At 40.3% G+C, this 121,896-nt stretch overlaps 1 protein-coding gene across 1 annotated transcript; it reads right to left on the reverse strand.

Moving 5' to 3' along the window:
* Nucleotides 1-4,112: 4,112 nt before the first annotated feature.
* Nucleotides 4,113-120,991, reverse strand: ATRX (ATRX chromatin remodeler). Its single transcript, XM_063313561.1, is given in 36 exon segments — nucleotides 4,113-6,687; nucleotides 6,689-6,939; nucleotides 8,381-8,509; nucleotides 10,105-10,200; nucleotides 10,861-10,986; nucleotides 14,403-14,552; nucleotides 20,226-20,420; nucleotides 22,785-22,962; nucleotides 27,543-27,651; nucleotides 30,460-30,560; nucleotides 31,022-31,175; nucleotides 35,663-35,835; nucleotides 35,958-36,046; nucleotides 36,235-36,365; nucleotides 37,934-38,051; nucleotides 39,128-39,303; nucleotides 40,177-40,314; nucleotides 45,420-45,597; nucleotides 45,779-45,925; nucleotides 47,339-47,448; nucleotides 47,634-47,772; nucleotides 48,588-48,767; nucleotides 50,267-50,372; nucleotides 51,112-51,205; nucleotides 54,473-54,652; nucleotides 55,445-55,575; nucleotides 61,186-61,258; nucleotides 71,694-74,416; nucleotides 75,923-75,990; nucleotides 78,523-78,632; nucleotides 80,917-81,036; nucleotides 86,605-86,729; nucleotides 87,136-87,188; nucleotides 89,850-89,905; nucleotides 91,366-91,478; nucleotides 120,852-120,991. Coding segments are annotated over 36 exon segments (7,098 nt in total). The 5' UTR covers nucleotides 120,872-120,991; the 3' UTR covers nucleotides 4,113-6,629.
* Nucleotides 120,992-121,896: the final 905 nt, after the last annotated feature.

Consider the following 121,896-nt stretch of genomic DNA (forward strand, 5'->3'; position numbering starts at 1 on the left):
ATTGATAAGAAAAGCTTTATGGAAAGGATCAGCGGTTAGATTTTCTTATGCTGTCACCGAGCATACATGTTGAGTTCAATATCACTATGGAATCCAAGTAATCACATCCAAACCATTATAACGTAGAATTAGAAAGTTATTATGTGACACTGCAGGTATCATGGCTTGATTACTTTTTATTTATTTATTTATTAAATTTATTAGTTGCCCGATTCCCAATCACTCTGAGCTGTTACAAATATGATTCACATGTGAGTCAAAACTTTACTGGAAGTCTAGCATTAAAGACTGCAACGAATATTCGGAGCACATTAGAACAGAAGTTCGATTCCTATTCACATATTAAACTTACACTTTGGGAGAATCTGAATTTGCACATTGCAAGTAATTTTTTAAAAAATTCATGGGCTAATAAGTGTATTCATACTTTTGGTCAGCTAATTGCCAGTCAAGATTTTAGACCATCTGGGCACTGCAAGAGGAATATGAATCCACATTCTACTGTCTACAACGGTGGAATGGCTGTACAGTGTATTCAATTAAAACGTATTTTCCTTTCAAAATTTGGTCAAGATTCACTGATGCCATCTAAAACTACTGAATTACTATCAATACAGAAATGTGTTTTGGACAATTCCAAATCTACCTTTTTTAAAAAAACAAAAATTCTGTTAAGGTGGATATTATTTGCAAGAACTTTGGAATAAAGAGATGGACATCTCATACTAAGAAATGAGTGGTTAAAGGCCTTGAAGAATATTATGTATGCTTCTTTGGATCTCGAGATGAGATTAATTTAACAAAAGAGGTTTGTTCTGTTCTGGTTTAATATTCATACGTTGTTTAATGTAGTTTGGGGAAGTGTAATAAGGTTTAAAGATACTAATGTGATTTTGAATTATGTACCCAAGAATTGCATTTTTTTTAAATGAACAACTGGATTTGGAAGATTAGTCTTTAATGATGGAAAGACAATGCCTCCTGGTTTTGCAATCTTGGGTGGCTGGTACATGTCCTTTCTCTGCTTATGAACTGGCTCTCTACAGATACAATGGCAAGACTACCAATATTACTTCATGTGGTCAAGGTTTAATGCTATTGAAAAACTGTGCTGTTTTTATATGTACATGATTTTTTAATCCTTTCCTGTCATTCTTTTACATATTGTCTTTCTTTCTTTCTTTCTTTTCTTTTTCTGTATATTAAAGTAGCAACATTAAAAAAAAAATCTCCTTACCCTTGCCCTACTAGTACAGTTCTCAACAGCTGGATTGGACTTTCCTTTATCTAATCCCAAAGAGGCCAATGGCATCAAAAGTCCTGCAAGGAAGAACATCTGCTTCCTCTCTGAAGCTCTTTGTGCCAAAGGAGGAGGACGCAGACACCAGCAGTTGCCAGCAAAGCCTTAGAAAGCCACCACCCCCCTTTCCAGGTATGGCCATCAACCTCCAGCTGCACTAGGAGGGGCATTTGGGAGATCACTCTGTAATTTAGACAGCCTTCCCCAACCTGGGGCCCTCCAGTTGCCTGGGGGCACAACAGAGGATTTGGGGAGTCTGGAAGACGCCAAGTTGGTGAGTGCTTAACTGAGTTGGCCACCGTACTCCAACTTCCCCATATGGTTGGAAGAGTTTGGTTTAATCGGTAAGCATTTTCCAGGGGAACAGAGGGTTAAATATCCTTTAAATAAAGGCAAAAGATTTATATTTTATTTAACATTAAATATGGTCTGCGACCAGTAAGAAAAGATGCATATGCTCTGAAGACAGTCATCTTCTGATCTGATAATATGGCTTTTATTTTGATGTTTCGTACATATGTGATGGTTATTGATAGCTTTAAATGAATGAACAGCATTAAAAGGAGCCCACTGTCTAGAAGGACGTCCTTTGGGGTTCTTCTTTTATTCCTTGAGTGAGGACCAATTAATTTTACACTTCAAAGACCCACGGCAGCTTCTAAACTTTGGTTGTTGAAGAGCACTACGGTATACACAACTCAGCTGCAGACTACATGCATTGCTGTGAATCCGACGGGAGTGGAAGAACATGCGTAAGGGCCATGGAGGGCGTCTTCATTCTCCCGCCCTTCTACTGCAAACTGGGACTTACTTGGGGCTTCTATGCACAGCCATTTGAATACCAGTGAAATACTTTGCAAATCCAGGAAGTGCCCAGTTACAGGGACGGTTCTCCCCATCTTCAAAAATCAGGAGGCGTCTGGTAGCATCTTTTCAGAGCAACACATTTTATTAAAAGGCTTCAGCTCACCAAAGCACATGCTACCTGGCGCCTCCTGATTTTGGGCTATCCTAGACCAGTAAGGGTCTCCTCCTCCCTCAGTATCAAGTGTAGAAAAGGAAAAGTGGGGAGGCCACAGCCTGTTCTTCTAGTGCAATTAAGAATGGAAAGAGAAGAACTTCGTTTTCCACATGTCTGATTTCTTAACAGCATCAAATCAAATCTTTATTACAGTCATAGACCAGCATAAGGAGGGTGGGGTACAGTCAATTAAAAAGCATAGAAGATACATCAGTCTAAAAAAAATTATGAAAAGCTAGATGATATAAAAGATATATGTATTAAAACAAAGCATATATAAAAGAAGTCTAAAATAAAAGAAGGGGTAGGAGCATAAGATGGGCATAGGGGAGCAGAAGAGGTCAGTATGTGGAAGACTCTATCAAGTTACAGAGCATTCTAATACGATGAACGAGGTGCTCTTTGAATCCGGCCACACTGTATGTTGCAGCAGGGTTGGTATCTGAAAGCAGCGGGGTGGCATAAAATGGTCCTGAGCGCCCTGGGTGTTTGTGCAGTAATGGTGAGACGAGGCTAGCATGGATGTCTCTGTAGTACAGGCCCTGGAGAAGCCCACCCTCCGTTGTTCAGAGTCACAGGACCTCATCTCTCCAGGTAAGGAATCTTCCTGTATTGGCCTTTGAGGACAGCTAAAGGGAGGGTGTGACATTGTGCCAGAACATTAGCAATACTCTTAGTAAAAGTTAAAGGAACCTTCTGCTGTATTCACCTTGGTGAAATGTTACTATGCTTAACTTAGTAAGAGATTCAGAAAAAGCAGTATCAACTAACACTAGGATTTGCCTGCGCTCAGAACCACATCAGCTTCATAGCAGATGAAGGACTGAGAGGATGACAAATAGCACTACATGGGGTCAACGATGTGTGGAAATACAGCATATCCATGAGGTGGGACTGAGTTCACAGGCTTAATTCATTAGACAGGAGGAGGTGGGGGGGATTATGCAACCAGCCTATTTGATAGTGATATACAAGAGCACCACAAACAGGGATTTGTCCCCAAGTGCTGGTGGAACCCAAGATATTGTGAGAGCATCAGGCAGAGAAAATCCACCACAGGTCATAGTTTTAAGAGGCACCTGAAAAACAAAACTTCTATTAATAGAATTTAGAACAACTGAAAAGCAAGCAGAATGACACATCCTGCTCTACTGGGGTCACACACAAATAAAATTATTGTTCTAATGCATCCAGTGATACATCTTGGACCCTATTTGGTTCAAATTTTTAAGTTTACACAATATTTAGGATCTGTTTCAGAGAAGGAAAAGTTGGAGGAGCCTTCTCTTCAAATTAAGAAAGCTTTTTTGAATGTGACAAGTTAAAACATTCAGGATGCTCATTGTGCTGGTGATTTTTTGTTATTTTTAGATGAGGTTCAAATCGGGAAATTAAGTTCCTCAAGCTGTTTCCTAATCTCCAGGGGAGATTCATCAAGGTGCTTAAGACAAATTCCTAGATAAGGCAGGAAAAATCAGTTGCAAAAACTGAGCTTGACAAAATCATACTTCTTGTTCAGATTTGTGACCCAAGTTATGCTTCTTTCTTTAAAAAATCCTGATTTGGGGAATAGAAGGGATGAGTTCATCTCTAACGAAATCTTAAAGTATCTGAGGCCATCTTTATAAATATTAATTAAGCAAGAATGTTTAACCATGCTGCTGTGCCTGAGAAGCGTTTCTGTAGCCGGGCTGCTACAGAAGCCCGGGGCCTGACCCAACAAGGAAGTTCCTACTTGTCACGCCAGAAAGGGCACCATGCTACCAAAGCAGTACAGTGAACACTGATGTGTTTTGGTCACTTTATTAAATGAGATATTAAATATTTTAAGTTCCAACTACCAAACAGCACTTTGAATGGTGAAAACACAGATAGCATACTGTCTTACTCGAATGCTTTTCTTTAAAAACACATTTCCAGTCCATAATATATATTTTACAAAACAGCCTTATAGGAAGAAGTGACATCTTTTCTACAGTACTTTTATGATATTTAATACATAACTGAAAAAGCCGTCTAAACAGAAATGAAGGCCAAGTCTTCACAGCTGTATGATTTCAGCAGCCAAAGCTGGTCGAGGGACTGAAACATTACTATACAACTGGGACAAAAACATGTACAGGATCACAATACTAAGCAAAAACGCTTTACATCCAAAGGAATAAACAGGTTACAAAATGTGGAGAATTTAGCAGGCAAAACTGTATTACAAGCAACATTTTATTCATCATCTTATATAAGCCATTTCAACTAGATAAAACATCTAAAACAAATATAAAAATGAGTTTTTTGTTGATGCCATTTTCTGTCTTTAAATATTGATTAAAGCTTGATGTTATACTCAAAAGCACATTATTATGCAGCTATAATGACAAGTGAGAAATATGTATGTAAAGTGGTCCAAGTCTCAAAGTTTCCCATCTCCAAGACATCCTCATCCACATCAGGTATCTTCTTCTTGTGGGAAAAATAATGGGACTTTAAAACGTTGCCTAAACTTTCACATTAAGTCTCTAGCATTGTAAAAATGCCACTCAAATTCCCAGCTCAGAAAATGTAGGAATGTTCTGGACAGGTATATTTGCTTTCAAACAATTGTCTCAGAAAGTCTCCATTTCTTCTGAAGCAAGCACAAATTTTGGAGCATTTCCTTTCTTACCAAATTAAAGAAACGTAATAAATTCACTCCATTGGATGATGTTGGGCTGAAGATTCACCCCACTTTTTCATAAAAAGAACAAAAAATAGCTCACAATTATTTGTTTCTGTAAAATAGATGTTCCAATCACCAATCAAGAAGATTCACTTAAAAATAAAAATGTTTTCCAAAATCAGTGCTGTCTAGATTCTAACAGGTGCAGACAAGAGAAGAAAAAGGCATTGCTCTTCAAGAGTGATTCAGAAAGCCAAAGATTTAGACTTCCAAACATATTAGCAACTCTCACGGTTCATGATGTCTGGAGTCAATTCTCCCATCTGTAAATTTTCTTCTTCTGACTCCAGTACCACAAACGCACCTGTCATTTTATTATCGTGCCCACATTCCAGAAGTTCTTCTGTTTTAAAAACATCAGATGGACTAATGCATGGAAAAAGCTTTATGTTGCCAATACAGAAAATGGATGACAATCCCATTTTTATGCTGAAAAGTAGCTGTTAGTGGTGTAATTAATCAGACATTCACTTTTTTTTTCTAGGACTGAAATAAAAAAAACCGATGTTTTTTCTTCCTCACCTTCATATTCTTAAAAGAATGAAAACTAGGAAAGAAATGTGAGGTAACCAGAGATACTTATCTATAAAAAGAGGAATTATTTCACAACTCTGGCAGTGCTGCAGATCGTGAAAGCACATTCCTTCATGCACTGAGCGCAGCGGTTCAGCCGGTTCAAGATCATGGGCTGAACCCGGCTCCATCCCAGCTGCTGCCCCTTCTTCAAGCCCCAAAGTCCCTGGAATTCAGCCTTCTTGGTCTCTCATCCCTACTGCCGGCAACAGGGTGAGACACCAGCACCAGTATAAAGGCGCAAATAGAAATGTGCTTTGCATCAGAATCAGCGCAGGATGAAAATACGTTGATGAAGGACAAAAAAGTTACTGGATGTTCTTCCATCACAAAGAGGAAACAGAAGTGGCAGAAGGCTAGAGAAAAGAGCCTCTTCTCAGGCCATTACTTAAGGCTGCAGACAGTTTCCAGAAAACTGTGTAATTCAGACATTTCAGAGCAGTAGTTTTTAAGAATATTGCACTGTCTCTAGATCATTTTCAGTTCCTATGCTTTATTTTTCCATCACGAATGATAGAGAGTAGAATGGACCTCTGTGTCAGTCCTGTGTGCCTTGTGGGAAGAAATACAAAAGAGTTCCATCATTTGAGGAATCAACTTTAACCAAGAACTCAGCTGTGTACGTATAGGTGTGATGACTGAAATATACAGATCGGTGAACTTCCCTAAGCTTTTCCCATCTGACGGCTGTTTTTGTGGCTATTAACAGCAAGCGTAGGAGTGGGAAGAGGAAGCCTGCGAAGCCCCCTCAGGCTACGGAAGGGCCTGTTTTCACTGAAAACAACTCAGTATCTCCTGTACGCAACACATGTAAGAAGATTCTAGCCAATGTCACTGACAAAGATCGGGGTAAGAGAGCATCGTATCAAAACAACATGGAAATGATAAAATAGAAGGTGCGACTAAGGCGGGGGGGGGGAAGTTATTTATACAGTTGAGTTCTGTTAAGCCATTGATTCCTAAAAAAATAAAAAAAGTTCTCTCTCTCTCTCTCTCTCTCTCTCTCTGATTTTAACAATCCTTCAAGCAGCTAGTGCAAAATCACATAGATTTCCCTTGGGATGGTCCTGGGCTTTTGCCACTCATGGGGGGAGGAGCTCGCTGCAGTGGCGGAGGGTGCAGGGCGCCAGCCACGGACTGGTACATTCCTCGGAGGTCGATCTGCTGGAAGTTGGAGGGGTTCATCATCAAGCCCGGGGGCTTGGGCATCATCAGGTGGCTCATGGCTGCCTGCTGCACCTGCTGATAGGAGAGCTGCTGGTGCTGCTGCTGCTGGCTGTACTGCTGCTGCAGCCGCCGGTTCATCAGGATCCTCTGGACACAGCTGATTAACTGTGGGCGGAAAGGGGAGCCGTTATCGGCCGGGCCCTGCCCCAAACACGCCTCCCCTTCAGCCACATCCACCCCGACCCAGGACATGCCATGCTGCCATCCCCATCGCCAACAGGGTGGCATTTGCAAGGTGGTGGCTGGAGGGGCTGTGGGGCGATCCCGCTTGGGACTTCTCATGACTCACAGATGGCATTTATCCGGGTTGCCATGAGAATGGGCACTCTCCTGGGAGATTGCTCCTGGATATCAGTTTTGGCATTTTCTCCTGTGGACCGATGGGCTCCCTCTCTGAACATTCCAGTGTGCCGAGCAAACCTCTCATGGCAAGCGCCAAGAAAGAAAGCGCTCCCAGCTTCACAGAATGCCTCTTCAGGAAGGTACAGGTGCCGCCCTGCAATCCTGCCAGCCTTTAACTACCAAGCATGTTGTTGTGCATTAATTCCTTGAGAGGCAGCGCTTTCTAGGGGGGGGAAACCCTTTGACCTCTAGAAAAGCCTGGCTCTGCACACCTCCACTGCCACCTTATTCCATTTATATCTCAAAATCTATTACTAAAGGAAAGAGATTTTCTGTCCATTGAAAATTACAAGTTAGATTGGCTTTGAGGTATGGAAGGAGAGAGGGGCAAGGGCGCATTCTGCTATCTTTACACCCCTGCTGAAATAGAAGACCAGGGCCAAGAATGGCATGGACTCCCGTGGTGCAATAAAATGCCATGCTGTGTTTATGTACTGCTGTTCCTGAGGAGCTCAAGAGAAGACTTCCTGAGAAATCCTTCCATGAACTTTTTCAGGTTGGGTGACATTATTACCCCAATATCACTGAGAGCCAGTTGGGCCAAGTGGTAAAAGCACCAAGCTAGAAATTGGAAGGCCCCAAGTTCTAGTCCTGCCCGAGGCACAAAACCCTCTGGGTGACTTGGGCCAGCCTCTCTCTCAGCCCCGAGAAGGAGGCAGCAAGGGCAAGCCACCTCCAGACTGATGCCTAAAAAAACTCAGTGAATCTGTTCATGCAGTCAAGAATGACTTGATCCCCCCCACCCTTCACTAAGGGAGAAGGGAAAGGGGATAAAAGCAAATTCTTCCATGTTCCTCATAAAGCATTTCTCTTAATAACTGGTTTCCAGCTACACAAATTCGCTCCATTCTTTGTTTACTTCTCCACAGGAATCGTTTCACATTTTGGCCCACTCAGCCAGGATGTCCAGTTAGAAGCTGGAGATCTTACACCTTAGTTCTCCCAACCAAACATTGTCCAGCTGCTTCCAAATGAACTTGGATACAACTTGGGATGGGAATGATACTACAAAGTCCGTACAGACAATATACAGAATGGATGGTACCTCTTTTGGGTGGGTGGGGGGGAATCCTACGATTCATAGTTTTCCTCAAGTCTATTTTACAGCCCCACGTGAACCACCAGGACCAAGGGTTCTTCTTACCATTTGCTGCTTTGTCAGGACATCGTTGTAGATGGCTTCTCGGCGCTTCACATCCAGCTCTTGACTTGCCTGGCGGCTTAGAGCCAAGGCCTGGACCTGAGACTCGGTGAGGGTGAGATTCTCCTTCCACTGCAAAAGGAACGCACCGCAAAGGCTTTCAGAGTGGTTCCCAACAGCGCTGTTTTCTCCCTGAAAAGGGCCAACTGACCGCCACGAAGCTCAGCTGCTCTTCGGAGAAACCAAGCCTGGGTACGAGGTGCTGCAACCCCTCGCACTCGCCCAGCAGGGACCCTGATGGTCCCCTCCAGCAGAAGCAACCTGAGGTCAGCAGTGAAACTGCAGAGAGGAAGCAGAGCTGCTGCCGATTCCACCTGTAGGCAAGCCCAACAGGAAGGGTCTCTGCCTCTCCAGGGGTTGGTAGGGAGGCCAAGGAGCAGCAGAGGGGCACACAGACTTTGTCTGTGGAATTGACCGTGGACAGGCACTCCCCTCACATGGCCAGACCTTGGGGCCTTCTCACCCAACACTACTACAGTGTCGGGCAGCCTGAATTGTTAAAGCTGTTCCCCCTCTGCATTTCCCCCTTGGAACAGGAGTTGCCATGAGCAGGGAGAAGAGTAAGGAAGAGCGAGTTGCAAAAGGGCCAGCACTACCAAAATGTACTCAGACTGTGCTTGCAGGTTCACTGAGGAAATATGCATCTATCGTCTTCTGTCCTTCTATGAAGCCAACCATACCCAGAGGAGCCTTCCTTCCACACACAACCAATTGACAAAGAGAGCCAGACGCCATCCACAAATAAGATCGCACAAAGAGAACGTCATCTGGTCCCAGCCAGGACCACCAGCACCATATTAGAAGTTATATATTCACATCTGCTCCATGAGAGCCAGTTTGGTCTCATGCTTAAGGTGCTGGGCTAGAAACCAGGAGGCTGTGAGTTCTAGTCCCGCCTTAGACATGAAAGCCGGCTGGGTGACCTTGGGCCAGTCCCTCTCTCTCAGCCCAAGAGCCAATCAGGCGTGGTAGGAGAGTTCTAGGCCTGCCTTGAGCATGACAGCCGGCTGGGTGACCTTGGGCCAGTCCCTCTCTCAGCCCAACTCGGTGCAATGGAGACCAGCCTCCTCGTGGGGCACCCTGGGCAATGTGACTTGTCACGGCTAAATAGTCTACGCATCTGGCTGCTGGACCTCACAAGGATTTCCCAGCAAGAAAAAGCAGCATGAACCTTGAACTGCTATGCCATACAATTAAAAACAGAAAAATCTGCTCCATCATTGATGCGACTACCCATTGAGTGTATCTGGGCCCAAATTTTATTCTTGAGGCTTCAAATAAACTGGTTGATTGTTATTAATGAGAATCAGTGCTGCCACTGACATTTCTGAATAACAATCTAACATATGCTCATGAACAATTATCTAATCTGGACAACTTCAAACAGTTGTCAGTTGACTCCAGTAACAAAATTTAAAACTTTCCCACCGTATTAATTCCTCCTCATTAGATTTTTATCACGCCTTTTATATAACATTATACTGCAACAGAAGTCTGTCTGTTTTTAGAAGACCTGTTTTTAGAAGAAATCAAAATATTGAACGTAAAACCAGACAAAAGAAAAGAAATTGCAATTTATCATCAGGGTTTGCACATGACACAACAATCTGACATAAGTATACAACTTCAAAACAAAAATGGATGATCTCATTTTCTACCGTACTTACTATAGAGGAAATAATGTCTTCGAGGGGTTGAATTCTTACTCCAGTAACACTGTTAGTTGCTTCCACAACTTTTTCTCTGCCTTGATTAATGAGGTCCTGAAAGAAAGTTTGGAAGTCATCAAGACTGGCTGAACAGCAAGAGATTGAGGTGTCCACAAAGATAAAGAATTTCTGCATCCATCTTGCCCACATGCGTGTGTACACATCTAAGTCATGCAAATACAGGGTCCCATTTGAAATATGCTATGGGGCCCTAGACAGGAAAGCAATTTACCCATCCTGGAGACAGATGTAAAAACATAAATATTTTCACTAAGCAGCAGCTATGCTTCACTTAGTATTTAACATGGAATCAGCAGCTTTTATATTAAAAAATATTTTTTCTTAAAGCAATTATGTGCTCATGATTTGGTCTTTAATAATGCAATTCAGAAATTCACATTGTACAAAGGAAAGTGTAACTCTTTTACTGTGAAACAACAGTAAGACTGAACATAAGATATAAGCTATACAATTTTTCAAAAAAGATGCTGCTATCTACATCTCATCAAGGGCCAGATAAAAGAACAATGCTCATTGAGGTGCAGAAACTTGGTTATGAGAGCATCTTACCTCACAAGATTGTTGTGAGGAAAAATGGGAGGAAGGAGGACCACACATGCCACCCTGAGATCCCAAATGAAAGGCAGAATATAGCTCTAACAAGTAACAAGCAAACAAATATATTATGTATGGCATATGAACTTCCCCACCTACCTCCAGTTGCTGGTTGCTCATTGCAGACAACGCCGCCAGATTGAAAGGAATATATGGAGTTTGAGAGGTGAAATTGGGGTGGAACATATTTGGCCCCACTGGCATGTTGATGCGCATTGTCAGACCCTAAAAAACAGAATGGCACTTTTACCTATTCAGGCTGAAAGGTTTTGGATACCGAGAAATAATCTGAACAGTTTAAGTGTCAAACTAACAGGATAGACTGGTCCAAGAGAGTGGAGTTTGGTAATTTTTTATTCTGTGTGAAAATATGTATGCCTGGCCCAAATGCAGCTGATGAAAGTGGCATATATTTAGCATATGTTACCCAAGTCTGAGAATTTTTTTTAAAAATGTAAGCAACATTTCACTAACAGACAGAACTGATTCTCAAAATCAAAGAAACTCCTAAGCCATCCTAAATAAAAAAAAAATGCTGTCGCTCTTGATCTGGAGGAGCTATACAACAAACAGATCTCTACCTTTATTTGTGAAAGCAAAACAAAAATGCTACTAGCATCCAAACAAACCAAAGGGCGTGAAATATGGTGTCTGTTTAAATGTCACCCTGCAGTTTTTAAGGACCATTTCCTGAAGCTTGCATTGCCGCTATCAGCTGGCACTGGTATTCTGCAACGACACCTAACAGCATTACAGCACTGAGAAAGAAGCCAGTGGAACAGCGTGAATTAATAAAATATAGGAAAGTCTCTTAAGGGGCTGATTCCAACCTGCAGAGGCATTTGCATCTGACATAATGAAACGTCATCGGCCAAAAAAGAGCTATGTTTCAAGACCAGGAGTGCGCAGCTACCCACAGCTGAATGGCTTAAAGAGGCTCCAGAACGTGAAAGATCCAAACCAAAACTGAGTGGATTCTAGAGTGCCCAGGACAGTAGAATGAACAGAGGGAGACACGAGTCCTGCTGCAGCGCAGGAATGTGGCTGAGGGCCCTTATCGTAGCAGCTGGGAGGGGAGAAGCCAAGGGTGTCTCTGGAGCCCAAGAATTCCTCCCAACCCAAACCCATCTCAAATGCAGGAAGAAGGGAGAGAAAAAGAGAAAGTGTTCTTGAAAGGTTTTGTCCTGCTAGACTTGGAGACTGCAGAGGAAAGCCATTCAGGGCTGCTGTTTGCAGATCCTCCCGTTCGTCAGACTGCAACAAGGACAGGGGCAAGTTCATGGCGTTTTCCGGGCAGCAGTGCGGAAGTGGGTGGCCACTGTCTTCTTCAAGCGTTTTTTCTCCAGCCCCCGCCCCCAACCTCGGAGATTCACCAGAGGTGTCCCATTGAAGTATTAACCAGGCCTGACATCCTACTTAGCTTCTCAGCCCAGGCAGCAGCTGCTGAATCCAGGGGAGAGATGCAGCTGCTTTGAAGAGCTGCTGAGAGGTGCTGCACCTGAGCCCCTGTGTGCTCCCAAGTTCCTTTGGGACTCGAGCCCACTGAGCTGCACAACCCTAGCAGTCACATGCTCATTTCAATAAAGCAAAGCCAGAATTGTGGAGGACTTTTGGGGAGGGGCAGGGAGATTTTTGGCCTCTTGTAGACTACAAGCAAAATGATTTAGCTTATTTTTCTGCAGATACAAGGACTGCCACATGAAGACAGAATAAATCACTTGACATGGTATGCAAATATATTAGTATTTATATGATTTGCGTCCCTTTTCTTCTCAGAGAGAACTCAAGACAGTTAATAGAACAAAAAGAAAAAAAAATGATTAAAAGTTAATATAGCCACCCAAACCAAAGGCAAAGATCTTGACTCCCTTCCGAACAGAGTGGGGTCTGAACACAACAAACAGACCGCAGAAAGAGCATCTTCAGGGGCCTCCCCTGTTGACTATCATGTCCCAATGTGGTCATACGGCTAAGCCGCCTTCCGATACTCAAAGCCCTGAAGTTCAAAGCAGGGCCCTAAACTGGCAAACAGGGCAGGTCCTTCAACCCAGGCATAATGCTTTTGGGATGTCATGCTCGCCTGCTGCATTCTGCACAAATGGAAGCTTCTGGACCTCCCTCAAGGGTCAAGCGACACTGCTCCAAGCACACGGCAGTAATCTAGTCGGGACGCAGCCAAGGCAGGGACAACCATCAACAAATCTGAGCAGCCCAGGAACAGCTGGGCACCCTCCTTGCAACCATCATCACTTCTGAATCCTGACAGCTGAGGATCAAGAGCAACCCCAACCAGAACAGCTGAGCCCCAAGAACAGAGCCCAGTTCCCTGACCAAGAACCCTTTTGCCTTCTGGGGTTTCATAGAATCATACTACTGTATTGGAAGGGACATATAGGTCAGCAGCAGCTCAGGGGCCCATGTAAAACCACAGGTGGCTCTCGGGCCCCTGCTTGAACACGTCCATCACTTCCTTTGGTAATTCAGTTCACCCCCAGCTGGCCTAGTATCAAATGTCAGAATCGGCTCAGGGAAGCAACTGCTTCCTGGGAGCTAGATGCAAAGGCCTCCACAGAATCCAGAGGTTTTGTCAGAACAACGAAACTTGCGTCATGGCAATGGTCATACAACTTCTGCCCCTTACATACTTGTGTGCAACATCCCAATGCATGTACCAAATGGGGTGGGGTCCTGATGCACATTCCGGCATTCCCCCACCCACTGATGCCCGTGGTTATATGGCAAAGAACAGAAAAACCAGGCATCATCTGCACCCAGGACTGACAGCACTGCACCCTCCCAGCTCCTCGTTCTGAACACAGCTTGACAGAAAAGGCAGGAACTGCTGTAAAACACCCCAGCCAAGTCCTAGCCCTGCAAAATGCCAGAAGAACAGAAATGCTGACGGCATCAAAACCTGTCAGGATGTCCAAGAGAACGAGATGGCTGCCTTCTCCCTATCCAGCTTTAAAGGTCACCCACCAAAACATCCAAAGTAACCTCAGGCTCATAATTTCATCTGAAAATCTAACGAAACGAAGTGGGTCCAGCTAATCAGTGTTTAGAGTTGGGGAGCTACCACTTCAGAGTCCTCGGTGCTCTCTGAGCCTTGTTTTCTTGCAGACATTTCATTGCCAGACTAGGCAATGAAACATCTGCAAGAAAACAACAAGGCTCAGAGAGCACCGAGGACTCCACAGTTCAACCCTGAGCTACAAATATTCGCTTCTACTGGTAGCTACCACTTCCTTATCAACCTAGCCAATAATGAGTTTCCAGCTTTTCTGGGTCAAGAGAAGCTTTAATAATTATCTTGTTGTGACTGAAATTCCTTTGTTAAAGACATTTCTGATCTAGGCCAAATCCTACAGCAGAAACCTATTCATGCTAAAGCAATACTTCCTTCTTCAAGCAACTGAATGCATAGAAGAAGAGGATAGAACGAGGACCTACGGCCTTCAAGATGTGGTAAAGCTGCAACTTTCACCAGTTTTCATGACTAATGGTGAAGGGTGAAGGCTGTCATAAGCCAACTTTTGGAGAGCCAGAGGTTCCACATCTGTGGTAGAATATGGGCTTGATGTACATAAAGTAGTTGTTCTAAGGTATACTACATAGACCTTAAATGGTTTAAAACAACCTACCTTCTTTTCAGCTTCATACTCAGCCCAAGCTGCCTTCCTTTCTTCTTCAGTCAATTCTTCTTCCTCTTTGTGGTCCAGAAGGGAATCATGCTCGTGATAACCCACTATATGTTCTTTCTGGATCTGGAGCAGTTCAGCTAGAATTGTATCCTAGTAGAAAACAACAGAACACATTTAAGTGCCTATGACAGCTCAAATGGAGGCAAAAGCAAGCTTGTTTGCTTTCACAAAGGGCTTAGCAAAGCCCTTTGTGGAAGCAGGCATACTAATGACTGGCAAATGTTTTAAACTTTGTAGGCCATTTGGTCCTGGTTGCAAAAACGGAGTTCAAACCTGCATTCATGATTATGTAGTCCTGAGGCTGAAAAGCAATAAACCATCCTACTTGCATTTCCAAAAGCGGCACTGCAGCATTTGACATCTAGAAATACTTTTTTTTTTTACAAGTACCAGTAGTAGTACTCTGCTCCTTAATATTCTGAATTTTCTCCTTGATTTCTCCTAATGCATCTCACAGCTTGAAACTATCAATCGTTTATGAATGGTCAACCAAATGTGAACTATGTTAGCATGTACTGACTAACTGAAGGCAGATACTTTTTATGGCGTTTCCACTCTGTCATAGAGGGATGGGTATCTACTGGGAAGAGAGATAAACATTCTCTTTATACGAGCAAGACGTTCTCTAGTTTGGCCCTGAATGTGTTTTTTAAAATCTAGAACTCTTGTTTTAAGTTGAAGAACATTTGCGCTTAGTTGTTGACAGACAGCATCTTTCTGTTATGGAAAGTTAATCTCTTATTCAATCTTGGTGAAGTGGTTAAGAGATCTGGATAAAAATCCCCAGAGCAATACAGCTCCCAGAGTGACTTTGGACTTCTCACCAATTTTCAGTTTAAAGTACCTTACATAGGTGCTGCAAAGGTAATAGTGAATGGATTGAGGTGGGGGTAAAATATTCTAGCTTGGGAAGTGGGGGATGAGGCTCCTATCAGCAAATAAAAAACAGCTCCCTCATGCTTTCTAAAGAATCCCAAGCACAAGCCCAGAAACATCAACAGAGAGAGACAGAAAACAGTGTCAGATTAAGATCCAAAAAGATATGCTCTGAGAGGAATCTGTTGTTGGCAAAGCAAGTCACAATTTCATTGCTCAGTTCAATGATTAAAATATTACCATGAGTAATTGATTAATAAGTTTAACATACACCATGTTACTTGGTATACACAAATGAGTGAGAAAGCCAAGGGCAAAGGTAAGCTCACTGATATTAATTTGAAAATACCTTGGCCTGACATCTCCATGTGTGTTAGCACAAGCATTACAGAAATCTTTAGAATAAAGGTAGAAAGCCATCTTCTCCAACCCACCAAACCCCAAGAATTCCCAGAAATGCACAAAAAGATTGGATATAAATTAAATTAATAAATAAATATTTTTAAAAACTGCCTGTGCTGGTTAGGAATTGTGGAGGTTGCATTCTAGACGAATACACATGGAGGGTGTCCGATTCAGGAGAAGGCAATATAAGGAGTAAAACAGGGATATCTGAGAGGAGGGGAGGACTGGTAAAACAGAAATTGAGAATATGCCAACTGAAAAAATAGCCAGATCCAAAAGTTCAGTTAACACAGCAAGATCTTGTTCATACTTTGTATAACAAAATTTAACTGACTGGAGAATTCTTAAGACATACATGTACATTAGTTCCTATGGAAACAATATTGTTGAGCACAGTGCAATTTAATCCATGCACACCATGCCAATGTATTCACCAAAATGTGGTTTAGATTATAGTTAACTGGGTAGATCTGCATTTCTTTGTCTGAAATGTGATTTCTATTCAGTAAACATTAAGACACAGAAAGGTAAAATTTCCACTTTCACGAAATCTTTGTCCAGTACTCTGTCACTCGGTTAAAAATATGTATTTCTTGTTGGAAATGTGGAGATTTATTTCAAAAACGATTTTGCCCCAAATATGGCTGTTTATAGAGATGCCTGAAATTGACTATCATCCCCTAAAATAATATTTCTAATCATATTATGCCGCAAACAACTCAACAATGAACACTGATTATACAGAAAAACAAACAATGAATGTATCTATCTAATAAGTAAGGTTTTGTGGAAATGAAATTATGACACAACAGCCGTTTAATGCATTTTTGGTAGTTGCTCTTTTTTTTCTTTTTTAGGTATTTCCTAAAACCGCTGAGCTGTCGATCGGAAGGTCGGCGGTTCGAAACCGCGCGGCGGGGTGAGCTCCCGTTGTTAATCCCAGCTCCTGCACACCAAGCAGTTCGAAAACATGCAAATGTGAGTAGATCAATAGGTACCGCTTCGGCGGGAAGGTAACGGCGTTCCGTGAGTCATGCTGGCCACATGACCCGGAAGTGTCCTATGGACAACGCCGGCTCCAAGGCTTTGAAACGGAGATGAGCACCGCCCCCTAGAGTCGGACTCGACTGGACTTTACGTCAAGGGAAACCTTTACCTTTACCTTTAGGTATTTCCTATCCAAAAAGCTGTTCATGAGAAGTGTTTCATATGTATTCTATTAATCCTCCCCAAATTTCAAGCCTTTTTTTCATATTCTTTTGAGCACCTGATACAGGAGAAATGTAGACAACATATTCAGCTACTGCATTTTAGATTATTTATTTATTTATTTATTTATCAAATTTCTTCACTGCCCATCTCATATAGCATATAATATTTATATATATATATATATATATATATATATAATATATATCCCATGAGTTTCACGGACCAGTATGAAATCTGACTCATGTTTTCAAGCTCATAATCTCAATCATTATACCAAACGATCTCATTTTCTAGTTAAACGTAGGCAAATTAACTGCCTGCCAGCAATTTTTTATCTTCAAGCTTGACAGGTGAGGGAGGATTCAGGATAAAGTAAAATCTAGCCGTAATCAGTGCAAAAATGTCTTAATTGCCAAGCAAAATCTAGGAAGCGTTGAATTTGAGCAACTATTTCTCCTCCTTCAATTACTGATAGGTATTATATTCTTGCAACACTATATAACAGAGATCGTAATGTTATGCATGACTATTCAGAACAAAGGCCCATGGAATATAACGAGACTTACTCTCAGGTAAATACGAAGAGGAACAAGGCCTACGTCCTCTTACTTGCACACAAACTCAGAACGTCTAGAATTCTGTATTGGAACAATCTATGTAAACCTGAAAGGGATTATGAAGTCATAAACTTTGATTTTATGTCCATCTTTGCAGGTTCCTTTCGGAGGTTTGGCCTTTAGTTCACATGGTTTATATTTTCTGTTAATTTTTTGTACTCTGAACTTGTATTTAATTTTTTATGAAGTGCTCCAAGGCCAAAATTACCTGGTTTCCATTTTTGCCCTTGTACAGGAAGAACAGAATTAGTATACTGATACTTTAAACATTCTAATGCAGCATTAATGGCAGCCAAGTCAATCACCAGAACTCATTCAAGAATTCCAGAATAAAAAGACGTTTTGTGCAAGTTCAGAGTACAAAAAATTAACAGAAAACATAAATCATGTGAGCTAAAGGCTATACCAACAAAAGAAAACTGCAAACATGAAATGAGGATGAAGCAGTTTAGGTTGGTTTTTTGATCAGGCAGCGGTAAATCAACAAAGAATTTTTGAACAGAGAATTCAAGAGTTTGTGTCCTAGGATGCATGCAGTTAAACACCCAGCTAATCCTGGACCTATGTCTTGATAAAAAATAAAAAGGAAATCTGGCAGACACAAGTGAGAAAATCCTCCAGGAAATTTAATCTCACGCATACCAGAACTTGTTATAACACTGTTAATAATAATAATTTGGCTATCGGCCTCTCACAACTACGACAAGAGCAAACCCATCACACTCTGAGTTGCTTGTTGTAGGATGGGAATGAATTGTAAAAGGCACCAAAGTGATGTTGTGGAAACAGCAGACAGGAGACTAGGATAGACTAGCATGGAACAATGGCTCCGGCTGGTATTTTCTCAGATCAGGCACGACCTGCCAAATCTGAAGATCGAGTTTCTGGACTTAAAAACTGTAGTGCAGAAAGCATCCTTTACATGGACGTATTTCAGAACTATTGAATTCTTCTCCACATGCAACACTAACTTGCCAGAAGAATGTTTTGGCACAGGAATTCGAAGATGACGAATCTAAGAAAAAAAGTCTTCATGGTAAATCTGAGCACTATTCTCTTTCCACTATCTGTGCAAAACCCATTACGTCCGTTTCGGTGCACAAATACCTTTAACGACTAGAGATTTTCTACTGGTGCTCATTTCGATTCTTACGTACAGCATACCCTTACGCTCCTAGGCATGAGAGCGTACTCTGACCTTACAAGAACTCTCCAACAGGCACCGTAAGAAATAACTTGGGTCTGCTGCCAGAACAGGAAAAAATAAAACCATCTCAAAAAAACAAACAAACCTTGGGCTCAAAAGTCTTTAAAACCAATACTAAGCAATAATTCTTTGTGAAGAAATAAACCACATGCCTCAATATTGTGCTTTAAAGTCAAATTCTACAGCGAAAGCCCTCACCTGTGGTGGTTCTTTTTAAAAATACAAAAGGAACATTCACTGACAAAGGGAGAATAAGCAATTTCACGTGATCTCAGAGTTTACTAAAACCACTGAGGTGAGGGGGCTGAATTTCACCAGAGCTGCATGGGCAAATCCATCCGTCTTCAAGAAGACGGCGTTGGACAGGAGAAGAGGCTTACAAAATTCAGTCCCACTCAAAAATTCGTAATTCCTGCATGACAAGAACTGGCCTCCCACCAAATTCTTGTACTGCCATAGTTTCTGTCTTAGCAAAAGGTGCCACCCAGCAGTGTGCAAAGCAATATACTCCTATGTATCTCATGCCATTATTTTGTTTATCTGTTTTCAAAACATTTTTAAAAGTGCAGACTGGAACTTAAACATGTACTAAGCCTGAATCAAACAGGCATTCCCCCACCTCTGCGAGGGGCTGCTGGGAGTGAGGAGAAGCTCAAATGCTTCCCACTCCAAGCCATCCTGGGGGTGGGAAAGATTCCACAGGAAACCAGGGACCCTGAGGAAGGTCAAGGGGAAGAAAGAGGAAGCCCGCTGCCTCCCTCTTCATTCTGGTGATCCTGATAATGGCAAAAAGAGACAACCAGTAGGTAGTGACAACTAGAAGTACCCCTGCCTCCTCCCCCACTCTACTTTTCTTCCCACTAGTTGATCTGATGGCCTGCAGACATCACAACTACGGTTAATGGAAACTGGAAACCAGTGATGTGTTTTTCATCAGCCAGAGGATCAGCTGCCCAGGGAAACATGCGGGCGAATCTCAAAGATGATTCTGAAGGCTGGACAAAAAGCAGTGACCCCCCATCCTGCCTTAAGCAAGCACCCATTTCAATACAGACCCTCAGAATGAAGCTACATAGCAGCACATTGGAAGCCTAGAAAAGTGCGGTATTTCCATATACTCCTCAGATTGGAGCCATTTTTTTTGTACAAAGCAAAAAAAAAAAAAAATCCCACATCCTCTACACCACCATATGGAAGATGAGTTGTTAACCGTAGCTGTTCCAAGTGACCAAGAGGACAGGATCTCCCACGGGCACCAAGAGAAGATACTATCCCTGGGTTTGCAAATGTTGCCACCGCATCTCATTGGCTTGGTCAGAAACAAGCCCGCAGAGAAGAGAGACCCTGGCCTTCTCCCTCATGGCTTTTCGGGTTTCCTTTCTCCAGCAAGGACAGGGGGGTGACATATTTTGCTGCTGAAGATGCTGACGGCGTAGAGTGGCTTACTTTGGGTAACATGGGTGTATCCCTCTTCTTCTTCTTTTCTGAATTGGGATCATCCAGTAAGTCTGGTTCAAACGTGTAGAGTTCTGTGAGTTCGTTCATAGTAAAATGGCGTTCAACCTGCTGCTGATCAACAACTCGGAAAGACAGCGACTGTTTTGTCACCTGTCTGTCATAGATCTTGTCTTCCATTGTTCCCTTTAAAAGAAAAATGCATTAATGTTGGCTTGTTGTCAGTTTCATTAGGCTCATAGACTGTGAACCTACTTCAGGAAGATCTAGTCTCACTCACACACTACAGTAGTCATTCTCCTGATTAGACAATTAGCCTCTTCTCCAGGTGGGGCTGTTTCAAAGTTACTACAGGTTCAAGATGGTGGCAGTAACACGGATGGTGGCAGTAACAAGAATTATGCAAATGACATTATCACTTCCAGAAAAATTAAAAGGCAGGAATTTGTCTTTACACAATGCAGGGCCAAAACCTGGGGCTATCTGAAGACTCGCTTCTGCCATGTGAATGCATTCAGGCCCCAAAATTGGCCAGATAGAAAACATGCCATTAGCAAACATCATTGGCTATCAAGAAGTGGGCCTGATCTTGGGATGATACCAAGGCTGCTGATCCTCCTCCTCCTCTTTAATCTCTGGCAGGCTCTGAGAACGTGCTACCACCAAGGTGAGTCCCTTCCACAGAGGGGGACAGGAAACAGACGGTCTTCTTTCCTCCTTGCACAGGAAAACAGCTAACAGAAGGGCTCCCCAGCCATACGCCAGAAGGACTGGCTATTCAATCTTTCAAACACATAACCACATTACTGTATTTTATGCCATTTGAAATTTTAAGAATGTGAGAGTATCCCCACTGGAACAGGCTAGCGGTCCAGCATCCTCTCTCGTTACATTCTCTATCTCAGTGTTTCTCAATCTTGGCAACTTTTAAGATGTGTGGACTTCAACTCCCAGAATTCCCCAGCCAGCCAGTCCACACATGTTAAACTTGCTGGGGAATTCTAGGAGTTGAAGTCCACACGTCTTAAACTTGCTGGGGAATTCTGGGAGTTGAAGTCCACACGTCTTAAACTTGCTGGGGAATTCTGGGAGTTGAAGTCCACATGTCTTAAACTTGCTAGGGAATTCTGGGAGTTGGAAGTCCATACATCTTAATCTTGCTAAGGTTGAGGAACACTGGTCTATCTGGAAGGAAGAAAATTCCACCTCCACCAAAGCCTGGGACATGGGGGCATCCCACATCCTACATAATATGGTTTGTTTGGCTTTGGTTTATAGTGATGTGTGAATCCAGACATTTTGGTTTCTAAAAAGAAGTTTGCAAAGTACTATACCATCACACCCATGTTCTATAGCTTGTTCAACCAATCCTAGCTCAAAGCAGTGTTGGAAAACCTTTTGTTCTCATTAGGAGAGCAAGGACTGCTGGGCTAGAAACCAGGAGACTGAGAGTTCTAATCCCGCCTTAGGCACGAAAGCCAGCTGGGTGACCTTGGGCCAGTCACTCTCTCTCGGTGCAACCTACCTCACAGGGTTGTTGTAGGGAAAATAGGAGGAGGAAGGAGTATTAGGCATGTTCGCTGCCTTGAATTATTTATAAAAATAATAAAGGTGGGATTGAAAATAAATGAATGAATGAATGAATGAATGAATGCAAGGTGGGATAGGCCACATCCCACCCAAGGCCAGGAGTCTCAAGTGTGTGGTAGGAGAGGGGATTTGAGGGCTCTTTTCCTTTTTCCTCAGTTTTTAAAACCATGTTAACATTATTTTAGGGCATATACTATCCTTTTTACACATTTCCAGACTCAAAACTGCAAACCTGGTTTTTAGCCCCTGGAAAAAGAAAGCAAAACCCTGGAATCACGGGTTTCTTATCCTTGACTTTGGAATGTGACACTCCAGTCTGTACTAGACCTCAGCCAGCCAGCGAAGCTGCTGAGCAGCTTTTAAGGTAAGGGATAACTGTGCCTTCTTTGGAACTGATCCATCACAAAGCATTAACAGAGAGGCAGAAAATTAAGCTAGTGAATAATATAAACGACGTAAAAAATTGTTTTGGAATTTACTTCCAGAAGGTGCAGCAAGGGTTGCTGATACACTGTAGAGAGCTTTAAAAGGAGATGTGAAAAAAGTATTATGGAATCTCCTGCTTACAGACAACATGCCATTGGATATAACCTGCTAAGAGCAACTTTGCAGTAATCATAATATAAAGACATTTTCCCTTGGCTTGCTCAATTTTCCAAAGAGAAATGTATACCATCCAAGAGAGTTTGAAAAAGTATGGCTGATTGACATTTAAAAACAATTACATCTACAATTTAAAAACATTGACATTTAAAACAATTGTTTATGCCCTTTGAAAAATAACTTTAATTAAGCTAGGGAAATTAACAAATATGACAATAGGTTAAACAAGTGTCATCTTTGTGACCTGCTCTGTAGAATGTTAAAAATTTGAACTACATGGGGTTGTGTAATCAATGATTCCAAATACACTTAAAAAACAGAGTTCAATTATATGGAAAAGATTCAGCTCTGACCTACCTGAGCCAAGAATCGGTACACATACACTGGTTTAGTTTGCCCAAAACGATAAACTCTGAAGATACTCTGAATATCATAAGATGGGTTCCAAGAGGCATCAAAAATAATTACTCTATTTGCAGCTACTAGGTTTATCCCAAGGGATCCTGCTTTAGTAGAAATAATAAACAAACGACCTCTGCCAAAAAATAAAAAATAAAATAGAGAGTAAAATAAGGTTCAACTCCACTTTGCACTCAAATTAAACAGGGGTATGCTTTGCCTCCCCCCCAAAAAAACAGAGGAACATATTGAATATTCTTTAAATTTAGTGACAAAGGAAAAGACTTAATGCTTTTAATTGTATAATATATTTCAGATAAGTTATCTTCATTTCTCCATCAAGAAATTATCAAAACCCAGGCGTAATTTCTTTTTACCACATAATCTCAAGGTTCCATTGTTTAGTTTTAGGAATAAATTTTATTTTGCAGTAGATCTATGATCGATGCTGTTTTACTAAGACTTCACTAAGAGGCAGGAAAGTTCTCAATTTCATACAGTTTAGCAAGCAGCCCTGAAGAATCTCAATCATGGATTTGAGGAGTGGAAAGACAAAGAAACTTCTGCAGACCAAGATGCACTACAGGAACGATTAGCATTCTGAGGAGCCCGTTACGTTACACTGTAAGATGACCATACTAATTAAATTGACTTCCATGTTCCAGCTGGGCATATTTAACCTTGAGAAGAGAATATGAGGTAGTGTCAGTAAAACATTTTGAGCATGACATTCCACATTATGTTCTTTTTCCAGTGTAAAACTGGGTTCCAAATGCACAACCAGATATTTCACGTATTTTGGAAAGATTCTGAGCTTGTACCACAGCTGCTACCAGGCTGAAGCCGCCCCGAAAATGTTCAGCACAGCCCATTTTGCACACAGAGCATCCGTTTTGAACTTGAATCAAGACGCTTTGCAAAATTCTACCCCTGCAATGTTTTGAAACAAAACATTTTGCACACTCCTAATATTAAAGGAAGGCAGAAAGGAACATTCAGGTATCTTAAAAGTGTGTAACCTAATATTCTCAGTCTCTTAAAAAACCTTAGCTGTGGCCTCAAACATTTTACCAACTTGTAATTTTTTAAAGTGAGACTGGAAAAGCAGTAAATAACTAAGAAGAGAGAAATCTTACTAACTCAGTTTAATTTCAATTACCTTTAAATATAAATGAAATTAATTAAAATTTCCCAACCAGATTTAGAAGTGAAATCAAGCTGAATTTAATAGGTTTCCTCCCTATTAAGTGTGTCCCGAACTGCAGCCATAATTATGTTCTTTTTCGAACTGAAAAAGTAGCACAAAATCCTTTTGAGATGATAACACCACTATGACCTGCACTGAACTTGTGTGTTGGACAAACTATTACGTCAGCGATAAAACATCTTGGGCGGAGAAGCAAAGTATCAGTCTGATTCAGCCCACGGACTACTGTCACAAATCATGTCTGACTTATATCTCAGCAGATGGTTACTGGAGAGAAGTCAGAAGAAATAGAGTTCAATTTTTCCTTCTTCAGCTGCACACAGCTCACAACTAAAGGGAAATCACTTCACTATCAGTATGAGCCTTTGTAAACTCATGCTTGTGTCCTCTAGCCAGCTGGTCTTCTGCTGGCCTTTTTTTCAAGCATCAAGGCCTTCTCCAATGACTTGCTTTCAAATCATGAACCTAAAATATTTAAGTTTTAACTTCATGATTTGTGCTTCCAATGAGCAGTCTCATTTTATTTCATATGGTGTTGAATGATCTGTTCTCTACAATCTTCTCCAGCACCACAATTCAAAGGCATCCTTATATTGGTGGTGGTGCTCAGTCTTTCTCACAACCCAGCTTTCACAGCCATAAGTTATGGTCTGGAAACCATGGCTTTGGGAGTACAAACCTTCGTTGTCAGTGTGATGTCTCTGCACTTTAGTATTTTGTCTGTATCAATCAGCCCTTTGAGGTAGGCCAGGTCAGGAAACAGACATCACAGGAAATACTGGAACTTTACTTTATTGATATAAGCTCTAGTAATAGAATCTTGAAATCTGACAGAGTTTCCCCTTGTCTCAATCCTGTACTAAAGAGAGCCAAAGCAGGGCAACCTTACTGTCGTAATTTCCCGGGACTGAGCTTATGTTTTTCTAATGACATGCATATTTTTTTCAAGATGATCTCTGTACTCCTCTACAATATCTGACAGAATAGTCTTTATCTCACATAGCTATTCCATGCCTATATTCACCATACCTGTGAATTTCTGAGCCCAAGAAGAAAAAGTCAATTTCTACATCAACTTCTTCTCTAGCTATTTACATTGGGTTGGCATTGTCTTTTGACATATTCTTAAGGGTTTTTTTCTTAATATTAAGCAGCAGACCTGCCTTAAACTCTCCACCTTCACCTTTAACAAGTGATTCCTTAAGCCCTTCTCACTTCCAGCCATCGAAGAGATATCATCAGCATCTCTGAGGCAGCAATTTTAACTCCATTTCCTCTTTTTTCTAGCCCAGCATGATATATTCTGCATGTACATTAAGCCTATGTTTTTATTTATTTATTTATTTTATTTACCAGATTTGTCACCACCCATCTCCTCCGACCAGAGGGACTCTGGGCAGTTGACAATATAAAATAATAAATATATAATAAAATTTCAATATAAAGCACACTATAAAACAATTTCACAGAACTACCAAATATAAATAAAATCCAGATGGCTGTGGTCTCATTCACTCATTGCATAGGAGGGGCACTTCAAGGCACTAGCCAACCCCAAGTATGACTATTCTCCTCCCTGCCCCAAGCCCGGTGGCAGAGCCAGATCTTCAAATTCCTCCAGAAGGCTAGGAGCAATGGGGCTATCTTAACGGCTATCCACAATTTATTGTGATGTATACAATCAAAAGCTGTTATATAATCAGTAAAGTAAAGTAAAAACAGGTAGCTTTTTGCAACTCCCTTTCCTTTTCCATCATCCATTGGATGTTAGGAATATAATACTGAGTGCCCTGCTTCTTCTGAACCAGCGTGAATATCTGGCAGTCTTGTTCCAAATACTATTGAAATCAAGCATTATCTTACTAGTACGTGAGATAAGCTAGTTCAATATTTTAAACATTATTTAGCAATGTTCTTTTTTGGAATACAGATAGATCTTTTTCAGTCCCTTGCCCACTGCCGTGTTCTTCATACATGCTTTTCAAGTTGCATGTAGCATTTTAATGGCACTATCTTGTACAATTTTAAACAGTTCTGCTGGTAATTCTTACAGCTTTCCTATTGGCAGTATTTTCTCATTTCACGTTCCAGAACATATGGCTCTAATTCAGTGATCAACCTTCCTATGTGTCATCAGATCTTCCGTATGGTCAGGCCACCCTCTCCAGGCCTTCTTTCTCCAGGAGAACCTAGTCTTGCCTTTTATCAGGCCTACAGTTGCACAACTGGGAGCTCCATGTGATTCATGTAATTTACTTAAAGAAATATTTTGCCCTTCCCATTAAATTGTTGTGCTGCTTACCAGGATACAGTTCCTGGTCTCTTCTGGCTCTTCTCTAGGATTTTTAGTTGGGGAAAGTTTTGTTTTTTCTTTTGGTCTCTGTTGCCTTTTGCTTTCCACCTTTCTTCAGCTTTGGGATACTTTCCTTTGCTTCAGTGTTAATTACGTCACAAATTTCTGGCCATAATTCTCGAGGCACTCTTATTTACCAAATCTAATCCATTAAATATTTACTGTCAGCATTTAATCATAGGCAATGTGGTTGGTTTTGATTTGATTTTTTTTCTTTAGTTTAAGTTGCAATTTTGCAAGAGGTTTATAATCTGAGCTACAATTAGCACCGCATCTTATTTTTGCTGCCTGAATAGCCTTTGTAGATTATATAGTCAATCTGATTCCAATGTTGCTCATTCATTGATGTCCATACAGTCAATTTTTAGGTTGTTGACAGAAGGCATTTGTTATAAGAACTGAATTATCTTGGCAAAACTCTATTTGTCTACCCTCTGCTTCGTTCTGTACACCAAGGCCCATTTTCCTATTTCCAGGCCCTATTTTACCTCCAAATTAAGCATTCCTGTCTCCTATACTTGGTGTAACAGAGCCAGTTTGGTGTCATGGTTAAGGCATCAGCCTAGAAACTGGGGAGACTGGGAGTTCTAGTCCCACCTTAGGCACGAAGCCAGCTGGGTGACCTTGGGCCAGTTGCTCTCTCTTAGCCCTAAGAAGGAGGCAATGGGAAACCACTTCTGAAAAACCTTGCCAAGAAAACTGCAGGGACATGTCCAGGCAGTTGCCACGAGTCAGAAACTGACTCGAAGGCACCAAAAAACAAAGCAAAACACAAAAAAAACCCCTTGGTATGACATTTTCTGGTATTGTGGCAAAAGATACTACAAATTGCCATAGAACTGTTCAGCGTCTGCTTCCCCTGCATCTGTGGTTGGAAGGTAGATTTCCATCACCTTAGTACTAAAATGGCTTGCCTTAGATTCAAACTGAGATGATTCTAGCATGTTTGGTTTGTATATAAGCACAGGCTTCAACACCTTTTGTTAAAAGTGATGGCCGTACCATTTCTTCTATGATTTTCATGTCCACGGTGTTTCATATTTATTTATAGATCTCATTTCAAAGATTGGAAAAAAGGCAATTGATTAGGCTTGCCCAAAAATCAGGGGCTGCTAATCTACAGGTATGGCTCCCTTACATACACTTTCTTTCTTACCTGACATTGGTTACATCATTAAACTCTTCAGCCCACTTTTTTCTTGATTGAGCAGTAGTAGAACCATCCAAACGATAATAATCAATATTTCTGAACCATTTTCCTTCACCTAGGAATTTAAAAAGTGTGGGGTTTAGAGTATTATACAAGGAGGCAAGTGCCCATCATCATTTGACAGTTTCCATTTTTTTTAAAATGTTATTTATGAAGTTTATGAAAGCTCATGAAAGCTTATGACTTTTAATTGAATTTGTCTGAAAGGGTGCTACCAGATTCCTCCTAATTACTAGATTTGATACAATTGAGACATGTCGCAGACTTCTCCCACATATATCCAGTTTTGTGTGATGGACTCAGAAATATCATAAATGGCATGTTGTGTTTCCTCAGTGAAAAACTAAATTCTTGCTCAGTCTTTTTCTTTTAAAATTTATTGCTCTTTTCTGCCCACTTAACTTCAGAACACTGTAAAATACAGAGAGAGCCGAGGCACTAGTCACTATTTAAGGCTCAAAGGCATGTTTTATCATTTTTATAATAATTCCTTTTTTTGTATCTAATAATAATTTAGAACCACAGGTTAGGGTTAAAACTGCTGAACTGAAATGTAATTTACATAAGATGACTTAACACTACTTCAATTCCACCATAATTAAGCATATTTTTTCATACGCTTAATTGAAACAATTTACATTACAACTCAAAACAATTTACATGTCAAGGTTTTCAAATAAAATACTAATTAAGTATACATTTTGCAGAATTAATTAAATATATCTTAAAGAATATATGGACAGATAATTGTTAACTGCATTTTGAGATTTTTATTTCAGGAAATTCAGTTTTCTGATTTATGTACTGTTTGATTTGTCCCCTAGAAATTACATCCTTTAAATAAATTTTAAAATGTGATACTTAATCACTATGGACGATATTTATAAGAGCTATTTGCTCTACTTTTTAAAAATCTTGCTTGTTCCAGTCTCTGTAAGCAGCAAGAAGGGTTTTAAAATATGGGTGATGAGAGCAAAAAAATGTTTTTTAATCCTGCCTTTACTATTTTTATAAATAACTCAAAGCAGGGAACACACCTAATACTTTCTGGCTGGGCGACCTTGGGCCAGTCCCTCTCTCTCAGCCCAACCACCTCACAGGGTTGTTGTAGGGAAAATAGGAGGAAGGAGGAGTATTAGATATGTTCCCTGCCTTGAGTTATTTATAAAAATAGTAAAGGCAGGATAAAGAAAAACGTATTTTAAGCACTTTCTTTTCAAAATAAAGCAACGTAGCTATCAGGGAGTAGAGGATTGATGCTGTTATTTCAGGGACTCCTGAATGTTACAAATTTTCAAGAGAACAAAGGCCTCCCCCACGCCACTACAAAGAATGGGATAGATAAGCACGGATGCTACACTTAAACCAGGAGAAATGTTAACCAAACCAATTAACTGCATGATTGGATGAGATTCTTCCTAAATTCAGGGATTTGCCCTGCCGGTTTAGAGCAGGGTGTCTCCACCAGGGTTCTGTGGCACTCTCGGTTTCCATGAGAGGTCCCTAGGGGTTCCCTGGGAGATCACAATTTATTTAAAAAAATATTTCAAATTTGTGCAACTTCACATCGAAGAGGTACGTTTCATTCTTTATTTTCAGTTTAAGAACTCTGTTAATGCATATCTACAGGCCTACCCATGAAACAAATATAGTGATTGTGTAACTTCTGGCCTCTATTTGAGCCTGACTGCGCAGGGGTTCCCCCAGGCCTGAAAAATATTTCAAGGGTTCCTCCAGGGTCGAAAGGTTGGGAAAGGCTGGTTTAGAGGAACCTCGCATTTTTCTCCCAAATAAGAAAATCACTACTGATCTGTGGAGAATATGGGTACAAAAAGCACTCCTTGCTCTGGACACAGTACTGCAGGCAGTTCATTATCTCTGCCTCCAAGAAAAAGAAAAAGAATGGACTTGTGGAAAGGATAAAGAATAACTGAAGGAAAAACTGAAAGCATTTCTTGTATCCATTTTGGAGCAGATACATCAGCTTTGCTGGCTGGGCAATGCTGGGGGCTGAAGACCACACATCTTCAGGCTGCCAAGGCTGAGAAACACTGAGATACGTAGAGGGAAGAAAAAGGAAGAAAAGGGCCTCACGCTGCTTTTCCCACAGCTTGTGATGGGCGAAAGAGCCGGAGAAACAGGCTCCAACCGGGAGAGGAGGGCCTTGAAGGCCCCGCTGCTCGTAATGCTCTCTTCCTCTATTTCACATGCAGAATCTTTAGAGGCAGAATCTTTCTCTCCCCTCCCTCCCACCCCCATTTCCACAGGCCTCTTCCTTTAACTTCGCAGGGGGATGCTTTGTCCTCATTTCTGCTGACCCGTTTTTGTGAAGTTCATCGTTAGACAGTTCAACAGCTCGTCAGGTACGCAAAGCGAGCAATCGATGGTCCGGCAAAAAGGACCCGAATACCCCAAAGGTTCTCTGGAATTCTAAAAGCCTCAGAAAGCCAAGGACGGGAGTTAAAAACAGGAAGTCCAAATATTAAGGCAGTGAGACTTGCAGTTTAGATGCGGCACCAAAGATGAAGGCTTCTGGCTGAACAATTTCAGCAGCAGACACTGCAGGTATCAGATGACGGCGTAGCCGCAAGAGACAAAGAAATGCCGGGGGACTGTGCCTCCCTGCAACACACACAGTGTTTCTGGTGACAGGAAGGCACTTTCACAAACCAAGAATGTCTTTACCCAGGTGGGAGTAGAAAAAGAATCAGTCTCAGAAGAAACATAAAGGGACGGCACACCAAGGTTTTAAAGGTTCTGTGTTATGCTACCCTATGAAAAGAATATTAAAATGGGGAGTGTGGGGGTGAGGGGGTGGATGGAAAGATTCCCAGTTCTCTAACGTTGGTATGTGCTTGCTTACCTTTATATATTACTGGTTTTCCTTCTTCTCTGTCCCGGTTTGCTAACTCCAGAAAATCTTCTATCAAGTCTAGTGATATCAGAGATTGGCTGAACACTAAGCTGAAAATGGGAATAAGCAATATAGTTCTCAGTTTCCACATCTGTAGTTAGCATATCTGTGTGCTACGCTTTGTACCGTCAACTCAGTTCAGAAATGTAAGGGAATATTAAAAAGCTTGCTTTGCTGATCAGAGCAGAATGCAGATTGCAATTTTAGAGGGAAAAAAACCTACTGCGTTGTTGAAGTTCTTTAACTTTTGGGTTCTGGATTGCAGGTGTTTCATCACTTAACAGGCAACGTCACTGGTTCAAGGAATGCAGGTTAGCTCTTGCACCCGTGTTGCCTAATAGAGCAATGGAACATCTGCAGCTCAAAACCAAACCCTCAGGACTCCAACCATACAACATACCAACCCCGAGCTACACAGATTTGCTACCATTGCGGAGAAGAATATAGGAACGTAAAGCACACAAGTATTGTGAATGGAAGGCTTCCTTTTTCATCACCGAGAATGACTTACACTTTATCTCCAAGCTCTTCAGCCATGCGCAGGATTTCAAACAGAAGCATCATCTTCCCAGAATGCTCCAACACTTCAGCATCAGCATCAGCCACAAAGTCCTTATACCAATCAGGAGCTGGGCTGCCTGGATTGGAAGAGGAAGTAGTTTTACCTTGGGGAAATTAAGGGAAAAAAAGTGTTACTTAAAAACACAAATCATGTGTTCTTCTCCAAGCATTCAAACAAGCCATAAAAATACAGATTCTTAGCTAAACTTACACCTTGACCACAATATCGTATTATTATACCACAGATGCTCTAATCCTTAGGTTTAGGAACAGAAGGGGAAAAAATAATGCTTCCTGGCCAGGGAAAGAGCAGCTAAACGGCTAAAACATATAGTTGCGGGGTTTAGCTCTGTGATCTGTGCATCGTATTTCCTCTCACTAGACAGGGGGGCCCTCTGGACTGACACCAGGCACTGCAAGCCTTTCCTTGTCTTCCTGAAGCTGCTGCCACGGATGCCGAGGCTCAATTTTTAAGCACAGCTCTTACTGTTGCTGGTGCTGAAATCGAAGGCCTCTGTAATCTTGATCCAGGAAGGCTCCCCGGCCCCCATCAGCACGCCTGGTCTTTCAAGTCCAATTTGGAGGTAAGTTTCACAGCCCAGTGGACTGAGGCACACAGTGACAATGAGGGGCGTGACTTTCTGATGACCCCACCAAAGGACTATTCCCTTAGGAAAGAGTTTCCTGGAATCTGTGCTGTGCTTCTTGCAGCATAAGCTGTGGAACTCTCCAATTTCTTAGGCATTTATATATCCTTTTATCTCCAACAGTTACTCGTTTTATGCAGCTTAAACCTATCATTGGTTGTGACCACACATTGTATGTGTATATGTAAGCTTGTTGAAGTTCCCTTTGCAATTATTAAAATGGGATACACTATCACTTTATTAATGAACTAAACAGGCTAAAAAAAATAAATCTGCAGTCAGTTATTAAGACATTTGTTTAGGAAATAAAAACAAAAAGAAGTTCTTAGCTAGAATCCTGGTATTCAATGTTATCAAATAGCTATAAATTGTAAGTTTTATACCACAGTTAATGTAGTATCTACTTGCTCAGCTAGATTTCAACAAACTGTACATTATCTGAAATTTACATTCCCAGGAAATACCTTGAACTGCAAAATGCTCTATTCCTGTGTATCAAAGAATATATATTCCAGATGTACTTGTGCTAGAGTGTTTTATAGTGTATTTCAGACATAAATTATCTTTGCTTACAAGCAATTAGCTTTAATTGTTCTGAGACAGTCAAATAAATCCCTGAATTAATCTGAAAAAATGAAGGTGTAGAATGAAACAAGATGGGCTATAAACTTTCTCGGAGAATGGCATGAAGAATTATTGCCTTATCATTTACTGCACTACAGTACTTCATTAAATGTAAGGTTCTACGGAGTTTGCCGGTATTTAAATATTCCTTTGTAAGACTATAAATGTCTGCCATTTGTGCAATATACTTACCATTTGGTTAAATGGAAAAGAATTACCAAACTACATGCATGAAGAAATGCTGCCAGATACAAACAAATTACCAAACTATTTATTTCTCCTTCAGGAACCATCGTGGCATTTAATAGTACTGGAAAATGCTAAAGGATATTACAGTACTGGTACGCTATGCCGCCAAACACACTCCAGGCACTGAGCAGGATTGTGACGGTTTTCTTTCATAAAAGCTAAGGCTGGGATGTCCCACTACTGTACAGGAAGACGACATATGGTTGGAGAAGGCGGACACACATAAAAGCATCTAGAGCCTTACAACCTCCTGTTGGATTCCTATGTTATCTTTATTTATGTCACTTACATTCTTTAAACAGTGTAATAAGTCTGTGGCTTTAATCTCCACTTCATTACTGTATTATATACACAATGATTTATCGTAAATACAGAACAAGCTTTCTTCCTCTTGAAACTTCACTTTTGCTATTAATTATAGCATTTATTTCCATGGAATTTTCTCCTTGTATTATTTTACAGGTGTTACCACATACAGAACAAATTTGCTGAGTGCAGTATCTATTGAGGAAGTGGAACATTTAAACAAATGACCCATCATCTTACAATAATATACTTCAGAACAAGAAAATACACATTTTATTTCTATTGCTTTGGTTATTGCTTCAGAGAGGAAAAAATTAAACAGAGATGAGGTCACATTTTCATTTTGCTAGCATGAGCAGAGAAAACCGACAGTGCTGCATTCAACTTTCCCTCTGAAACTGTGTTCAGAAAACCAGCGACAAGAGAAGCTGCTTTAACCCAGGCACGAAATGGCACCTCTGAAAGGCACTACTTACCAGCTGCAATTTCCACACTGCCTTCAAGAGCCTCTTCTATGTACCCCATAAGGAGCATGCTGCAATCATCCAACCACCCTTGGCACCAGTTCTCCCATCTAAGACAGTGAGACTTTGCTCCCGGCCTTCTGGAAGAACTTGAAAACCTGGTTCTGCTGCCTTGCTTGGGGTGGGAGGGGCACCAGTTCTTCTTGGGGGTGGCTGGCACGGTAGATCCCTCCCCAGTGAATGAGATCCTCGCTCCTTGGATTTTGTATTTATTTATCATTATTTATTGGTCTGTTACATTGTAATTTATATGCTTTCAATTTTGATTCTATTGTAAACCACCCAGAGTCCCCCTTTTGGGAGAGATGTGTGGTAACAGAAATTAAATAAATAAATAAATAAATATCGAAGTCCAGCTACCAGAATCAGCCACCCACAAGGTAGCTTCAATTTTGGAAGAAATCAAAACACTACAGGTTGAGATCAAGGCTTAAATGTATCACATACAGTTCATTCTTGAGCATTTAAACCAGGGGTTCTTAACCCTTTTGTGCCACGACCCCTTTCAGAGTCTGGTGAAGCCTCCCCACCCCTTCTCAGAAAGATGTATTTAAACATCTACTTAGACTGACTTCCGGTGGGAATGCCAGACTGAATGGTTCCGCTTTTTGAAGCAGAGCCGGCGGCGCAGCAGTTTCTGGGTGCAGGCTGGGTTCCTGCAGCCTGAAGAATTCTCCGGAGGCAAGGAGAATCTGGGAAATCACCCCACTTATTCTCAGACAGCAGTTTCTTGCGAGGGGGGGTGTCGCGGAACGGAGTTCCTGCAATCAATCCGTGAATGGGACTGCTGCAAGGTGGGGCTGTCATCTGGTTCAAGGCTGTGCCGAAGCCAAAAAATGGACTTTAGATCTGGTCACCCCATTTCTTAGACACTTTATTTTTTTGCTTATTTGTTATTTATGAGAGGCTTTTTACAGCAAATAAACGCTGAACCTCTTGGAGATTCTCATTATTTTGGGGATTTTTTAATTTGGAAATTTAGTTTCTTTATATATAAATTGCAACATTGAAAGTCCAGATTACTGTTTTTCTTTTTTCTTTTTAATAAGTTTTAAGGAATATTGAAGACTTCCCTTGTTTTGACGATTCTACACACGTGGAGTTAAAATTGACCTTTCTGTTTTTACATTCCCGTGGGAAGCTGTCTTTGTTATTACTTTCCACTACGCTGATTGGTTTACTTCCTTAAATAATAAGTCAGAGGATACTTTCGCTGAAGAACAAGTGTTGCCTTCCGAACGGAGTTAGTTTTCCCGAGTCACTAGAGGGCACCATAATCTACTGTGGTGAGACACGGAAGAAATTAAGCTGATTTTCGATGAGTTCAAGCTTAAAGTCACTCTCAGAAGTTGTGGAAACTAAAGTGTGCCAGCAGTTGTTGGAGAAAATAAAAAATGCTGTGAAATACCCAGAGTATAAAGTTGGCTTTTTAAAGAAGACGACAGGGATTAGGGATTCGGAGTTTAAAAGAGAACTGGGAAAGACTGAATTGTTGAAATTTGAAGGAGAGAATTGGACTTGAAAAGAGAAGTGGGAAAGCCTGTACTGTTGAAATAGGAAGAAAAAGACTGGAAGGTCTAAAGTATTGGAAGGTCCCAGAGGAAAATCTGGACTTTTTAAGGCGTGATGAAGAAAAGATGAAGGTGCAAAGGGGGAAAGTTCTCTGTACAATGTTGAGATATGTAAATGCTTTGGTTTATTTTGAGGCGGGATAATTTTTTAAATATTTTTGTCAGGGTGGCTTTTTAAGGGTTAAATCGTGTATATTATATATACAGAGGAAGCCAGTCATGCTCAAAAGGCATTACCGGTACAAGTACGCGATGCAGCGACGCACGTGGCGTCCCTGGTGCCCCCTGAGCTTGGTGGTCTGCTTGCAGGCCTTCCATTACCCAGCTAGGTAGCATCATCAGTGCAGAGTAATATACATGCTTCTTTATCAGCCCATTAAAGCAAAAACAAGACAAACTAAATGTCAGTTAGAGATTAGTGAAAATAAATTGTGTTTTTTTTCCCATCCAAGTCCACAGACCCCCTGAAATCCACCCAGAGCCCCCAGGGGCCCGCAGACCCCAGGTTAGGAGCCCCAGCTAACAACCGTCCAGGGCTAGAAAAAGCAGCGGCGGCAGCAGCACTGCGTGCAGAGCCATGGCAACAGTGTGGGAGATGGAGTGGTGGAGTTGATTGCCTTTGACTGCCCACTCAGAAGAGCATTCAGAATCCACTAAAAATCTTAGTTACCTTCATCTGCCTTTAAAACGATTGGAGGGTTGTTTACTGGCTCTTCCACCGTTCCTTCTCCACCTCCCCGAGATCTTGAATTCCAGACTTTAATCACTTCAACGTCATTGTCACTCCCGCTTCCGCTAGAGCTACTGTCTTTCTTAGATTTCTTGCCCTTGGTTTTCTTCTTTCTAAAATATATATACATTTCAGCATGAAAAGTCTTCAGGGACACTAATTTTATTCTCAGCTGTTTAACAGGTAACTCCATCCATAAATCTGTTTACTGTTTCAGAGGAACAATTGAGCTTACTTAGTATATTCATCAGAGCTTAAGCTCACTGACGTTTCTTCGGAATCAGATACTATGAAGTCATCAAGACTGTCTTCATCAAAATAACCCTGAAAAACAAGGCATTTTTATTAAACACAGCCATCCTTTCCTCAAACTTTCAGAACGCAAATTAAAACACACACATAGAGAAAAAAAAATATGTAACCAGCTATCAAAAAGTGAAACTCTCTAGAATTTGGCATGTCTCACTGCAGAGCTGTTGTGAGAGACACAAAGACAGACAGATGTAGATTACCTTGTTTTCTTTGCTAATATAATCCAGCTGCAAACACCAAGGATGAGTCCAAATTCTGCTTAACATCTGGAAATCTTGGAAGAGTTTAGCTCCAGCTTTGCCTCTTCCACCTTCACTGCTGTTGCCGACACCTGACAATGAAGTTCAAGTACATACTTGAAATCAGTTAAGCAAACTGTAAGTTAAGCAAAATATATTTACTTTCATACAATGCATCAGTAATTCACCCTCTTTTTCCTAGTAACGTATAACACAGACAGAAAGGCTTCTCCCATTGGTGCAACACTGCTATCAGAGATCAGATGATTCAAGCAACTGAATTAGTATTTTCTCTTTTTTAAAATTGCTAAAAATTAATCATCCATCCTGTTGTAAAAGGATGTTTGACAGTCTATATTATTTATATGCACATTTCATTTCAGTTATGCAAACTACATTTTTAATTTATTTATATGAATAGAAATCCCATTCTGAAAAAACAAATTCACAGTATTTTTCCATATGAGGCTTTAATATCTACTGCAAATCATATTTCAATAACTTCTTATACTCAGTACTAAAAATAGAAAATTGTAGAATGCTGAGGCTTTTTTAACTTTTTAAGAGTAGCTTTCTATAATTCAATCTCAATGTCCCATAAAATTAAAATAGTTGGGGAAATTCAAAACCCATTAAAATTCCCAAAACTTTAAGTACATTTGACAAATTAAATTTTAACTAATAATTATATCCTGTTTCACTCTAAAGAATATTCCATAATGCCTTGACTATTCATCTGTGTGGAAGTGAGTTTGAAAATTTGGAAGATCTCAATAATGATAAAAGGGCGTCCATGGTATATAAATTTAGTATCAAAATCATTAGAGAAATATAATTTCTCTCTAAGGAGCAGAAACACCACCACAGATATAGTCAATCTGCCAACTATCTACCCACCTACGGAATGTTAACGTGAGCCACTACAGTCATTCAGATCAGAGACTTTCCTGACCTGCAACGTTTTTGCAAATTTGGAGCAGCAGTTTCCAATCACAAGAGTTGTGAGGATTCCCAAAGCCATCTAGACTCAACCTGTATCATGCAAAATCTCCACCTGCCATTCCAACAGTCCTTGGTACACCTGTCATCCAGGAATTTATCCAATCCCCTTTTAAAGTCATTAAAGCCAGTGTCCATCACCATGTCTTCCGGTAATAATTTTTTTTATGTGTTAATTATGTGTTGTTGTGTGAAATGCTCTTTTTTGTCTAACCTCTCCTTCCAATCAGCTTCAGTGGATGACCTGGTATGTTTGGAGAGAGGGAGAAAACTCCTTTCTCTGCACCATGGATGATTGACTACATCTGTCTCCTCTTAGACATCTTTTTCCAAGATAAGGCCCCAGCCTTTTCTTGTAGGGAAGATGTTCAAGCTCAGTGGTTGTGCACTTTTTCCAGCTCTGCTATAGCCTTTTTAAAATGTAGCAACCAACACTGTATACAACACTCCAGCTGCAGACGTATCACCAAGTTGCACAAGGGGATTCCCATTCTCCCTGGACACAGATCCAGCAAGATCATCTGAACCATCCCTAATCAACATCATCAAAGTAAAAAAAGTAACTAACCCCACACTCCAATTCAGCTTTGCCAACTCCCTATGCAAATATCCTCAGGTACTTTTTTACAACGATCGAATAGAACAGTGAATCATGCCTTACCTGTTAAGTGATCCAAGTAATACTGATACAGTTTACACTGAATGGGAGTCATTCTAACAGCTAGGACATACTCATATTTTGGTGGCAGGAACTTCGTTAATGCTGTATAATCTTTCCTCTACAATTGTATCAGAAAAAAGAAAAGCTAGAATACTGTTATCGAACAATAAGAACATCAAAGTAACCAAGCCAGACTCAATTGACTTTGTAACTTAAAATACACGGAACAAGTCAAATGCTTAGGAAGGACAATTTTAGGATTCTAAGCGGTGAAATCGTTCAGCATTCACATGAGGGCCCCCTCCTTCCCTGGGAGACCAGGGTACACAGAAGTATCTCTACAGAGTGTAACAACCCTGTGACACAGACGAGGTAGATGCACTGGCTTGATTCAAGCATAGGGTTAAGCTGAAGTACCTGAGACTGAGGCTTTGGTGTTCCACAAGGACAAGCTTCAAAATGTTCACTTTTATGTTTAATTAACCTCATCGTGCCAGTGGTTATCTTACATATGGCTTTATGACACAAGCCAACTTTATAAACATAGTCTGTTTCAAGTGAACTTTAATTAAGACTAATCACAGTTTATGCAGGTTAGGACATATAACTATGCACTCTCCTCCTCTGGAGAGGAAAAGGAAGAGAACTTACAACCACAGCTCAGCATCGTGCTGAAATGCAACTATAGTAATGTGCCTTACACCGCCTGTCTACAACTGACATACACAATTAAGTTATCACCATTTTTTGCAAAAGATTTTTAAAAGAGGAGGGAAAGAGAAAGTAGAAACACAAATAAACAATGAGAAAAAAATTAAAAGGTTAAGAGAATCCCATGTTGTAGCTTGGGGTGAATTGTGGGTCACAAGTCTAAAAAGATTAAGAGTTCTGCCCTAAATTATCTTCCATAGATATTATCCAGTAATTGCAGGCCACCCTGAGTGCCCATGGCTGGTGGGGTTTACATTTTAAAATAAAGAAAAATAATCAAATGGATGTGGGCAAATCAAAGCTTTTAAAAGATTTTCTTTCTTGTTAATCAGGAATAATGGATTGCTTGTTAAGAGAAAGGTATAACTTCAGTTGACAGGAGGAGAGTATCAAAACACAAAACCCTTTAAGTTTCAGTTTCAGATGTTAGGAATTTTTAACTCTCACAACAGAACAAGGTAATACAAATCAAAATTCACACACCTGAACACATCCAGCTAACATTTCATACAAGATGTGTGCCCGCTTTTTCATCACCCTCACATCTACTAGAGTGGAATCAGCGCACTGGCCATTTTGGATTGGATTTATAAATCGATTTCGGAACTCCTTAATTGATCCCAGCAAATTCTCCTTGATGAAATTAACCATGCAGTGATCTGAGGAATGACAAATATTACCTTTTAGTGCCTACTCTTTCCATAGGAGAGTAACCCTGGTGTGAGGCTTTAATTAAGATGGACAAATGTATATTCACCGAGGCCTTCTCTATTTGGGTGGCCGTGGTCCAGAAAGGCAGCTTATAAATATTTAAATAAAATAAAGAAATATTTGGAAGCAGGTTCAGGCTGTTCTATATTTTAAAAGAAAGGGATTATTCGTTTAAACTGGGGCTTGGGCTACAAGCTTGCACCCAATCTGCGCAGTAACGTCCCGAGGGCACGATGCAGAGCCCTTCCCAGCCTCCTGCAACTCAGCATGCCATTTCCAGCCAGGCAAAGCCTCTCGATGCCTAGCTATCAAGTAACACGAACCCAGGGTTTTGGCATGCAAGATATTCTCTTCCAAGAGAAGCAGCAGAATTGGTGAACAACTGAGCCAAGTTTCTGACTGTTTAAAAAAAACACTGATGCAAGGCAGGGCCACTGCCACCCCCAAAGGCACAAGTCTGCAGTCCTAGCAGTCAGAGACTAGGCCAATCCTTGTATGAGGCTTTTTTTAAAACACAATCATATTAAAATTTTCATGCTGCATTATACAAATTACAGGGAGGGAAGGAATTCAAGGAGAGCACCAGCAAAAGAATCTTTAGTAAGCGTGGAAACAGTGTGCACAGACTTACAATAATAAATGCAGATGCTTGCTGAATAATCAAACTAGGAATACATTTGAGGATTACAAGTGAGGAGAAAACCAAAGATGCATGGAGCATATTATTTTATTCCATATTAACAGAACTATTTAATTTATTTTTACTGAAACTGCAGACAAATATAAAACACATGTTTGGCTCCCTCTTGAAATGTACTTACATTCTATGAGATTGTTTTGCAAGGGGGTTCCTGTAAGAATTATTCTTCTCCTGGACCTGATAGAATTCATGGCTTTAGAAACAGCAGAAGCTTCATTTTTTAGTATATGTCCTTCATCACAGATAACAAAATCAGGGCCTGAAATTACAGAAGATGTAGTATCTCACAGATGTCTGCCAAGTATGGAACGCTGCTTAAATGCCAAACCATGAGGAGGTAAGTGTATTCATTTAACTCCAAATAAGCATCTTCTGCTAAAGTGCAGATGGTCCACCTGACAACTTATTCTAAACTGCTATTCTATCTCTACGTACAATACAAATACATGTGCAACCTGTGCTGGTGGCCTGCTCATAAACACTGAGTGGGATCTTGCAAGCAGCTGTCCATGATGACAATTTATTCTATACGTGTAGCATTTCTACTGGATATATACCTTTGGGTATGATTTGTTATAAGCATTCTCTCAAAAGGGAGGCCAGGCAACGGGGCTGTGCCATTACTTTGGATTCAATTTGGAAGAGGTGATTTACAGAATGCACAGCAGTGTAATTGTCGCATCTATCTGGAATTCATTGAAGTAATTACGGCCACAGCAGTTCTGGGAAAATGATGCAGCTGCTTTAAGGAGTTGCAAACCAATGTTGAGTCTGCACTCCCATGTGATCTGAAACATCTTTTCCAAACTGAATTCAATCTATTGCATAACTCTGGCAAGTAACTGCCCAGAGAATGAGAAAAACATACTAACTCTTTTACTTGTCATCAAGACATAAATTAGTATAGGACAATGCACTTTCTGTATTTTAAAAAATCTTCAATGTCAGAAACTCAAGAGACCTGTGGCACTGAACAAATTCCTAGAATTTAAGAACACAAATAAGCATTTGATTAGACATATGCAGGAAACAGACTTATTTGATGCATGATAAAATATTCTGTTAATTCTTATGAAAAATGTCTCACCAAGAAAATATGCATACAGGTTTTTTCAAGTAATGTTTTTCAATGTTTTTTTATAAACACAGGTCACAGCACCATCTACTGGTAACTGGAAATAAAATTAAAGTTGGGTACACACATATGGAAGTGACGATTTCCATTACTGATTCACAGCAATACTCAAAACAAGTTATCAAGATGGCAGCAACTACCATCAACTGGCTAGCCTTACAATTAGGCTTTCTCCTATGTTGTTTTCAAACATTGGTGAACTTTGTCACCCAACTTCTGTACGAAAGGAGATTATGAGGATGTCAGGGTATGCAGATTTTCTTTTAATCACCCAAATAGGTTGGGTGACAAAGTTCACCGATGTTTGAAAATAAATGAGGACCATTAAAAAAGGAAAGATGACCTATTCAGTAGGCAACCATTATACGAATAGGTTTATAAGGGAATAATGTAAATACAGGTAGTCCTCAAGTTACGACAGTAATCAGGACCAGAATTTCTGTCACTAACTGATGCAGTCTTAAAGTGCAATATCATGTGACCGCATTGTTTAGTGACAGCAATCCCAGCAGGCCCAGTTGTTAACCAAATCCCACCAGTGATTAGGTGAGGACCCACCCCGATCCAAGCCATTCCCAGTTTGGTCCCCCCACCCACCCATCTCCCCACATCTCTGCACTTTTGGCCACCCTGCACAGTGGCATTCCTCAGCTGCGGCAGTGCTGGGGCTGAAGTAGAGGCCCACGGTCTTCAGCAGTCTCAGCTGACCGCCACTGCCCCCAGGCTTCTACTTCAGCCCCAGCGCCACCACCGCGGAGTGCCGCCTCAAGCCCCATGCCGTGGCCAGCCATCCCAGGGCCACAGCGCAAAGTCCCAGCCGCCCCCACCACCCTGTGCTCCACAGGCCCTGCAATGCCCAGCTGACCTTCGCTGCCTTCCTCCCGCTGACGAGGCACGCCTGGCTTGGCCCTAAGCAAGGCTGCTGCTGGCCGTGCCAGGCCTTCTTCCCGAGGCTGCTCGCCCTGTTCTTGCAATGCTTTGGAAAGCCTTTGGAAAACTTCTAGGCCTTCCAAAGCATTGCGAGAGCAGCACACGCTATTTGCCACTGTGCAGGGCAGCCAAAAGGGATGGGGGCAGATAGGCGGGTGGGGGGAGTTGAAGCGCCCTGCAGTCTTAAGTGTGGGTGGACTGCCAAGCTTCTGAATTTTGATCACATGACTGACTGCGGGGATGCTGCAACGGCCATAACTTCGGGGATCAGGTGTCATTACCATTTGTTCAGTGCCGCTGTAACTTCAAAAGGTTGCTGAACGAATGGCCATTAATCAAGGACTACCTGTAGAAAGTTAAAACCATCAAACAGATTCCTAAGAACTAGGACCTTCCAGAAAACACAGAATGCTGAACAAAGCACAAGAAGGAACAAGGAAAGCGTCTTTTACAAAAGTTCACAGCACATGACCTGAAGGCTGCACGAAGCCCCCTCCAAAGCCTAAGTACGTACACACACACGATTTCCAAAAGTTGTTTTCAACGTAACTTGACAGACATCATATTAAGTTAATTTAAATTTTAAACTGAATTTCAAATGAAAATGAAATTACTCAGATTGAGTTTCGCTCCTGGCTACATTCTGAAGCACTCTCTCTCCCGGGTGCTACTCTAAGCATGGCTTTCAGCCCAGAAAAGGCTGTGCAGCTCTGGAAGGAGAGATTACAACTGGGTTTTTAAACACTAAGATCTTCCCTGCTTTAACAATTTGATTCAAAGGCCTGGAATGGGAAAATAGCTCTTCAGATTATCCAGAATTATTTCACTGCCCCAGATTTCAGCCCAAAAGCAAAAAAGCAGAAACAATTACTGCTTCATTTAAACTGGAGGGACATCAAGGTCCTTGTTTCCAAAGCAGGCATTCTAAATGTAAGTCATTCCCTTAAGGGCTGGGATACACTACAAAGTTTTGTTTCAAGTCCCCCTTTTTTCCCTGAGTGCTAAAAAGGGAGGCCATAAATCATTGCTGTCATCATCTCCATAATGAAAATTGGGAGGGAGGGGGTGTTGCCTGGCATGCCACTTGCCTACAGCCAGAACAAGTTTCATGGAGTTTTCGCCATTCTTGCTTACGAATTTCAGCCTCAACGCATTCAGCTGGAGAGTTGCAACTGCACCGAGGGAAGCCAGACACAGCTTTCTATACAGTCCAGAACTGTCAGTCATGCTGACAAGCACACTTGGATTCACACAAACATGAGTACAACACATCCCCTCCTCAAGAGGCCATCCTTGGACCCAATAGTTTTGGATAACTTCTATTCAGTCTCCAAACTTCCCTTTTTAGGAAAGGTTGAAAAAAATGGCAGGAGTGCAGCTTCAGAGGGCCCTGGATGAAACAGGTTACCTAGACCCTGTTCAGTCAGGACTCCGGGTGGGCTACAGTACCAAGACAGCATTAGGTTGTATATCCATCCTGGCCCTCCGGGGGCTCTCAGTAGCATTTAATACCATCAACCATAGTATCCTTCCAGGCCAGCTTTGGGGATTGAGAGTGGGGCCACTGTTTTGCAGTGGTTCTCCTCCCACCTCTGTGACTGGGACTAGTCAGTGTTGGGGAAGGAGAGGTCCAGCAGGATGCCCCCTTTATATGTGGTGCCTCAGGACGTGGGTGTCTCACCTCTCCTATCTAACACCTACATGAAACTGCTGGGTAAGGCCATTCAGCAACAACCCAATTGCTCCCCACTACCCCATGCCAGGCAGGTGATGAACTTCAGGTGCTTGCCCAGTGCCTGGAGGCGGTAAGGACCTGGATGGGGAGAAACCGGCTGCAACTCAACCCTAGCAAGATGGAGCAGTTGTGGATTTTTGGCCTCCCGGGGTCAGGAGAGATGTTATCCTGGACTTGCAGCTCTTGAGGGGGCCCTTGCACAAATTCATCTTGTGTCAATTGTGCCCATTCCTGGACTGGGGGCCCTGGCTCACAGTCACCCACACCTTAGTCACTTCCTGATTAGGTTACTGCTACATGCCCTATGGGGAGTCACCCTGGAAGACCATTTGGAAGCTGCAACTGGTCCACAAGGCGGCAGCATGCGCAGTTCTGGGCACTCTGGACTTCACCTGTGTTATACTGCTATTTCATGAGCTGCACTGGCTTCCATTTGCTGGTTATCATCTTTAAAGCCCTATATGGCACAGGGCCAAGGTATCTGCAGGACCACCTTTCCCTAAGGGTATCTGCCCATCCCACTGGGTTCCATCAAATGTTGTCGCAGAGCGGGACCTCAGAGGTGTCTCTTCTCCATAGCAACCCTGGCCCTTTGGAATAGCCTCCCATCCAAGAATTGGTGAAGCCTTACTCTTTTAGCCTTCTAGAAGGCTGTGAAGACCTGACTGTTCCCCCAAGCACTGGGCTAGGATGGGGTTGAGACAGGGGTCACTAGTATGGGTGGATGCAATGCCATGGTGGGGAGGGTATGATGTGTTTTTATGTTGTTGTTTTTATTGGCTGCTGTGAGCCACCTAGAATCACTGAGTAAGAGGCCAAATAAGTGCTTCAAATAAAACAAATAAATAAATAAAACAATAAGTGCTTTAAATAAAACAAATAAAAACACAGTACAAACTCCAGGTCATCTCATTAAGCAAGACATTAAGAAAAGCAGAGAATACACACTTTTTACACAAGCTTTATTCAATTGAGCTGCGCTTATATTTCTCTTGTGGCGTGTCAATGCTTTCAGGTACCCTGTTGTTTATCAAAACTAAAAATAGAAATTTGGAGAATACTATTCACCTTTAAGACTACAATGGGAACTACAGAAGTTTGGGAGCTCCAATTACATTCTGTTTCCAGGCTGGCTTTCAGAACTTCTGTCCTGAACTCCGCTGAAAAAATTAACCAGAGCTTCAGGCCTACAACAACTACCAAACACCAGCTTTATTTCTTTTTTTGGAGAGGGTTGTTATAATACCACACACTTAAAGCTTCTGTATCTTTCAAACTAAATCTTAATCTTATGTCCTGAGAAATCCAAGAGAATTCCAAAGCATATCCCAGTTTTCCAGTTTTACCATTCGCCAATCAAGTTATCAATCCCTCTCCTACAGGGGAATGCTGATACTTTCTCCAGTTTCACGAGTAATCATGCCGCAGCCTGCCCTGTTCTACACACCTCTTGCTTTGCATATAGAATGGGACATCTATCTACTCAGGCACGACTCTTCCTCTACATGACTTGCTTACTTGCTTGCATGTCACAGAAGGAATGATCTGCAGTATTCTGGCTTACCAGGATCAACCAAGGCTTTGTTGAATATTTCTTTCAGTTTTCTGCTCTTCACATTCTTTCCTTGTGCAAGGTTACGATACATTTCATAGCCTATGATCATGACACCTCCTTCGTCCTGCCACCTTTGCAACATATAGCTCCTCTCTTGAGGGCGTTTCACCGTTGCTAGTTCAGAAACCTTGGGAAAGCAAGCAAATAAATGGTTTTTATTTTTTTAAGTCAACATGTAATTATAATGCACTCTCAGCATATGAATGTGGATTATATACTCAAAGTCCCGACATTCATACTTCTAAATGATTAATTTACCATTCCTGAATGCAGTTGCACTCCACCCATCCATATTAAACTTCAAATACCTCAAGTTTCTCATCGTCTTCTAGGCCTTCTTGCCATTTCTCAAATTCATTCATCCAGTTAAGGGCCGTATTCAGTGGACACACAACAAGAGCGGTTCTGAAATCCAGTTTGTCACATAACAAAATAGTATGAAGGAAACTAACTACCTTCAAGAGAAAGCCAAGAAAATCGGCATTAGAACACATCTGCACCTGAAAAAAAAAACTTTTTCTTTTAACAAACAAAACACGGAGACAGAACATGAGTGTTTTTTTTTTTAATATTAAAAGTATATTTTGATATACTTTGTGCAAGTTAACAACTTTCTTCTTGCATTAATTTGCTGTGTGTATTTAGTTTGTAACCAAAATGGCCAACTGATTTTGCCCTCTTTCCATTTTTCCTGATCTTAGGTAACCCCTTTTTATCTATCATGAGTTGTATGGAACATACTAACCCGAAATACACCATGTTTTAGTAAAGGAATAACAAGAAAAGTCTGGTTCTTAATGAAGATACTGAGAAAAGAATATACATTCCTCAGAAATGCTTTTAAGCCTCTGTACCAACTGAACTATTATTGAATATTGAAGATAAAATACAATCCATTTCTTATAAAATAAATAACTCATTATTTTGGTTCAATCTTGACAGCAGTCTTTGAAGGTTATGTTTGTTCTGAAAATGTTTTTCCAGATAGAAAATACAGGTAATCCAATTTGTACATTAATTGATCATTCTTTTTCAGTGTAACTATTATAGTTTTTGACGTCGGATGCTCCCAATTGAAAAACTCTACCAACGAAACATTTAAGCATTATTTAAAGTGGGGTGTGTGTGTGTGTGTGTGTGTGTGCGCGTGTGTGCATGTGCATCTTCGAGTCAGTCTTGACTCCTGGTGACTGGCTGGATAAGTCCCTGCAGTTTTCTTGGCAAGGTTTTCAGAAGTGGTTTGCCATTGCCTCCTTCCTAGGGCTGAGAGAGAGTGACTGGCCCAAGGTCACCCAGCTGGTTTTGTGCCCAAGGTGGGACTAGAACTCACCATCTCCTGGTTTCTAGCCTGGTGCCTTAGCCACCACACCAAACTGGCTCTCTTCTTTTGTGTCCATCATCTGCTACTTCTCTCCTTTTTCTATGACCATAAACATCTCCTGCCAAACCTGTCCCTTCCCCGTGTTTTCAAATCATGTATGCAGAAGGAATGACCTTCATGGTAGCTGAAGTAAACCCTGGAGTATGATAGATAGGAGTTCTGACCAGCAATGAAGAGTCCAATGTTCAAATTCTAGCCCAACCAAAGAGTTAACAGAGTGGCTTCATGTGTCATTCTTTCAACTTTTCTCACAGGGTTATTGTGAGAACAACTGGATTCCAGTCCTATGGATGAAGTACTTGGATTCCCTGAAGAAAGTGTAGTAAAGATACTTAAGCTATTCTTGCCTCCAGGAACTTGTATAACAGCAGTGGGAATATCATCAGGTAACTTGGAAAAGCTTTTCACAAGACGAGATTATGTATCTTTTACTGGAAGAAGCTGGAGGGAGAAAGGTCCATCCTGGCCAACAGATCCTTAAACATACCTGCAAAGTCTTTCCCAGACCCATACAGTGGGCAAGAATGCACCCAGAGCCTGCAGATTTCCTTGTTTTTTTCACAGATTCACAACAGCAATCCCACATAAACTGAACACCTAGAAGGAATGTTTTTAAAAAGATCCTTTAAAAAATTAGCAGTGGACAATTAAGCACCTATTTTCGGCTCTGAAGTGCAATCGTCGTAATAGAACACTGCCACATGGCTCTAACCCAACCAATTCAAAATATAAACCTCCTTAAAATCTAGCATTTTTAAATAAAAATAGTCATGTTGTCTTACCATCTACTTGATGAGGTTTAAGCTTTGTCACTATGTTTCGATGAACTTGCACTAATGGTTCTTTGGTTTCTTCATCTTCATCTAAAACCAGTTTAGTTGTAATTGGACATTTCAAAGGTGTATCTTCTAATTCTATTACCTGAAAATAATTTTTGGATGTGTGCAATTAACTCAAGATATTCAATATTCAAGCTACACAGAAGGCAAATCTACATCTAATGCTACAGCCAAACTGAGATCTTAAGAAACCTTTTTCTTTTCAGATCCCAAGTAAATTTCTGCACAGCTATGAAGCAATTCAGTTGTACGTGCTACCTGATGAGGGTTCTCCATTTTAAATTAACAGTGGGGGTTGAATGGAGTTGCTAAACATATTGAGAACAATGAAATAAATATGTTTAAGTTAAGTGTCTTTTAAAAAAATAGTAAATAAAAGATAAAATGAATTAAGTAATATAATGTAACCCTTCTGTACCAAATGGTATAAAAAGCCTGCAAAAACTGTTAAGCTCCGTGTGATTATCCACTTGCTTTCATTGAGCAGTAAATTTAGCTGAAATGTGTACCTTGCCTTTTATTCCAACTGCAATACTCAAGGCAACTTACTGGCTGTTAAAACGATGCTAATAAAAAGCAAACAAATATATATTAAAATATTAAAGCAGGGCAAGGACACCTCATAAAAGAAAATCAGGGTTCTGCATATAAAATGTCTTATAAATCAGGTCAATTTAAGAAAAGCAATTCTATTTTCAAATACCTTGCTAAGTGCTTTTGCAGTAAAAACACTTAGGTTCATTAAGAATGATTTTAACAGTAAAATTCCATAAATGAGGCACTGCCTATCAAATATATTTCTATTACAATTCTCTTTTAGCAATTTAAAGTTTTGCCTTTTCTCAAAATACTTTTTTTAAAATCCTGATAATATCCCAATTAAAAGTATATAAATACTTCTCTGAGCTTCTCTCTTTCACGCTCCCTTTCTGCAATCCGTTTTCTTCTCTCCTCTTCTTCTTTCAATGCATTTTGGGTTTCTGTTCTGAGTTTATCATCTTTAATAATCTTTCGTATTTTTTTCCTGCCTTTTCCAGGAGATTTAGAATCATCGTTATCGTCATCTTCAGTATTACTCTGTAAAAGTTCAAGAAAGATATATTCTTAATCATGATTTCAAATAAAACAAAAGCATACTCTTTCCACAAGGTTAACAATTTACTGTTATTGCCTTTCTTTTTTAATAATGGCAAATATTAATAAGTAGCAGGTCACAAAACTGGCTAATTAAATTGCGTGATGGAACATCAGTATTTACAGCAGGACATAGCATATAGGCTATCACTGCACTGAGATGGTACAGTGAGCATTGCCCATATGTACAAATTAATATCCCAAGGACTGATTTCTATTTCCTTTCCATTATACCTCCATTGGATTTGAGATTTCCTTTATTTCCAAAGCCCTTTACCATAAGTCATGCAGGATTAAAAAGAAAATCACACAGAATTAAAAAGAAAAGAACAGGTGCAAATTTTTAAATTTAATTTAAAAAATGCCATAAACTAATTGTCATACAATTAATTAGAATTTGGTGTGACTTCTGGAATCATCTGTCCAGGCAAACCTATTGAAGTGAACACACAAACATCAGAGGACAGGATATAACAGCTGCTTTGCATGATACAAAGGCTTACTCTGAGCTTAATACTATTTAGGACCGTTTCATGTTTAAACAGCAGACACAGAACCTCAGAACTGGAAGGGGCCATTTAGCCATTGTGTCCAAATTAAAGCATTCCTGACAGATGATTATTCAGTTGCCACTTGAGCATCTCCAGTGAAGGGAAGTCCACCATCACTTTTCAAAATAAAAAAAAACTCTTACAATCAGGAAGTTTTTCTACCAATTGGGATCTACCCTCTTAAAATTTAAATCCCTTTATTCTATTACGCGCACTCTGGGCTGACACACATCAGGTTGACCTTCTGTGTGACATCCTTTCAGGTTCTGAAGAATATAATCATCTCCCCATCACACATCTTTTCTCAAGACTAAGCGCACCCAGCTCCTTCCCTCTCTTTTCAGAGGCCTTAGTTTATACTTCCCTGATCAACCTTGTTATCCTTCCCTGAACCTGTTCCAGTTTTATGAATCTTTTCCAAACCAGAACTGGCTGCAGTACTTGAGATGGAATCAGACCAGAACTTAACATCTATCCTGCTGATGGAACGTGTGTGAGAATGACCCTGGGAGACAGCAGGAAGTGCCACAGCCAGGGGAAAGGTATGATGAAAGGCAGCTGAGCCCGCAGAAGGAATGCAGACGTGGCAAACGACTCAGAACCGACCCTCCCTAGAGTCTTGGGCTGTAAAGGTGGGGGGGAAATGTACTTTGAGACTTGCAAGATTCTGTTAATGTAACCTTACAATTAAGTATATTTAGTTCATCTGGGCATGCTTCCTGTCTGGGCTACCTCGCAAGGCTGACAGCTGTCATCCTAAACTTGCTGTGAAAGTTTCTTTAATTTCAAAAATATTGTAGTTGGGAAGCTGCTGCGATGAAGTTTTGAAGCGAACTTATTCATTTAAAAACAAACAAGAAACAAAAACAAGCTGGTCTACCCAGGCAATACCTTGTTGTTTTCACTAGATGAATCTTCCTGGACCTTTATGCGTCGTCTTTTCTTTTTCTGTTTGTAACTTCTCTGATTTTCTTCTAATTCAGCTTTCTTGGCAGATCTGAAAAATTGAAGGGGTGTTGCTCTGAAAAGGATTATTCTTAGCCAATGGTATGGACCACTGTAATATTTTTCTTATTTTCCTCCGTTAAATATGTATACGTTATTCCTAATCCAATCAATCTAAACTAAGCAAGAAATCTGGCTGCCGTTCTTCCTCCTTTATTTATGATCCAGTTAACTCTTGTTTCTTCTGCATCATTACTTGAGAGTGAAGGAACACAGGGGATGTTCACACTGTGCTAAGTTATAGTTTAATTATGATTTACTGAACAGTGGTTTATTGGCTGGTTCACATAACTAGCCATAAAGCATGATTTACAAACCACATTACAACATACCAAGCCAAAAATGAAACAAACCACACTGTCTCTTTGCGTACTGTCTGAAACCAGGCATAAACTGCAGAGGAACATTGTGTGCTTATTTTTTTGAAAAGAAGAAAAAGCCAAAAATGCCTGGATTTTAGGAACTGGATTTGTAAGAAATACCACGACAATTCCAAAACATCCCAGATAGCAAACAGGTTTTTATTTCTGTCTCATTAAAAGGCAACGTTATAAATCAGAATTTGGTGTTCAGGTTTTAATGGCTACAGCAAGATAAAGTCAACTTGGAATAAGAAGTATTCCTGGGTTGGGAAGTGCTTTGTAATTTTTATCTCTACAGATTTCTGCAGAGGCCTTTCCACAGAATTATTAACATATGACCTAGGAACTTCCACCCCAAAAATAGGATACCTCGTTCTAGGACGTTGATCATCTTCAGATTCACTCACTTCTTCACTAATTCCAGATTCGTTGGCTTCTGAATTATCTGACTCCTCACTGCTCACTTTAAGATTAAACAATTAAATAAATGTCAAGAAACTTTGTACATTTTCATAAAAGTTACCACAATTAGTTAAATAGGAGCCCAAAGTAACAGCAAGAGAACAAGAAACAAAGAAAACTGTGCCTCCTGCTAGCATATAAGAAATGCAAATTGATCACAAAAATGCTGCCTAGAAAAGAAAAATGCTATTTTAGTAATTATATTATTTCTAAATTTGATTAGCAATGATTGATTATGTGCCATCCAGTTGTTGTTGACTCTCAGTAACCACACAGATTTTCTCCATTATGATCTGTCTCTAACCTGGTCTTTATGGTCTTCCAATGGTGATTAGCAACTAACATGTAGTGGAACAATTTAAGAGAAAAACTGGGCAGAAAGCGATATGCAGCTGTAATTGCACGATGATTTGAACGTGAAACATCTAGGTTTGAAAACTCTACTCCAATCCTATTCAGTGTTGCGACACTGTTCCATTAATCCCAGAAGCATTCTGAATTCAATATCCCGTTTTCACATTTAAACACTTCTAGAGTTTTTAGAACAGCAGTGGAATGTTTCTGGTAAAGTGGAACAGCTCATTTCAAGCTTGAAACAGAGACGGAAATGTTTGCATCTGCAATGTCCTGCAGTCTTGATATACAATGTTATCTGAGAACTATTAGTAATGAGTTCTAATATGAATACTGTTTTTAAAAATATATAAAGAAAAGGAAAGAACGGTAATTTTTGATGGAGATTCTTTTCCATTTTAGCCTTCAAACAATGGATTCTATCTTCCAACTCTTCCTACATTAAGAGTCCCAACATCTTAAATTTAAATTGCTGCTCCAATAGTAATGCTTTCAGTAGCACCTCCCTCCCGTTCTGTCCCAACGCTACGGCCACTCTGAAATGGAGCATCCCAACGGGAGGGGAGCTTCTTAGTACAAAAGAGGCTCGTCCTCAGGATGTGGCCTTGGACGCCTGATTCACACAAGGACAACGATGTAGGAGGAGAGACCTGGGAGCCAACGATCAGAGAGAGCCTGACACCATATTTGCAAATGTTACAAAAAAGCATTAGCTTTTGGGAGCTGCATCAGACGGTGAGCTGTAGCTCATGAAGCTTGTGTCTTTTAATGAAATGTGTTAATCTGAAAAGACAACAAATCTTTTGGGTGTTGTAAAGAGGCACCGAATAAAGTTAGGTAATCAGACTAAATGGATGGAAATTAGCCTGAGTCCCAAGTGGCAGGAAGAACCTGTGGTAATTTATTCCTTCTGAATGCCATCTCAGAGGCATTTAAAACCAACCTGTAATGTGCTCTCCACTATCTTGGCCTATTAAGAGGGTTGCAGAAGGAAAAAAAAACCCTTTTATTCTGCTGAGAAAATAATTAACCTTAGAGATAAAAGGGAAAGAATAATGGTATATTTGATCAGATATGGACAAAACCTGTGATTCTATAACATGCCATCTCTGTCCCCAACCACATTAATCTGGCAGTTTCCTTTCTAGTTTGAAAGATTAACTTCTCCTTCAAAAGATTAACTTCATAAAACTAATCCACCTCCAGAAGAGCCAAATTGGTATGGTCCTTAGGAGAAACAGGAGGTTCTGGACTTCTTCAGAATATTCTATTACTAGGTTTTGCTCACATGTACATAAAAGTTATAATCTCTGCCTGAAAGGACTGATAGTTTTGATAGCCTTCTTGCAGAGTTGCCACTAATAACACCTTCTGCAAGACAGGCATTATGGTTCATTTCTTAGTGATTCAGAAAGGCTGGGTCTTGAAAATAGCATACAGACTCCAAGTAAGGGAGTTATGAATTATTGGAAGATTGAGGAAAAGACCTCAGATGTCTACCTATCTACCTAAAAGATGATGTCTACCTATGTTTCATGCTGGGTTTGATCCTGATCCTCTTGAGGAAAAAAAAAAGCTTCCTTGAGATTTGTCCATTTATAAATATGACTATTCTCTCTAAACCATAAGATGTGCAAGGTGGAGCAGCCAAAAAGGAATTGCTGTAACAAGAGTTGTCTGTTTCAATCTTGCTTATCAGAATTCCCTGAGCCCATCAAGGAATACATTCTAGGTGCCTTGGATGCTGGGGTCTTAAGAGACCATTTTCCCCCTTGGGGATCATCTGCTTGGCTTAAGCACATGAAATAAGAATCCAAGGTGGCTATTCTTCAAACACATTTGTAAGATTGGACAAAAGTTAATTTGGTAAGATAACAGGAGGGCAATAAGTTCTGAAATCACAAATCATTTTATCTTGCATACCTGCCACTTTTCAGATATAAAATCACCTGCTGCTGATTTATATAACTACAACAGCAGGCCAGAAATAGACTTGACCTACCCCTACTTCTGATTAGAGAAAGGTGCACAAGTTAGTTGTACACTTCTGGCTTTGAGTTCAACGTACAGGTAGTCCTCGTTTAATTGGGACCAGAATTTCCTTCGCTAAGCGATGCAATCATTCGGCAAAACATCAAGTGATGCCACTTAGCGATGGCAGTCCCATAGTCCCGGTTGCAGTCATTAGGTGAGGACCTCATGCTTCTCCTGCCCTGCCACACTCCCGCTTCAACTCCCCCTACCCTGCCTACCTCCCACCCATCTCTCCCCTTTTGGCCACCCTGCACTCTGCGGCCACTGCTTACCCCTGCCACCCCCAGCTGACCTTTGTCATCACCTTCTTCCTGCTGCTGACAAGGCTGAGCACACCTCGTCAGCAACAGTAGGAAGAAGATGGCAAAGGTCAGCTGGGGGCAGCAGGGGTGGTGGAGTGCAGGGTGGCCAAAAGGGGAGAGATGGGGGGGGAGATAGGCAGGGTGGGGGGAGTTGAAGCACACTCTGCAGTCGTAAATCTGGGCAGGCTGCCAAGAGCCTGAATTTTGATCATGTGACCGCAGGGGTGCCGCAACGGCCATAACTTTCAGGACCAGTCATAACTACTATTTGTTCAGTGCCACGATAACTTGGCACATATAACAAATGGCTGTTAAGCAAGGACTACCTGTAAGCGATCCACTCCACATCACAGTGTTTCTTTTTTTTTAATTAAATAGGAAAACACGGAGAAGATTTAGTGATTAAAGAAATGTTTCTAGCCATATCAAATCCCTTGGGCCACATTAAAGCAGCTGTGGAGAAAAGTGAGGGGGATTTCACTAGGCATCATTAACAGTAAATGCACAATAAAATAGGTAAGCTATCAGGGCTCTTGTCAGTATGCATACGCGTGCATGGATACAAACAGACTTTGTACCTTTCCTTCTATTCCTGCGTTTAACTTCTTTTGCCTCTTTAGATTTTCCCTTCTTCTCTTCCTCAGACTCTCCATCACTCATTGTTAATTTGTGTCTTAACAAACGGTGCCTGTATCTAGGTTTCTTGGCCTCTTCAGCATCTGAATCTGAGTCAAAGTCATCTTCTTGTTCATTCTCTCCTGTTGCATAAAAAAAAATCATCAAAAAAGAAGACTTCTATGCACAAAATATTTTTCTAGTTTACATTGGTATCACAGAGTTATCTCAGTGTAACAATGAACTATCTGCATTATAGCAGGCTCTGGAAAAATAAGCATTCAACAAAATGAATTATTATTTTTACTAATATTGTTAAATAAGCAAGTTGCATTTAAGTCTTAAAATAGCTTTTTAGTCACCTCTTCGACCACCTCTCAAACCAGTTGAACATTTTGGCTCCATCCACTCAGGAAGGGGCGCTCTTAAGAACTAGAAAAAGGGTGCTGAGGAGCCATCGTGGAATCCAAAGATTGCCCACCTATGATTTAGTTTCAGCAGATAAATCAAAATTCTCAGCCCAAGGTTTAAGTGGCATGTTAAGAACATAAGAACGTAAGAAGTGCCCTGCTGGGTCAGAACGCTGCCCTGTCTAGTCCAGCAGTCAGTTCTCCCAGTGGCCAACCAACTGCACAAAGAAGCCCACTGGTTTCCAGGCAGAAGGCCTTCAGAGGCAGTCCCGCGGCCATCAAGGCCAAGAGCTGCTGACTCCCATGACTTCTGTGAATTCGCTCCAGCTTTTTTCGAAGCCAGCCCAGCTAGCAGCCAGCCCCACATCTTGTAATTCACCTAGCAACTGATTCGCCATCATTTGCCACTTAATGGTTGGCTAGTGTATAGATGCAGCAGCAAACAGTACGCTACTGAGGAAACCATTACAACACACTTGATATGGAGATGCATTATGAATATTTGTGTCTCTGCTAGATGCTTACCATTGTCGTTTATATTTTTTGTTTGCCTTCCTTTCTTTTTCTTCCCATCGCTGGATTCTTCATCAGAAGAAGCATCCTCCTCTGAGGAAAGATTGGCTTTGATTTCTTCTAAAAGCATTTTCTTGGCAATTCTTTGAAGTAAAACAAAAAAGGTGTATTCCATTGGTTCACCAATAACAACCAATAAATGACAAATGTAATTGCACAACTATATTAATTAGATCAAGCATTTTTTTAAAAGTGAGCAAGATTAATGGATGGCCATTGGAAATGGAATTTGGTGTACAGTATCAACCTGCTTGTGGAAGAATGAGTTGTTATGAACAACAGCAATAAACACTTGCAAATTCTATCAGCTGACTACTTTGCTGCAGTTTCTGTGGCTGTTGTAATTCCACTACAGTGTTAACTTTAATTTTCTGCTCCCTTCAGTATCATACTATCAATCTTTATAGTGCAGCAATTTTTAGCTGGATATTAGGAGCCCTGTCAGTCAACCAATATGAGATATAATTGTAAAGAGAAAGTTTAAAAGCCAGTTTTCAGGTGCTATTGCTTTAGGACTGCCCATGATAACAGACCTTGAAGCCATCTGGCTAGGAACTTGAAGGGAGATTAAGTACAGTCATATTTTGTGGTACAACACATAATGGACAGACAATTAGCAGCCCATCAACACTGCCTAAAGGAGGCTCATATATTCATCCTAAGCACTGGCTTTCCTGGCTTAAGAGTTCTTGTTTACTGTCAAGTTTTCTTTTTAAAAAAAATCATAGTACAGAAAGCAGAATGGACAAATACCAGTGGAACTTTTGCAAAGGAATGTCACTTTCCCCCTCATACCAAGGCAAGCCAGGCAGTTCAAAACAGCCAGCAGTAACACAATGATGATAAAGGCAGACTTTTCCTCTCCTTATAGTGGGAAGGTACCAGGGGATACAGAAAAGACCAATCGCAAAAGCCTTCAGTTGAAGGCAACCATACTTCGGCCTAAGATTGTGCAGATTGGTCTAACTGGTACAATTTTGAATAGAAGCAGTCCATCTCATCCTGAGGTTAACAAAAATAATATTAAATAATGATGTTCTTCAGCTTCCTGGCCCACATTCAGCACAACAGCTAGTTCTCATGAATAAAACTATAAGCAGTTTTCACTAATCTCTGAAATGTTTATGCGCACCCACAATTTCAAACATGCAGTCAGATGTTTATGCATTGGTTTTAGCACAGAATGCCCTCACCATACAGACTGCTTTGGAAAATTCCCTTGGACTTTCCTCAAGTTTCATCACACTTTTTCAGTCTGACGCACAGGTATTTCTGGACTAAAACAGATCCAAAGAGCAAGATTGGTATGGGCCATTGTATTGGTTCCCCTTCATAAAACCAAAAACAAGGAAAATGCCAATCTAATATAAATCTTCAGGGAGCACCTTTATTTCAGTGAAATTGAATGGGTTAGGATAAATTTAACACAAAAGAAAATTTAACTATTTAATTACAATCTTAGTTGTGTCCAATGCTGTATCAAAAATATTTGGATTTTTGCCCCAAACCAGTGAATTAAATTTGTCAGCAAAACAAAACAGCAGCAAGACATATCTTGAGAAACTCCTCTAGCAAGAAACCAAGGGTGTTACAACAAGGAGAGCTTCGAGTGGAAGGCTGACTTGCATAAGCTTCGTTGTATGTTGTGATCAAAGGTCACCAGGACCTATAAAAGTATGTTTTTGCTCATTGCCTATTTTTGCTGTCCAAATTAACAGGCTGAGCCTGCTGGTCTACCATGAATAACTCATAAATTTTCCTCAGCCAGGTCACAAGACGTGCAGGTATATTAATCAGCATGTTAAGTTTTATGATGAACAATACTGGTTAGAAATGACCACTTGGCATTAAAAAGGTTTCCCATGAACACTGATTTTTTTCCTCAAAATTTAAATCTTTTCATAAGCATTCATTCACAGATGATTTTTTTTTAAGACCTGATCCAAAGTTCTGGAATCCTACAGTGGGCTTTGACCTTGGTTTCGATGGAAAGCAAAGCCAAAGAAAAACAGAAGTGTAGATGAAAGCTGAGTTTTTTTCTGTAACATTTTAACTAAATGTGACAGTTTCAATTTCTGATTATATTGTTGTATTTAGCGTTAACATACATTTTCCATACCTAACTTTATTAAGTGGGACAACGAAGCAAACCATCTATAAATTATGCTCAGGTTTCAAAACACGTAATATTATTAGTTGGACTTCCAAAAGGAGATACACATTCTAAGTCATAATTGATAATAATATGTTTTGTTTTTTTCAGATAAAAGTCCATTTTGACTTCTGTAAAGACATAATCACATTCAGAAAATGCTAGCTGATTAGGGAAGGAAATGAAGCCATGGGAATGAGCTTCAGAGAAGCTGAACTCTGTTCATTAAATCTCTGTTTAACGAACACAAACAAATCCTACTGACTAGTGTATTACTAGCGTTCATCATCCAGCCTTCTCATACTGTGACACAAAGAATGTGAAGCACATGCTCACCACAAAATAGTGCTATCTTAAAACTACCTTAAAACTACCCTTTAAAAAGCAACATTATGAATTGGATCCAAAGGACATTAGTCACAACTAATAAATCTGACTGATTTCAATACAGCTAAAATTCTGCTGAGGTTCTCTGGATCCAACTATCTTAAACTCGCTGTTCTAATAGCCAAGCTGGTAGTCATCTGCAGACCCCATTATCAGCTGCTAACGCTGCCTTATTTTTCTCCAATAAAATTGTTGGTGACATCTCCAAATCTTCATTCAATTTACAGTTCCTGGGTGAGAAGGATATTTACCCCTTTCCAATTCTAGTGTCCTGATCTACAGTGGCTTCAACTGCAAGACTAAACACACATACATTTACATACCTACATGTGTAGTTTCTATTTTTTCCACAGGCAATTTTTGATATCAGCTCTGAATATGACATACCCACAACTGAATGACTCAACATAGTTTATATCAAGGGGAGGTGAGTGTTAAGCAATTTGCAAGGGCATGTGCATGAATCACGCAGGGGGTCACAGGTAGAGAGTCCCAGATGCATGCACATGTTTTCTGAGATGTCTTACCAACTACAACTACAATCAAGGAGCATGTTTACAATTACATATTTGACATACTCTAAGTAGAATATGAAAGTGAATTACACCAAAAAACATTAAATAATTAATTAACTGTAATTAATTTTAGTTGGTATAACATGACTAAATAGCGTTAAAACTTGAGACCTTCACAAGAATGGTAAGCTGAGTATTATGTGGACAAATTTTCAATATGAATGACAATAGCTAGAGAAATTGTTTCCTATTATATCTTAGTAGAAAAAATGTGTTTTATATTTCTTAAATTAAATGCTTGGACGAGAAACATGTTTTACAAAAATTTATTGCATCCATCAAATACTTCAAAGGCATTGTGCATGAATACACTATGATTCTCTTAATGAACAAAAATAACTCCAAACATATTAAAACAGCACTATTTAAAAGTTCAGACAAACCAATAATAAACAAATACACACCACAATGAAATACAGCACTGTCTGTTATATTAAGACTCACTAAAATATTGCAAATTGGCAAAGATGATTTTAACATTTTTAACAAGAGGCATGTTAAAATAGTTTCTTCAGAAAAAGAAAGTTGTAAATACAACTGTCTAAGCTGTAACAATACTACAGATCTCTAACATCTTTCTTTGGCCTGGCAGAAGTGTTTCATCCATTAAAAAAAAAAAAAGCAAAAGCAAGCAACAGTTACCTTGCCAGCCTAAGCACATTTACTTGAAAGTCTGGATTGAGATATCACAGTGCTGCAACTCCCACCGGCAGGTATTTATCACAGTCCCATGTGCAGGCAAAATGCCATATAGCTTGCAAATGGGAGAAGTGATGATCCCCCCCGCCTTGCATTTTTGGTGCCACAGGAGCTGACCTTCAGAGTGTGGGACTGAAGACACCACAACAGGGAGGAGGAAGAGGAGAGCCTCCGTGCCCGGTGGTCTTTCTGCACAACTCTTTGGACCCTTCTAACATTGAACCAACTACTTAATTGCAGTTTCCTGATTCTGAAGCAAAACGAAGCATTTCAATACATGTTAACCAACATACATATTGGTTAAGATTACTTGTCTATGAACACCAACTCCATCTAAGAGAGGTAGATCTTTTTTTTTTCCTGGATTATACAGTATTCAGGGCTTTTCCCCTATTAAAGCAATTCCAGGATTTTTATGAATAACATTATTCTTTATGATTAAAATACGATTTAAGGTTTATCTACTAAGTACTGAGAATTTTTTTTAAAAATCCAGCAAAACTCCTAATGATTTTCTACATAATTTTATCTAGTAGAAATTAATTTTTAAAAATTAATAATGAAATAATCAACTCTACTTTGACTCTTTGAAAGTCTTAACATTTTTGAACAATTTCCTCACCATTGTTTCTATAGCAATCCCTAAACAAATATTAAAGTTCAATTGAAACATTTTTCTTAAACATTGTATGTGAAAAACAAGTAATACCTAGAATAGCAGCATTTTATCTGTACCCAGGTCCACACTGGAGAACAAGTTAAGTGTTAAAATTCACTTCAGGTACAAAAAAATATGTTTTGTTTTCTCTAGTTATGTAGGTAAAAACCAGTCCACTTAGTAACAAACAATTCTAAGCCCCACAAAGCCAAATGCACATTTATCATTCCCAAAATATTCTATTAAGTTTGTGAAACAGTTCCCACAAAAGAAACTGCTTGGCAACCAACATTAGGCATAGATGCCTTAACAATATGCATTTTGTCAATTCTGTAACAGTGCAATCCTCTGCATATCAGATTAAATTCCCCTGTGTTCACTGAGGCTTTATGCCCTGTTAAATCAGTAAGGATTGCAGCCTGTTCTGTTAATTAAAAAATCCCTTCTATTTTACTCTTTCTGGTTTACATCAGTTACAGAATTCATGTATTATGAAATTTATAAGGCCTAGAAAACTAAATCCTTAACTACAGTGATATTTTAACATTAAATGTTAACAAATATACATTTATGCACATGTCCAATTTAACATGCGACTGTAGTCTAAACAATGCCAATAAAAATTCAAATGACTGAAGCAGGCACAAATTCAAGTCATCATATTTATACTACCAAGTATTCAGTTTTGAAATTATAGTAGTTTGTAATTCAGGATACTAGGAAACGGATTTCTCCAAAAGCATGTCCTGCTTCTGGCTGTTTTTGATCAAGTTTTTCTAAGAGCTAAATTTATACTCCAGCTGAAAAGGCATTCAAGAGCCATCAAAATGCTATCAATAATGAATAACTGCTCCCATTCCTGTGGGGAGTTGTAATTATCAATTTTTTTTAAAGAGAAGTGTGACTTCAATTACAATTTACACAAAATCCACATTATACATGGAAACTTAAAACGGACAGTGCTGCAGTGCATTTATAACACACCCTATGCAAGGTGTGTGAGTTAACACTTAAATCTTATTTTCTTATTTTCTTTGCATTTCTGGATTTGGGGATTTGTTTTCTGGCCTCTCGTTCAAGCTTGCGGGAAGCCTGTGAGCGAGTCTTTACAAGGCAGGCACTCCTGGTTTTTACAACCTGCTTGCTGTTCCGTTGCTCTGGTTTGCGCCCACGCCTAGGGTGTGTTATAATCTTTTTAAAGTCCTTACGGATGGAATCATACCTATTCTCAGGATCGTCATCATCTTCCTCCTCTTCCATTGGCACAGCTGCAGATTTATTCTCTCCTTCATCTCCTTTAGAAGGAAAAAAGGGGAGACATAATTGGCACAAGAGAAAAACTTCTATCACTGCTATGAAATATCACCTCCACTATTTGGAGGGAACAACAGTTCTTTCCAGATGTTTGTTTACAACAACCCAAATCCCATGCTCTATATAAGCGACTCTGTAAGACTCAAACTCATGAAAAGGAGGAGTTATGCAGACCTACAACTATTTGTCTAAAATCAGACGATGTCACAAGCACTGATGGCGAGCAGGAGGGGGCCCCTATTCAGGGGGGAAAACGCATGCGTAGTACTGAGGAGTTGAGCAGCCATTCAGAGAGACACAGAACAGACCCGCCTTGACTTTTGGGGTTTGTCTGTCTGGGGTTTTCCCACGCTTCTTCGGTTTGTCAGGATTTTCTGTCTTATGTAGCAGTAATAAACACTAGAGACCTATTCCTTGTCTCAGCGTGGTTCCTGACTGTGAGGACAGAAAGACACCAGGGGAATTGCATCTATATATCTTATGATTTGGCACTGTTCATTCTATATACTTGGTCCATTCAACCATAAATGGCAGAGGACTGTCATCCTGTGGTAGATGTCTGTCCTCTTCTCCTCTGCTCAGAGATTTTATTCAGAAGAATCTTTCCTCACCCTTTAAAAAGGTGGAAGGATTACACGTATCTGCCCCCTACAAACATGGCCCTAGATACGGCTTTGTACATCCAAGGTAAAAGAAAATAATGCTTTCATTTTTTAATCTCATCCTCAGCAGGCAAATATGAAAAAAAAAATCCTGTGGCAAATAGATGAGCAGCATACATTTAAAAGGCTGCTGCTGCTGCTGCTGCTGCTATTATTAGATACCCATAGGGAGGGAGGCAGAAAGAGGAAATTTTCTTGCTGAGAATGTAATATTTGATAAATTTCATTATTGCTAGTCTTCGACCAACCAAAGCAAAGTCCAACACTGGTGGAAAACTGGCCCAAACCCATCTTTTGGTGATTCAACTAGCCTCTCTGCCCACAGAGCCTAATTTTGCAGAAAATAGGAAAAAACAAAAACAAGCAAAGTCCTCTTCAGTGATCAGCTGGGACTAGAAACAGCTGAATATCAGTTGGCAAAGGACTTAGGGGAAACCGGAGGGCGGGGGGGGGGGATGCACGCGGATCTTCTTCTTATATGCCTCCTGCTGGTAATACAGGGCTTCAGCGTACAGCTTTCTTCCCCCTCCCCATCGCTTCTTTTGTGCCATGTCTTTTAAATTTAGAGATAAGGATTGACTTACTGATCATTGTGAGCTACTCTGGAAACTGTTTAAGGGGTGAGGAGCAGGATAAAAATCTTAACCAGATCAGGATTACTCCCAGTCTACTCGAGACTATAGCAAATGCAAACTGAGTTAACACCATGAATGCCACTTTGAAAAAAGGGTATGCTACAAATACAATGAAGTCTAAAGCTACGGAACTATTGAAATAGCAATGAACAGAACTCAGGACAGATCTTGCTTCCTTGCTTATATGAGCAAATTCCACTCCCAAATTTAATGATTATGATCAAATGCCTGTTCTTGGTACAATTTGACAGAGAATTCCTAACAAATTCTAGGAAAAATAGACCTCCGTAAAATTGGGAGTGGAATATACTGTGGGCATAAGACTGTCTTTTCTCCAGCAACTTCCATCTACAGATGCTACATTACAAGGAGTGTTCTCGCTTGCAAGTGCTACATCAACCCTCCCCTGAAATGAACTCCTCTCCAACAACTTCATTTAAACAATACATCAATACTAGTAATCATGATTTAAAAACCTAGTTAAGGGAAGTTGTCAGGCCACTCCTCATCTTTATAAAGGTAGCCACAATGGAAGAGCTGACCCACGACTTGCTCACAAATTCAAAGGCACTGTAGAAAGAAAGCCGGGTTAGTCTGCAGTAGACAAAAATCAGGAGTCTGGAAGCACTTTTTCTAACAAATGAATATTGTTAAAAGGCCTAAGCTTTCATGAGCTGCAACTTGCTTCATTTCTATGTATCCAACGAACTGAGCTGCAGCTCATAAAAGCTTAGGCCTTTTAATAAGATTTTACTTGGAAGAATACTATCAGATGCTTTCTGACTTTTGGCAAATTCAGTGTAGGAGCAACAATAAGAATTATTAAAGTCAAAATCTCATGTCTAAAAGCCACACCTTGGAGCTAGCCTGAGGAACTGGTGGTTACCTCTTGCACATGGGGCAAATGTTCCTTACAGTATGGAGTCTGAAGGAGATTAGTACCAAGATACCACTCAAGTCCTGGGTGAACAGCTGATAAGCGACTACACAGGGAGTGATACGATACTCAGAGATGGTCTGACAGTGATCAGGATCGATACCATGCTTCTCCACCTAGCTATAGAGATCTGGGTCATCTCTCAGTTTCATGGGTATGGGAAAAACACATGAATTCAAAACTTTAAAAGAACGTTTTACACATTCTGGTGATTCTAGTAAAATTCTAGTTGTACTACAACTATTGTGTACTACAACTCCCCATCTGCACATGGGAAGCCAAACAACATCCAAATGATTCAAACACACAAAATCTGTCAAAGAAAAAACAACAAGGCCAAGTAAGACACAGTTGGTCTCTTCAAACTGAGGGCGTTTCAAGTTGTTCTCAAAACCCTGCCCAAAGCTCAGCTGCAGGCCATCACTGGTTGCATTCCTGTTGGTAAGGGTGCCCACTGCTCATGTGTTCTATTTCTCAGTAGACACACCTATGCTTCCTAATGCTGATTCCACATGAGGGAAGTCAAATAGGACCTTCTCTTAAGGAGTTTGGGGTCCCCTGTCCTTCATCAGGGTCTCCAGGAGTATCTTGCTGCTCACAGTCTTCTAAGTTTTAGAGGTTCTTTTGAAGAGGATTTTGACAGGTGAGGGAAGGAAGTGTGTCAGAAGCACATCATCTAAAAGCTTCTGCAAAATCAGTCTATGCCAGAATCAAAAATCCCAGACTGAAGTTAAATTTTAGCCCACAAGATCACTAAGAGGTTTAAAAAGTGCTCTAGCCCATAAAAGTATGAAAAAAGGGAGTATCAGACACTTCTAAGTAGTTGAGTAATACAGGTAGTCCTTGCTTAATGACCACAATTGGGACCGGAATTTTGGTTGCCGAGTGAAGCAGTTGTTAAGCGAATCTGACCTGGTTTTACAACCATTTTTGTGGCTGTCATTAAGCAAATCACATGGCCATTAAGTGAACCATGTGGTCATTAAGTAAATCACACGGTTCCCCATTGATTTTGCTTGCCAGAAGCTGACTGAGAAGGTTGAAAATGGCGATCACATGACTGCAGGATGCTGCAACAGCCGTAAATGCGAACCAGTTGCCAAGCGCTTGAATCACCATAACGTCACTGCAGGGACGCTGCAACAATCGTAAGTGCAAGGACCAGTCTCAAGTTGGGCTTTAGTGCAGTTGTAAGTTCGAACCAGCTAATGGTTGTTAAGCGAGGACTACCTGAATAAATCTGCCTCCACCTTTCAATGTTTTGGAAAAACCATATAGGACATTAATGCCTTCATTTCTCTTATACACGTATTTGCCAGTGAGAGAGTAAGGGCCTGGATTCCAGTTCTTCTCCCTTATAAAAGCCATCTTGCTCCAATTAAACCAGGACATTTCTGGGCAGCAGAGCACATGGGAACTTCTTTTACCAGCTGTGGGACAAGCTTAACTTTTCCAACATTAATGTTTTACAGCATTGCTAATTAAATTCTGTAGCCTTAAGACTGTGTTATGAAAATACACTCATATATGAAATCCCACCGGCTCAGTATTTTTGTGGGCATCTTCTTTTCTTTGTTGCAACCATGTTACTTTCTTTATTCAAAAGGAATTCTGAATCCTGAGTGGCATAATGGCAATCCACAATAACCTCTGAGGCTTAGCCAAAATTTTAGACCAAGTGAACATGCTGATCTTCTGTAAGCCAAAGGGCAAACTTAGCTCCATTTGCCAAAGGAATTAGTGGAGACAAGACCAAGAAATAGAATATCTACAATGGTCACAGCAACAATGGATTTTTTAGCATGGCATAGTCCCTCCAGTGTTTCAAGCTAATCACAAAGTATACAGAAAGTAATTTGAAAGCATAAAGGATATAATTACACTAATTATAAAATTTTATGTATCGGCGGTGAAGCATATTAAAAGTAGTTTAAAAAGAAACACATCGCAAATAAAAAAACATTCCGTTATAACAATATAGAAAAATGTATCAAATTATACCCAATTATCCCAAATGTTAGCAGTTCCTTGGGATTTAACAGAGGTTTTACTTGTCATACATGTCGTAAAATATGGGTAAAACAATTTGTAGCATTTTTAACTAATATGTGACAGTTGTATATTGTTGGCACATTCTTCCTTTAGCAGTACTGTTATCATGTATAAATTAGAAGGAGAGCAAATCCTTCTGATTGGGATATTGTTCCAATATATTGAGAAAAAAACAGAACAATCTGATCCTGGGGATGATCATCCTATAATGCAATGTAATGTAATCTCAATATGACCAGTATAACTTTATGCGATACTTTTGTTAAACAAACTATTAAGATGGATTGAAGCAGAAGATACACTAGCTGTCTAGCTGGAGTTAGAAAGGTCAGTCTAATGGACAATAGTTTGATTCTAACTAATGTGATACTGAAAAATAATAAGGTAAGACTTAATCGATTTAAAAGCAGCTTTTGATTTAATCCCCAATCATTACTTAGGGCCAAACTTGCTGCTACTCCCATTAATTCTAATTCTAATTTTTTATTTGAAATAGCATATGAAGATAACATTAGTTAAAATTAGGGTTTTATGGCCACCTTATAGAAGCAGTTTCTGTTACTTGAGAAGTCTGGCGTGGCTGTTTATTAGACCCAATACTTTAAAAATCTTTTTAAAATGTATAGTTATTCAGTTAATGAATTCTCAAAGCTTTGCTCCTAAACTTGCAAACCATCCTCTTTCCTTTATGCAGATAATACTACTGTAATATTACCTCAAACTTAATAGGGCCTCATATTACTGTCTAAATAATAGGAAAATGTTTGTAGCAATCATTTAACTATTAATAATGAAAAAATAAATTGACAGCGAGTTCTACACAAAAGATAATTTAGTTGGTAAATACATTCTCTTCAACCAGAACAGGTAGAGAAATATAAATACTTAAAGATATTACAGATAATTGAAATGGGCATGTCGATTAAGAGTGCTACCTCTTTGGCTATACAAATTTTGGCTGCAACCGTTAGATTACATTTTCCTAAAGGTACCTATCATACTTCAACGGTGATTAAAGTTGTTAACATCATTACTTTAGCTTAATTTTTGTAGAGGCAATTATTTTGAAAACAGAAGCTTTATTTTGCTTAAAATGCATATATAGGTACAGTTTTGAAGAACTACTTTTTCAGGTTTCAAGTATACCCCCAATGCTTTTACAGCTCGAAAGACATGTCTGTGATCTTAATTTTTATTTTGAATTTTAAAATTTAGGAGTTCGGTGATAAAAGTCTGATCTCCTGCTTAATTAATGGCCTGTTTCTCCAATATTATTAGAGTTGGCATGTACAGTATAAAGTCAAATACTTTAAGTAAGAGTTACTGGATATTATGATTTTAATAGTTTAGTAGGCTAAACATATCAATTTATTGTTGAGTGACAATTTACTGGGATATAATTTTTCCATTATCAGTGTATGATGGCTTACCAACAAACTACGACAATTCAAGATTGATGCCTAAACAAATCCTTAATCCAGAACAAATCTTATTTGGTTCAACATACAGTAGCAATGGAATTTTTTTTGAGATTACACGTATTTGAGAAAATACTTTTTCAAAGCCACTTCAGGAAGTCATCTAGTTTATATGAACATATTGGTTATAAGGGCCATTAAGTATATAAATCTTAACACAGAGGATGTTAAGAGCACCTAAGCATCTTAGACTGAAAATGAGGTAATCTAGACTTTAATCTTGGTAATTTCCCACTGAGTTACTGACCTAGCTGTATATACTTCACTTTTCTCAAGATTGGAATTTGAAGTTTTGTGGATGGTTTCTCTGAAAGATGTCTTTAATCATTGTACGTCATTTATCAATCTGATATTCTTTGGTGAGCTTCAGTGGACCATACACAACAGAATATTACTATACCAAATCCCTATTTTAGGCAGAGTGTATCTGAAAATGAAAACTTGCTCATTTCCCCTTAAGCATTTTTCAGTTTTGATAAACTGAGAAACTACATCTCTCTGGTTCAAAGAAATCAGTACATGCCAGTAACTCAGTCTTTTCAAGTACATAATCACATCTTACCCTTACAAATTGCTGGTCATAATTGTGCTAAAAATTACACGTATTATAGAACAAATATGACATACCTAGAGCTGATGAAACCTAGAAACTAGACATGTTCATTACCAAAATCAGGCACTAATTAAGGTTCCAGGAACTGAGGGCATATTATGATCCTGTAGTAGAGTTTATATTAATAAATGATTGTTTTTCTGCAATTAATGGACCAGAAATGAAAACAAAAGTAACGGTGTTACAATTAATAATTGCTATACAAATGATGGAAAAACTGAGATAACCAAGAGGAATACCTTTCTTCTTGTTATAGCCACTGACAAAATTAGTCTTAGTGAATATCATTACTCGAGTATTTTCAAATAGCAAATATTAAATTTAGCAGTCCAGTCTGAAATGAAGCTAACAGCAATGGCATCTTTCCCTGAACAGCTCCAACACAACAGAACAAGCATGATTACTGCACTGACAAACCTACAAAGACAAAGGAAGACTGGGGAAAGTCACTGGGTTTTTGCTTTCATCGCTGTACTCAGGTCTGGCCGGAGAAGAGGAAAGTGATAAGAGCTGAGCCAGATACTGCTGTGATCAACATTACAGAGGCATGCAATGCTCTGTATTCATTCTGAAGGTAAATAAAATAAACCACAAGCAATTATTACTTGGCTCAGATGAAACAGAATTTAATTCCAAGGGTGCTCCCTAAAATCACTAAGTAAGAAGCTATGGAGGAACACGGAGAATGCTGACAGGTGCAGGGCTGAGTATACAGCAGGTAATAAGGTAAGCTGAAGCTTTTGGGCAGCCAGCAAACCTGTAAGTACAGTAAGTGCAGAACAGTGGGAGAAAACATCCAGCTATCAGGTATGTTTAACCTATTCTATAATCAAGTTATAGAATAGGTTAAACATGCCTGATAGCTGGGTGTTTTCTCCCACTGTTCGGCATTTAATCACTGCACCCACTGTTCTGCACAAAACCATTGAGTGATTTTTTTTCATATACTAGAATCAGAAGCCCTTGTGATAAGAAAATTAACTAAAAGGCACTAATTTTAGTTAATTAAAATTAACTATAAGCCTTGGACTATAAAGAGAAAGAACTGCATTGGCATAAAGCACAACAGCATTTCACCTTTCTTACAATTTTGGCAAATACTCATTGGATCATTTACTTTTATTCAAAGCCTTTAAAAATCTCAAAACACACTGATGGCTTCTATGAGTTGCCCTGACTGCCACATCTGATTCGGAAGGAGCTATTAAAATACAGAGCCTTGATAAGATAGAAGCACTGTATCCACCGTTATCCAATTTCTGCCCTAACATGGCAAGGATAAAGTACAAAGCTGCCTTCGTGAATATAACTCAAGGAATTTTATACTGCAGTTTTGTTTTGTTTTTAAATCAGCTGATTTAAACCGATTTCACAAATTCAAGTAAATTCAAATAAATCTTCATGTGAATGGCACCGTGTCCTTCCGCAAAGAGATTATTTTAGTATACTGTTCAAAGAAATGTTCCAAGAAAACTAAAAATATTGCAAGTTCCTATTCAGCAATACTGCTGAATATATCAGTGCTAATGCTGATGGAAATACCTTAAAACTATGCCCATATATTTTAGGTATTCTATCCCAATAGACGCAACTCCTTCTGAGGTTGGGTAACTGCAATGTTTCCAAGGGAGTTGCTTGCCACTCAGCGTGGTACAAAAACTACCATCAAATTCTGCAATATCGCTAATTAAGACCTATTCAAGTCCACTGCCCCAGTTCACAAGAACCCTGGCTGAAGGCTGAAGGAGCCTGTCCTATCATATACTCAGCCTTCTACCCTGCACAGAGCAACCCTTCAACCACCCTAGGACCAGACGTGCCTTTACAAAATTCCAGCTGCCACAGTCGTATAGCACCCGGAGAGTGGGTTCTGTATGACCATTCTGTAGCTATTTCCCAATGTGATATACGTGTAACAGCGCTTCTTCCCTTTTTGTCATATTAAAACCAAATTTAAAAAATTAAGACTTCAGTTTCCTACTACACAATCCCAGTTCTTATTAGGTAAATGCAATCCAATTTTACATTTGGCTTTTAATCCCTAATAAAGTCAGTCTCCAAATGTGATTTAGAAACAAACCAACCCTGAGTGAAGTAATGTAAAATAAATACATTTTTCTTTCATACTATGTTGAAACTTTAAAAAGTTAACTTTGAAATATCCAAGTTGAAACTTGAAACGGCTGTATACTGTAAAAAGAAAAGTTTAAAAGAATGTGGGCTACAGATAGTTATCTTCCGCAAGCACCGGTGGTTTTCACAACTTCCTGCTTACTTCCAGATATTCAAATACGATGCTCAAAATGGTATCAACAGCTGGAAGAGACTCTTCCACCACAATGGGCCTTACTCCCAAGTCAGAGAGTACAGGAGTTCAGGGAGGCACGAGGTCCCCCCACCTCGCATGGAAAACAGGCCCATTTCAATCCTGGCACATCATGGAACCTACATGAAGTTGACTGCCAATCTACAGCATGAGAAACATACATTAAACCATTCTGTGGCCTGCTTAGTTTTTATTTAGTCTCTCATGTTAACTAAGCCACTTCTGGGTTGTTTGATAGATCATGGTAAAGAAAGCATTATTAGGGCAGAGATACACAGGTTTTTGCAAGTAAGAAGGCTGTACTTAGCCATTGACATGCGGACAACCACCCTCCAGAAAGTGGATGGGGCTGAGGCAAAAGCTAAATTTAATTTCATTTTGTTTATAATTACATTTAAATAAAATAAAATATAGTTAACATGATTACCTACAATCATATTTAATAACAAGAGAGCCCGTTCGGTTTCGTGCTTAAGGCTCCAGGCTAGAAACCAGGAGACGGTGAGTTCTAGTCCCGCCTGAGACATGAAAGCCAGCTGGGTGACCTTGAGCCAGTCCCTCTCTCTCAGCCCAACTCACCTCACAAGATTGAGGAAGGAGTATTAGGTATGTTCCCCGCCTTGAATTATTTATAAAAATAATAAAGGCGGGATAAAAAATCTAAAAAAAATCTTCCCTTTTTCTCAAATTCAAAATTGTAATACGGTGACAGCTTTTACAGATTTTGTAGGAGTACCCCAAGGTACTCCTCTCAGAGGATGGATCCAGTCCTGCGGCTCAGGGCATAACCTCTGGCTTTAATCCACGTGCAGCCCTACTTTATGTTTCGATCCACTCAGCACCCAATTGACTTAAAAATACAATTTCAGAAGCTATCTCGATGACCAGCAGCTTAAATGCCTTTAAAATATAATTTTTAAAACATCATAGAAACTATAGCTTTATATCTGGATATTTTAACTCTTCCGCATTGCAGCTTTTGAGTAATAATTTTGTATTTTCATTGTAGCCTTGAGCAATTTTGGGAACAAAGGCATTAAAATTCTGAATCAATGCCTCTACTAATAAACTGAATCAAGAAGTTTTCTTGCATATATGAATAGGCTGAACATTTCTCATACTGATTTCATTTTCATGGAGTAAAAACAGTTTATTCTAATCAACCCAGTAGTTATTAGACCAATGAGCCATGGGTATTTCATTTTTCTTTCTCCTTTTTTTGTGATGGCAAAGATAGGTCAAGGCAAAGTGAATGGAAAAGAGAAACAGTGAAAAAAGTTGTGAATAGTCTAGGATCATTTTTCTCATCCTGGTGTCTCCAGGTGTATTTTAATTACAACTTCCAGAATTTCTAGCTAGCAATGCTACTGGCTGACTGAAAATGCTGGAAGTTTTAGATTGAAATGCAGTCTGAATTAGATCATCCTCCTGAAGAAAATAAAAGGGCTTCCAGGAGGCCCCTGCTTAACTATTATGGGATATTGGATTTCTTCTATTCCAATGTCATATCAACAAACATCTTTGTTACGTGACCAGAAATTCAGCACTAATCCAAATAACATTCTTGAAACCCAAATGCAAACCACCTTAAAAATGAAAATCTTCAAGAAATTAGAAGAATGTGTGGATTAGGCTCAAAATCTTACAGAGAAACAGAAGCTTTTTTGTCTCAAGAAATAATAAACAAAAGTTTAGACTTAATCTTTTGCACACCTGAAGACTGAAAAAATCCCAATTTTCTATCCACCAACAAACTTTCTGTTGCTGGCTTTATTTTCTGCTCGTCGCTGCTTTCCTCGCCTGCCGAATTCAGGTTTTCGTTTTCAGCTTCATTCGACGACGACGACGTGGCACTGGCGGATTTGTTCTTCGTTTTCTTAAAGTCGGGCTTCCCCCGCTCTTTGCGGCCGCCTTTGCCGCTTCCCTTCTTGGCCGCCCCTCTCTTTTTGCTCTTCTTCTCCTCATAGAAGTCTTCATCGGAAGAAGACAATAGGTCGCCTCTTGCTTTTTTTGAATTCCTCAGTTTAGGACTTTTCTTCTTTTCTTTAGCCTCGTTTCCCTTTTTATTTAAACCGTCTTCCAAAGTATCGCAGAGCTGTTCGTTTGGGGGAGGCTTTTCAGTATCTGAAACGTTCTCTTGGGGTTTCTTAGAAATTCTCTCTCTCAGGTTCCTTCCTATTTTTCCTTCAGTTCTCGGTTTCTTGCCAGCACTGCCAGAAGCACTGCTGCTTTCTTTGTCAGGAGGCGGCTTCTCAGTTTCAGAAGAGGAATCGCTTTGCCTCCTTTCAGAGGTTTTTCCCTCGTTTGCACTCTCTTTTTCTCTTGAACCTTTTTTGGCTTTCTTTCTCTCGTCGGAGGACTCACTGCTTTGCTCTTGCTTCGGGGACCGCCCTGCCTCATCAGAAGACAAATCCTGTGGTCTCCCCAACAGCCGGCTTCGCTTGCCTGGAGCGCTGCCACTCTCTTTTCTAGATGACGTGCTCTGTTTCCCCTTCAACGCTCTCTCCTTGAAGTCTCGTGCTTGCTTCTCCTTAACGGATGCCTCTTGACAAGGTGCATCCTCCAGAGAATTGCTTGCCTTCTCAGTATTTGAAGTTAAGAGTTCTTCATCAACTTCACTGGGCAGTTCATTTTGCTGCTTCTGGTTTGACTCTCTCTTTCCTTTTTTGGTTAATTCCTCTTCCAAAGAAGCCTCATTTGGGGTTTCTTTTGTACCTTTCCTCATATGCTCAATTTTCTTCGTATTCTCTCTTTCCAATTCAGAATCATTATTAGAAGAATCTGAACAGCTCTGGCGTTTCTTTTTAGCAGCACCTAAATCTTTATTTGATTTACCTTTCTTAGCATCAAAATCTGACCCAGAACTAGAACTTTTCCTTTTTCGTTTTCCATTCTCCTCCTTCGCTGTTCGCTTCTTTAAAGCATTTAGTGCACCCTTGGGTATTTCGCTGCTGCTATCAAGGTCTGAAGAATTATGGCTCATCATGGCTACCTCTTGGAGAACAGCAGGCATTTCATCAGAATCAGAGCTTTGGTCTAGGGGGAGTCCTTTGTTAGACTGAGGACTGCAAACGGTGCTACCAGGAGAACTCTGCTTATCTGTTTGCCTTTTGGACTGTGTGGATTTTCTGCTGTATTTTTCACCACATGGTTCGTTACTGTCTTCCTCAGAATTAGAAGTCAAGGCGTTTATGTCTGTTGGACGCCTTAATGGGGTGGTTTTAACTCGTGGGGATCTTCTGAGATCGTGATCTTCTACCTGTGAAGAGATATCATTTTCTGGTATACATTCAGAACCACAATTTTCTTTTCCACCTTCTTTGTTCTCTCCCTTTTCCAGCTTTTCATCTGGATCCTCAGCTTTTACAGGAGAACAACACAAGGAAACTGGAGTCAATTTTACAACCAATTCCTTCTTAACTTTGGGAGACTGTATCAACTTTGTCCCACCTTTATTTTCCTTAGATTTACTAGTATTTATTGCACCGTGCTGTGTTCTGCTTCCAATACTCTGTTCACCTGCTTTCTGTACATCCATACAAGATTCAAAAATATCCTCAGGAACAGATGAAGGAACAGAAACAATATCCATATCTGTAGCTTCAGTGTTATTAGGTTCATACTGAAGCTCTTCGCTTTTGCCAGACTTTTTATCTTTACAGTTCAATTTTTTGCTTCCCATCCGTTCTATTACTGGCACACTCTGATCTGTAGGCTCACTGACCTCCGATACAATTTTAGTTTCTTTGAATTCTTTTCCTTCTGTTTTTTTCACTTCACTGTTACTCAATTTAATTTCTGTTTCCTTCTCTTTGGTATGTTTCTGTTTGATTTTAGCATCTAGATTTTGAATCTCCAGGTTCAGACCTTCCTCCAATGCTGCATGAGCCTTTTTTATGTCATTTAATACAGACTTAAAAGCCTTCAGCTGACGAATATGTACTGTTCTGTTTATTTCAGAATTTTCAGTTGCCTCCTTCAAAAACTTTACGAAACTAGCATTCATGTTAGTTGTGGTTTCAACAAGCTTTTTTGTTTTCTTCAGCAGTTCTTTTGGCACCATTAATGCTTTATAAGAATAAGTTAGAGCACCAGAATATGGATGATCTAATTTCTTTTCTTCTCCATTACAATTTGAACTATTTTTCTTTGAAGAATATTTAAGAGAATTATCATACATTTTACTTTTATCACTGTCGACTCTGATTCTCTTCTTATTTTGCTGTAATAATTGTTCCAAATTTTCGAATACACTATCACAAGCAGTGACCAAGTCCAGCAAAGGTTCTGGTTGACAAATATAGCAGTGCCATTGATTATTTTCATCCATTATTGTTGACAGCTCCTTTCGGCCTAAATTGCGTAATATACATTTTTTGCAGAATGCGTTATGGCAAAAGTCACAGCAAATTAAGTTTCCACCTTCAGCACACCATCTGAAATTAAAGTTTTAACATTTTTAAAATATGCTCCCATAAACAAATGACAAAAGTTTTTCATTAACATACAATAGCAATAGGGTACAAGCAGCTACAGGTAGTCCTCAATTAACAACCACAACTGGGACCGGAATCTCAGTCGTTGAGCGAAGCCGTAGTTAAGCGAGATGGCACGTGATTGCTTCGCTCAATGACCACAACATCAGCACTTCCAGTTGTGGTCGTTAAGCAATCTTGTGGGTCGTTAAGCAGACAGGGTCCCAGGTAAAAAGTACGGGGTGCCTTGGGGGGTTGGGGAGACCCTGGGAGGCCTGGCGCAGGCCGTGTACAATTGTCTCTCTGCTCAGGGGCTGAGAATTCTGCTTGGATCTCAGCTCCCTCTCATCTCTGGGGGCTGTTTAAAGAGCTCCCTGCTGAAGGATTCCTGCTCCGTGGAAGCAGGCACGAAGGATTTAGCTAAATCCTTCACCCCCACGAGGCACCCCACACTCCTTTCCTTACTGCACTGCCTCTCCACGCAGGCCCCGCCCCCTCCTAGGAGCTCCAAAGGCAGCTTTGCACCACGAAGGGAAAAAGAGCCAGAAGTAGCCTTCTCCCCCTTCTTCACAGCACAAAGTCAGCCCTGCCCCCGCCCAAGAGCTCCAAAGAGTTCAGTCCCCTCCCTGCTTGCTTGCCCATTGACTCTCTGGGGAAGCCTGCAGAGAAAACTGCCAATGGCAATCACATGATCACGGAATGTTTGGCAACCGGTTGCAAATGTGAGCCAGCTGCCAAGCGCCCCAAATGCAGTCATGGGACTGCAGGGGGGTGGGGCAACGTTTCACAATGGCCACAAGTGCTTTACGGGCCCTAAAGCACCCTTTCCAAGGCTGTCGTTGGCAACCGGTTGTTAAGCAAGGACAATCTGTAGATTATTTTCAAAAGGTAAGATTATCTCTGTTTTCTATTACAGGAAAACAAGCCAAATTTAAGCATCAATCCAGATACCCCAGGGGTTGCCAGCATGCATGAGATTGAAAATTCAGAGCTGTTCTCAAAACATGAGGACAATGAAACTGATGCGTTTGTCTCATGCTACAAAAGGCCTGGTACCCCAAAACTCATAGCCTTCCCCTCAGTTGTTCCCCAGTTACTTCTGTATTTTGTTTGGACTAAATGCAAGTTAAATCATATAGATTACAGAAATAAAAGGGAAGATGAATGTGTTAACTGAATATTTGATTGCCACGTGAACTTTCAATTTATTTATTCTATTTAAAGATCAATTAACAACTTTTGTAGGAGCATGTTTTCACTAGCAAGGAAAACCAAATACACCAAACCCATATAGGCATTTTAACAATCCTTTAACACTGACAATATCCCACAGGAGGCAAGGAACTAGTTGCATGATTCCCCAAAAGAAGATAAAGCAATCTACTTTCTGAACACTTCAAACAATGCCAGATAAATCTGACAGACTGAACAGAAGTTAATTAAATGATGGCACTTTTGTACACCTACCTACACTGTTCATCCATTCCATCTGCATCACGGCTGATGTCATCACTCATATAATATCTGAAGCAAGTCTATCAAGAAAAAAGTTTTTTTTCAGAAAGCTTAATTAAATTGCTGGGTTACTTTATTTATCAGCATTATTATTTACCTACATTATTATTATTTACCTACAGACAAATTTGTTCTTTGTAAGACACTGAGAGACCTTTCCTTTCGCTTTATTTCATCCTTGCAATCCAAAATAAAACGGAAGTTTTTCTCCAAAGTAATTCAGAATATTATTTCTCCACTGTAACACTAGGCAGAACTTAGCTGAAACTGAGTCAGGCGTTTATTTATGAAATGTATACATTGCCTCAATCCAGTTGGACCCTAGGTGCTTTATACCCCCACCCCGCCATATATATACGGGGTGTACCAAAATTCACGTCCCATAGACAAGATATATAAATTACATGAAATGTTTGAAATGGTTGCCATTTTTTTCTAAACATTTCCTTGCTTGACGCATGACCTTTGAAAATTCCTAAATACAGGCAGACCTTGTTAGCGACTGCCTCAGACAGTGACAGTTCAAAGTTACAATGATTGCCTAAACAAGCTATCTCTTCCTAGGCTGCCTTTCTCCACAGCACCATGCTTCCCCCAAAGGTGCTAACTGCAAGCTAACAAGTTCAGCCCTGTGAACATAGCAGGTGGCAGCTGCTACCTGTAACTGACAAGACTTTCACACCTTCAGCTTTTGTTTGCCTCCTAAGCGGCCGGGGGTCGGAGCCGTGAGCATGTTATGCAAACAGCTCGCACCAGCGCATTGCTTTCGATGTGTATTCCCCGTTGCATGCCTTCTTACTCTCTCTTAATCCCTTCCTCTCCAATGAATGTAAATACAAACATCAATTCCCTTCTTGCTAATTATCCTGGCGCCAAGGTAAGCATTCCAAAGGGCAGGGGAGTGGGGGGAAAGTTCTTTGAGATTTGCCTTTTTACTGGGCTTCCCCATGAGTTGAGTTCTGGAAACCTTCCCCACCATTTGGGTTCACCCAGCTGTTTGGGGCCATACCCTTCTGATGCTGTAAACCAAAGGAAAGCTGAAGTAAAATTGTAAGCACAGTCACGATCATGTGATTTTTCACTTAGCAACTGCCTCACCTAGTGACCAACTTGCTGGTCCCCACTGTGGTCGCTAAACAAGGACTACCTGTACAGTAACATTTTCTCTGAAAAATAAAATTAATAAAACATATTGTGACTGGCCTATGGGGCCTGACTTTTGGTACACCCTATATATTTAATATAGAGAGTATTATATATATTACAAAATGCCTAGTGTATGTATGTGTGTATAAACACAAATAGAAGTATAATACAATACAGAAGAAAATGAATACACTGTAATTCAAATGTAGTAATACAATAGAGAAGACATTTAATACAATGCATTTCTATAAAGCAGTCCAGTGTTCATGACTCCACAATGATCCCTTAAAGGCCTTTTAGAAAAACCAGGCTTTCTGGAAGGCTGTAAGATTGGAGGCGTTCCTCTGTCTGGGGACTGCTCCTTCTGAAGGAAGGGAACCCCTGCAGAAAACACCCACGCTTGGGCTCCTTTCCATTGCACCCTGGGGGGTGGGGGTTCAGAAGACACTATCTAGCCATCTAAACTGGGCTAGAATTATCTGTGAAAGGCAGCCATAAAGGACATTAATGGTAGACAGAAGCAACTCAAATTGCACTTGCAAATACAATGGCAACCAAAGCAGCTCCTGCAGCAGAGGTGCGCATGGCAGTATTGAGACTGGCAGTTCAGCATGGGGCTGCTGCACACTCCAACGCCACAGGACACTGTATTAGTAGTAGGAGTGCAGAGGGCATTAATGATTACTGTGAAGGTTCCTGGTGATCTGGTAAGTGGTATCCTAGGTTGGTTATTCCATATTTTTTCAGAAGAGTCTTGGAATCACTTTCCCTTAAATCTGGCAAGCAGAGGGATCAGTGGGTGGTGTCTAATAAACTTTTTACAAGTCATTAGTTCTGTTTATCCTACACCTTATCAGTTACAGTGTTGATTCCTGCCTGAGTAGGTTTTTAAAAAGTAGGGAGACTGCAGGGAGACTAGGAAGTTGTTACCTGGGAAGATTCTGAAAAGATGTATTTGGAAGGAAAGGCTTGCTATGTTTACAGGCTATTTATCGGGAACCATTATGCTCTTGGCTTTTCCCCACCTGCCAATAAAAGGAATGTTCCTGACTTCCACAGGAGAAATGTGGCTAAAACATTTTTTTTTTAAAGTGGAACATGGGCGCTCCCTCTCTGGATGCATCAGATCTCTTCTGGCAGAGGTGGAAAGAACTTCAGTAACCACTCAGATGCTGTATGTGCTACTGATACTTACATGTTCCCTTGGCCCAAAGGCACTTTCTGTCTCCCTCCAAAATCCATACTTTCATGAGACAAATTTAAAGAGACTATGCTTTTTCGTAGATAGCAGAATGCAGAAATCAGTGCATGAGCTTTTTAATGATGAACTGTATCTTGAGACTACTGGTACATTCAGGAGAGCGCATGTGCAGAGAGAGAGATAGAAAGAGAATATATATATGTACCTTACATATAAGTACTTTCAACGTGGGATGTCTGTAGATAGAATCTTTTTGAAAATGATTCACCTGCTGACCACAAGCTGTACAGCTGACAATACCATGGAGCCCTTCCTCTACCAAAGAGAGAGAGAAAGTGTGTTAGACTCTCTACATTTTCCCCATAAAAATACTGTTTTTAACACATTTAATCTGCCACATTTTGAAAAGGGATGCTTCACGTTAATGGCACAATTTGTGTAATGCTACCAAGCACATCTTAGTGGGACGCGGTGGCGCTGCGGGTTAAACCGCTGAGCTGAGCTTGCCGATTGGAAGGTCAGCGGTTCGAAACCGCGTGACGGGGTGAGCTCCCGTTGCTAGTCCCAGCTCCTGCCAACCTAGCAGTTTGAAAACATGCCAATGTGAGTAGATTAATAGGTACCGCTTCGGCGGGCAGGTAACGGCGTTCTGTGACTGTCATGCTGGCCACATGACCACGGAAGTGTCTACGGACAAACGCCGGCTCTTCGGCTTTGAAACGGAGATGAGCACCGCCCCCTAGAGTCGGACACGACTGGACTTAATGTCAAGGGAAACCTTTACCTTTACCTTTACTACCAAGCACATCTGGGGGACACGGAATTACAGAAGGCTATTACAAGTCTTGTAGAAAAATACTATTAAGCAAATAAATTATTACGAGATAAATAAAATATTACCAACTTCCACTTCAAGAGATTCACTCACATTTAATCAGTAAAAATTTTTACAGTTGTGGATCAGTATCATAAAATGAATAAGCATTTCCAATTAGACATCAACAATATAATTTATAATTAACAATATAAATAAAAGGATGAAAAAATATAAAAGCTTACACATAAATGCTATTATGGCTTATAAAGACAACAGGAGTAACCAGCTATTTATGGAGGATTCCAAACTGAACAAGAACAAAAGCTTCAACTTCTAAGGAACAGTCTGTTTCACGCTTTCAAACTAACTGATATTTACATATCAAAATTTCAAGCCTATGCATAATTCTGCCGATTGGCATAATTTCCATTTGCATTGGGAATTGCGCATCAGGGTCACAATTGGTGTCTTAATTCACAAAGCATTTTTTAATTCACCAAAGTCCTTCCACAGTCTTCTCAGCTTGCAGATACTACAGGAGGCCCAAGTGCCACACTGAGCTACATTACAGGACAACAGTGAGCGAAGAGCTGTGGCAGCTGGTTCTTCCTTTAAGAAGAAACAGCAAACTACCCAGGAGCGGCTATGCTCAATTTGTTTGGTACACCGCACAAACAGGGACCGCTTCTCCAAGGGGAAAAAGCCTGGGAAGGAACCACGGCTTCGGTGCCGTACCTGGCGGCTTGTGCTCAGAACAAATCCAGCAGTCTGCACAACAAGCCGCAGAACTCCTCACCGGTCAAGTCTGGCTTCGCCAGAAATGGTCCAATCATTCCACAAGTGTTTCCACCTCAGAATGCTTTTGGAACGGCTGGAAAAGTACCTGACCACTTCCAGTAACACTGGAACAACTACTCTGAATGCAAAACGTTTGGCACACCACTAAAAATCTACCACAGCGGAGCAAATAAAAAAACTAGGTCACCCAACACTCATTTCCTAACAGCAATCGGCTCACTGAAAACCCACTAATTGGCCAATAAAATAGTTCTCTTTTCTTGATACCTTTTTCTTGACCTGATACCCAAAGCTTCGACACAATGAGATTTCACTAGGGTTTTGAAACTCATTGTCTTTTTAAAATAACGTAAGCCAAAATACGGCCACCATGTTACTTTGTGAAAAAGAATATTCTCTCTCTTCTAAACTCACCACCTATTCATTTTACTGGATAACCACAACCTCTAGATTAATATTTTTATCAACTCTTGAAAAAATGCAGAACTCTCTAGGTACTGTATGCGAGACCCTTAGAAACAGGGGTGGACCAGGGGAAGCACTTCCTCAGGACCTGAAGTCCACAGGGGCAGGACAATGGTGCAGAACAGGAGGTGACGTGTCGCACGGGTGGACAGAGACAGGATTCTTAAAAGGCTTTTATTAGTCTGGAGGAACCGGTGAATGTTTGCTTTTTTCATTTTAGATCACCTTAATGCTTATACTACCCTTTATGTGTTCTTCCCACCTCAAAATGTAGAGGAACAATGATGCCGATTTTCAGCAGCTGTGAATGACAGGGCAGCTGATGCCACAGGAAAGGCATTTGTGGTTGCCCTCCCTTGCTCTTAAGTGCCCAGGCAGCAATACAAGGAATTCTTATTAGCCTATCTTGCCTATTAAGGGTTCAGAGGAAACTGGAAACCGACATACAAAATATACAGAGTAATGACCAACATGGAACATTTTAAACAGAGAACTGAACTTAATTCATGATGCACTTACCTCCTCGCTTCTTCTGAGATTCTGGTTTCATTTTAGTAGTATTCCGGTTCCTAAACTCAGGCCCCTTGAAGTCATCTTTGTCTTCATTAAGTACTGGTTCTGGTTGTACGACTATAGTTCCTAAGGAAATGACAGTTAAAAATTACAATGAAAATTATGGAATCAGAATCCCAACATTCAAATTTAGTCATGTATTCATGCAGTTATCGGGCTTTGCGTGATTAGCTCCTTTATCTAGCCTTTGTGATGGCTCCAAAGGACTATAATTCTCACAGCTTTAAAAAAAAAACTTCAAAAGAAGGCTTGGCCAATCCCACCTCGGCAGGTTTTTTCAAATCTCCTGGTATTTTTCTAGGTGCCAATGTCTCATCCAGTTCATTTGGGAATCATATCTAATATATCTTATTGTTATTTCCTATGTGCAGCATACGCTAAATATTCTTGAGTAAACTTTTCTGCCTTTTTGGCCTGCTTTGAATGAGCTTCACATATGTCATCTTTTATACATGTACATTCACACAAACACATGGCACAAATATCACCGTACTATGGTATTATATAATTATTAGCAGTATATGTTACTGACAAAATGCTGACATTAATATATCGATTATATAATTCATTGGTAAATGTGACAATACATGATTAATATATAGACAGAGGTACACAGATATAGTGCAAGATGTATTTATACACTATCTACAAAATCCAGTGTTTCCATACTTCTGTATACCAACATTACAGTTACACTATTATTACTTGTTTATCTGTGGTCCGAGACCAAGTCACAGAGTTTATAAATACAGCATATCATTAATACAAGCGTAAGTAGCAGTACATCTATATACTACTGAAACTCTCATGGCTGGGTGAAACTGTGCGTCAAGTTTTGAGCCAAGGTACCTCAAACGGGCTAACTAACAGAACGTGTCCAAAATCCAGGACCCATGAGTCCCATGGAATAGAAATTTGGCAAATTTTATAAAACATTTTATGACATAAAAATCATCATAAAACATTTTATGACCTAATGCAAAACATCATAAAACATCTCCTGTGGTCAACCCCTGATGTCTGACTGAGCTATATAGTTCAGCATTGGCAGATGCATCTCTGAATCTCTCCCTGAATTTTTTTAGAACTTTTCCAGGACATTAGCAGCTCTGCCCTTTTTGAAGGAATCAAGGAATCTGGTAAGGAGATATTCCGCTCCCTTTGTTCCACATCCCCTCCAGTAAAGTGGCAGGCAGTTCCGCGGGTCAGTCAAGGAGGAGGCTTCACCAGGGCTCTCCTGAGGGTTGTGAGGGGAGGGCAAATGGCACAAGCCTATATTATATATGGGGAGGGAGGCGGGGAGGGAGGGAAGATTTGTCACAAACAAAGTCAATGGGGAAGCAGGCAGGAAGCTGGAAGTCACTCCCACTCCCACTGCTTTTTTGCCTGCCTGCGGTCATTCTGTTTCTCTGTTTAGGTAAGGAAATATCTCTCAAACGATGACCCAACAGGTCACGGGTTGTCTAGTACGTATATAAAAGGAGGAAACCCTAAAAAGTTCGTTCATTCATTCAAATTTATATAGCAGCCAATCCCACATTCGTGACTCTGGGCGGCTTACGTTGAAGGCACCAAACAGTTTCTATAAGCTAAGGCTATAAATAAAAATTTTGCTACTGTCCTCGAAACACCCAGTTATTGGTCATTTAATAAGAATACCTCAATCTCCTCCTCATGAGTGGGGACTACAGGTTTTCCTGTATAGATGAACTACCTGATCATTTCTATGTATGGATTATTTATGCATTATCTCCCTAATACAGGTATTTGATTTTTTATCCAATTAAAATAGATAAAATAACTAGCAGATTTTCTTTCAACTTCTCAATTATGTGCTTTCAATTTGTTTGCTATTCAGACTGTCTCCAGCCAGTCACTCTCTCTTAGCCCAACCCACTTCGCAGGGTTGTTGTTGTAGGAAGAATAGGAAAAAAATTAAAATTTAAAAGAAGGTAAAGAAACTAAAATGAAGGAAAAAGAAGAAAGCAAAATCTGGCTCTAATGAAGGAACTCTGGCCATATGGATACGCTGGGCATCTGTGCTCTTTGGAGCAAAGTCAGCCTGGAACTGAAGGAGAAGCTATCTCCTCCCACAGAAGCAAGGCCAGAATTTTCTCACTGTGCCTCCAGGGTGGAGTGGGATATTCCAGTATGGAATGCCCAGACTCCCCTGGAGGAAAACTGGCATACTTTCAGCTGCAGCAAGCAGTTTTGGTTCAAAGCAGCAATAACTTCTGCTTCAAAGCAAACCCGGCTTTCTGAACTCTTGAAAAACTTTCTTCAAGTTATCTGTTCCAACTCAACAAAGTTATACAAAAGAAATAACATTTCATTTTTATTACCAAAATTTTGATTATATAGTATTAAAATATAACATGTAAACCTAATTACAACACCTACGTTCTTTCTGACAAGGCTTTGTAATTGGGGCATATTAAAAAAGTAAAATGAATAAGATGCTTTAATCTTCAAGGTTACAAACATATTCTCTTAACTGCTCTAAAACTTTAATTTGTATACGTTACAATTTGTTTTAACACACAACTGAATGAACTGCTTATCCCCAGTGCTTTATATCTTGAAATCAACTGCTGCTACTTGAACAAGAATCCATTATTTTTATAATGAGTTAATGTAATGAAATTAACAAAAGACCAAAAAGCATTAATTAATAATCCCATCACAACCCAGGAAATTATAGAGGCAATTAGAAAATTGAAAATAGGCAAAGTTCCAGGTCCAGATGGATTTTCAGCAGGTTATTATAAATATTTTCAAGATCAAATTTTGTTACCACTTAAAGATTTATTGAATGCGATTCTGTTAGGAAATCCAATACCAAAATCTTGGTCAGAGGCAAATATCATACTAATCCCAAAAGAAAAACAAGACCCGTCACTATGCAAAAATTATAGACCTATTTCGTTATTAAACAATGACTATAAAATATTTACTTTAATTTTATCTGAAAGACTAAAAACAATTCTTCAAGAAATAATTAATTATGACCAAAATGGTTTTTTACCCCAAAGATGCATAAAAAACAATATGAGGGTCTTAAATATAATAGAGTACGTTCAATTTCGTAATGAAAAACAGATTATGTTGTTATTTTTAGATGCTGAAAAAGCTTTTGACAATCTAAATTGGAATTTTATGTTTAAGACTTTAGAATTGATGGATTTTGGTGATATATTTATAAAAGCAATAAAATCAATTTATACATTTCAAAAAGCCAGAATTGTGATCAATGAACAGATAACGCAAGAATGTCAAATAGAAAAAGGAACAAGGCAAGGCTGTCCGCTATCTCCTTTATTATTTATACTGGTATTGGAGGTTCTAACAGAAGCTATTAGAAAGGATCATCGAATTGAAGGGATAAAGATTAAACAAGAAACATATAAATTAAGAGCCTTTGCAGATGATTTAGTTATTATTTTACAAAGCTCGTTAATATCAATTGATTACTTATTAAAGACACTAAAAGAATATGGAGAATTAGCTGGTTTTAAAATTAATAATAAAAAAACGATGATAAATTTAAATATGCCACAAAATAATCAGAATGTATTAGAAATTAAATCAGGATTTAATAGTGTCAAAAAAGTTAGATATTTAGGGATAGAGATTTCAACCAATACTAGGGATTTATTCCAAAATAATTATGTTAAAATATGGAAGGAAATTAAACAAGATTTATTGAGGTGGGAAAAATTAAATTTATCACTTATGGGACAAATCTCTGCAATTAGGATGAATATTCTGTCGAAGATGCTATTTTTATTTCAAACTATTCCAATATTTATAACTGATAAAACTTTTAAATTATGGCAAAAAGATCTTTTAAAATTTATTTGGCAAGGGAAAAGACCAAGAATTAAATTTAAATTACTACAAGAAGACAAGGAAAGAGGAGGCTTGGGTCTTCCCGATTTCAGGCTATATTATGAGGCATGTGGTTTATTATGGTTAAAAGAATGGATCACCCTACAAGATCATAAATTACTAAATTTAGAAGGGCGTGATTTAAAATTTGGATGGCATGGCTTCTTATGGTATAACAAATTGAAAGTAAATAAAACATTTAACAATCATTGTATTAGATCTTCTATTCTTAAAATTTGGGAAAAATATAAATCTACTCTAACATCGACAATACCACTGTGGATTTCCCCACAAGAAGCTTTTGTAAGGCGAGAAACAATAGGAAACTATAAGTGGCTAAAATATTCGGATTTAATAAAATTTGAAGGGACTAAATTTACAATGAAAACAAGAGAATTGGAAAATGAAGGATATTTATGTCATTGGTTTACATATATTCAATTAAAAGAACAATTTAAAATAGATGTTAAAAGTTACAAATTTACAAAAAAACTATCTTGGTGGGATGAACAAATCGATGCTAATAATGACCACATGATCTCTAAAATATATAAAATGTTATTACAAATGAGAATACTAAATGTACACGTTAAGCAACGTATGAATAAATGGGAGAAAAATTTTGGACACAATATTGAATATGATGTTTGGGATAGAATGTGGACTAAGGGATTAAAATTTACATCAAATTATAATTTAAAAGAAAATTTTTATAAAATGATGTACATGTGGTATACCACCCCTGAAAAATTATCGAAAATGTTTCGAAATATGTCCAATGTCTGTTGGAAATGTAAAAAAGAAATTGGAACTTTATATCATATGTGGTGGACTTGTAAAAAAGCGAAAAAATTTTGATCATCTATACATAATATAATTTGTAAAATGCTGGCAGTTAATATTGATAAATTACCGGAACTCTATTTATTGGGCTTTATGAACAAAGATTTGGAAAAGAACCATGGAAAACTTCTACTGTATTTGATTACTTCGGCCTGAATTCTCTACGCTGCAAAGTGGAAAGAAGAATTAATCCCATCTGTGGAGGAATGGATACTTAAATCCCTAAATTTGGCGCAAATGGCAAAACTAACAGACCAACTAAATGATAAAAATATGGAAGGTTTTCAAAAGGACTGGACACCCTTTTTCAAATATGTGGAACGGACTCAGAAAGTTAATATGAATATATAGTATATAAATAGCAAATTACTTAATTGTTTAATCTCTTATTAGAATTAATGAAGGTAATTTAGAGAATTAAGGAAAAAAAAATAACACGCTAGGATACTAAGCTGTACCGTCTAGAAAGTTGGAAACCTTAATCTTTCTATCTTTCTATCTATTTATTTATTTATCATCTTATCCCCCTTTTATTTTATTTTATTTATTTATATACATACATATATTTTCCTTTTTTCTTTTTTTTTCCTCTTTTTTTTCTTCTCTCTTCTCTTTTTTGTATTGTAAGATATTACTGTTTGTATATAATTCTATGTTTATTAAATAAATTAATAAAGAATTTAATATGAAAAATTAAAAAAAAATTAAAAAAAGAATCCATTATTTTTATAATGAGTTAACGTAAGCAACAGGAGCCAGAATTTGCAAAATAGAAGAGGAAGGAAAGAACAGGGAAGTTTATACAGCTTGTTTGGTGACCAGGAATATATGCCAATACTTACTAAATATATTAATTGTAACTGTCATACAGTGACAGTCCTTCTGAACTAGCAGATTAATTACCTTTTGGCAAACTTTTCATATCAACTTCATTTTCTGAGTTTTCATTTGAAACATCTTGATTCATGGTTTCATCTAAAGTTTGTTCTTCATCTGAGCCAACATATTTTGTTACAACTGTGGGTTTCCTGAATGGGCAGCAAAGAAAAATATTCATAATGCCACTTGTACATATTTCAACAAAATCACAGAACTTTAGCAATTTTGCACAGAATTACAGCCTGAAATTAAATTTTTATTCAAGGAATCTAACATAGTTCATGAAGGATTTAAAAAATCAACTAAAAGAATTATAATTGATATATAATTCCACATATTCAATTCTGGGCAATTGGAATTCAGATCTGAGGACAATCATATTCGATTTCAAATTAATTATTTTTAAAAGTGCAAGCAAATAGTATACTCCATCAAGTGCCACATAATTTTCCTGTTGTATCACCTCTTAGCATAATTATCAATTCTTATAGTCAGGATGTATCTCCTCATCCAGTGAAGCAGGCAATTAAAAATTTAAATAACACGCCAACTAACCTTTTGGAGCGCGATGATCCTAATGATTTGGATCTTTCAGAAGAGCTACTACCCTATATATGAAAAAAATGCAAAAATGCAAACCTCTTATATAGAATCAAAATAGTATTATTCCTCTGTGTGTATATCATCTCAGATATTACTCTGCATGCAAATTAAAGATAACTTCCTGTATTTCAGTCCTTAGGCACAATAAAAAGTGTATCTACAAGTGTAATAATTCATTATTAAAGTATGCTCCAATTATTGGAAGCATCAAAGAAACTTGGACAGGCAAAAATATATATAGATAGTAAGTATTTGCCTTGGACAGGCAAAAATATTTATTAATAAATAATAAATAAATAAATGTGCTGGATGTTACTATACCATTGTATAAAATAAACAAAAACTGTGTGTAAAATTACTGAGAACAGTCAAGCAGCTTTCTGTTACACACCACAGGGAAAAACAGTTCTGTGTCAAACTAAACCCCTCTCACAAGAGTATGTCAACAAACCCAGTACAGGTAGTCCTCACTTACCGATGGTAACTGGGATGAGGGACTCCATTGCTAGGCGACACGGTCATAAGGTGCAACGTCATGTGACCACGCCAACTTACAACGGCAGGTACGGCAGTCCCCGTTGCCATTGTTAGGCAAATCCTGCGTGGCTGCAGCATCCCATGATTACACTTTGCAACCCCCTGCCAGCTTCCCCACTGACTTTGCTTGTCAGAAGCCGGCAGTGAAGGTTGCAAATGGCGATCACGTGACTGCAGGGTGCTGCAATGGATGCGGCTAAGGGGACCCATTGTAAGTACCCCTCATTCAGCACCATTGTAACTTTGGCTGCTGAACAAGTGGACGTTAAACGAGGACTACCTGTGCAGCTTATATCCAGTTAGCAAGAGCAGTTTCACAAGTCAAGTGACAGAAAAGGATGGAGTACAGTGAACCCACAAGAAATTTATGTTTGACATGGGGGGGAGTGTTTAACACACATGGTCTGGCTGCTGTTATGATTCCTTTGAATGTCTCTGCATTCTGTGCCTATCAAGACACATTCCTGGGATTCCAAAATCCTTGGTAGCCCCTAGAAATTGGAAATATGTACTTCATGCACATGAAGTATAGAACTATATGGTAACAGTTTTTTACTGCCACAGATCTCAGTGGGACAGATCTCAAAGGGACAAGTAAACCATCTTCTTCAACATGAGACAGCATGGTATAGCAGTTACAGTGTTGCAGTACAAGTGGGAAGACCCAGATCCCAGTCCACCCTCAGCCATGGGGCCACTCTCTCTCTCTCAGCTCAACCGACCTCACAGGGTCGTTGTGGTAGAAATAAGAGGAAGGAACATTACATATACCTCCTTGAGCTCCTAATTTAAAGGGGGGATAGAAATCTAAGTACAATGTAGAGCTGGCTTCATCCCCAGAAAATAGATGTGTGGGGTAAAAGAAATTGTATTCCATCACCCCTGGAGAATACTCAATAGAGAATCTGACCCAGCCATACTGTCACTTCTGTGATACCAAGTCACAGCTTAGCCAAATCAGTTGGAAGATACAGAAAATGCACGCACACAACATACTTAATCCAGTTGGGGGGGGGGGGTTGTAGTTCAATGTGTTGCACAAACCTAATTTGTTTTATTAGTCACTTGAATTGTGTGGACTCAGAAAATGGGTTAATTTAGTAACTGAGGTTAATAATGAGTTGTGTAATCCAGTCAGTGACTCCCTAGACTGCCTCCTTATTTGAAAAGTAGCTTCTTGTTCACTGCCTTTGTCACACATGCGCTGGCCCTGAATTGCTCCTGTGGAAAAGAAAAATACACAGGAAAAATGCCAAGTTTGCTGTCCATGCATGTTTATTCACCGAAGTGTACTTAAAAATATGTCAAGCCATATGTAGATAGATACAAGCACACAAACATTTCAACAGGGGTACTCCTTTGCACGCACTGGAAGCTACGCAGGGTCAGGCCTAGTTCGTATTTGGGGAAAACAAGGCTAGACTGGGAAGCTGAAAAAACGACCCTGAACAAGGCAATGGCAAACCAGGTCCATAACGCTGCCAAGAAAACTACATAGTTGTGTCAACAAAGTCATCGAGAGTTCAAGGACAGCTTTATTTGAAAGAGGCTCTGGTATGCATAGTGTGGCAGTGGGTGCTTCAAAAATGATCCAGAGGAGTTGCTTTGGGCCTTTTACAGCACTAATCCCTCCCTATTTAATAAAAGACACTAAACTTTTGCAGGCTTCCAAGCGCACCGGAAAACTGAAGATGCAGCTTTTCATATTTCGGTTTAGTCATTTTTCAAATACTTGATTATAAGCTTAAGGCAGACATTCATCTTACCAAATTCCAAAGCAAGTATTTCTACAAAATATGCTCATACCAGATTTAGATTACACACACAATAATAAATAGGGGCGCACAAGGTTTAACATTTGAAACATCCTACTTCAATCATGCAAAAGTGTTTCATGCTTAGAACATCTCCAAAGATGGACAAAAAGTTTGTTTTGCACTTGGAGTGGGGTGTTTGAAACTTAAAAGAGGTGTTTTGGATTCAAAACAACTCAAATTCAGAACGATGTGCACATCTAAAATAACAAAAGTAATAAAAGTAATCTGAAAGATTTGAACCATCAAATAAACCATACTTTTCCATAACTGTAGTATTATTTTATCAATGTAGTCACTACCTTTTATTCTTACCTCTTCCCTGTTGTTTTCCACTGGAGCTGGAATATTTCCAGGCATACTGTCACTATCTACAGGAAACATGTAAATATGTCACATCAACATATAGAAAACTATAATAAATATTCAAAATATTCAAATGACCTTTTTATATTTATAAGACTATCAAGTATTATGCCGTGTTGAAGTCCAAACAAAACTTAGATTCATCTGATAAGGAACAGTAGGGTTTAACATCAGGATTAAAATTCAATCTATTTTGGATGAAATTAAGTTCATGACTTGCTCCATAAACCAATGTTGTCCCTTACTTGTTGATGGTGGCATTGACAGGAATACCAATTTAAATCATTCCTAGGTTGCTAAGACTTGGCCATAAGTGTGCAAAGCCTAGCTGCATAACACCCAGATTCCCATAACCTTTAAAGACAACCCAGTGCTAGTGGCTAAGAGCTAGAGGAGAAGAAGGCCCTTGGGATATGGGGGGGGGGTCGATGTACAAAGCCATGCGGAGGAGGTAGGGGCATGGAACACTGGCCTGGCACTGCTCACTACCTAAGACCCCACTAGATGGTGGGGAGGAATCAAAATGCAGAATAACCAACATGATTACATTTTGGTTGCAACACGACCCAAACTGTTTGGCTAATCTTGGGGCCACAATAAGTCTCTTGCTAGTATGAAATAAAGCATGTTCTCCCTTCTGTATACATCCCTCTTGTGTTACCAGGCGAGTTTTAAAATATCTGCTACTATTTTAAAAAAGAACATTAAATATGTTGTTGCACATCCAGTATGGCCTTGAGAAATCAATGCCCACACGGAAGTAGCCAACATCTCACTCAATACCAACAAAGTTGTTGAGATTGACAGCAGGGTAGTAACATCGATTTAAAAAATTTCACTGCTAAAGTGTGAAGTCATATATAATTCTCCAAATCTGATCAAGTACCAGGGTTCCAATTCTACATTCTCTGCAACTATTTCTTTCATGCTGCCGATGCTGTGGAGATCAAGGTAGTTCCTTCTTTGATGGTTTTTCAGAAATTTCTGAAGACCGACCTATTTCAGAGAACATTCCACTTTATTTTTTTATAGTTTATATTGTTGTTGTATTTTTATCTTTTTACTATGGATGTTTGTGTTTTTCTATATAAGCCGCCAAAAGTCTGCATAGAAATAAAACTAAGTAATAAGTAAGTAAGTAAAAAAGAAAGAAGAAACTGACATAAGCAATAATGGTTGAAAATAAAATTGGCAGAAAAACAATGCATGCTATGAAATTCAAATATAAGAAACAATGGAAATACCAATAGCAGATTAAAGTCAGAAACATTGACTCTTTCCCAATTAATATTATAAAATGTTCATTATTTCAATCATAAATTTCTTTATAATGCTATCAATTAAAAACAAGATAGCAGCAACTCTGACATGCTGTATAGTATTTCCTAGTTACACAATTCTGTGTGATGTGAGAAAATATATTCAAAAACTGCAAATCTTAACAGTTTTAGAATGAAGATTTTACCTATATTTTTGCTCATAGATAATCTTGGAGGAGAATTTGCGTCCTCAGATTCTTCTGATGAGTGAGCCAAGAAATCATGAAGTTTCTGCACCAATGTATTCAACTTGCTTTCACTGTTAAAAAAAAAAAAGATGCACCATATTAATATATCCCTTTTGGTGTTACAGTTATAGGATGAAGCAAGCTAGCTCTGTATGTCAACTAACTGAAACAAATTTGGATATGCACAAATAGGGGAAAATGGGATGTTTGAAGATTGAAACAAAATGGTCCCATTCAAAATGTTCTATTGGAAGTTTTGAATATTTCATGTTATGGCAGAACAAAACTCAAAATGTTTCTATTGTTCTACCAGGGAACAATGGAAACTTAAAATAAACTTTTGTTCCCATATTGTTCAGCCCATGACCACAAAAGTGCAGTGTAAGGTGACAGATTTTTTTTTTAATCATATGGCATAGCAGTTCGGTGTTCATGCTGCCTTTTCTTGCTGGGAAGTCCTTGTGAGGTCCAGCAGCCAGATGCGTAGACTATTTAGCTGTGACAAGTCACGTTGCCCAGGGTGCACCACAAGGAGGCTAGTCTATATTGCACCAAGTTGGGCTGAGAGAAAGTGACTGGCCCAAGGTCACCCAGCCGGCTGTCGTGCCCAAGGCGGGACTAGAACTCTCGGTCTCCTGGTTTCTAGCCCAGAACCACTAGACCAAACTGGCCCTCTAGGTGACAGATGATACTAAGAGTTACCTGTTACCGAATCTACAAAAGATTTGTTACACTTAGCTTTAGCTAAGGTGATGAGTTTTTGAAATAAATGCTAAACAATGTCCAGACTGCAAAAATATACTTGTTTCTATTTAACTGTTATTTCCATTGCTTGCAATCAGGTTACAATCTTACCTATTCACAAATATTTCTTACACAACAATCAGCAAATAACACTCAGCATGAATGATCACACTACGTATTTTACACACTACTTAGTATGTAAATTGAGAAATAAGGGCTTGCTTTGAATTACAATTCTGTATGGTAGAACACTCAAAATAAAAGTGCCCCACTTTGTCCTTATCTCCAAAATAGTGTGCTTTATTTCAGAACCTTCAAGGTATCCAAGGTTATCATGTTTTGCATCCTCCTAGATACAAATCATTATTTATGCACTTCTATCTGCCAAGATCTGGTATCTTGATTGGGCATATATCTGAGGATTGGCACTTGATGCTTCCTTTATTTTATTTATTTTTTATCCCACTGTTATTATTTTCATAAATAACTCAAGGCAGCAAACAAACCTGTCATGCTCCCAGATCAAATGTTCCCAGAACATCTGATCCAACTCGCATGCATGAATGGAATCAACACGGGTTGAGATTTGCATGTCAGTAGAAGTGGGAGGGGGGACAAGCCAGGAGTGCGAAAGCATCTTGTTTGGACTATCTCTGGCATCCAAGGTCAACCAGCAGAGCCGCTGCAGACATCTGCACAGAACTTAACAGACTGGCACGGAAAAGGGGGCTGCATACCGAAGAAGGGGGAAGGGGTTGAGTTCATTGGGCTGTTTCACTTGGGGAAAGCGTGGGAACTTCTATTTGCAACCTTTTCTCTGTACTGCACACTACAATCCATTAAAGAGATTTCTACTTAATCACGTATGAATCTAATGGCAAGCTGAGTAGGCAGTCATCACATAAAGTTGTGAATCATTAATCTGACTCTACCTGGAGACGTACGTACTCAGAAGAGAATCCAGATTCTACAATTATGTCGAAATTAACATCAGGAGATCCAACTGCACCATTGGGGACAAAGGGACAATGATGCAGCTGATGGAACCAGAGGCGGTGGCTAGATCAATGGCTGGATCTGATGGAGATTCGGAAACAGAAGGTGCTGTGGGAAACTCCTTACCTCAGCAAAGCTGTGCGGTGGAGCTGGACACAGAACTGATTACATTAGATGTCACTTGAGGCTCCAAAGCAACAGCATCCTGGCTCCAGCCACCAGGTCACCCAGATCTCCAGGGAGTGGAACAGACACCACCCGGAGATCAATGACGAAGTACCCAAAACTGAGAAGAAGGGGTGAGGGACGAAGTCACACCGACTCACCAATCAACAGACGTGCGACCAAAGACCAGGAGGTCCAGTTCCAAGGACTCTGAACCTGAACAAGATGCTACCCCAGACCGAATGCAAAATCTAGAAGATAGCCTCCATGGAAACCATCCTGCAAAGCATCTCACTGTCCTTGGATTGGGCATTAAGTCAACCGGGAGGTGGAATCCATCCTGTCATCCAAAAGATCCACAACCGAGCCAACCCCCGGATCAAGACAACCATCTCCGGCGTCGGAGACCAGGAAAAGCAGCCAACCTTTGGTGACATGGGGAGAACCACTAGCTGGACATGTAAGTCTTCCCCCTTCCAGGAGTGGGCACCGTGAGCTGCAGATGAAGTTTAATGGGGACCCTCAGCAGCTGTCCTTTTTCATACAGTTGTAATCGAAATTATTCAACCCCCATTGTAAATCAGGTTGATTGTCAAAATGTACAGACTTTCAGCTGTTTGCAATGAACAAATCAAACAAAAGCAATTGAAATAGCTCAACACAACAAATGCTTCAAGTGATGTCCCCAAAGTCAACTGAAAATGCAACTTATCATGACTTCTTCAGTCTCCAAATTATTCAACCCCTTCATGGCAAGCATCTTCAGTACTTAGTAGAGCACCCTTTTGCTGTTATGACCTGCTGCAAACAAGATGCATAGCCAGACACCAGCTTCTGGCAGAGTTCCTGAGGAAACTTAGCCCATTCCTCATGAGCAATGGCCTCCAGTTCAGTAATCTTCTTGGGTTTGCGTGCTGCAACCGCCTTCTTCAAATCCCACCAGAGATTTTCTATGGGGTTCAATCAGGTGACTGTGATGGCCACTAAAGAATCTTCCAGGACTTCTTCTGCATCCAAGCCTTAGTGGAATTTGAGGTATGCTTGGGACCATTGTACTGTTGGAAGGTCCAGTGTTGCCCAAGCTTCAGCTTCCTTACAGAAGGCATGACGTTTTCTCCTAGGATTTCCTGATACTTCAATGAATCCATCTTGCCGTCCACACATTGCAGGTTTCCAGTGCCAGAGGATGCAAAGCAGCCCCAGAGCATCACTGAGCCACCACCATGCTTAACTGTAGGCAGAGTGTCTTTTCAGCGTATGCTTCATTCTTCTTCCTCCAGACATACCACTGATCCATCGGGCTGAAAAGGTCCAGTTTTGTTTCATCGCTCCACAGAACAAAATCCCAAAACTTCTGTGGCTTAATCATAAATATGATTTTGAGCATACTGGAGCCGACTTTTCTTGTCCTTTTGGGTCAGTAGTGATGTACGTCTTGGAGTTCTGGCATGGGAACCTTCTGTGTTTAGTACGCGCCTTACTGTGCTCACTGAAACCTCAGTGCCTGTTGCCACCAAGTCTTGCTGCAGGTCTTCTGCAGTCACTCGAGGGTTTCTCTCCACCAGACTTCTCAGAAATCTGGTTGCAGCCACTGACAGCTTCCTTTTTCTGCCCCGTCCAGGTAGTGTAACCACGGTTCCTGTAACTTTGAACTTGCAAACTATACTTCCAATGGTGTCTCTAGGAACATTCAGGGCCTTCACTATCTTTTTGTATCCTGTTCCTTGTTTGTGAAAGGCGATGATCTCTTCTCTTACCTTTTTGGGCCATTCTTTTGACTTAGCCATACTGTATTTCTAACATGCAGTCAAACGTGACACTCAACAAACCCCTAGCCGCTTCAGGTATTTCAAGTGTTCCAGCTCAAGCACACCTGGTGCAACTAATGAAGCCCCTGATTAGTTATATCAGGTGTGCTTGAGACAACATGTGTTTTGCATACTGTATGTGTGCAGTTGTGACGGATTCTATTCAGGGGATTGAATAATTTTGAAACCGGAGATGTCATGATAAGTTGCATTTTGGGGACACCACTTGAAGCATTCATTGTGTTGAGCTATTTCAATTGCTTTTGTTTGATTTGTTCATTGCAAACAGCTGAAAGTGTACATTTTGGCAATCAACCTGATTTGCAATGGGAGTTGAATAATTTTGATTGCAACTGTATTTATAAATATAAAAATTATAAAAATTATAATAGCCATTATCTATGTCAAATGGCAGATGCGGTACATTAGAAATAGTGACAACTAAATCAAGCAAAGTTACTTATTAAAGCTTAAAATACATGTTTCATATTTGCAACTGATGCGATTTCCTAAGTTGTCTTTTTTTAACCATGGTTTAAAGATGACTGGATTCACACAAATGACAATGATGCTAATACAATCTGTATACCCTGTGACTGAAACAAAAACAGAAGCATTCCTGTTTTTCAGCACCAGCTCATTTCTTAATCAGAAGTAACTGATATCAAACTACAGAAGCTGTGCCTGTTAAGGAAACTAACGGGGTAAAAAGTGGGTTTATTATTCAAGATGCTCAGCTAATGTTTTCCTCCAACTCAGGGCAGTGTTTCTGTTCAAATTACTGTAATATCAATAAATAAGTCCTGCTTAAATTTATGCTAGCTTCTAAACTCACGGATTGGAATCAAAATTAAAATCAACAGTTCAGTTTAAAATCCAGTTCAGGGAAAAATTCTTTCATGAATGTACTCAACTTTCTATGATCAGAAAAAAAAGGGCTGATGCACAACTTGGAAAGAGGCCTGTGGCTCATGTCGCCACTGCCGATCTGTCCCATGGGGCCCTGAGAGAGACCTCGCCTGAGACCTCCCAGAAAGTGCCAGCCCTCCTCTAGCGCTGCTGTGCTCATGAGTGACCCTGCAGCACCCTGAGCAGCTCCTAGAACGTCTCTGTAAAGACGAAGGCAGGCTGCACCACCACATCCCGCGACAGAGAGATGCAGCAGCGTGCCAGACGGGGCTAGTGAAAGTATCTCCACCTAAATCACAGCTGAGTTAGAGAACTGCCCATCTTCTGAGATTCTTCAAAAGCTAAGCATGTTGTTTAGTAATAAATCACACACTCTTAGATTCAAAAGAGGTTCTAGATTCAAGCCCTGGCATTTCTATGTATTTATATATCTGTATATAAATCTAGGAAAGACCTCTCTCTGAAATACTCAGTAGCTGCTTTCATACATGCAGACAATGCAGCCATGGACCAAAAGGCCCCATGCTTTCTACGAGAGTAACATTCACTTCAGGAAGACAGACAGTATATGTACTGTAATTATTTCCATGTCGCAAGGAAGAAACAAAGCGCACGAAAAGGGTGCTTTGGTGCATCTACTCTTTAAGTTACTCCCTGTCTGACCAAATATTCTTCTTCCACGCGAAGACAAACTGAAGAATTTTAAGAATATTAACATTTAATTCTAAGTTCTTCTGGATTCCTCTTACTGGATTCTTTCAAAACCATAGAGAGTGTTTTGCAGCATCTACCTTCACGTTCACCTCTGACCTGGGGCATCTGCAGCAGAAAACTTCTGGTGTCTTCCATCACTGGGAGCCACGGAGAGCGGAGGACGGGCAGCCCGTCCTCTTCATAGCAGCACCCTTGCTTTGGAACGGCCTCCCCTGGAAATCAACCTGCTGGCCTTTAGGAAGCGATTAAAAACTGAATTATTCCAGGCAGCATTTCATTATTTTGTTGACTTAACTTATTGTGCCATTTTTATTATTATATTCCCTTTTATTTACTGTCATTTACGTTGGTAGATGTAGCTGCTGGTAGATCTTCATGTTAGCACAGATGTTTAACTTGTCATTTTGTTACATTCACTATTAGCCACCGACAGTCAATTGATTATGGTGGGGTATAAATGTAATAATTAAATAATTTCAACTATGATGGTGATGAAGATTGCTCAACCTTCTATTCTGGTGTGATACTATACACAAAATAGTATTTTAGTTTTGTTTTTTTTTATGGCGCTGAGTCAGCTGTGTGTTTAGAGCAGGTGCAGTTTGTTGGAGGGTTTTAGTATGGTGTGGAGGGTTAGAGATTTGGAGATTCGGACTGCATGGTGGAGGCGTCCCTTGGGGTCGCTCCCCGACCAGACCAAACTGGACTGCTTTTCCATCTGGCCCGTGCGGTTTCTAATTCTTGCTGGGCTGTTTGGTGGCTTGGAACTGGGTTGCGTGTGGCATCCAGAGCCCATTCCCTTACCTGGATCCATGGCTGGATCGCGGCTTGGAGAAGTGGCCTTGGGGGACTGGAGGCAGCAGCTGGATTGTGGGACCGCCAGGAACACGGATTAGCAGCCTCGCGCAGGAAGCGCTCCATGCATTTTGCATCAGCTGGCAGTGCGGCGGTGGGAAGGAAGCTGGTGCGGACAATGGAGGAAGCTCCTACTGGCCCACGGAAGGGACTGTGCCAAGAAGCAAGGAGATGAGGAGGATGCTGGAGTGCAGACAAGGGCTACCTCTTTCTGTCGCAGCTGCATGGGCATGAAGGATTTTGCTGTGGCAGAGGCAGGGCTGGACCAGGCTGGTTGCCACTGCCTGGGCCCTGTGGCTACAGTTTCTTCCCCCACATGGGTGGGTAGCCTTTGCCTCCCCCTTGGCTGAGAGTTGGAAGGTGCTGTCAATAGCTACCCACATGAACTGTTCTCAGTCGGTAGTCATCGTGACCCAAGAAGACTTGATTGGAAGGACTGTAACTAGAATGGTTAATAAAGTTGGAAGCCAGGTTGTTCCCTGCGATTCTGTCTCCCTGCCCATGGGTGAGAGCAAGGGAAGGGTCTTCTGAATCACTGGAATTGTGCAACTGGGGCCTCAGCAGTCTGGTGAGAGGGGACTGGCTTACGGCATGGTGTGGTTGGTCGGTGGGGGGATGAAGAGAAATGGCCCTTGATTAGCTGGAGGTGCTGAGTGCTGAATATTGCAGAAGAACCTCGGTCATTAAGGAGCCCTTATTAGTGGATTGCAGGCTATGTGCGGGGTGGGGGGGTGGGCCTGGGCCTTGATGGACAGGGGAGGGGGGAGGGCTCCAAAGGGATGAGGGCCAGCTATAGCATCTCAGTAATGACAGGTAGAGGGAGAAATGGTGGGAGACGCGGGACAAGGCATTTACAAGGAATGGGCCACAGCTATATTGTTCCTGTGGCACATTCCAGCCCCCCAAACTCACTCCCGAGCCCCAGATGGCAGACTTTCAAGGCCCTGGGTTGTCGGCTGCTGCTGCACGCCAGGTCAGTATGTAATAAGGCCACCCTCATCCATGATCTGATCATGGATGAGAAAGCTGACCTGGCATGTATTACAGGGACCTGGCTGGGAGAGGGAGTCCCCCTTTCTGAGATGTGCCCAGCAGGTTTCCAGGTGTGGCACGAGCCGAGATCCTTGGGAGGCATCCAGGGGCACTGCTCAGATTGCCGGGTGCGAGACCCCGTTTATTAAGTTGGGCTCTAGGGATCAGTATGGACTGTTGCTACTGTACCAGCCTCCCTGCTGCATAGCAACCTCCCTGCCTGAGCTTCTGGACTCTGTGGCCGGGTTGGCAGTGGAGTTCCCCAGGCTTATGGTGTTGGGGGACTTCAACTTGCCATCTCCAGGCATGGGGTCTGAGGTAGCTCAGGAGTTTGTGGCCACCATGACAGCCACGGGCCTGTCCCGAGTAAGCCAGGGGCCGACGCATAATAGTGGTCATTCACCTGACCTGGTTTTTCTGTCGGAGCAGTGGCAGAGTGCTCTGAAATTGAGGGAGGTATTGGTTTCTCCCCTGTCATGGTCAGACCACTTCCTGGTAAGCCTCCAGTTCTCTGGCGCCACCCCGCTCCACAGGGAGGCTGGGCCTGTCAGATCAGCCCGCCCCAGGCGACTGATGGACCCAGTTGGGTTTCAGAGGGAGCTCAGGGTTGTTCTGGGAAGTTGCTGCACAGTCTGACTGAAACCTCGATGGCCACATGGAACGAGAGCGGCCGAGGCTCTGGATCAGATCATGCCTGAGCGGCCTCTCCGTGCCCACGGCTCCCATGGCTCCCCGTGGTATACATAAGAGCTGAGGAAGCTTAGGAGGGCTAAGAGATGCCTAGAGCACCACTGACAGAAGGCGGGGAGTGAAGACGATTGAACCCAAGCTAGAGCTGCTATTAGACCTACCTTGTGGCAGTAAGGGTGGCAAAATGTGATTATTTCTCCGCTCTTATTGTGTCTACAGTCTGTCGCCCGGAGGCCCTATTTCGGGTAACTCGGTCCCTCCTTGGAGGGAGTAATACCGAGCTTCACCTACGGGGCTGCTGTGAGGAATATGCCGTGCGTCTGGCGGATAAAGCCACTCGCATTCGCTCTACGTTGGACTCCAGCTTTAAGGCAGGACCAGTAGAGGATACGGAGCCAAAGTCTGGCATGGTTATCTGGGGGAGTTTGATCTGGTTGCACCTGAGGAAGTGGACAGGGCCCAGTGGACAGGGCCCTCGCAGCTACTAGTTTGGCCACTTCTGTATTAGACCCGTGCCCCTCCTGGTTGGTCAAGGCTGCCCGGGAGAGGACACATGATTGGGTCTGGGTGGTGGTTAATTCCTCTTTGAGAGAGGGGGTGCTCCCGTCGCCTCTTAAGGAGGTGGTGGTGCGTCCTCTCCTCAAGGGGCCATCACTCAACCCAACCAGCTGGGATAGTTTCCGTCCAGTCTCCAACCTCCCCTTTGTAGGGAAGGTTGTGGAGAGAGTGGTTGCATGGCAGCTGCAGAGGACCCTGGATGAAGCGGATTATCTGGACTTTTTTCAGCCACGATTCAAGCTGGGTTACAGGACTGAGACGGCATTGATCGCACTCTTAGATGACCTCTGGCAGGAGCGGGATGGGGGCAGTGCGACCATCCTTGCTCTTCTTGACCTCTCAGCAGCCTTCGATATCATCGATCATGGTATCCTTCTGGACCAGCTTCGGGAGTTGGGGGTGGTCGGCACAGTGTTGTGCTGGTTCTCCTCCTTCTTCCGGGGTCGGTTCCAGGGGGGGGAGAGGTCCAGCCTGCATCCCCTACTTTGTGGGGTGCCTCAGGGCTCAGTTCTCTTCCCTCTCCTATTTACCATCTACATGAGGCCACTGGGGGAGGTGATCTGACGGTTTGGGATAAGGTATCATCAATATGCCAATGATACCCAGCTTTATATCTCTGCCCCGGGCTGCCTGAGTGATGCTGTGGATGTCCTGACCCCGTGCCTGAAGGCTGTAAGGGCCTGGATCCGGTGCAATGGGCTTCGACTCAACCCAAGCAAGACTGAGTGGCTTTGGATACATGGGCCTTCCGGTGACAAGGTTTTTCCATTATTGGTCCTGGATGGGGTTGCACTGCCCCAGATGGACCCACTGTGCAATCTGGGGGTCCTCGTAGACTCACAGCTCCTGCTTGAAGAGCAGGTGGCAGCCATGGCTAGGAGGGCCTTTGCACACCTTTAAGTTGTGCGCTAGTTGTGTCCATTCCTGGACCAAGAGGCTTTGCTCACAGTCACTCATGCCCTCGTGATCTCGTCTGGATTACTGCAATGTGCTCTACATGGGGCTGCCCTTGAAGAGCATTCGGAAGCTTCAACTGGTACAGAATGCAGCTGCATGGGTAGTAAATGGTGTTGGATACTCGACACATGTAACACCACTAGTACGTGAGCTGCATTGGTTGCCGGTGTGCTTCCAGGTGCAATTCAAGGCGTTGGTTGTCACCTTTAAAGCCCTTCATGGCTTGGGACCAGGTAACCTAAGGGACCGTCTTCTCCCAGTTGTTTCTACCCATCCAATTCAGTCTGGTAGGTTGGGTATGCTATGGGTCCTGTCAGCCAAGGAATGTTGGTTGGGGGGGAGTTAGAAGGCGTGCCTTCTCTGCCATAGCACCTGCCCTCTAGAATATTCTCCCTCCAGAGATCAGGATGTCCCTGACCCTGCTGGCCTTCCGTAAGGCCGTGAAGACCTGGTTATGTGCCAGGCCTGGGGCCCCAAACGTGCTAATGGCCCCGTTTCTTGGCTATATTAACATCTTACACTGCTTACTTGGCAACCATATATATTTATTTTGCACTTTGAATTGTTTTAATTATTTTAACTGTTTTATAATTTTTATGATTGTAATAAATTTATGATTTATAATTTTTATGATTGTAAGCCACCCAGAGTCACTTGTTGAGATGGGTGGCCATAGAAATTAAATAAATAAATAAATAGCTAAATAAATAACACGCAGATACACAACTGTGAAATACTATTTTAAAACTTCCACTCCTGCACTGCTTATCTATCTACCCAACTACTGTAACTGTCATGACCTCCCAATTCTCTCTACATAACTAAAATACAGCATCTGCTCTCGTTAGAAACATAAATAAGAACATATAAATGACTTTTACGTATCTCTCACATTTCCTGCAGTTGCCACACTGTTCAGTGGGGTATGGCATACTTGAGCTCTAAACATAACAGATACTATGCCGTATTCATTTTGCCCAATTACTGCAAGAAAAAGTGCCAACACAGTAGTGCCTCAGAGTACCTATGCAATTTCCACCCCATATATCGCTCAAAGGTAAATGCACAGAATCAATTATCAGAATTCTCCTACTTATCAGGTTTCCGGTGAGAGTCATGGCTGACTGAAGACGTCTCTGCAAATGAGCAATGAGCAGAGACGACCACTGTGAAGATCAAAGGACTGGTGAGTAGACCGGCCCTTCAAATCTCTCTGGAGAGGGAGAAAACAGGAGATTGCCCACGAGTGCTCTGAATGGCAGCTCCTCACGAGGAGACCATAAAACAACGGTCTCCTGGGGGTTTGAGCGCCAGGAGCAGAGCGAGACGACACCTTTGCTCTCAGCAGTGGCAGAGCCTTTCATAAGGGCACTAAGCCAGCCGAACTCACTTTCTAATCACATTCGGAAGTGTTCAATTCAATCACTTTAAGGATATTAGGGACCTTCACAACAGCAAGCTTAATTTGGCACTGGCTGAGTTTTACCTCCTCCTTTGGATTTAAGAAACTTTAAACAGAGACTTAAGAATTTAAAACAATATACAATTGGCAAAAAGCAGAAGAAGAAAAAAAGGATTTTGATGTAAGAAAGTTTTAAAGAGATTGGGTGACCAGAGAGATTTGGAATATTGGTATTTTTGCTGTAAGACTTGAAAAACAAATAAATAATTAAATAATATACTCACGGGAAACGACTGAAACTGAACTACTGTAAACCTCCCAGAGCCCCCCATTGGGGGAGAGGGGCAGTAATATAAATCAAAGAAATAAATAAATAAACCCATATTAGGGACTGAGGCTCAATGAAGGCTGCAAATGGACACCAGAGGGAATTAAAGGACCAGGCAGAAAAGAGTTAAAATGGCTAAGCCAGCTGTAACTGGTTCTTAAAGAGTTTTTTGAAACATGGACTGAGATTTTAATAACAAATATCTCAGAAAGGATACAGATTTCAATGGATAAACTTTAAAAAACTTTTACCTGACATAGACATTATAGAGCTTGAAGGCGTGGAAGACAACAAAATTGAGATTACCAAAATGGGAATACAAAAGACAATCACAAAGAGGATCTGGGCACAGAACAACTGCAACAAGAAATCCTTTTTATGGGATTTACGAAGTAGGCTGGTGAAAGCTTTGAAGACTCCTTTCAAATGTCAAAGAGTGATGAAAGATCAAATCCTGTGATGTCCTAGGACTGATTTGAAGGTCAAGATTGTGCAGAGTAAAAAGAAGGAATATAAAGTTGGAGTATTTGACCAGGGATAAACTATGTTTGATATTTCTGGTAACTCCTAATGGACTTTTTGCTGAACCAGGACTGAACAGTTGATGATTTCTGAATTGTGTATAGATAAAAAAACTCTTTTCCTGGAGGATGGCGGCAGGACGAGCAATGTGAGAGCTCAAGAATATTCTCACCTACAATGCAGGACGAAGGTGGCTTTGCGGAGTCAGAGAGACAGGCAAACCACGGAGGCAGCACTGAAAGGAGAGCTCTGCCGAGGAAGAGCTTCAGCGGCTTTGGAGCGGCAGGCGAAAGCTTTAACTTTCTTCTTGTCACTTTCACTTTCACCGTAAAAGAGCAGCCAGGAAGCCAGGAAGCAAGAACTGTAGAGCCTGCATGAGTAGCCTAGTTTTCTAGGCAATTCTGCTGCCCCCTTCACTTCGATGAAAAGAACAATAATTACTGACTAAATAAAGAAAAAAGAAGAAACTTCCTAAGTAGGGGGAAAAAAAACTTTACGATTGGGGGGAAAAATCTTTATTGTAAGTCCTTGCTGCGATAAGGGGAAAACTTATTTATTTAATTAATTCATCACGCCATATTGTAATATACCATAGCTTTATATAAATACTTAAGCATATTTTGTACTGTATAAATAGAAATAGATATTGTATATTGTAACATATAAACAAATAGTGTATTAGGATTAATAGTTAAAATAAGCTAAAAAATTAAGGATATTTACAAAACAAAATGAATACAAGAAGACAGATTAGAAGAAGCTCAGAAGAGGGGGAAGGTGAATGGTTGAAAGCCATGTTTGAAGACTTTACGCAGAAAACAATTCAAAACATCACTCAAAATTTAACTCATTTTTTGGAAGAGAAAATTGATGGCTTTGAGAAAAGATTAGACCATAAGTTAGAGACAATGGACAAAATAATAAAAGCAGATATCCAAGAAGTAAGAGAAAGAGTGGAGAAATTAGAATGGGAAAAGGACACTGAATTAGACCGTTTAACTGTGTTAGAGTTAAAAGAAAAAGAATACTGTATTAGGCTTAGAGGAGTACCAGAAAAAAAAGAGCCAGAAATTAGAGAAATAGTGATTCAAATGCTTGCCAATTTAATTGACCGGGATGAAGAAAAATTAGAAAAAAATATAGAAAAAATATATAGTTAACTCGAAATATGCAAAGGTTCATAGGGAACCAAGACACATAATAATTGAATTTGCAAGAAAGAGGACAAAAGAATTGATAATAAAGGCCTCTTATGGTAAAAAAAATAACACTGAAGGAGAGGAAATCATGATACTGAAGGACATACCACGGAAAATACTTAAAAAGAGAAGAGAATACTTTTTTCTTACTGATGTCTTAAAAAGAAATAAAATTCCCTTCAGATGGGAAATTCTGGAGGGAGTTAATGTTATGTTTAAACAACGAAGATACAAATTGAATACTATCTCAAAAGCACAGGAATTTCTTTAAAAACGTAAGAAAGATCTGGAAACAGATGCAGAGGAGAGTGACAGATTTAAAAGTAAAGAAAGTAAAGGAAAGTGTCTAGATTCTGAAGACCCCAGTGTAGAAGAATTAGCTTCTAGCTCTAAAGAGTTTACAATACTTCTCTCAAATAAATGAACTAAAATGCCTCTCGTGGAACATAAGTGGAGTCAACTCCCCAGTTAAAAGGAAAAAAGTTTTTCATTATTTATATAAATTGAAACAAGATATTATATCTCTTCAGGAAATGCACATTGCTAAAAAAGATGATAAATATTTGATAAACAAGAAATTAGGAAATGAATTTATAGCAGCAAGTGAAAAAAAAACCAAATGGAATTGTAATATATGCAAAGTCTCATTTAAACTCTAAATTGATAAGTGCTGACAAAAATGGAAGATATATAATAATAGAAGTGGAACTGCCAAGCCTTAAAGTATTAGTGGTTGGAGTATATGCCCCGAATGATAATCAGAAATTTTTTAATCAAAATTTACTTAATGTACTTTCTGAACTACCCTATAATAATTGGATTATGATGGGAGATTGGAATGGGGTTACTTTACCTATCATTGATAGAAAGTCTGAACAACAAATTTTAAAAAATCAAGAACAATGACCTCAGTCTTTTTTTGATATGACCGAAAATTTGGCTACTGTAGATGCCTGGAGACATAAAAATGGCTTGGCCAGAGATTATACCTTCTACTCAGATAGATTCAAATCGTTCTCCAGGATTGATATGATATGGCTATCTAAAAATCTGGCAAATAAAATCTCTGATGTAACAACCCTCCCCAGATCCTTCTCAGACCATAACCCAATTCAATTGAGCATAAAACTCCACCCAAAAAATTATAGGTGGAGATTAAATGGAACTTTGCTGAGAAATAAAGAATTTGTAGAAGATTGCAAAAAGAAACTAAAGGAATTCTTTGAATGGAATCTAAATAAAGAAGTAAGTATTGGTACTGTGTGGGATACTAGTAAGGCCTATATGAGAGGGTTCTTTATGTATCAAAATAGGTGTCTGAAAAGGAAAGCACAACAAAAAACTCAAATAATTTTAGATCAAATTAAGTTAAAAGAAAAAGAGCTCCAATTAAAGCCATCTGATGAGGAAAAAATCGCCAAGTAAAAATTTTGCAACAATTAAAAATACTTACAACAGACGAAATCGAAAGGAAACCGAGATATATCAAACAAACTTCGAACATGCTAATAAAGAGGGTAAATGGTTGGCATATAAATTAAGAAAAGATAAGGAAAAAAAAAACCATTACCAAAATTGTAGAAAATGGGGAAGAATTAGTTGACAATGAAAAAATTAAGAAGGCATTTTATAACTTTTTTACAAATTTATATAAGAAACAAGAAATATCAATTGACAAAATTGAAAACTATTTGCTAAAACACAATTTAAAGAAACTAACTAAAGATCAAAAAGCAACAATTAACAACGCCATTACAACACAGGAAATTATAGATGCTATTAGAAAACTGAAAACAGGCAAAGCCCCAGGACCAGATGGTTTTTCTGCGGGATATTTCCAAGATCAAATACTACTACCATTTAAGGATTTATTGAATATGATTGTATCAGGAAATCCAATACCTCAATCTTAGTCTGAGGCGAATATTATATTAATTCCGAAAGAGAAACAGGATCCAACACTATGTAGAAATTATAGGCCTATTTCACTACTGAATAATGACTACAAAATATTTACATTAATTCTAACTGAAAGATTAAAAATTATATTACAAGAAATAATTGATCATGACCAAAGTGGATTCCTACCCCAAAGACACATAAAAGATAACATAAGGACTATCATAAATATAATAGATTATGCCCAAATTCATAATGAAAAACAGATTATGCTACTCTTTTTAGATGCGGAAAAAGCCTTTGACAATTTAAACTGGCATTTTATGCTTAAAACCTTGGAATTTATGGATTTTGGCGACACATTTATAAAGGCAGTCAAAGCAATCTATACATTCCAAAAAGCCAAAATTGTGATAAACGAAAATACAACACAAGAATGAGTAATAGAAAAAGGTACCAGGCAGGGTTGTCCACTCTCCCCCTTACTATTCATATTGGAAGTCTTAACAGAGAATATTAGAAAGGAAAATCAGATTGAGGGAATAAAGGTAAAACAAGAAATATATAAATTAAGAGCGTTCGCAGATGATTTAGTTACTACCCTACAAAATCCACTAACATCTCTTGACTACTTATTAAAAACGCTATAAGAATATGGAGAATTAGCTGGTTTCAAATAAACAAACAAAAAAACGAAAATGATAAACTTAAATACGTCACAAAATATTCAGAATATATTAGAAAATAAATCAGGATTCTCTAGTGTTAAGAAAGTCAGATATTTAGGGATAGAGATTACAGCTAAAACTAATGATCTATACCAAAACAACTATGCAAAAATATGGAAGGAAATTCAACAAGACTTAGAGAAGTGGGAAAAACTAAATTTATCACTTATGGGGCGAATCTCTGTAATCAAAATGAATATCTTGCCAAGGATGTTATTTTTATTTCAAAATATTCCAATATTATTAACTGACAAAACTTTTAAATTATGGCAAAAAGACCTATCAAAGTTCATTTGGCAAAGGAAAAGACCAAGAATTAGACTTAAATTAATGCAGGATGCTAAAGAACGAGGAGGCTGGGGTCTTCCAGATTTTAAATTATATTATGAAGCACGTGGATTATGGGTAAAAGAGTGGAATACTTTACAAAATTATAGATCATTAAATCTAGGAGGCCACGACCTGAAATTTGGTTGGCATGGATTCCTATGGTATAACAAATTGAAAGTAAATAAAGTATTTAATAATCATTGTATTAGAAAGTCCCTTCTTAAAATTTGGGAAAAATATAAATCTACTCTAACACCCACTCTACCATTATGGATTTCCCCGCAAGAATCGTATAGTAGGAGAGAAAAAACAGGAATTTGCAAATGGCTAAGATATTTGGACCTAATAAATTTGAAGGGGCTATATATAAAATGAAAAGAAGAGATGAATTGGAAAATGAAGGACATCCATGCCAATGGTTTTTGTATTTTCAATTAAAGGAACAATTTAAAATTGATGCCCAAAGTTACAAATTCACAAAAGATTTAACCTGGTGGGATAATTTAGTTTATGCCAACAATGACCACATGATTTCCAAAATATATAAAATGTTATTACAAATAAGAATGGCAAATGTACAAATTAAACAATGTATGATTAAATGCTTCAGCAAAGGATCGTTACCTTGTCGTGGTGCTGGAGCTTGAGCACCTCAATGATGCCATGAGCTAAACCGTGAAGGGCCACCCAAGACGGGAAGGTCATGACAGAGAGGTCAGACTAAATGCGATCCCTGGGGAAGGTAATGGCAACCCACCTCAGTATTCTTGCCATGAAAACTAAATGGATCAGTACAACCAGAGATATGTCGGTATACCATCGGAAGATGAGACCCCCAGGTCGGAAGATGGTCAAAATGCTACTGGGGAGGAACAGAGGATGAGCTCAACTAGCCCCAGACGTGATGACGCAGCTAGCTCAAAGCCGAAAGGACGGCTAGTGGCCGACGGTGCTGGTGGTGAACGGCGAATCCGATGTTCTAAGGATCAACACACCATCGGAACCTGGAATGTAAGATCTATGAGCCAGGGCAAATTGGATGTGGTTATTGGTGAGATGTCAAGATTAAAGATAGACATTCTGGGCGTCAGTGAACTGAAATGGACTGGAATGGGCCACTTCACATCAAATGACCACCAGATCTACTACTGCGGACAAGAGGACCACAGAAGAAATGGAGTAGCCTTCATAATTAATAGTAAAGTGGCTAAAGCAGTGCTTGGATACAACCCAAAAAACGACAGAATGATCTCAATTCGAATTCAGGGCAAGCCATCTAACATCACAGTGATCCAAATATACGCCCCAACCACAAATGCTGAAGAAGCTGAAGTAGAGCAGTTCTATGAGGATCTGCAGCATCTACTGGACAACACGCCTAAAAGAGATGTTATTTTCATCACAGGAGACTGGAATGCTAAGGTGGGCAGTCAAATGACACCTCGAATTACAGGTAAGTATGGCCTAGAACAAAATGAAGCAGGACACAGGCTGATAGAATTTTGCCAAGACAATTCACTCTGCATAACAAACACTCTCTTCCAACAACCTAAGAGACGGCTTTATACATGGACTTCACCAGATGGACAACACCGAAATCAGATTGATTACATCCTTTGCAGCCAAAGGTGGCGGACATCTGTACAGTCGGTAAAAACAAGGCCTGGAGCTGACTGTAGTTCAGATCACGAACTTCTTCTTGCACAATTTAGGATCAGACTAAAGAGATTAGGGAAGACCCACAGATCAGCTAGATATGAGCTCACTAATATCCCTAAGGAATATGCAGTGGAGGTGAAGAATAGATTTAAGGGACTGGACTTAGTAGATAGGGTCCCGGAAGAACTCTGGACAGAAGTTGGCAGCATTGTTCAGGAGGCGGCAATAAAACACATCCCAAAGAAAGAGAAAACCAAGAAGGCAAAATGGCTGTCTGCTGAGACACTAGAAGTAGCCCAAGAAAGAAGGAAAGCAAAAGGCAACAGTGATAGGGGGAGATATGCCCAATTAAATGCAAAATTCCAGAGGTTAGCCAGAAGAGATAAGGAATTATTTTTAAACAAGCAATGCGCAGAAGTGGAAGAAGACAATAGAATAGGAAGGACAAGAGACCTCTTCCAGAAAATTAGAAACATTGGAGGTAAATTCCAGGCAAAAATGGGTATGATCAAAAACAAAGATGCCAAGGACCTAACAGAAGAAGAAGAGATCAAGAAAAGGTGGCAAGAATATACAGAAGACCTGTATAGGAAGGATAACAATATCGGGGATAGCTTTGACGGTGTGGTCAGTGAGCTAGAGCCAGACATCCTGAAGAGTGAGGTTGAGTGGGCCTTAAGAAGCATTGCTAATACCAAGGCAACAGGAGACGACGGCATCCCAGCTGAACTGTTCAAAATCTTGCAAGATGCTGCTGTCAAGGTAATGCATGCTATATGCCAGCAAATTTGGAAAACACAAGAATGGCCATCAGACTGGAAAAAATCAACTTATATCCCCATACCAAAAAAGGGAAACACTAAAGAATGTTCAAACTATCGAACAGTGGCACTCATTTCACATGCCAGTAAGGTAATGCTCAAGATCCTGCAAGGTAGACTTCAGCAGTTCATGGAGCGAGAATTGCCAGATGTACAAGCTGGGTTTAGAAAAGGCAGAGGAACTAGGGACCAAATTGCCAATATCCGCTGGATAATGGAAAAAGCCAGGGAGTTTCAGAAAAACATCTATTTCTGTTTTATTGACTATTCTAAAGCCTTTGACTGTGTGGACCATAACAAATTGTGGCAAGTTCTTAGTGGTATGGGGATACCAAGTCATCTTGTATGCCTCCTGAAGAATCTGTATAACGACCAAGTAGCAACAGTAAGAACAGACCACGGAACAACAGACTGGTTTAAGATTGGGAAAGGAGTACGGCAGGGCTGTATACTCTCACCCTACCTATTCAACTTGTAGTTGCTTCCGACTCTTCGTGACTTCATGGATAAGCCCACGCCAGAACTTCCTGTCGGTCAACACTCCCAGCTCCCCCAAGGATGAGTCCGTCACCTCTAGAATATCATCCATCCACCTTGCCCTTGGTCGGTCCCTCTTCCTTTTGCCTTCCACTCTCCCTAGCATCATCATCTTCTCCAGGGTATCCTGTCTTCTCATTATGTGGCCAAAGTATTTCCGTTTTGCCTTTAATATCATTCCCTCAAGTGAGCAGTCTGGCTTTATTTCCTGGAGGATGGCTGGTTTGATCTTCTTGCAGTCCAAGGCACTCTCAGAATTTTCCTCCAACACCACAGTTCCAAAGCATCGATCTTCCTTCTCTCAGCCTTCCTTATGGTCCAGCTCTCGCAGCCATATGTTACTACGGGGAACACCATTGCTTTAACTATGCGGACCTTTGTTGTCAGTGTGATGTCTCTGCTCTTAACTATTTGATCGAGATTGGTCATTGCTCTTCTCCCAAGGATTAAGCGTCTTCTGATTTCCTGACTGCAGTCAGCATCTGCAGTAATCTTCACACCCAGAAATACAAAGTCTTTCACTGCCTCTATGTTTTCTCCCTCTATTTGCCAGTTATCAATCAAGCTGGTTGCCCTCATCTTGGTTTTTTTGAGGTTTAGCTGCAAGCCAGCTTTTGCACTTTCTTCTTTCACCTTCATCATAAGGCTCCTCAGTGCCTCTTCGTGTTCAGCCATCAAAGTGGTATCATCTGCATATCTGAGATTGTTAATGTTTCTTCCAGAGATTTTAACTCCAGCCTTGGATTCCTCAAGCCCAGCATGTCGCATGATGTGTTCTGCGTACAAGTTGAATAGGTAGGGTGAGAGTATACAGCCCTGCCGTACTCCTTTCCCAATCTTAAACCAGTCCGTTGTTCCGTGGTCTGTTCTTACTGTTGCTACTTGGTCGTTATACAGATTCCTCAGGAGGCAGACAAGATGACTTGGTATCCCCATACCACTAGGAACTTGCCACAATTTGTTATGGTCCACACAGTCAAAGGCTTTAGAATAGTCAATCAAACAGAAATAGATGTTTTTCTGTAACTCCCTGGCTTTTTCCATTATCCAGCGGATATTGGCAATTTGGTCCCTAGTTCCTCTGCCTTTTCTAAACCCAGCTTGTACATCTGGCAATTCTCGCTCCATGAACTGCTGAAGTCTACCTTGCAGGATCTTGAGCATTACCTTACTGGCATGTGAAATGAATGCCACTGTTCGATAGTTTGAACATTCTTTAGTGTTTCCCTTTTTTGATATGGGGATATAAGTTGATTTTTTTCCAATCTGATGGCCATTCTTGTGTTTTCCAAATTTGCTGGCATATAGTATGCATTACCTTGACAGCAGCATCTCGCAAGATTTTGAACAGTTCAGCTGGGATGCCGTCATCTCCTGCTGCCTTGGTATTAGCAATGCTTCTTAAGGCCCACTCAACCTCACTCTTCAGGATGTCTGGCTCTAGCTCACTGACCACACCGTCAAAGCTATCCCCGATATTGTTATCCTTCCTATACAGGTCTTCTGTATATTCTTGCCACCTTTTCTTGATCTCTTCTTCTTCTGTTAGGTCCTTGGCATCTTTGTTTTTGATCATACCCATTTTTGCCTGGAATTTACCTCCAATGTTTCTAATTTTCTGGAAGAGGTCTCTTGTCCTTCCTATTCTATTGTCTTCTTCCACTTCCGCGCATTGCTTGTTTAAAAATAATTCCTTATCTCTTCTGGCTAACCTCTGGAATTTTGCATTTAATTGGGCATATCTCCCCCTATCACGGTTGCCTTTTGCTGTCCTTCTTTCTTGGGCTACTTCTAGTGTCTCAGCAGACAGCCATTTTGCCTTCTTGGTTTTCTCTTTCTTTGGGATGTATTTTGTTGCCACCTCCTGAACAATGTTGCCAACTTCTGTCCAGAGTTCTTCCGGGACCCTATCTACTAAGTCCAGTCCCTTAAATCAATTCTTCACCTCCACTGCATATTCCTTAGGGATATTAGTGAGCTCATATCTAGCTGATCTGTGGGTCTTCCCTAATCTCTTTAGTCTGATCCTAAATTGTGCAATAAGAAGTTCGTGATTGGAACTACAGTCAGCTCCAGGTCTTGTTTTTACCGACTGTATAGATGTCCACCACCTTTGGCTGCAAAGGATGTAGTCAATCTGATTTCGGTGTTGTCCATCTGGTGAAGTGCATGTATAAAGCCGTCTCTTAGGTTGTTGGAAGAGAGTGTTTGTTATGCAGAGTGAGTTGTCTTGGCAAAATTCTATCAGCCTATGTCCTGCTTTATTTGTTCTCCCAGGGCATGCTTACCTGTAATTCCAGGTGTCATTTGACTGCCCACCTTAGCATTCCAGTCTCCTGTGATGAAAATAACGTCTCTTTTAGGTGTGTTACCCAGTAGGTGCTGCAGATCCTCATAGAACTGCTGTACTTCAGCTTCTTCAGCATCTGTAGTTGGGGCATATATTTGGATCACTGTGATGTTAGATGGCTTGCTCTGAATTCGAATTGAGATCATTCTATCGTTTTTTGGGTTGTATCCAAGCACTGCTTCAGCCACTTTACTATTAATTATGAAGGCTACTCCATTTCTTCTGTGGTCCTCTTGTCCACAGTAGTAGATCTGGTGGTCATTTGATGTGAAGTGGCCCATTCCAGTCCATTTCAGTTCACTGACGCCCAAAATGTCTATCTTTAATCTTGACATCTCACCAATAACCACATCCAGTTTGCCCTGGCTCATAGATCTTACATTCCAGGCTCCAATGGCGTGTTGATCCTTAGAACATCGGATTCGCCGTTCACCACCAGCACCGTCGGCCGCTAGCCGTCCTTTCGGCTTTGAGCTAGCTGCGTCATCACGTCTGGGGCTACTTGAACTCATCCTCTGTTCCTCCCCAGTAGCATTTTGACCATCTTCCGACCTGGGGGTCTCATCTTCCGATGGTATACCGACATATCTCTGGTTGTACTGATCCATTTAGTTTTCACGGCAAGAATACTGGGGTGGGTTGCCATTACCTTCCCCAGGGATCGCATTTAGTCTGACCTCTCTGTCATGACCTTCCCGTCTTGGGTGGCCCTTCACAGTTTAGCTCATGGCATCACTGAGGTGCTCAAGCTCCAGCACCACAAGGTAACGATCCTTTGCTGAAGATGAATGTAATACAAGATGTAAATATTATGTATTTGACTTATATAATCTCAATAGAACTGTAGAATTATTGTAACCAAATTAGTGAATTGTGAAAAGAAGTTATTTAGTTAAGGTATAAAATTGTATTACTTAGGGAGTTGGAAATCCATTTCCTTTCTTTTAAACCTCTTCTCTTTCTTCTTTCTCCTTTCCTTTTTTCTTTCTGTTTTTGCATTTGATGTTTATTGTTGATTTGTCATTTTATGTTTGTATTATTTGTGTAAATAATTTAATAAAGACTATTTTAAAAAAAACTTTTCCCCATAGCCTTTTATTAGTAACGTTAAAAGAGGGTGAAAAATTACTGTATTAGCTTATGCTCAGTGTCATGAAGCTTGAAGGCCACTTCTTTAGTCTTTATGGTCTTTTTCTTTTTTCTTTTCTTCTACTTTTTCTGCACCTTCTGAACTTCTATTTTTTCCCTTCTAGTTTGTATTAGTTTTTACTATGTTTATTAAAAACTTCAATAAAATTATTATAAAAAAAGAATTCTAATTATCTAAACAATACAACCACAAGAATCAGTATCACTGGACCAGGGTATAGAACCCTGAATACCTGGTCTCTTTTACCATAAGAATCATTTCAAGCATCTCTTTAAACTATATTTAATATGCCTAAAAAGATAAAGCAGTTTGTGATCAGCCAGCAATCAAATTCAAATCTTGTTTGAAATGGATCTGCAAGTTATTGTTTGTTATAACTTAGCCATGATGACAGTTACGTCATTATCATGGAGGAAAAATGAAAGCAGACATGTAGCCCTAACCATTTTTTTCTCGTTACTTATCTGGAAGTGGGAACTTCTTACAAAGAGCTGGTAGAGCAAATGGTAATTTGACAGAATGCCCAAACAAAGCATAAATATTTAACCTAAAATCTTATCCAGTGGCTGACTTAGTTCAGCCCAACTCAACCATCTCAATCTATATTTTGAGAGAGATCAAAGAATCCTCCTTTTCTGAGATATACTAAATACTATGAAACTACTCAATAGAAATACCACTTCCTGAGGGCCTTTTCCCATTGGCAGCCTGTTTTTCCATTGGGCTTGTATTAAAGAACCTTCTAGATGAGAGCTGACATCTATTATACAAAAACCTTCTCAGTGAGCTTTCATAACTTACACTAAAATTCAAGATATTAACAGATGAACGTTACAGCTGAAGACCTAGCTAAACTAAGGGCATGTGGAATTCTCTACCAACAGATGCCAGGATGGCCATCAATTTAAACTGATTTAAAAGGGAACTGGGCAAATTCATGAATAGCCAGGGTCACAATGTCTACTGGTCTTGAGAGGTGTTTACTACCTCTGGGACCAAAGGAAGCCTGTCGTAAAGATCAGCTGTTAGGGAGCCATAGTATACGGGGGCTATCACCCACAGCCCATGTCTATAGGCTTCCAGAATACCTCTGACTAGCTACAGAAAGCTCAGTATGAAAAGGCCTGATCCAGCTGGGCTCTTCTTAATTCTTATGTCAAAATAATTTTTTTAAAAAAACTACAGCCAGGAAGAACTTAGATTCAGTACCTTATGCTGCCTTCTTTTACATTATGCCTTCCAGATATGTTCACAGAAAGACTGCATATGTTTTACACAGCCTTAGATTTAATTAATTTGGGGATATTTACAAAATTCATATTACTTTAAAATAGTTAAAATAATTTCTGCCTTTAAAGGGCAGAAGTGGAATGAGGAATTTTGTTGTCCCAACTTATATTATATTCTTGAGTCAATCCCCACTTTAACATTCTGAAATGTCTTTAAGCAGCAACCTGGTTAGCCTTTGTCCTGCTACCAATATAGTTTACATAATTAAAGCAGATGGGTGGGATTTACTTTCAGCAAAGGAAGACAAAAGGAGGGAGTTTGAGCCTGTAGCTAGCTCCTACTCTGCCTGTGATGGGTTTTAAGTTACCTACAACCAACTGTTTTTCTTTAAAGAATAGTGATAAGAGATTCGCATTTTGTATTAGCTGTTCCAATCTTTCAAGAAACTAAAATCAGAAAAGTGTTACTTTACTCCTGACCCTTTACTGCTATTCAGAAAATGTTTTTTTAAACCTGAAATAGTCACCATCTTGGATCCCTTTAACCCAAATGTTAATAAAAATGTAACCTATACCAAACCTGAAAGAGATCCAAAATGGTGGCTGGTATGGATTTGACAATAAACCTGAAACCTCAGTTAAAATTATGTACATGACAGCTGGTGATACATTCATAGCCACTAAGTGTGGTTCTTTCTTGAGAGTATCAGGGGCAAATTACTGGTTGGGTTCACACATGAAATTAAATCATTATGTGGTTTATTTGGTTCTGGATTAATGTGAGCCAGCAATCGTAGCTTATTCAGCAAACCAAGTTTAAAACAAATCACTGTGCAGCAAAATATGTGAATCTAGTCACCATTTCCCAGATTTCACAGCACTGTCGTAAGGCTGAAACAGTTGGGATTTGCATTTTGTGCTAAGTCATGGTTTAGATAACAAAAGGGGGCCAGATTAATATACAGTTGTTACCCATAAATGCTGTTTTATCCCTCTTAATGTTCACATAACAGGATAAGTCAAAAAACATATTATGGCTTAGGTTGATATAGCAATCCAATCACACTCTAAACAAATTGGAGAAAGACAGAATACAAAGTAATAAAATTATACCTAGATGGTATGCCACCATCTAATGTATTCATTTCCCATAATCCCCATTAAATTCCCAGTTAGGAAGACAGCAATTTGCATGCTAAAATCGAAGTCAAACAACAGGCTAGGGTAAAAAGTGGTTTACTTGTTTACGGTTTAGTATAAGATATATACTAAATATCTTGAATTCAACCAATTGTAATTTCTTCAGTAAAATATGGTTAAACAAACTAAAACTTCACATGTTGTCCGAACACAGCTCAATAGAAATACCAATACTCCTGTTAAAAAGTCCAGATTCTGCAAAAGCAAAAGTCACTCTAAGTTGATATCCAAAGATTTCATGGCTACATCAAATTCACGTGTGAACTTCCCTCACTACTTCAAATTCTGGCCCTGCCACCTCTACTCACCAGTTTGCTTCCCTGCCATATCACTAGATTATATTAAGTACACTCACACATGACATCAAGTCATTAAATCACTGTTAAATGAAAAAGGGCATTGGTTATATTTTTATAATACATTTAGCAAAAAAAACCAAACACTGAAAAACAGAACAGCTGCTTCATGTATCACATTAAGATACATCATGATTTTGGATTACTGTGCTGTGCGAACCCTAAGCAACTTGTGCTTATTCAACAAATTAAGCAAAGTATGGCTTAACATAATATGAAAACCCACCCATGTAGTTCCAACCTTTTTTTTTCTAAGGTTACTTGCTATGATGCCTTTAAGGCCACCACACCTCCATTCCAAATGTTACATTTATTTACATTTTTTTCTTTTGTTTTAGCTTTTCAATAACCTATGAACAAGCTATATTTTCCAAATTCCTCCTGATTCCAATTTCAATTCTAGCACTGGTCAATATGTAACAGTTAAGTAAACAAGTTTTAGAACCATATGCTAGCCTTAAAAAATGGTCCAATCTATAAAGTCAGAATTGTGATGGATATATCTTATCATTTATGAGCAACATACATCACTCAATGCCCAATCACTCTTAGTTGGCTCTCTCTTTAGGGGTGGATAAACTAAACTCAAAGCAAATGTATTTCCCACCCCCATTCCTAACCTGTCACTCTCAAACAAGTCAAAAATCAAACCAAGAATGATTCAAATCCCATCTTCAGATTCCATGTTATAGGGACAATTACCTCTTATTCTGCACATCTACTTTACAGCTCATTCCCAAAAACAATACGCATATCAGCCAACTATCACCATTTGCCTTCCAGCAGAAAGCAGACTACCAGGAACAAGTCTGAAAGTTTAGCAGGTAAAATTAACATCATTTAATTACCAACTGTCCTTTAAAAGAACAGATTAACAGTAGAATAAGAGCAGGGCAGCATCCAAATCAACAGTAGTTATCTCTGACCCACCTAGATTAATGCAAATAATCAGGATGGAACAGAAAAGCAAAAACAAAGGTAACAATGCAACTCTTACATACACTTCCATACTATCATATGACTAAACTGCACTGATCAGAAACAATGGCAGCTCTGAGACATATATTGCCTTTAACAAGCCACAATCCTTAAACAGCCACACGGGTTAGGGAAAAAGACAATGACATTCTCATTAACCAGGCTACTTGGCTTCTGAACATGTCACCTGAACATATTCATTGTGCAAGATACCACCTAATTCACTTAGACAATGCTATTAAAGAAACATTTAAAATTCTAAAACATTATACTAATATTGTAAATAAGGAACAGTTTCATTATTTTGCAAACCGTTCAATATTCATCTAAGCAAATAACAATCTATCAGAAAAGTGTCTGAATTCTTGGGGAGCAGCAAACTATCCAGTTTAATGTTGATACTTTGAAAAATTTAGAACAAATGATAAAGATAGTGATTTTTAAGCACCTTAAAAACATTTTGTGAGCATCCTAGACCAAGCTAAATCCAAAAATGCTAGGGAGCTCCTAGAAGCTTGGCATTTAGACAAATCAGCCATCAATAGACACAAATAAACCACATTTACACACCATTCAAAAGAGACAATTTTAAAAAAAGCTAAGAAGGAAACAAAAAGACATATCCTCTCCAGCAGCCTAAACCCAGATAAGCAGGGATTAACTCTAGACAAACCATCAAGCAGAAAATACCCTATCAAGGGACTACCAAGGAGACAAACAATGAAGAATAAAATAATACCAAGGAGAAAGCCACACCCCCACCAACACTGGCAGGGCAAGCTACTGTATATAAATAGGGGGCAATCCCCACAGTCACTTAGCACTGATGATGTTATCTACTTGGGTAATGAAACATCTGCAAACAACCAAGCTCAGAGCGCGCCGGGGACTCCACAAAGTTCTTACACACAAAATGCAGTGATATAAGATGGAGAAAGCATGGCTTGGTAATAGTGTATCTGAAAAAGATCTTGGAGTTATACAAGCTACACCTGAATCAACAGTGTGACACAGATGCTAAAAGGGTAAATGCAGTTTTAGGTTGCATTAACAGAATGACAGAAAACTATTGCATCCCATCTTGGACAGACCCCATCGAAATACCATGTCCAGTCTTGGAGCTACAATTTATGAAAGGTTCAGAGAAACTAGAGGAGTTCCAAAGAAAGGTAGTAAGGTTTATTGGGGAATGAAATCTGCTTTATGGGAAATGATTGAATAAATTCCGTTTAGCCTTGGAAAAAAACCTGAAGGTATGTATCTTACTACTTTTCAAGTACCCAAAGAAGAGTCCAGCGGGGAGATAACAAGCTCCCTTTTGCTGGATGTGTTCAGATGAAGGGTGGACAGACATCTGTTAAGGATGCTTTAATTCGGATTCCCGCATTGAGCAGAGGATTGGGCTACATGAACAAAAAGCCAACTTCCAACTTTATGATTCTTTGAAAATGCCTCACTGTTAACAAACGTTTAGGATCCAAAGACTTCCGCAGCTCCTTAACGACCCAAGCAAGTTGTATGATACTTCTTCTTTTGCATAGTGCTTATTCCCTTACTTTTTAATTACCTGAAGACCTGCTGAAAAACCTGAATTGTTCAATAAAAAGAATTCTGATGGAAGACAACTAGAAACTGGAAAGGGCAATTATTAAATTGTTCAATAAACTGTGATGTTTGACCATTGAAGGGCAGGGAAGAATCAATGCAAGAACAAAAAGTATAAAAAGTTAGAAATCATTTATGTTTTCTTCAAGCTTTCTCAGTGCAGTAATACAAAGCCACTACTGAGCTGTCCCACAAATGAAAATGGAGAGAAAGACAAGAGTCTTGTTCCTCAAAGTGAGCAAGATTACAGTCAACATAGCATCAATGCCCGTATTTCACTGATGGAAATAGATGAGTAAAGGATTGTGACTACTCGGGATTCACACACTAGTCATATTTGACAGTATTCTCTTATGCTTTCACATTTTTTAAAATAATTTGTTTAGGAAACATTAAACTCCCTTGAAAGTTTTTCCTTCACGAGTTTTCAAATATTAAAAAAAAAATCAGTGGTCTGCTCAAATGTAGTAATATGATTACCAAATGAAATACTTGAAGAAACATTCTGAAAAGTACTATCAGAATGGAAGATAAGCTTGCAAAAGAGGAATAGTGTGCAAGGAAAAACCTGCTGACAGTAAACCGTAAGAACTCACCAACTTGGTTTGCAGAAAAAGGAAAATTATAATATGGTTAGGGGCCTAGTATAATATTCAAGTTCAGACCAAGGGCAAAAACCTTCATCCTATTTTTATCCATGGTCTGCTTAGCCACAGTTACTTATGTAAAGACAAATGGTTCATACCAGTCATAAACCACAACTGCAGCATTCATACATCTTGGCTGGGGAATTCTGGGAGTTGAAGTCCACACATCTTCAAGCTGCCAAGGTTGAGAAACATTTGGTCTAACCTGCAGTCAACTAAACCACAATTTACTGAGTTTTGTGATGGGTCTGCAGAACAGACTAAACCATCAGTAAAACTCAGTGGCTGGATTTACACAAAGGACTAACCCGGAAACTAGGGGGCGAACCCACCCTTTATTTAAGGCCCCAGCAGTCCCCATCTATCCACCTGATGCCTCCGTTGGAAGACACATTAAAATGCCAGCGTTATGTCCAGAAGACGGGCGCGATTCCCACCACCACCGCTGAGAAGGCGTACCGAGGAAGACCGCCGCAGACACGCCGGCCACAGGACAGGAAATAGGTCCTTCCGCAGCCCGGCTTTGAAGGGCGCAGAAGCCGCCGGGCACCCATGCCAAGCTTGCCCGGCTCCTAGTGGCCGGGCAGATGACTAAACGTCCGGGGTGCCCGCGCACCTGTGAAGCCGTCCATCCTCCTCGGACGCACCGGGCTACCGCGGCCAGCCCCGCCGGAGCCGCGGAACGAGGCCGGGAAGAGGCGGGCGGAGAGGGCCCCGCCCCCGAGCGGGGAGGGCAAGCGCGGCCGCCCGCCGGGGGGCGCCCGCGAGCCCCGGCGCAGACAGCCCTGGCCGTCCCCACTGGGGACCGTCGCCACTGCGCAGAGGCGGGCGGCGCGGGGGAGGGCCCGGCCCCTCCCCCAACCCTTCCTGAGGCGCCGCCGGGTAACCCGCGGCATAGCGCTCGCCCGCAGCCGGCGGGAAGGGGGCTCCCGTCCCCGGGAAGGCGTGCGGCGGCGGCGGCAGTAGCGGCGGCGGCGGGGCTTTTCGCCGCGCCGCCGCCCCCTCTCCGCCCCCCACCCGGCTGAACCGCCTCACGGGGAGGGTGCCCGGAGCCGGCTGCCGCCCCCGCCGCCTACCTCGCGGGCTCCGCGGTCATGTCTCCGCCGCTGTCCCTCGCGGCCGGGCCGGTGGCGGCCGGCTTCAGGCGCTGAGGGGAAACAAAGCCGTTGGCGCCACCATCCCCTCCGCCGCCGCCGCCGCCGCCATCTTGTCGGCGAGAACAGGAGGGAGAGCCCCGCCTCCTCCCGCCTTCCCTCTCCCGCTCCGCGGCCCGCCATTGGCTCTCGGCGGCGGGCATCTTTTTTTCCATTGGGCACAGGCCCGGCCGCCACTGTTGCTAGGGCGGTTGGCGTCATCTCTTCTCTCCACCGCTTCCGATTGGCTGCTACGGCTGCTGTCGTCGCCTGTCGTCATGCCGTATGACGTCATTGAAGGGGAGGTGGGATGGCAGGGCCCCCAGCGCTTTCCGGCGGAATGGCCGAATGCAAAGTGCTCTTTCTTGTTCCCTTATTCAACACAACACGCAGCCCTAAAGCAGGCGATAGCCGCTGTGTTTTAACATCACATCTGCAACAAAGCCTGACTGTGTCTTGCACACCTACTTAGCCACAGGGCTTAACGTACCAGTTCTTTTTACATATTTTAAAACTCATTGCATGACTTGATTAAACCAAAATAGGCTGAATTCTCTCATTAAGCTCTGAATTGTGGTTAATAAACCTGAATGGGTTCACACAGCCAGCAAAACTATAATACCCTTTATTTCTGGCTTACTATGGTACATTAATACAATTATGGTAGTTTGACAATCAGTGTTTATAGTTTAGTGCAATGTGTTGAGAAGCTAAAATACATGTAACAATGGACCAAAATAAACTGATACTCAAGTTGCTTATATCAAGATGACCAAAGTTTTTTAAAAGGAACAACATACATCACCCACCCATACATCATCTAGCCAATTCCCCATCATTTTATAGACACATCAGTGTTGTTTCCTTGGCAACAATAGCTTTTTCTTAGAACCAGTCATTTGCAATATTATTTTAAGAGATTTTTTCATTGGACTGTTTCATTGTTTGATTTTTTTTACAACAACAGGGTTATGGACAGTAAGATGGT

This window comes from Candoia aspera, chromosome 12 (genome assembly GCF_035149785.1).
Source record: "Candoia aspera isolate rCanAsp1 chromosome 12, rCanAsp1.hap2, whole genome shotgun sequence".
In the NCBI taxonomy this organism is placed as follows: Eukaryota; Metazoa; Chordata; class Lepidosauria; order Squamata; family Boidae; genus Candoia; species Candoia aspera.